This window comes from Saccopteryx leptura, chromosome 8 (assembly GCF_036850995.1).
Source record: "Saccopteryx leptura isolate mSacLep1 chromosome 8, mSacLep1_pri_phased_curated, whole genome shotgun sequence".
Lineage (NCBI taxonomy): Eukaryota > Metazoa > Chordata > Mammalia > Chiroptera > Emballonuridae > Saccopteryx > Saccopteryx leptura.
This window is the reverse complement of record NC_089510.1, coordinates 89,864,780-90,008,958: the sequence shown is the minus strand read 5'-3', so window position 1 is coordinate 90,008,958 and position 144,179 is coordinate 89,864,780. Positions and strand designations below refer to the sequence as shown.

Here is a 144,179-nt window from a genome sequence, read left to right as displayed (position 1 = left end):
TACTAACTGATCTAAAAATAAAAACAGATTAAAACATAATCATACTTGAAAATTTCAACTCTCCATTGACAGCTTTAGATAGATCATCCAAACAGAAAATCAATAAAGAAATGTCAACCTTAAATGATACTCAGAACCAAATGGACATAATAGGCATTTACAGAATATTTCATCCCAAAATGTCAGATTTTACATTCTTCTCCAATGTGCATGGAATATTCTTAGGGATAAACCATAAGTTGGGCCACAAAACTAACATCAACAAATTCAGAAAGATTTAAATACTACCAAGCATATTTTCTGATCACAAGGCTTTGAAATTATAATTTAATTGTAAAAAGGAAGTAAAGAAACCCACAAAAATGTGAAAATCAAACAACATACTTCTAAAAAATGACTGGGTCAAAGAAGAAATAAAAGCAGAGATCAAAAGATATATCCAGACAGCCTGACCAGGCGCTGGCTTGAGCCTAAGGTTGCTGGCTTGAGCATAGGGTCTCTTGCTCTGCAGTAGCCCCTTGTCAAGGCACATATGAGAAAGCAATTATTGAATAATTAAGGTGACAGAACAAAGAATTAATGCTTCTCATCTCTCTCCTTTTCAGTCTGTCTGTCCCTATCTGTCCCTCTCTCTGACTCTCTCTTTGTCTCTGTCAAAAAAAAAAAAAGATAAATATAGACAAATGAAAATGATAACACGACATTTAAAAATTTCTGGGATGCAGCTAAAGCAGTAATAAGAGGAAAGTTTATATTGTTACTGGTTTAAATCAAGGAAGAAAAGAGATCCCAAGTAAATACTCTAACATCACACCTTAAGAAACATAAAAAAAAAAGAAAGGCAACCTGACCAGGTGGTGGCGTAGTGGATAGAGCATCAGACTGGGATGCAGAGGACCCAGGTTCGAGAGCCTGAGGTCACCAGCTTGAGCGTGGGCTCATCTGGTTTAAGCAAAGCTCACCAGCTTGGACCCAAGGTCACTGGCTGGAGCAAGGGGTTACTCGGTCTGCTGTAGCCCTATGGTCAAGGCACATATGAGAAAGCAATCAATGAGCAGCTAAGGTGTCACAACAAAAAACTGATGATTGATGCTTCTCATCTCTCTCCGTTCCTGTCTGTCTCTATCTGTTCCTCTCTCTGACTCTCTCTCTGTCGTTGTAAAAAAAGAAAAAAAAGGAAAAAAAAAGAAAGGCAACCCCAAGTCAGCAGAAGAAAGGAAATAGTAAAAATTAGAGCAGAACTAAATAAAATAGAGAACACAAAACTGTAGAAAAATTAAAATAACAAACAAAGAGCTGGTTCTTTGAAAAGGTCAATAAAATTGACAAACCAATGGTTAAACTCACTAAGGAAAAAAAAGGAATGACTCATGAAATCAAAATCTGAAAAGAGAAAGGAGAAATTACCATGAACATCATAGATATACAAAACATCATAGTAAAATATTATGAAAGATTATATGCAACCAAATTCAACAACCTTGAAGAAATGGATAAATTTTTAGAACCATACAATCTTCCTAGACTGAGTCACAAAAATGTGGAAAACCTAAGTAGACCTATATGCAGAGAGGAAATATAAACAACTATCAAAAACTTTCCAAAAAACAAAAGTCCAGGGTCCAATGGCTACAATAGTCAATTCTACCAAACATTTAAAAAAGCTTTGGTACCTATCTCTCAAAGTCTTCCAAAAAATAGAATAAGAAGCAATAATCCCCAACACATTCTAAGAGGCCAACATAATCCTCATACCAAAACCTGGCAAGGACAACATAAAAAAGAAAACTACAGACCAATATTTCTAATGAATACAGATGCAAAAATCCTAAACAAAATACTAACAAATCAAACACAACACATTAAAAAAAAATAGTATATCAGGATCATGTAGGGTTCATTTCTGGAACACAAGGATGGTTCAACATATGGAAATTGATCAACATAATATACCATATCAACAAAGCAAGGAAAAAAATAATATGATCCTGTCAATAAATGAAGAAAAGGCATTCAATAAGATACAACATCCTTTTATGTTTAAAACAATAAATAAAATCAGAATCGAATCAAAGTACCTCAATATAATAAAGGCCATATATGACAAACCATCAGCTCATATCATATTAAATGGTGAAAAAATGAAGGGTTTTTCTCTAAAATCAGAAACAAGATAAGGCTGTCCACTATCTCCACTCTTATTCAACATAGTGCTGGAAGTTTTAGCCAGAGTGATCAGGCAAGAGAAAGAAATAAAAGGCATTCATATCTGGAAAGAAGAAGTAAAGGTATCACTTTGTGCAGATGACATGATTGTGTATATATAAAACCACAAAAACTCCACCAAAAAACTATTAGAAATAGTAAACTAATACTGTAAAGTCACAGGATACAAAATCAAAATATGAAAGTCTACTGCTTGTCTATATGCCAACAATGAAACTTCGAAAAATAAACTAAAAAAAAAATTCCTTTTACAATTACAACAAAAAATAGAATACCTGGAAACACACTTAAGAAAGGATGTGAAGGACCTATATACTGAAAACTAAAAAAATATTATTAAAAGAAATGGAAAAAGAAACAATGAAATGGAAAAATATCCCATTTCATGGATTGGAAGAATCAACATAGTTAAAATGGCCATATTACCAAAAGCAATATACAGATTTTGTGCAATCCTCATTAAAATTCCAATTTCATTTTTAAAGAAATAGAACAAAAAATTACCAGGTTTGTGTGGAACCACAAGAAAACCCAAATAACCAAAGCAATCCTAAGGAAAAAAAATGAAACCGGAGGTGTCATACTACCTAACTTTAAATTATACTTTAGAGCCATAATAATCAAAACAGCATGGTATTAGCAGAAAAACAGACATACAGAACAAGGGAATAAAATAGAAAGCCCAGAAATAAAATCACATATATATGGACAAATCAGCTTTGACAAAGGAGCCAAAAACACACAATGGATAAAAAAGCCTCTTCAGTAAATGGTGCTGGGAAAATTGTAAAACCACATGCAAAAGAATAAGACTTGAAAACAGTTTGTCCCCATGCACAAAAATCTATTCAAAATGGATCAAAGACCTAAATATAAGATCTGAAACAATAAATTACATAGAAGAAAACATAAATACTAAGCTCATAGACTTTGGCCATAGAGAACAATTTATAAATTTGACCCCAAAGGCAAGGAAAATAAAGGCAAAAATACATAAATGAAACTATATTAAACTAAAAAGCTTCTGCACAGCAAAAGAAACTAAAAACAAAACAAACACACAGCCAACTAAATGGGAGATGGTATTTTCAAACAACAGCTCAGATAAGGGGTTAATATCCAAAATATATAAAGAACTCACAAGACTCAGCAATAAACAAGCAAACAGTCCAATTAAAAAATGTGAAGTGGACCTGAATAGACACTTCTCCCAAAAGGGCATACAAATGGCCAACAGATATATAAAAAGATGTTCATCCTTACTAGCTATTAGAGAAATGCAAATCAAAACTACAAATATGTACCACCTCACACCTGTTAGATTGGCTATTATCAACAAGACAGGTAATAACAAGTGTTGGAGAGGCTGTGGAGAAAAAGGAACCCTCATTCACTGTTGGTGGGAATGCAAATTAGTACAACCATATTTATGGAAAAAATATGGTGGTTCCTCAAAAAATTAAAAATAAAATTACAGTATGATCCAGTAATCACTCTACTGAATCTCTACCCCCAAAAGTCAAAAACGTTGGTACATAAAGATACATGCAGCCCATGTTAATTGCAACATTATTCACTGTGGCCAAGACATGGAAACAACCAAAGTGTCCCTAGGTAGAGGACTGGATAAAGATATGGTACATATATACAATGGAATGCTACTCGGCCATAAGTAATGATGACATAGTGACATTTACGACAACATGAATGGACCTTGAGAATGTTATACTGAGTGAAATAAGTAAATCGAAAAAACTAAGAACTGTATGACTTCATACAGATGTGAAATATAAAACTGAGACTTATGGACATAGATAAAAGTGAAGTAGTTACCGGGGAAAAGGAAACATGAGGGAGATGGAAGGAAACGTGGGGAAATGGGGAAGGTGAGAGGCTGGGGGGAAGGGTGTAAAGAGGGACAAATATAAGGTCTCAGAAAATGATTTGACTTTGGGTGATAACCATACAACATAATCAACAATTCAAATGCTACAGAAATGTTCACCTGAAACCTATGTACTCTTATTGATCAATGTCACCCTGTTAAAGTTAATTTTATAAATAATATTTAAAAATTAAAAAGAGAAATAAACTTCAAGTGTATTTTAGTTGTTATACATTTTGAGTTCTGTTTACTATAGAACTCAAATGGTTCCATAGTAAACCTGGTTTAATTAGTATAAACATGGTTTAATTAGTATAATTAGTATAAACCTAGTTTATACTAATTAGTATATATAATACTATTAGTATATATAATACTAATTAGTATATATAATACTATATATATATATACTAATATATAATTATATATTAGTATATATATATATAATTAGTATAAACTTAGTTTATACTAATTAAAATGTCAACAAAAATAATATTAATACAGTCTTTAACTTTTGTTCAGCTTTTGTTTGATGGCTAGTTTCAGATGCATTTTATTTATAAACAGAAACTTAGTTAAAAATAAATTGGCCTTTAGTCATATATAATTATATTTAAAATATAAATTGTTTTTTACATTAAAAATATTGAAAAATATTTTAAAATTTATGGAAATAAAATGTTTATAATTTCAACACCAAAATTTTTACTTATTTATTTCTTGAATATATATGTGCATTATTAATCTCAATTTGTATAACTTTTTCTCATTGTGTAAGCAGTTTCTGTATGTATTTATAAGTACTTTTTTAAATGATTGCATTATGCTCCATCTGCAGGACACAGTATAACTAATTTCCTATACATTTTTATTAGTAATATAAGTTGCTCCAAATATTCAGTTATAACTCCATAACAAGCTTTATTATCAATATAACTATTTTAATTTTCATATGATTTAATTGCCACTTTATTTGTTTATTCATTAATGCATTTGTGTTTTTATTCAAATTATTGAATTTTATTATTGTTATTAATTTAGAAAAATTGAGTATATTATTTTTTATTTCTTTTGTATCTAGTAAAAGATAATAACATTAATGTAACATTGAATTCCTTTTTACCAAATCCTGCAGTCTTTCCTTAATTTTCCTGTTTAATCACTGAAGAAGTAATACATGAGAACATATTTATTAATTACTTCCAAAATGGTTATTCTATTTTATCCTCATGTTCATCACCTTTTCTCTTCTGTTTACTGAAATATAAAATTTAAAAACCACATAAATTATTTTCTCTGCCAGCATATCCTTTCTCCCCATTCTATTACTTTTATGATGGACTTCTCAAAACTCTATTAATTTCTTAAACTTATGCAGAAATTTTTTTATCTATTCAAGCTTCTGTATTTTTCTGTAAGGAGCTGTCTCTCAGGCTCCTTAAAATTATACGTGCATTAAATAAGCCATTTTTTCTTTTTCTAATTTTGCCATATCAGTGAATAGTATCATTCAGCCAGTCATTCGATCAGAACATTTGTAATTATTCATGATTTTTTACCAGTACCCTTTAACCTGTTACCACATGGTTTTATCACTTTATTTGCTCAGTTTTGTTCTACTATTCTTGTTTGTTAAATTTTTTATTGAATTATTGATATATATATGTTCTAGTATTCTTTTTATGCCAAATTTTTTGTTAGTATCATTATATATATATATATATATATACACACACACAGAAAAATACATAAATTTTAAATAGAATCTGACAAATGTTTACCAATTAAATAAATGCATGTATATATGAAGACACATTTTAAGAAACAGAACTAAAAATTATTAGCACCTGAGAAATCTCTGCTATGGCCCTCATCACTAAACCCCATATAAGTTTAAATATTATACTTATTTCAAATATCATGAATTGGTTTTTCAGAACCTTTTCTAACTATAATATATGCCCTTGTATGTGTATGGCTTCTTTCACTAAACAGTATGTTATGGTCACCCACATTGACTGTATTCGAAGTGCTCCCGTTCTCAGTGCCACAGAGCATGTTATTCAATGTATGCTACACATTTTACCTATGTATACTGACAACATAAAAAAGTCCAAACCTATAAGAATTTTTATAAGTTTATTTGAGTCAAACTGACAACAAGTACCCAAAAGAAAAATCTCAATGGGTTAAGAAAATGCTCCCGGAAATGGCAGTTTTTTAGGGGTTACATAAAATTCATTGGTGATAGATTAGGGAGGTGGAAGAAAGCAAAATAGAAATATCTCCAGGATTGTATGAAAACTAAAAGGAATAGACATGTTTCTCTTACACTGATGGATATAAGATAGTTAAGAGTTAATGATTAATATGAAAACAACAATGAGCTGTTTTGGGGTCTCTGTTCTTGTGCGTGTTTCTGCTGAGAGATGTCTGGAAAAGGAAATTACTCTGACATTCTAATGTGTTATCTTAAATGCAAAAAAACCAACAGACTGCTTAGTTAAGATTGACCTTTGTTAAGGAAGATGCTGCCCTAGGACTAACATCCATGTTAGAAAGTTTTAATTTTAAACTATCCTATGTAGTTATTTTAGGTTTCTAAGTTTGTAAGGTCTCCATGGCCTCCCCTGAGCACGTCAGGTTTAGTATATGGCACCCTTTTTGTCCACAATATTATGAATGATAGACCTGTGATTTATGCCATTTGGGGAGTTATTTTGAATAGTGTTGCTATGACTGTTTCTATACATATTTATTATACACATGTAATCATATGATGGATATGTATTTTTAGGAGTAGAACTGCAGAGTCATAGATATAAATATATTCAGCTTTATTAGACACTGGCAAATAATTTACCATAGTGTGGATATCAAACTGCTTTCATACCACTAGTGCATAAGAGTTCCAGTTATTTTATATCCTTACTAACCAAGCAGATATGTCTGCTTTGCAAAAAATTCCTTTATTCTTTTTGGCATAGCCATCAAAGTTTAAGTTTCTAATAACTAATGAAACTAACTTTTCATATTTTTGGCCATTTTTACATCCTCTTTAATGAAGCACTAATATTTCTATGGAGTTATGAGACATTGCAGTGTAACATGTAAATTCTGTTTAATTTGTGAGGAAGCATCAAACTATTTTCCATAACTCCTAACCATTTTACATCCTCATTTGTAATGTATGTTCCAATTTCTCTACATCTTCACCAATACTTCTATTTTCTATTTTTCAAACAATTATTGGCCTTGGCCAGTTGGCTCAGTGGTAGAGCGTCAGTCTGGCATGTGGATGTCCTGCGTTTGATTCTGGTCAGAGTACACAGGAGAAATGCCCATCAGCTTCTCCACCCTTCCCCCTCTTATTTCTCTGTCTCTCTCTCTTTCTCTCTCTTTCTCTCCCTCTCATTCAGCCAAGGCTCAATTGGAGAGAGTTGGTCCAGGCGCTGAGGATGGCTTCATGGCCTCTGCCTCAGGTGAGACAAAGAGCTTGGTTGCTGAACAATGGAGTAACGAAGCAAATGGGCAGAGCATGGCCTGGTAGTGGGCTTGCTGGTCTGGGCTTATGTGGGAGTCTGTCTCTGTCTTCCCTCCTCTTACTGAAAAGTAAAAAAAATTATAGCCGTCATAGTGGGGATGACATGGTACCTCATTGTCAGTTTGATTTTCATTCCTCTAATAATGAATAATGTTGAGAATCTTTTCATGTGTTTTGGACATTTTTTTTTTAATTTTTTTTTTCTTTTTGTATTTTTCTGAATCTGGAAACTGGGAGAGACAGTCAGACAGACTCCCGCATGCGCCCGACCGGGATCCACCCGGCACGCCCACTAGGGGCGATGCTCTGCCCACCAGGGGGCGATGCTCTGCCCCTCCAGGGCGTCGCTCTGCCGCGACCAGAGCCACTCTAGCGCCTGGGGCAGAGGCCAAGGAGCCATCCCCAGCGCCCGGGCCATCTTTGCTCCAATGGAGCCTTGGCTGAGGGAGGGGAAGAGAGAGACAGAGAGGAAGAGGGGGGTGGAGAAGCAAATGGGTGCTTCTCCTATGTGCCCTGGCCGGGAATCGAACCCAGGTCTCCCGCACGCCAGGCCAATGCTCTACCGCTGAGCCAACCGGCCAGGGCCTGTTTTTGGATATTTGCATATCCTTGTGAAAAAATATCTACTAATCTTATTATTATTTTGTATTACATAGATAATATATAATAAATAATATATATATATATAATATGTACACATATATGTTTATTATATGTTGGAGAACAAAGCTCTAAGCATTCCTGTTTACACGGCAGTACATTCAGAAAGATCAGGTCTTCTACATTTTATCTTTCTGTTTAGCCACAGTTTACTTTTCATATTTTCTCAAAATTTTAGTAATGTAAATGTAGCCACATATAATTTTATATAAGGCTTGTTTTTCTTCTTGCATACTTTTTTTTTTTTACAGAGACAGAGAGAGAATCAGAGAGAGGAATAGATAGGGACAGACAGACAAGAATGGAGAGAGACAAGAAGCATCAATTATCAGTTTTCCGTTGAGACACCTTAATTGTTCATTGATTGCTTTCTCATATGTGTCTTGACCTGGGAGCTGCAGCAGACCGAGTAACCCCTTACTCAAGCCAGTGACCTTGGGTCCAAGCTGGTGAGCTTTTCTGCTGAAACCCAATGAGCCCGCACTCAAGCTGGCGACCTCGGGGTCTCAAACCTGGGTCCTCCACATCCTAGTCCAATGCTCTATCCACTGTGCCACTGCCTGGTCAGGCCTCTTCTTGCATACCTTAACAGTTAAAAAAAAAATGTCATTTCTTATTTAAGACTTCATCAAAGCTTTTCCAAAAAGTTTGCTGAATATTAGAAGTAAGAGACTGATACCATATCTGTTTATTTAGAGATAACTAATTTAAATAGTCATCTTTAACCACACATGACAATTAAATGCCTTGTGAAAATCCTGTTGTTTATTCTATAATAAAGTAAATCTTTAGTTATATACTTGAAGTTAACCTTAATAACATTAAAAATTTTCTACTAATAAAGTCACATAGTACAAGTTTTCAATTATATAATATATATAATACCAAGACTGCATTTAATATATACTTGTCTCTTGGAGCATGACTTTTATACTGTGCAGATGTTCACATTTTTTTAGTACCATTTACCAGTATGTACTGTCGTGTGGAAAACATGTTAATTCACTCAATATTTCCTCAGAATTAACATTTATATATAACTTCATTACTGTGGATAATATATGATTTAATGTAATTATATAAGTCAATCTCTTCATTGAATGTTCAAAGATAGCATAATATTTAAAATATATAACATCTAGTTCCATTCAGAAAATCAAGGGTCTGTTCCACAAGTGCCTCGCCTGGTTGCTATCTTGTCAAATACTCATTACCATGCTCTCTATAAAGCCTGAACCTTTCTCCACAGTCCTCCTCTTTTATTTAAATCTGCCTGGAAAAGAACTATGAATATTTCTAGATCTTGCTTCTATTCTTGAATTGAAGTTGTGAAGTTGACAGCCTTCCACCCCTGTCAACTCTGACTGCAAAGTTAATTTTCTTTCTTTAAGTTTCAGGACTTCAAATTGTTTTACTCACCTTTCACATCAGGCTTCTAGCAAAAGAACTCAAAACTTGGAGAATAAATACTGCTGGGAATAAGTTTTCCAAGGCAAGATATACAAATATTTTGTATCATTGAATCAAGAAATAAAGAATATTCAGATAGGAATAGATATTAGAGGTAATTTAACACAACCACCTAGGTTTCCTTCTTTTTTTCCTACCATATCTCCTGTACTAACACCTATAGTTATTAGCTATTCTAGTTAATTTGATATGACAGACAAGAACATTTATTAAGTTTGCACTGCTAATAGATATTTTCTGCATATTATTTTTAAGAGCTCCTTATCTTATTAGGGGGAAAAGTGTATAATATACAAGTAGTTAAGGCTTATCAAACTGACTTCCCATGTTTCCAAGTAGATTTAATCACTACAGTTGCTCCAGTAGAGAAAAATCACTGTATGATCTTCTTTATCAGGGAATATTCTCATTAGTTTTCATTATCACCTGAGCTTTATTATCTATTGCTAAAAATGCCTATAGCAGTGGTTATCAATATGCAGAGCTTTCAAAATTGAAGAGTTGATAGATGTAATTGCCTGATAATTTCCCATAGGCTGTGACCAATTTTAAACTGCGCAGTATCCCTCTCCTTATTAGGAATAAATAACAAACTAATAATAAAAAAATTCAACAGTAGCTCTTATGGGTTAATCTCACAATACTTTATGTGAACAAAGGCATAAAGAACACTCATTTTAGTAGTTAAAATGCAAATATGTTCTAAGTCAAAATGAAAGTTTTGTTTTAAACCTTTATTGATCGATTGATAGCAAGTATGCTAGAATTGAAAGAATATGGGAGAAGGAATCAAAATAAAGTTGGAATTCTGTTTTCACACTTATATATCTCAGAAAGTTACATATATACATTTTGACCTTGTTATTTCACTTATAAAAAGGAAATACCAACGTTTGTATGACAGTTGCAAAATGCTGAAGGTTCCAGATGAGATAACTAGTTTGTAACTGTTCTTATGAATTATTTTTAAGTTTTTTATGACATTATAAGTCCCCCAAACCTATGACTATATTTATTTTTCTTTTTCACATGGAAACATCTGTGTCTAAAATTTACAGTGGAGATATTTTATACTTATTCTACACATTTAAGATATAAACATACTTTTCTATTACCTATAAAAAATGTAGATGTCTCACAGTTCTTTGTCTGTTTTTTTGTTTTTGTTTTTTTTTTTCAGCAGCTTATGAGAGGTGATGGTTGTGGAAATTCTGTAAACCAGGTACATTACATCGGTAGCTTAAATTGACCACGTTGGTTGTCTTTATACAGAAAGTGCCATTTTCTACAAATAAAACTTTCCTATTTTCTTAGAATTGGTTGTTAAACATTTACCAGCATATCTATTGGAGAAACAACTGACTGGTTCACTTAATTTTAGGCAGTTGGTGGTGGCTATTGGCTGATGTTCCTTGGCTTTGGTCCACATGACCCCTCATGCACCAAAGGCTAACCTGACTTTCCCATCTGGCAGTTTCAGTACAATACTCACACTCGAAGAAGAGAGAAGCAAGTTGCATTCTGTCTTCAGAAGTTACATAACATCACTTTTATCACATTCCATTGATTACTTATGTAGCCTCTCTAACTCTCAGCTTCCCTTACCTCTAAAATTAATGTAGCTTGCTAATAGCTTTTACAATCACAATTAAGCAATAAAATTTATGTGAAAAACTTAAGACAGTAACTACTATATTAAAAATAGTAAATGTTAGTTCCTATTATTACTGTATATCTTATGTACTTAAAATCTCTCATATCAGTCATCTCTTTATCCTCATTGCCACTTCCTTGGTAAAAGAGATTATTTATTTCCCAGATTCCCACTTTAGACTATAAAGTAGTAGGGGCTTACCACTGCTGTTTTCCTTTTACTTATTATCATGAACATTTAGCACTGAGTCTAGAATAAAGTAATTATGCAAGAAATGTTTAATTCATTTTTTCTAATAGCAAATGAAATTAACCTGTTAAGTATTGAATTCTGAACTGAAGTAAATATAGCCATGCACTGCTTAATGACTTTTATTTCAATAGCTGACCACATATCCAATAATTGTCCAATAAGATAATTGTAGTTGAGAATTTCCTATCACCTAATAACTGTACTCATACCAAATAACATCACAATTCATTACTCATGTTTTTGTGGTGATGCTGGTGTAAACAAACCTACTGAGCTGACAGTTGTATAAAAGACATACAATTAAGTACAGCACATAAAACTTAATAATGATAATAAATACTACATTCCTGTTTATGTATTTACTGTAGTTACTTGTTATTATTATTTTAGAGTGTACTTTTTCCACTTATAAAAATGTTTGCTGTAAAATAGTATTAATTTGTTTCTATTTTGTTTGTTTATTTGTTCATTAGATTCTGCATATAACTGAAATCCTATGGTACTTGTCTTTCTCTGACTGGCTTCTTTCTCTTAGCATACTACTCTCTGGGTCCATTCATGTCACAGAGTATGATTTTCTTCCTTTTTTTTTTTACAGCTGAGTAATATTCCACTGTATATGTACCAGAATTCTATTTAAAATTTCCTTATTACTACTGTGATGTTTTCTGATACATTTTTTTAGTAATGTATTTATTCTAAATCAAAATTACTGATTCAAGTACATTTGTAGTTTCATACCTTGCTTTAGGAGAGGTTAGTTTAATGCAATTGTTGCAAGTTTTTCTTTTTAGAAATATAAAAGAAATCTAAAATTTGTCATAATACATGTTAATGATATTTTCCTTTAAATATAGAATAGGTACCTGTACTTATAATGTGATTTTAATATTTATTATTACCTAGAAAATTTTAATATATGTTTTTGCCTTACATAAACATGAAGGGAATACAGATGAAAAGTAATCTTATTACCTAACCCTTTTCATTAGTTAAGAGTTCTTTAAAAATTATTTTGCAAAGTAATTTTTACATAAATTTAAATTACTACTTTTATTTAATCCTTCTGTTTCAACTACATGTCACTCATCTCTTCTGCTTTATTTTAATATCTTTGTGTTTTTCCTCTGTTGCTTGTAATTTTTTAAACTTGTCCATCACATTAACAGCATACCTCCTCTATTTATTGCTACTAAAACATTGTTTTATAATCTGTAGTGTATCAAAACAATTTCTAGACATCGCCTCAATTTCCACTTGTGTTTTTAACTGCCTTCGGCCGCTCCCCTTCCGTCCCTGCCTGGGCCTTTCATCTAGTCTGCTCTCTGGCACTTTGCCTTTGTGTTGGGGCTGTGTGTCCTGGACTTTTAGAGACACTATTTGAAATTTACTTCTTTTTTTATTGACATATAGTTAATAAAAATTTAAAAATTTTTAAATTTACTTCTGTTTTCTACAGTATATATTATTTAGACATGATATTTCTCACATCTGGTATGTGTGTTTTTCTTTATTCATGACACAAATAAATTCTTGGTACTTTTATTTTTTCACTTTTATTTTGTTTATATACTAATTTTGTTTCTATATTTTTCCATTTATTTTTAAGAGTGAGAGTCCTTTTTGAATCTAATTTCACACATAAACAAGTGCTTTGGTTGTTTTGTTTTTAGAATTCCCTTATTTTTAACTAGAATGGTTTTATAAAATATTTTTAGAACCAACTGTGGAACACTTTAACAGTTTGGTTTCTGAGCAGGTAATCTGTTTACTGACTCTTGCTCTCATGCTTCTGAGATATCCCTCACATTGTGGGCAGTTGGGAGTTTGCAAACTTAATTTCCAAAAATCTTTAGCCACTTGGATTATTTAGGGTTTGCTAAAAGGAAACAATAATGAGGGACTAGAAGGTGGGAATAAGAAAGAAACCCTTTTATTCTCTGCAAGTGGTGCCTCTGGACAGGGAAGCAGGAGATTGAAATATTTCAGGTAGTTTTCTTTTGTTTGACTGGTCACTTGTGGTGCCCTCGAGCATAATCAGAAGACCCCTTTCATCCGCAGTCCATGTAATAATTACTGCCAACATACTAATCAAGCAAAACACTCATTTTCCCTCAAACACTTACCATTAATTTTATCCAATTTATGCAGTTTTTATTTTATTTTTTTCATTTTTGACATAGAAGTACCCATTAGTCACTGGCAGGGACTCACAACTTTCAAATGAAAATTAGACTAACACACTCAGATTCCAATCCTTGAATGCCTATTACTGAGTCTACTTCTATTGTAAATATTAAATGTGTCAAGGTTCAGTTGGGAAACAGATACCACTCTAGTGATACCAAGAAGACGAGAATCTGAAGGAAGGAACTGAAAGGGCATTGGGAAAACCACGGAGCTACAAGGGAGGAAATACTGCAGGAGGAAAGTGAAGATGCAGGTGGAAAGCAGCAGTCCGAGGGGTCACAGTCACCTGCAGAAGCCTGTAAGCTCACATGTGTCTTGGCTGCTAAGGGTGCTGCCGCTGCCTCTTCATTGCTGTTGCTGCTTCAGGGGGACTCAGGTGCCTTCTCTCCACTGATACTGCTGACACACCACCACTGCCATTGTTGACACCACTGTTACGGGCACCATGCAGCCAACACAACAAACAGAGAAAATGGCTTTATTTCCGCTCTTTCCATTACTCCCAGTAGGAGAGCTGTTTCCTTGAAATTGTATCCCAAGGAATTTACAGAAATATCTGCAAGCATTCAGTGCCCTAGCAATGTAGAAGAAAACACTGAATGACAGCATAGGAGCTGAGAGACAAATATCAGTTGATCAATCAGTAACTGTCCTAGGAGAGCTTGTATGATCTAACATCATAGAAAATCTAGGTAAGATAAATTCATCTTGGCATAGATTATGTTGTTGAGGACAAAGGTGCTGAATTAAAATTTAAACATAGTGATACTGTTCCGCTTGCAGAATAGAAAAAGACTTGATTTTTAATACCATTTTGTTTACCGAAACAATCACAGAAAGAAACTACAAAGACCTTAAGAACTGCTAAATAAAAACTTTATCCTAAGCTGCTTCTATCTCTATCAGAAGTTGCTGATGATAAGTGTAACTTGATAGCCATCTGAGTTTTCAGGTCCAATTAGGGTAAATTAAACATCTCTTGCATCAGAAATAAGCGCATTTTTTGAATGAGAATATTGTGGTGTTCAAAATGTATAGAATGTTAAACATTGACTGACACAGTATATTTACCTATTTTAAAAAGTCATCATTGAGTAGCTCATGATTTATATTTATGTCCTGAAAATTTACACAGATATTGCTTTGAAGTAATTTTATACTGAATGATTAACTCTTATGTTAGAATAAATTTCACTTCATGTTTAGTAACTGCATTACTAAATCAAACTGAAAAACAAATGTTGTAATATTATTTAAATAAACTAAAGTTGGTATAGATATACTCTATCACAAAATCACACACATTTAAGATTATAATTTCCTATCTCAACCTTTGTCAGGATTTCTGCCAATGGGTTATTTTATAATTCTGGCAGTAGAAAAAATAAACTGGAATGGATACAAACCAGCGTGACAAGAACCCTGGTTTGGACTTATATGCTCACTTTAGAATCACTTCACCGCTATTGATTAGATCTGTGAGACTCAGCAATTATTATCCTTATGGACTCTTCCAGGGATCCCTCAACAGTCTGTAGAGGGAGGCCAAATGACCCTGCTGGCCATTAATCATATATTGATGTTTCTTTCATCTGTAAACATATGAACTTGGTTAATCTCATCAGCAAAAGAAAATGTCAAGGCTTACACTATTCCATTCCCACAAGATGATTTATTGCAAAGAAATAAATGAATACAAAATATGTTTCAGTCTTTATATCTTGCACTATATCACAAGAACTGCCTTTGTCAATTGTTCTGTAATATTCATGTTAGAGAATAAAAAAAAGTTCTGCTTTTCAGTGCCCTGGATAGATAAAGAAAATTTATGATTTCTTCACTGACAATCATTTTGGCTACATAAAAGGGAATGCAGCTCAACCTAAGAGCAATAATTTTTGACAAGCCTTTGTCCACAGGACTAGATTGGTGGAGAATCTTTTGTGCCACTTTTATGACAGGGGACTCTCAGGAATTTCTGAGAGCTTTGAAATAGTTCAAAGACAGAAACTTCAACAATAAAAATAACTTAAAAACTAGTGTAAATCATATTTTTTGAAAAATATTGAGTCCAGAAAAATGTTAAAACTTTGCAAATTACTCTCTTTGATAAATAGCCATCTCCTTAAATTCCATACATTCCATTTGTTGACGCAGAATCCATCTATTAAGTTCTTTGTTGCCTGGAAAGAAGAAAAACATTTTCCCTGATTTTGGTAAAAATTGCCTTAAAACATAAAACCTACAAATATAATAAAAATGTTAATTAAAATTACTTTAAAATACTTAAGTATTAATACTTAGAATAAAATGTTCTGCAAGTTCTAATGTTATATGTGAACAAAATTACCATTATAAATCTTATAATTTGCTTCCATGTTGACATGATTTTGTATACACAATTCTGAGCATTAAAATATATTTATAAATATATTATATTCATGAATTAATTGAATATAATATAGTTTATACTTATAATAGCCCTCTGAGTCCATTTTTATTATATCTATTTTCACTAACAGGGTTGTAATAAGATAAGTAACTGGGCCAACTTTATCAAGTTGCATAACTAGCAGTTATCTTTGGCTCAGTGCAACTCTAACACTGACATTCTTAAATGTATAAATGTCAATTTTAATTGTACACATTAATACAAGCTATTAATAATAGGAGAAACTGCAGTGAAGAAAAAGGAGTACATGGAAACTGTATTTTCTACTCAATGTTTTTGTAACCTAAAACTTCTCTAAACAATAAAGTTCGTGATTTTTTTTTAAATCTAAAAACAATCTACATTCTTTACAGTGTAGTTGGTAAAGCAAGAGTAGCTGAACAGTAAGTAGGTAAGGATTCTCACGGTGAAAGAAACATCATTCTCTCCTTTCCTAAAAGATAAAATTACCTAACAAATTATATTCACCTCAAACAAGAGAAATAAATATTTTGCTTCAAAAGACACACATATGCAAAAAAAGATAGAAACCTCACTAAGTAGTAAAAAGTGTGGAAGAGAATACAGCTATCATACATCCAGAAATGAGTACTTTCTCTGTATAAAAAAGATTATCTAGAAACTCTAACTTTAGTATTGCTTGGGCAGCCCTAAAAATTTCAGTCATTGGGCTCTCAAAGTGTGATCCCAAGACCAGTAAAAGATCAGCCTCCTCCAGAAACCTGTTAGAAATGCCAATCCTCTAGCAACTCCTCAAACCAAAGGAGTCAAAAACTTCAGGGGATGGAGCCAGCAGTCAGTTTTAACCAACCTTGCAGGTTACTTTGATAACCTGCAAGTTTAAGAAACTTTGGCTTAGTGAAACTATGTGCTTGATTTTATCCCTTCAGATGTACACAAATCCACACTTCATGTCCTCTGCAATTTTGGACAAGTTTCTCCTTAAACATTCAACATGTGAGCTCTGGGATCAAGATTCCACCTGAAGATCTTGGGGCACAACACAAAAAGACAATCAGCATTACACATCTCATAGAAGTATTGTGTGTTTGAAATAAATAATGAGAAATAAAATAAACAAAAGCACATTTTAAAATTCAAAGAAATTCTGATCTCAGAAAGTAACATGGATCTGCATTTTAAAACAAGTCATAATGAATTTTCCTAATGTAGCTACTGTCCAACATTAACTGATGTCACCCAGTCTCCTCTTGTTAACATAAATGGAAAATGGATCAAGCCAACCACCTTCTTCATTTATCAGGTCACATCAGATTCTAGAATGTTTTCCAGTAAGATGTGTGTGTGTATGCTTAGGGAAAAAGCAAAATAGAGGGAGTGTCTAAGAATGTAAACAAATTATAGTTGTTAATAGTTATAACATTCACATGTGCTGTTTCTGGGTTCCTGAAAGCTCTACGCTATAGCTTAACTCTACTGCTGTAAGCTTTATTCGGATTCCTGAATTTGACAGATACTACTGATTTGTTTCTTTCTACTCAAGGTTTGAATGACAAGAATACTGTTATGTTTTTCACATTTGCTATGAGATAAAGTAAAATACCTATCACTCTCTTTAAATATATGATCTTTTTTCTATTAAATTGCTTAAACTACTCCTATGCATCCTTATTGCTACTTTGGTATGATATATAAGTGCATATGTTTACAAAAGTATATCAAGAGCCCACTAAGCAATTCCATAACACAGATGATGAATATCATTAAAGATACAATATTACATAGCATCTTAAAACAAAAAGTCAAATATACTGCTCAAAAAAATTAGAGGATATTTTATAGCTTCATATTCATTTAAAAATATCCACTGATTTTTATGAACAGTATATTTAACTTAATAAAGCAAGTATCCTTTCACACTTGTTATCATTTTGGGAGATATTAAGTTATTGGTGTAGTAAACATAATATTGTCTTTTTTCACTTTTCTGAAAATGAATGAAGTATAATGCTGCACATATGAAATAATGGTGGTGAGTAAAATAAAAGGCACAATAAAAAAGTAAGAGACAATTTCCTCAGTGTTCTTCTATAGTCTTAAAGATCTCAGGGTTGATTCTGAGTAATCAGAGTGGACAAACTCTCGACAATAGACCTGACTCAGATACATGAAAATTCACCAAATCCTCCATAGTATAAAGAGAGTTGAGCCAAGGACAAGCTAAGATAAAAAAAAAAACTACATATAAAGATATCATAGACTGGTAAAAATATTTTTATACTTTATAACCTGTCTTATAATTGTACCCTCACTGGTTTTCAAAGAAAAGTAATCTGAACATTTTGTTTTCATAAGAAACACCTCCCAAGCAGAGATCCTCATAAACCAGCTGTACAACATTAAGAAAAGAGTTGAACTTCTGTGGACCTTAGCTTCCATATCTATAAAAAAAAAAGGATTATACTAAAGAACATGGAAATTCTTTTATAACATTATCTTATTACTCAAAGCCATATTTGTGTGTTGTGATAAATTGTTGTCAAGTAGATGCTATGATGTCAACATCTAGCTTAAAATTCTGACTCTTCCTCTTACTAGTTGTGTAAACGCGGGCAAATTATTTAAACTCTATTCACTGTGCTGATGTTTTCTCTTTTGCAAGTGGAAACAATGTCACTTTCATAGCAAGCTGGTAGTAACAGAGATGATATAGAGGGGCACTTAGCACCATGGCTGGTGCACAGTCAGCACCCAGTAGAGGGAACTGTGATCATAATGATGATATAGTGTTGGTGATTTTCCAGAAAATTTAAAAAAATAGAAAAAAATGTATAAAAGACGTTGAAATTTTTTATTTGTATTATTGTACTATTCTAAACTGCTAAATTTACATTTTTACTAATACCTATTTGTTTTTGTGTTTTGATTTTATTGATGTCAATCTTATATTTTAATAATAATTTAAAATGATAATCTGAAATAATTTGATCATTCCCATAACTTGGTTTCTGGTTGTTCTTCCAGCTTTTTTTTTTTTTTTTAAATCAAGAACTCTAGAAAAGATCTTAATCTAGAACTCATGGTTTAGTAGGTCAGAAATTACACGAGATAATGCTTTTCTAGGTAAACTACATATATAATTAATGATATAAAGCACACATATTACTTCAATTACCACAGTAGTAGTTTTAATTCGATATATTAGATAGTATGAACAAAATTACAATGTGAAGAATAAAACAAAATATTAAAAAGTAGATTTGCAGCACTAAAATTAACAATGTATAATAAAGAGAAATAATGTCTATTGAAACACTTAGTATTTCTGACTCAATTTAAACTTTAACACAAATGATTTGATAAACTGATTTGATATATATGAGGAAACTGAGGCCCAGGCAAGTTTTTTTTTTTAATTTTTCATTCATTCACTCATTTGTTCATTCGTTCATTTGTTTGCTTATTTATTTCTTTATTTTAAGTGAGAGGAGGAGAGGTAGAGAGACAGACTCTCACATGTGCCCTGAGCATGATCTACCCAGCAACCCCTGTCTGAGGCCATGCTCAAATCAACCAAGCTATCCTCAGCACCAGGGGCTGAGGCTCAAACCAATTGAACCACTGGTGGCAAGAGGAGAAGAGAGAGAAGAGAAAGAGAGAGGGGAAGAGAAGCAGATGATCACTTCTTATGTATGCCCTGATTGGGGATCAAACCTGGGAAGTCCACATGCCGGGTTGATGCTCTATCCACTGAGCAAACCAGCCAAGGCTGCAAGTTTTCATTCATAACAAATGTAGTTTCTGCTTATTAGAGTTAAAGTGTGATTATATGTGTATGTAATAATGAGGCCTGTGCACATTATTTTATGTATAATATACAATACATAATATACATGTATATAATCATATCATACATATATAATGAATACGTCAGATATATAGATTATAGGTGTAATTAGAGATACAGACATATTCAGACACACACATTAAGTAAGGTCATTTACCCAGGTATATTTTCTAGTGACATCAAGTTTATAATATAATCATACTTAAAATTATATTCAATAGAACAGAAAAAATTTATAATGTATAGAAGTGTTTATTTGATCTAGAGTGTTTGTGTCATTTATTATGTTAACAGATTTACATTGTCTAATTAAATGATATTATTAAGTACTTATCAGTACACAAAATAATAAAGGCAATTTTTTTATTATATGGGTATTCTAGTGGAAATTCGTTTACATTTTGCAATATTTGGTTAGGCAATAAAATCTCCTTGTGAATAATGAGTTTATGTTTTAAATGAGACCATAATTTTAATTATAGACACTCTTAAATGAAATATAAAGGCTAGCAATATAATTTTATTTTAATGAGTTCAATTTAAAGAAATACAGCTATCATTTTCTCGACGCTAGTAAGATTTTGATCATTGTGCTTCCCTATGGAAAAGCATTCAAATCTAGAATACCTGCATCTTTCCCTGTAAAAATAGAAATATTACTAGGGTAATGGCAAGAAGACCAAACTCAGCAGCTCTTATGGAGAATGAACAATCTGCGGGTCTCACTTGGCCAACCCCTCAAATTAACTTTGAACATGGTCACACAGGCAGGCATTTAGACAGTTTCAATGAAAGGCTAAACCTCTCTCCCCACCAGTGTAATATCCTATCCCATGTGTCACAGTATCTAAAATTATATCATTAGAAGTGTATTCTTTTGATTAAAAAATCATCTCTTTTACAAATAACAGATGCTCCTGTAATGTGCACTATATTGTAATCAATATTTTTTTTCACTTTTTTTTTTTTTTTTTTTTTTTACAGAGACAGAGAGAGAGAGAGAGAGAGGGATAGACAGGAACAGACAGACAGGAATGGAGAGCTGAGAAGCATCAATCATTAGTTTTTTGTTGCATATTGCGACACCTCAGCTGTTCATTGATTGCTCTTTCACATGTGCCTTGACCATGGGCCTTCAGCAGACCGAGTAACCCCTTGCTCGAGCCAGAGACCTTGAGTCCAAGCTGGTGAGTTTTTGCTCAAACCAGATGAGCCCGTGCTCAAGCTGGCGACCTCGGGGTCTCGAATCTGGGTCCTCCGCATCCCAGTCCGACACTCCATTCACTGCACCACCACCTGGTCAGGCTACTGTAATCAATATTTTGACATAAATTATGTAGTATGTTACTCTGTTCACTTAGACAAGTGACTTGAATCAATATGAAGTTGCCTACAGCCCAGACATGGAGTTGGAAAGAAAAAAGAAGACATGCATTAGATAAGATTCTTTTCATTACATACCACAAAAGTCAAAATAGAAGTAACTTACACAAAAAGTTAAATAATTTAAATAGTAATAGGGAGTCTCATGACCACTAGCACAACAGTATAATTAAGCGTCGGGAAGAATTTAAACAAAGAATTGAATGACAAGACTATTTTGTCAACTTCCATGTCTGCTATTCTCTAGTCTTTTCCTTTATTATTCTCTCTCTCTGAAGTTCTGTTATGCAGTTTGCACTGCAGAAAAATGGACAACACAGAGCACCACCTAGTTTTACCTCTTACCAACAGCTTTTATAGCTTCAGACTAGAGAGAAACTACACTACTCTGCTTCTGACTTAAGGGAGAATTATGGTTTCCTCTCGAATGCAGAGTACAACTTTGATCAGTTAGTTGCACATATAATTAGTTTCAGTACAAAATTTATGTGTTCTTCCAGGAGTAAAGATTATAGAATCCCAGAAAATTAAAACTATAAAGTTTATATAAGATCCTCTAATTCAATCTCATCACTAAAAAAATAAACTATCAATCCATGATAAGATATGGTAGGATCTTAATGCATATTACTAAGTAAAAAAACAAAGCCAATCTGAAAAGGCAAAATATTATATAGTTTTGAACTAAGTGATATTGACAAATAAAAAAAGTATGAAGACAGTAAAAAGATTAGTTATTGCCAGAAGTTTAGCCAGGGGAAAGATGAGGAGTTAGAGCACAGAGCATTTCACAGAGCAGTAAAAATACTCTGTAAGAAAGCGTAAGGATAGATACTTGTCATTACACATTTTTCCAAAACTGTAGAATGTCCGAGAGGAAAATGTAATGTAAACTATGGACTATGAGTAATTATGATTTGTTAGTATGTTTATCAGTTGTAACAAATGTAGCACGCTGGTGAGAAAATATTGATAATAGGGGAATAAGCTATGTATGTGTGGTTACAGGAGGTATATGTAATTTTTACTCTAATTTTCAGTAAACCTAAGACTGCTCTAAAAAACTAAAATATTGACAGATAAAAAATAAGTAAATAAATTCTATTTAAACAAGAAAAAATATGTTTGTATCTAGCAAGAATGATCAGATTGTATGTATTTATATACTTGACAGCACTGGCTGCAATCACTATTTCTGGGTTTTTTTGTTGTTTTTTTTTGTTTTTTTTTGTCCAGTAATTATGGGTTTTTATTTGTTTTGATGTATTTATTTATTAAACTATAAGTTAGATAAAAAAATTCTTTATTACTGGTTCTGCAGTTCCTAAGACCAACCTTAGGTTCAATGACAAATTAGAAGTCACAGAACTCTGGTAGCTCTTTTACTCATGATTAGAATTTATTACAGAAAAAGCATACAGATTAAAATCAGCAACGATAAAAAGGCGGTGTCCTGAAACTCAAGATTCCAGTTGGCCTCTCCTAATGAGGTTGTATAGACAGAACTTAATTCTCCTAAAAATGATGTGCAACACATACAGAGTATCACTAGCTAAGAAAGCTCAGCTGAGTCTTGAACTGCAGCATGTGTATTGTGTGAGTGTGCAGGGTGGGCGTGACTGTGTTGCCACACAGCACTCACCTTTCTGATTTGACTGTGTCCAGCCTCTCCAGACTAAGCTGATAAAGTTTGGCCCAAGCTCCAGGTCATAAATCACATTGTTAGCATAAACTATGTCAAGTGTTCTAAAGAACCTAGAATTAAAAATATATCCTTATCAAGAAAAGTATTTAAATATTTAGAGATTAACTCCTCAAAGATCACCATCAGGGTTCACCTTGCTTTGGAATGTGCAAGGTTGACTCTCCCAGATTACCTAAATCAACTCTTTATTGCACAAGTCACGCATTTTGGTCTTTGGCTTGCACAGATGGCAAACGTTTATGTAGTTCAATTCAATATTGTAACATTTATATAGAATTCACTGAGATCCTTCATAATTTAGTTTTTTGCCCAAATTGTCAGCATTAACCAGCAAATTAACACTAATATAGATGAACACAAAAACGTTAAGTGACCTCAACTAATAAAGGTTAGAATTGAGAGGGAATTGAACCAAAAATTTCTAGTCATGTACCTATGCCATTTTGTCTACCTAAAAGCTATTTATCTGAATGAGCTTTGGACATTTTTATCCTTAAAAAATAGCCCTTTAGCCTGACCAGGCAGTGGTGCAGTGGATAGAGCATCAGACTGGAATGCAGAGGACCCAGGTTCGAGACCCCGAGGTTGCCAACTTGAGCGCGGGCTCATCTGGTTTGAGCAAAGCTCACTAGCTTGGACCCAAGGTCACTGGCTGGAGCAAGGGGTTACTTGGTCTGCTGAAGGCCTGCGGTCAAGGCATATATGAGAAAGCAATTAATGAACAACTAAGGTGTCGCAACCAAAAACTGATGATTGATACTTTTCATCTCTCTCCGTTCCTGTCTGTCTGTCCCTATCTATCCCTCCCTCTGACTCTGTAAAAAAATAAAATAAAATAAAATAAATGGCCCTTTAGCTAGAGTGCATCCATAGCTTTGATTTCCCAGCATAGAAAAGTGCCAGGGGTACAGCCAATGCAGCTGTGATTACAGGCATCTGTGCAGTGGGAAGCTTGTGAAAAGTTACATCCAACACTAACCTTGCTTTGTCCAGCATGCACCTGGGTTACCCTAAACCCTGAGGAAAAAACAGCATCCAGACCCAGATAGGTCACTATGTAGCAGGAGAATCAGTTGAGTGACATTCTCCACTGAAGTTCCCAGGATGGGAATATTCAGATGTTCTCTGTGCAAGGTGAAGGCTATCCCACCAAAGGAAAAATATGAGAACAAATTTTAACCTGTATCTCACTTGCAAAGTTTTTTATGCTGGCATATAAAGCACTGTTTGGAAGAAGGGTCATTTTTTAAAAAATCCTCACACAGGTACTGCATGGAATAATGATGGACCTTAGTAGAGAAGGACACTCTCTGAGTCTCTTCAAGTTGGCCAGATGAGAAGAAGACCATCTCCTTCTTCTTCAGAGCATCCCTGTCAAAGAGATGAGAGGTTAAAGCCAATTTTTGCTTAGACATTAAAAGTAAACTCATATTAAATTTGTGCTAAAAGAAATAACATAATTCTAAGATTTTTCCCTCCAATAAAATTTTCAATTCTGTACAACAATACTTTTGAGTTTCTGCTAATATTGTAATGTCCATGGATACATTAATCTGATAAAGAGTGAATAAGTTGTCAGAATTCTGGTGAAAACATCACATTTAATGCCAAATTAACATTCACTCTTAATGCCAAATTAACAAAAACACTTAATGTTTCTTTAAAACAACGAGCTTGTGTGACAAAATGTTTGGAATCAATTCCAATATACTGTACATGAATTTTTGGTGGAGTCCTGTCAATGTGGCTTGAAGTAGTAATTATGTCCAAATGTAGCAATATCTTTGTGTGTTCCTTTTGCTGTTTTTTCAAAGTGGTAATTTTATTGACATTGAGGCATAATTTCTGCAAATATGATACAACTTCATTCATGACCATACTTATCTCTGTCCCTGCACAGTAATTTTATTTTTTCACATTCACGGCCCATTTCCACTAAGAGCATGATTTGCATTTCATTTTGTTTTCTTCCAGGAAAATTCAACTATTTCAAAATCCTTATCCTGACAGAAATATTTTCAAAGTTTAATTATTTTATACATATTTTAATTTTAATAACATTATGATACATACTTTTATAATTGATTGTGGAAGACTGCAAGTGGCAAAGCTCTTGTAAGTTTGAGGCTTAGCAAAAGGCAAAGTCATCCTCCCTCCCCCCTCCTCCATATTGACTATAAAGCTGAGTATTTGCACTCATTCCAGCCTCAGCTCATTTGCTTAGTGAAGCTGCTAAAGGCTAAGTTTGTCTCCACACCTCCATGATAGCAGTGATGCTGGATTGTTTCTCCTTTTCCCATCCTCCATGTCCCTTGGAGAGACTGGAGGCAATTTCCTTTTTATTCTCTGGTTTGTTAAATTAAGATGTTAGGCAGGGTGGAAGGTTTTCTGTCCTTGGGAGAATTCTTGGGTTCCCTTGCAAATGTGACATTGTTTTAATGATCTCTTTGATTTGCTAATGACCTCACTTTGTCCTATAAATAAAGCAGGTAGGGGGAAGAGACTGGCTTTTTGCAAGCTATCTTTTGCATTGCAGAGAGTCCTTCCAAGCCCACCATTTTTCTCTTTAAGCTTATTTTCTTAATTCCACACCATTCCCACTCAGGACCTGGAATTACTAGCCATGCTGATTCACAGCAATTGATAATATAAAACATTTTATACATTGTTATGTTTTAAATAATTGCAACTGCATCACAGATTTTAACTTCAAAACTGAATTTGCCTCTGTCCTTATTGAATAATTATCAAGAAATATAGTTGTATAACTTTCATATATCTTCTAATTTTAATCTAATTAAAAATATTTAAAGTAATTTGTAAGTTAGAGATAATGCCAAGTAGAATACGTACGGTAAATATACAGAAGAAAATAATACTAGTAATGCACCAAGGACTGTGCTTAGTGTTCCCTATGTCTTTTCTCCTTCAGTTCGCACAACTATATTACACATTGAACATTAGTCTCCCTCTTTTATGAAAAAAAAACACCTAAGGCTCAAGTAGAGTAAGGATACACTTAGAATCATTCAAACAGAACATTCTAGAAACCAGACTTATTTATAGGTGTCTTCATTTCTAACCCCTGCTGCTGCCTCAGAAACTATCTGAAAAGGTATTTCTAACATTTTTATATACAACATAGCATTTGTGTTTTTTATAGCACCATTTGAAATATAAAAATACGTCTATTTTCCTGACTAATATAAAGTGAAAATTAGCATTTCTTAATCCATACTTTATATTCCATGCTCAACAGAATGGTTTGAGTGTATAAACTGCAAGTACTGGGGTTCTATTCCAGAGGTACTAACTGTATTTCTCTGTTTCTTGAGTGGGGTGGGGAGGGGAGGATTGGAGGTTTGTATACACTTCTAGAAATGTTTCTCCAGACTACTTTTGTGAATGTCAAATTCTGAGACAGTTTGCAAATGATAGTCTAGCAGAGAGCCTCAAAGAAATGCCATTGTCATCTGCCTTTTCTATAAAATTAAGTAAACCTCATGTGCTATAAAAACACAATCCAGATTTGTTAGACTATATATTTCCATGTGGATATATTCCAATCCCCTGTCATCAGAATTACCAGGATATTGACATTTTGGCTTTGACTGTGGTGATTTGTCTATTTGTTTCTTGCTGTTATGAGATCAAAATATACTCCTTTTTTTTCTTTTTATACAGTCTTTCTTCCTTCTTTCTTTTCTTTCCCTTAGTTTCTCATTTCTAATATTTGTGGATGAGTAATTGAGCTAAAGTTCTTCCTCCAGAATATTCTTTGCTGATCTTTGAAAGTGTTTACTGAAAAAACTTATTCTCTGAAAAATTTATTTCTTCTCTATTTTCCTCAAAAATGAGTGCCAGTTACAAATGATTTTCTCATTTAGCTATTGACTTAGTTTAAAATGGATTTTATATCACAAAGCCATCAGAGTCATCATTATTATTATAATGATCGACTTAGTTCAAAATAATTAAGTAAACACTAATAAGTCATACTATCACTAGTGTAATATCTCATTGTTACCATTAATATTAACAACTAAATGTCAGAGTGCAAGGGAAGAAACAATACTTTACTTTTTTTTTTTTTTACAGGGACAGAGAGAGAGAGTCAGAGAGAGGGATAGACAGGGACAGACAGACAGGAATGGAGAGAGATGAGAATCATCAATCATCAGTTTTTTGTGTTTTTTTTTTGTGACACCTTAGTTGTTCATTGATTGCTTTCTCATACATGCCTTGACCGTGGGCCTTCAGCAGACCAAGTAACCCCTTGCTTGAGCCAGCGACCTTGGGTCCAAGCTGGTGAGCTTTTTGCTCAAACCAAATGAGTCCGCGCTCAAGCTGGTGACCTCGGCGTCTTGAACCTGGGTCCTTCACATCCCAGTCCAATGCTCTATCCACTGCACCACCACCTGGTCAGACTAACTACATATTTTTAAAGACGTGCATGCACACATAGAACTGTTGTTTATAGAATCCAGATCATATTTTTGTTGCATTCCTGAGTATGCAAAAAAATCTACCAAGTACTTAGCCTCAGCACTTTTCCTCCCTGAGAACAGCCTCATGTCCCACCTTTGGGAGAGAACAGTCTAATCAGACACAGGCACCATTGGCCCAGTTATCCACGCTGAGAGCGTAACACTAAATGCCTTCAGTGAAGGCATATCTGTGGGGTGCAGAGATAACACAATCTATTTACTTTGCTTTGTGATGATCCAACTTGATACGGTGATGGAATTTGAATCCAAGAAAACGAAAAGGCATGTGCTTTTCCCTCTAGTCTTTCAAATATCAGCCTCTTTAGATAATCAATTGATAAAATGTTAGGTCACCGCAAACTGTGATTTAACTTTTCAAGTCTTTACAGTGAAGTGTTTACATCTTTTGAAGCAATACAATACAATATGTTGCAATGTAAAACAACAGTGTATATTCTAGCTGTACGGGATAACTCAGTAGTCATTTTGTTTGAGAGTAAGCAAGCTTGGATAATGCCATTGGAAGGTAAATTAAACTCGGTGTGGTTAATGACAATGTAGTCATCAAACCAGACTCACAAGTTTCAAAAGGAAAATTTGTTAGTATTTCTGGTTCTTCACACATGATTTCTTTCCTTGATACATTCTCATACATTTTCTCTGCCCTGAGACCAAGAATGCTATCAGTGTTCAAGAAAATATTTCTGTTTGTTGCTTTGCACTTTTGATTTTGTAACTACATATCAGTAATGTATAGAAAGCCTTCTTTTTGCCCCCCCCAAAAAAGAACACCTGAATACCAAGGGATTTCAGAACAAGAACTCAGTAAACTGATCTTAAAGAGAGAAGAGAGTGAAAAAGGCAGGGGTTAGGGAGGGAGGAGCAAGAAGCATCAATTTACAGATGCTTTTCACAAGTGCCTGGACTAGGCAAGTTCAGGATTTAGAACCAGTCATCTCAGTATTCCAGTGGAAGCCTCATCCACTGTGCTATCACAGGGAAGAATATTATGGCTTCTTAGACAACAGAATCGATGTTAGCTGTCTCTGGAATTGAGGATCATAATGATTTGATTCTGTCCTTCCTCCCTGAAATCTTCCTTCCCTTATTGTGGTTACATCTTCTCTGCATGTGACAGTTGCCCTCATCTCTCCAATCTGGCACTGGGCTATCTATGATTATCTCAAATTTGATCTAACAATGTTTATATTGTTTGTATTCTCAGGTTCCCTCTTATTTTTAGGATGTTTTGTTCTGTACTTCAACTATAGTCTTTCTTCTCTTAAACAGATCTCATACCTATTATTATTATTAGATAACATAGCTGGTAGCTTTTGCAAAGCCTAAAGCTCATGCCACATAGCAAATAAATTATAGACTAGGTGGAAAGTACTCCAAAAAGCAAAGTACTCCAAAATATAAAAGTTTTATGGTCCAGTAATTCACTGTGAAACCACACACATACACAAACTTTCTTTTCTCTCTCTCTCTCTCTCTCTCTCTCTCTCTCTCTCTCAGCAAATCAGAGATCTTCATTTGGAGAATAAAGATCAGGGAGAATTTTAGTAATGGAAATCAATGAGGATTGACTGACTGACAATATATGAACATCTTTTAGTAATTTAAATAATAGTAAGAGAAATCTTAGTAAAGGAAGACAAAGGAAAGACCGAGGTCATGTATGCCTGTTATTTGCTTGTTAAAAAGCCGAGAATACTCATGGAAACCATTTTAATTTTAAGAAAAGTGTAAGGGCTATTAGAAAATTTTCTTCAACTAGGCACTTGTTAATTAAGAAAGTTTTTCACAAAAAAATTCAAAACGAGCTTAATTAGTCTCTGGTATCTCACTTCTAGTGTTTGTGTGATAAATGGATACCAAGTTTATTTTTTAAGTGCCTCAACAGGTTTCAACTTTTCAGCAGAAAAGTGGAATAAATCCCCAGGTACAGGTTCCTCTTCCCTAAAATTTATCTTGAATTAAGCTAGAAACCAACTCAACTCATGGTATAAAATCAAATTCAAAGAGCTGGCTGGTCTCGGTTTCTAAAGAGTTATGAGACCAAGTTATGCTCCTCCCACTGTGTTTCCAAGTCCCCAAAATTCAACTATAGAAGTTTCTGACTCTTTGCTTGTGAAAAAAGAAATAATGGTAATTTGTTTTAATTTTATAGAAAGCTAATATTTGTACATAGTTAGGTTCTAGTAAATGGCTTTTGAAACCAGATATTGAGGAATCTATACAAATCCCTGGTTTGATTTTACATGGCATCTTATGAAAGTGATTATTTTTCATTTTAAGTGATCATGCCTTATTTTTCTTCATCTTCAGTAAGCTTCTAGAGAGATTTGAGAACCATTTCTGATGATTATGGAGAAGAAATTAAATTATGGGCCATGCTATGGTTCCGGTGTGTTGGTTTTAAATTAATAGAGATTATGAAAATTAAATAGTAATGTCTTGACTTTTTAAAAAATAATTGCAATGGGATTACATAGATTTGAATAGAAGAATATTATCTCAGTTGTGGCCATTGTCAAAAGTTTAATTTTTTTGTCTCCATAAATTAGAGAAACTCCAAGTATCGTGTTCAAGAGCGCAGATGCTGGAAACAGATGGCTCTGTTCAAACCCTGGCCCTGCTGTGTACTCGCTGTGGAATTCTGGGTCATTTACTATGATCACTGTTTCTCTATTTCTTATTTTTAACATGGATTATCCCTGAACAACTAAGTACATTAATTGTACATTTCTCAAAACATAGAGGAGATAGTTCAACTTTACTAATATATATGAAGTGTTCAAGTCATGCCTGGGAAGTTGCCAGAGAAGTCTTAGTTATGTGAATTCAGTATTATTATTGTATTGTACTGTCCGTGTCTATTTCAGTTAACCATTGAAAAAATATATTTTTCACACTCTACCTTCTGGAAGCTCTGCTCTTCAATTTGAAATAATTTTCCTTAAGACTTTTACATCTTTACATAGGATACATTAAGGGTAAACTCTCTGTTTTTGTTTGCTAAAAAAAATGTCATTTCACATTCCTTCCTTATATGTCATGCTTCTGCATACAGAATTATAATTTATATTCTCTGAAAATGTCTATATTATTCTAAGATTTCAAAGATTTTTATTTTTTACCTTTTAAGACTTTGTTGTCAATCTAATCGCTCTTTTTTGGAGATCTCTCTCTCTCTGTCCCTCTCACACACATATATTCTCTTTTCTTTCTTTAGTTTTTTGTTTGCCTATTTGTTCTGCTATTTTGAGGTTGTAGTAACATCCATTTGGATGTGGATTATGTTTATCTACTCTGCTTGAAATCCATTAAATTCGCAAAGTCTAGGGAATGATGACTTTCTCCAATTGTGGGAAGTTGATGGACATTCTAATCTTAAATTCTTCTAAGTCCTTTCCTTTTCTTCTTCTAGAAAGTTTGGTATATTCTCTCTTAATATTTTTTAAAATATTTTCTCATTTTTCCTAGTTCTGTGCTTTATTTAGAATAGAAATTGTTCTTCAATACTTGTTTGATTTTTTTTTTTTTTGACAGATACAGAGAGAGAGTCAGAGAGCAGGAGAGATAGGGACAGACAGGAAGGAAAAGAGATTAGAAGCATCAATTCTTTGTTGCAGCTCCTTAGTTGTTCAGTGATTACTTTCTCATATGTGCCTTGACCAGGGGCTACAGTAGAGCAAATGAACCTTTGTTCAAACCAGCAACCTTGGACTCAGGCCAGAGACGATGGGCTTCAAGCCATATAAGTCTTTAATAATCTAAATACAGTATGTAGTGATATTCTAAATAGCTATTTTTTTGGTTACTCTATATAATATGCTTTTGAATCTTTCCATTTTAATTTAAGTTTTTAATTATGTCTTTATTCCTAGAATTGTTTTTCAGTTATTTTAAAAATATTTATCATCATGTAATATTTTTGTTTTTTATTGCATTTCAAGCTTCCTTTTTCATTTCTTTTACTTAATGTCTGTTATATCCTTAAACTATCTTACATCCTGTACCTGATAATGTCAAAATTTTAGCCTAGTTTTTATTGTTTTTCTGTCTTTCATTTTTGTCTCCCCTTTGATATAATCTATTCTTTGTTTTTACTATTAATAACTTTCATGTAGGTATGTATGTATGTATATACATATTCCTTGATCCCTATAAGATTAGTACAGCCACTGTGAAAAGCAGTATGGAGTTTTCTCAAAATGTTAAAAAAGGAACTGCCTTTTCACTTCTAGAATTTATCCAAAGAAACCCAAAACACTAATTCAAAAGAAAATTTGCACCCCTATGTTCATTGCAGCATTATTTACAATCGTCATGATTTTGAAGAGGCTCAAGTGTTCATCAGTAGATGAGTGAATAAAAAATCCATGATACATTTACACAATGGAACACTAGTCAGCCATAAAAAAGAAAGAAAATCTTACCTTTTGTGACAGCATATATGAACCTGTAGAGCATTATGCTAAGGGAAATAAGCCAGTCAGAGAAAGACAAGCACCATGTGATAACATTCATATGTAGAATTTAATGGTGTAATCTGATTTGTTTTAACTAATTTTCTTTATATCTTTAGCTATGAAAATTATAAGAGACCTACATTAAAGATGAATTCCTCTATGAAAGATTTTTTTGGGCCCTGGCCAGTTGGCTCAGTGATAGTGTCGGTTTCAATTCCCTGTGAAAGTCTTGGGTTCAATTCCCTGTCAGGGCACACAGGAGAAGTGACCATCTGCTTCTTCCCCCTCCCCCTTCTCTCTATCTCTCTCTTTTCCTGTCCCACAGCAATGGCTTGAATGGTTTGAGCAAAGTTGGTGGCGGGCACTGAGGATTGCTCCATGGCCTCACCACAGCTGCTAAAATAGTTCAGTTGCCAAGCAATGGAGCAGCAGCCCAGATGGGCAGATCATCGCCTCATAGGGGGCTTGCTAGGTGGATCCCAGCTGGGGCATGTGCGGGAATCTCTTCTACCTCCCTGCCTCTCATTTAATAAAAAAAATAATCAAATAAAATTAAAGAAAATATATTTTTTGCAGATCATTCAGAGGTACTTTTTTTTTATTTTCTTCTAAAGTGAATAAAGAAAATTTTCTAAGAATAATTTCCCTGGTAGGATTTTTAAAACCTTACAGGTGGTTAGCCTGACCTGTGGTGGCGTGGTAGATTGTTGACCTGGAAATGCTGAAGTCACCGGTCCGAAACCCTGAGCTTGCCTGGTCAAGGCACATATGGGAGTTGATGCTTCCACCTCCTCCCCTCTTCTCTCTCTCTGTCTCTTTCTCCTCTCTCTCCCTTTGTCTCTCTCTCCTCTCTAAATAAATAAATAAATAAATAAATAAATAAATAAATAAATAAATAAATAAAAGCCTTAAAAAACCCAAAACCTTATAGGTGGTTAAATTCAGAACAAAAATTCCTAAGGTAGGCCAGGTTGTGTTTAAATTATCATGAATGATATACATCACTTAGTTAGTACCGTCTGTCTTATATCATATATGTAAATGTTATGGAACACAACTTTATGCAGTGCGCTTATACTATACTTCCCCTTACACAGGTTCTAAGGTTTATCACCTGTTCCCCATGCAGACATCAAAGAGGTCTCAAAATACAAAAGTGGATCTCTACATACAGAAATACAAAATTAATCTCAATAAAAGAAAGAAGGCCTCAGGATAAAGACAGGTTTTAGATGTCACTTTCTTCATTTTCATTTCACTTACCTACTTTGCCATTCAATGAGTTTTGGCAGATTTCTTACTACCATCTTAGCTCAGCAATACTTTTTAATGGTTTTATCTAATATTTATTTATTTTCATTAATAATATCACTAAGGATATTTTAGCCATATTGATAATAAATGTTAACTAATAACTCCTTTTAAAGAAAATGTGACTTTAAACTTTTCTTTAACTTCAGGATTTGTGACTAAAAACTGTTTCTGTCATACTTTAAAATGTAATCCCAAAAGTTAAAATTGTTGTTTAATTCTGTAATGTCTATTTAAATTGAGATGGCCAGGAAGTCTCTGAAATATTAAGAAAGAACAAAATTAGTTAATTATTTTAGTAGAGGTATATATCGGCTATTCTCTATGCTATTTCTATTCATATTTCCACCTTCTAGTTTCCATGAAATGAAAATCATAAAATTTAAACATAAAATTAAAACACAATAGAAGAACTCAGTTAAAAGTTATTGGCATGGACAAAAATAAAAAGGCTAGAGGGTGTTACAATAAACACAAATAAATAAAACTGATATTTAGTACTGTTTGGGAAAGGAGTTGGTAATTATTTCACAGAAAAATCAAATATGAGGCCCTGGCCGGTTGGCTCAGTGGTACAGCGTTGGCCTGGCATGCAGGAGTCCTGGGTTCGATTCCCAGCCAGGGCACACAGGAGAAGCGCCTATCTGCTTCTCCACCCCTCCCCCTCTCCTTCCTCTCTGTCTCTCTCTTCCTCTCCCACAGCCAAGGCTCCACTGGAGCAATGTTTGCTCAGGCGCTGAGGATGGCTCTGTGGCCTCTGCCTCAGGTGCTAGAATGGCTCTGCTTGTGGCAGAGCGACGCCCCAAGATGGGCAGAGCATCGCCCCCTGGTGGGCATGCTGGGTGGATCCCGGTCAGGCGCATGCGGGAATCTGTCTGACTGCCTCCCCGTTTCCAGCTTTGGAAAAATACAAAAAAACAAACAAACAAAAAAAAAAAAACAACAACAACCAAATATGAGAGAGCTTCCCAGGCTGCCTAGACAACCATAGACTCTAAGTGTAAAAAAAAAAAGTCTCATTGCATAAAGAAACCTACATCAGCACATGGTAGTTCAATCTGATTTGCAGCATGATTACAAACACAGATAGATGAGCACCTACTCATAGCCAGAGCTCATCTTGTTTTCATTTGACTTTATCTATAAGAGGATATTCTTGGGCTGCTATAAATGACTGTTAAGAATTACTCCCAACCTTATTTGATAAGGTAGATTTAGGCAGGCAGGTATAAGAGGTAGTTATGAGATCTTGCCCGTATTAAACTCCACAGTATAAAATAAGACTCTGAGTAAAATCACACTGAAAGCCACAAATGAAGAAACAAGAAAAAAAAAAACCTCATACACAGACAACAGTATGATTATTACTAAAAGGAAGGGTTAGGGGATAGTAAATGATAAAAGGGATCAAATATTTAGTGACAGAAGGCAATTTGACTTCAGGTGGTTGGCACACAATGCAATATGTAAATCATACACTTGAAAATTATATAATCTTATTAAGCCATATCATGTTACTCCCATAAATATAATTTTTAAAATATTTAATAACTTTGATTAATAAAGTGTTGACTTTTTTAAATGACACCATAAAATATATTTAACATTTTTTTCTATACTAGTTGAATGCTTGATCCAGCACAAACATTTGAGACTCATCTCACTCAAGAAATCTTTTATTTGATTTATTTCTAAATCTACATCTCTTATAAAAAATTAAAATGTTACCTATTTTTTAAATCATGCTTTTTGAGATAGTTTCTACAAAGCTATTTCTTATTCTTGGTTTGATTTCAACTTCTCTAAAGGTAGAGAATGACATTTTAAGTGTACTGTTAATTTGGTTATACTTGAATGATGCATTCAACACACATCCAATTCTTTTTTTTTTTTTTCCTGAAGTTGGAAACGGGGAGGCAGTCACACAGACTCCCGCATGCACCTGACTGGGATCCACCCGGCATGCCCACCACAGGGCAATGATCTGCCCATCTGGGGCGTCGCTCTTTTGCAACCAGCGCCATTCTAGTGACTGAGGCAGAGGCCATAGAGCCATCCTCAGCGCCTGGGCCAACTTTGCTCCAATAGAGCCTTGGCAAGGGAGGGGAAGAGAGAGACAGAGAGGAAGGAGAGGAGGAGGGGTGGAGAAGCAGATGGGCACTTCTCCTGTGTGCCCTGGCCGGGAATCGAACCCTGGACTCCTGCATGCCAGGCCGACTCTCTACCACTGAGCCAACCAGCCAGGGCCGAATTCTTTTTTTTTTTGACAAAAATATAAATGTGGAAAAAAATCCATATATAATTTTATCTCAAAGTCCAAATATCTAAAACAGGGGTTGATAACCTATGGCTTGTGAGACAGATGTGGCTCTTTTGATGGCTGCATCTGGATCGCAGACAAATCTTTAATAAAAAAAAATAACATTAAAAATATAAAACATCCTCATGTATTACAATCCATTCATTTCCTACGACTCATGTTCATGGTTGCAGATGGCTGGAGCCAATCACAGCTGTCCTCCGGGACAACACCAAATTTTTATTGGATAATGTGTAACGTACACTGATCGTTGTGAGGTCAGGAAGTAAACTTCCCTCCTTTGAATCAAGTAGTCAGCTAGCTAATTGCAGAAACCCTTTGACAAAGAAGATGGCTAAAAGAAAAAAAGATGAGGCGTATCATACTTTTCAGCAGGAATGAACAGAGGAATTCACCTTTGTGGAGAGAGCAGGTTCTGCAGTGTGTCTAATATGCAATGATAAAATTGCATTGATGAAACAGTCAAATATTAAGTGGCACTTTGACACACACCATACTATATTTGCATTGAAATATCCAGTGGGAGACAGCAGGAAGAAAGCATGTGAAGAGCTACTGTGCAGAGTGCAAGCTAGTCAGCAGTCACTCCGTGTTTGGACCCAACAAGGTGACTGGAATTTGGCTAGCTTTGCTGGTGCTTTAGCAATTGTGAGAAATGAAAAGTATTCACAGATGGGGAGTATGCCAAAACATTCATGCTTGATGTTGCCAGTTAACTTTTTGATGACTTTTTGGATAAAGACAAGAATATCAAACGAATAAAAGACATGCCTCTGTTGGGAAGAACTGTTCACGATAGTACCATCATGATGGCAAATCAAATTGAGGCAACACAAGTGAAGGGCATAAATGCAGCACCATTCTTTTATCTCGCTTTGGATGAGTCAACAGATGTAAGCCATTTATTCCAGTCAGCGTGATTGCAAGGTGTCAGTGACACACTACATGAGGAAAGTCTTGCTGTTTTGCCTATGAAAAAGACAACAAGAGGGGAGAATTTATTTAAGTCTTTCACTGAGTTCGCTAAAGAAAAAAATCTACCCATGGATAAACTTATTTCAGTGTGTACTGATGGTGCTCCATGCATAGTGGGGAAAAACAGAGGATTTGTAGCGCTTCTTCGTGAACATGAAAAAAGACCCATCTTAAGTTTTAACTGCATTCTACATCAGGAGGCGCTTTGTGCTCAGATATGTGGCAAGCCGCTTGGTGAGGTAATGTCACTGGTCATTCTGGTGGTCAACTGTATTGTTGCCCGAACTTTAAATGATCACCAGTTTAAATACTGCTGGATGAAGTTGGGAATAATTATCCTGGTCTGCTTCTGCACAGCAATGTGCATTGGTTGTCAAGAGGGAAGGTGCTCAGCCATTTTGAGGCTTGTCTGAGTGAAATCCAGACTTTTCTTGAAATGAAAAACGTCGAGCATCCTGAGTTAGCTAACACTGAGTGGCTCCTGAAGTTCTACTATCTCATGGACATGACTGAACATCTGAACCAGCACATTGTGAAAATGCAAGGTATTGGGAATACAGTCTATCCCTCCAACAAGCAACATTTACATTTGAAAACAAGCTGGAACTCTTCATCGCCAACATTGAAACAGGTCGTTTACTACACTTTAAAAAACTGGGAGAGTTTAACAATGCATGCACAGCAGGTGACCTTGCTCGACATCTTGATCTCCAGCATCTAGATGGCTTTACATCTAATCTCCTGCAGTCATTCAAAGCACGCTTTGGAGAATTTTGTGAGAGCACTCATCTTTTTAAGTTCATCGCTCATCCACATGAGTGTGCAGTGGACAACACGGACCTGAGTTACATCCCCGGTGTCTCCATCAGAGATTTTGAGCTACAAGCTGCTGACCTGAAGGCCTCAGACATGTGGGTAAATAAGTTCAAGTCACTGAATGAAGATTTGGAAGGACTTGCATGACAGCAAGCAGAGTTGGTGAGCAAACACAAGTGGGGAGAAATGAAAAAACTTCAACCCACGGACCAGCTGATTGTCAAAACTTGGAATGTGCTTCCCATTACATACCACACACTGCAGCACGTGAGTATTGCTGTACTGACAATGTTTGTCTGGACAAGTCCTGCTGGGGGTGAGGATGATGGAGATGCAAAGACCCGACTCCAGGGACCAGGTCCAGTGACACAGATCCACTTTATTCAGGAAGTAAGCAAGCTTATATAGATAGGTTCAGCCTATAGGGTGTTACAGCATGTTCCTCAAAGCCAATGGCTGAAAACTTCAGGGAGCTGTGTGGTTGGCGCTAAGTCACTTCCATAAAGTGGGCGAGCTCCCTTCCTGTGTATGCCCAGGAGGCTTCTGGGAGCTGGAGTATTCTCACAGTATTGCATCAGCCACAGCTGCTAGGAATGCACTCTGTGCTCCACCCACATCTCCCCCTTCTCTTTTAATTAAGGCCAATTAGACTTGATGAATGACAGCTTGCTGTTGTTGTAGCTTCTGAATGCTACGCATTATGCAACGGAACCCTAGTAGAACTAAAACAACTATAATACCTATATACTATATGCTAATAGAATAGCTGGATTAAACAATGAGGCAAGCTTCTGTAATGTTTGACTAGTTAGGAAATAGAATGGGGGTCTTAAACAGGGGATTCCTCCTAGGGGCTCAGATGTCATTTCCCTCCTATTGTGTTACAGAGACTTCCTAGGTGCCATTAAACACAGGTCCATTTTGATTGTAAAAAATGGACATAGGTCCATGCACACCCCCTTCCCAAAAGTTCCCAGTGTCCAAGCACAGAACAAATGGCTTGCTGAGAGCTGCGTACTGCATATGGTTGCAAGGGAGATTACACAAATTACAACATGACAAATCATACAATTTCAACAATTACAAAGGTACATTTCACCAGTCTTTGAGCACTTTGCCAAAAGTATAAAATGTCCTCAGACTTCTTTCTAGCCATGAGAAAAGCTTCTCAGGGCAGAGGAAGGGCCTCCAGCAAAGTCTCCCCCTAGCCCCATCAGGGTATTTCACGTTGTCCAAAATGCATAAGTTCATCCATCAAAGAAGCCAGTGCTCACATGGTCATAGTCCAGGAAATCAGTCCATGCACATGGGGCATCAGCCACCCCCCTCATTCCTGCCATCCTGTTCCCAAAGAGGAGCATGTGGCACTGGCAGTCATCACTTCCATCTCTGTTCCGGAGAGCATGATGGCAGCCACCCCTATATCCCAAAATGTCAGCAAACCCACCCGCGGCTTAACAGGCACTCCCTGCCATTCCAGCAGCCACTCAGTGATGCAAGCCTGGCTTCCTGGATGTCCATTCATCCTCCTGCTGCAGCTGCCACTGTTTACCTTCTAGAGTCTGCAAATCGCAACTCCAGCCCAATTCTCCTCATCCTCCACAGATGAACTGAAAACACCAGCTCGTGCTGCTGGGCTCGAGCCCTGGCTGCCACCGCCTGCATCTGGGAGTTAGTGGTTACTATAGCACACATAAGAAGAACAGAGCACCAGGGCTTGGGGGCCTGTCAGGGGCAATTCTCTGGGCCCGCCCCACCAAAGCCTCCACATCCCCCCAGGTAATGGGGCGTGCACACCGGCCATGAGGTCTTCTTCTGGAGCACTGAGGACCTCCTCTCCTCAGGCATAGTCGGTGTGGAGAAGGCCAGGGCTGTGGCTTTGGATGGGTGAAGACTGAAGCACTTAGTAGGTGCCCAAGAAACCCTGTTAAGCAGGTTGGGGGGGATTCCTGGGATCCAGATTGGTTAAAAAACACAAGCATAACTTCTCCCTTATGTGAAAAGAGGATGTGTTCCCTGCCACTGTGCCGTGGCTGGGTCCTTCCAGCATCATTTCAGAGAGAGGGGGGGTGGGGGAGAGAGAGAGCGAGAGATATAGAAAAATAGACAAGACAGACAGACAGAAAGAAAAAAGACACATGGGGGCGTATAGGCTGGCCCATGGGTCTGCAGCAGGAATATGTATTGGAGTTAAAGCTGGGGTAGAAAATGGCATCTGAGAGGTTGGGGTGGGGTATTGAGCCATGGCAGGGAATGCAGAAGTAGCGACTTCTGCTTTTTATGGAGGCAGAGCTGATGGCGCAGTTAGCAATTCAGTTGGTTTCGTTTCTGCGCGCTCAGCCACGATTTTGTCAAACTCAAAGGCTAAACTACTTTCCTCCTCAGTGGAGGGGGAAAATAAGGAGGTAGGGGCTCCTCAGAGAGAGAGGCAGCCTGCAATATTTTTGGCACTGGTGGAGGGTCCCCAGCAGGAGCACTGGTCAGGCAGGCATGTATTGCTAGCAGGGCAGGAATGTGGCCAAGAGGGAAGGTTTGTCCCCCATGTACTTCTGCCGAACGAACGTGCTGAAAAGCTCAGGCCCAAGTATCCGGGTCCCAGAGAGGTGTGTCCTCAATCCAGGGATTGAGACCAGAGAGAATCTCCCAGTAAGTACAGAGATCCTTTTCACAAACTTTAAATCACCTACTCTGCAATAGGGCGTGCAGGGTTTGAGCCTGTGGGTCTTGGGAGTGAGGGAGAAGTTTTCCCATTGCAGAGGGTCACTAACCCATCCCTTGGATGCTGGTTAGGTCCCTGCCCCATGTTGGGTGCCAGTTGTGGACAAGTCTGCCGGGGGTGAGGATGACGGAGATGCAAAGACCCGACTCCGAGGACCAGGTTCAGTGACGCAGATCCACTTTATTCAGGAAGTAAGCTAGCTTATATAGATAGGTTCAGCCTATAGGGTGTTACAGTGTGTTCCTCAAAGCCAATGGCTGAAAACTTCAAGGAGCTGTGTAGTTGGCGCTAAGTCACTTCCATAAAGTGGGCGAGCTCCCTTCCTGGGTATGCCCAGGAGGGTTCTGGGAGCTGGAGTATTTTCACAGCATTGCATCAGCCACAGCTTCTAGGAATGCACTCTGCGCACCACCCACATGTTTGGCTCTACGTATGCCTGTGAGCAGTCTTTCTCACATCTAAAGAATGTTAAGACCAATCTACGATCATGTTTAACAGATGGAAGCCTCAATGCCTGCATGAAGCTTAACCTCACCACGTATCAACCAGACTACAAAGCCATCCGCAAAACCATGTAGCACCAGAAGTCGCATTAATGGTAAGAAGTACTTTATTCATCATTGGTTAGCAACAGCATAACAATATTATTAAAAAGAATTCAGAGACTTATTGTACTTTAAAAGTGTTGGTTTTACATAAAAAGCACACATTTACTTCTATTTAGTGTTAAACGTATTGTATGGCTCTCACAGAATTACATTTTAAAATATGTGATGTTCATGGCTCTCTCAGCCAAAAAGGTTCCCAACCCCTGATCTAGAGATTCCAAGATGGCAACAGAGTATGTAGGCATTTCAACAGCCACCTCCGAGAACCAAATTAGATTATAACTTAATTTAAGAACAATCACCTTGAAGAACCAACTTTGGACTAAACAAAGAGGATTTCATAATCCAGGGTCACAGAAAAAGCCACATTGAGACTGGAAGGAATGGCAGAGTCATGGAAAGGACTGCCCTGCTCCTAGGAGCAAGCTGTGGCTGATCTGGAGGGACTCTCACTGCAGGCAGGGTCACCCTGAAAGGTGTGTGTCCTCAAACCCAGACCTGGAGCCCCAGCTTAGAGTCCCAGAGCCTAAAAAAGGCACCCACACAGCATTTCATAGTAAAAAGAACCAGATTTTTGTCTGCAAGAAAGAGACAGAGCTCTTAGAGCAGGCTCTGTCTTAAAGGGCCAGCATAGAAAATTTTGTTCAGAACCACTCACCTGGGGCTCCAGTGTAGGGAGAAATAAGAAAACTAGAGTTGCATGAAGAGAATATAAGTTGGAGGCCAAGGAGGGATGGCCACTGGAACCCCTGCGCTAAATCATTGTCCAGTACTGCAGTCACCATCTTTCTTGAGTGGAGCAGTCCCCTCTGAGGAGAATCAGTTTGGGAAAAAGAAACTGCTCCACCCTTTGGAGCCTCTCCAGCCCAACTCATGGAGACTGGGTTGATCTCAGAAACCAGGAAGCAGAGTGCCTGTCAGTGACTCAGTATTCTGGAGTTGAGCTCAGAGTTTTCCCCCACATGCTTGGGAGTTTAAGACTGGTGCTTCCGCCCAATAGGAGACTAAGTAGACACTGTCTGGACTGTGGGCAGACTGCACCTCTGGATCTCAGAGGCCACAGCAAAAGGACTTCTGGGGCTACATTTGGAGAGGTTGTGTTAGGCTTCCTTACCGGGTTATCAGTTACAAAAACTTTATTTAATCAGTGCATGAGCATGTGGGAGAGGCATGTGTGCATAGCCTATATAAGGCTATGGGTTCTTGCACTTGAGGGAGATAAGAAATTGGAGATTGTGGATGGGCAGATTGCCTACCTGCTGCTGTGAGAGGACATCTTTCTGTTTGTTTGCCTGGGAGGCAGTTTCCCCTGCCTGTGTGCTTGTCCTCTGTTGTGAGACTTTATTAAATGGTAATGGCCCAACGCTTTCCATTTCTGCAGTTTCTCTACCATCTGCCTGAATCCAATGTGGATCTGCCTGGCCTTGGCCACTAGCATTACACATACCCTACTAAGGTCTATGAAAAAAGTCTGGATACACTGACACATGGGGCCAAAGGGCAGAGCCACACCCACCACCATTCTTAATCCCTGAATTGCCACAGGATCTCTAGACTCTACAGAGGTTTTTATCGGTGGCCAAGCCCAACAAGCAGCAAGCAGACAGAGGCTGCAGGAGGCAGGACTCAGGGAACCTTGGCCTTATAAGGGGACTTTTCTCCATGCCCAGTGTAGGTAAAAGCCAGTCTAGGTTTGCAGATTGGTATTTCCATTAGCACCTGGACCCAGCAGAGGCAGCCACAAACTCTGGAATGCTTGCAGCTCCAAGAAAGATGCTGAGGGCCAGTCACGAGCAGTGTCTTCCACTGTTATGCACCAGGTTCCTGACAGCAAGGCCCAAGGCTGGCACATACAGTGGCCAGCTGTGGAGAGCATTGGTTCAGGACCTAACAACACTTGCTAGAGTGGCATCTTAAGGAAAGGCTCATGACACCTGGCTCAGCTGAGGTGAGTTTTCCTCTCTGTGATCACACCAGCACAGCGGTTCATGTGCATTGGATAAGGTAGAGCTTCACAGTCGGCTGGCCTGGGTGCTGGATATCCTGCTTTGCTGGGCTAGATTCCACAGGGGTAAAGGAGAGCAACTTGGAGCATGGACATTTAAAATGTGGGTCCCTGTGAGTCTATTGATGGATCTAATCTAGATGCTTATCTACTTTCTAGGAGGGCAGAACCAGTCCCAGGAAAGGACTCTCTCAGTCTTCCTCCCTGAGACCAGAGTCTCACCAGCTATAAGATCTTCTATATAGGGAACTGTTGGCTCCACTCGATCTGAACCTGCTGCTCACCTTGTTGGGGACAAATAAAATTTAAGTATGCAGCAGTGGCTGAAGGATTAGTTTCTGAAGTAGGGGCCACATTCCCCATACTGAGCTACTGACGAAGAGATACCTGAAATAAGGGGTCTCACTAACATTGTATTCCCATCTTTAGCTGCCCTAACCCAAGAGGATTGCAACCTGCAGAGGGGTTGGTTGGGTAAAGTCAGTCTGGGTCCACACTATAGTCTCTACAGAAGACTCTGTGGGAAGACCAGGCAGCTGCAAGAGGAGGTGGAGCAGCTGAAAAGTGGAGGCAAATCTTATAGAGTTTGAGGATTTTATGGAACTTCTGTCATCTCTAAGCAGGGAAAAGCTGATTCTTATACACAGGTTGGCCCCTCCCAAACTACCCAGGCACAGAAAATGCACACACAAACAGGAAAAAGAGCAGTAGCTATAGACAGGTAGCCCACAGTAGGTTATAAACAGCTGATGCCAACCCAAGAAGATATCGAACCAACACAACTGGTAGTGGGTGGCAGACAGCACCAATCCTAGGCTCAGCTAGCTACATAAGCAGCACACCCATAGGAGGAGTCTAGCAGGCACCACACACTGTGGAGAATAAATACACCCAACAAGATGGACATTGCACAGTGTGTAATACACATGATCAAGGTTGACCCTTAGAGCTAGCCAGCCTAAAGTAATAACTGTACCCATGAAAGGACCAACTGCTTTTAATACCCACATACAACAGGAGAGAAAATAGTACCCTCAAGAAGCATTCCAAGAACAAGAAAAACAGGAGGCCTGGAGGTCAGTACCACCGAGCCCATTTTCCTCATAAAGACAACAAACAAATTTCAATGTCAAACAGTGCTACCTAGCACACAGACAAAAGGAAGAGACAAAGAAATGTGCCCCAAATGAGTCAACCAGAGAAAACTTCAGAAAAAGAAGTAAATAAAATAGAAGTAACCAAACTACAAGATGTAGAGTTTAATATAATGACTATTAGAAAGCTCAAAAATCTTAGAGCACCAGTGGATATGGTCATACTGAGTACCTAAATAAAGAGATAGCAAGCATCAAAAAGGACATTGTATCATTAAAAAGAACCATTCAGAAATGAGAAAAAAAATATCAGAATAAAGGCGGCACAAAAAGGAATCAACAGCAGGCTAGATGAAGCAAAGGATTGAATCCATGATTTAGAAGACAATATAAATATAAGCACAGAAGTAGAGTAGCAAAACAAAAAGAGGTGCAAAAAGACTGAGGAAACTCAAAGGAGCTCTGTGACAACATTACTAAAACCAACATTCACATGATAAGGGTTCCTGCAGGAGAAGAGAACAAATCAGGAATAGAGATCCTGTTTGAAGATATTATAGCTGAAAATTTCTTTATTTTGATGAAGAAAAAAGTCACACAACTCTAAGAAGGACAGAGAGTCCTATTAAGGAGGAATCCAAGGAGGCCTACACCAAGACATATTATAATTAAAATGCCAAAATTAAGAGACAAAGAAAGAATACTAAAAGTTGCAAGAGAAAAGCAGTTAATTACCCACAGAGGAGCCACCATAAAGATGACATCTGACTTCTCAACAGAAACACTTGCGAATCCCAGAAGGGATTGGCAAGAAATATTCAAAGTGATGCAAAACAAGAACCTACAAAAAAGACTACTTTATTCAGCAAGGCTATTGTTTCAAATAAAGGAGAAATAAAAAGTTTCCCAAAGAAAGACTCAAGGAACTCATTACAACCAAACCAGTACTGCAAGAAATGTTAAGGGGCCTGCTGTAAGAAGAGGAAAGGAGAAAAATAAAATTGATAAAAAGAGGATTGTAGACTTAAAGAGTAAAATGACAACAAATAAGTACATGTCAATAATAACCTTAAATGTAAATGGATTAAATGCTCAATCAAAAGACGTTGGGTAGTTGCATGGATAAGAAAATAGGACCCATACATATACTGTCTACAAGAGACCCACCTTAGAAGCAAAGATACAAATAGACCGAAAGTGAAGAGATGGAATAATGTATTTCAGACAAATGAAAACAAACAAACAAACAAAAAAAATGCTGGGGTAGCAATACTTATATCTGACAAACTAGATTTTAAAACAAAAACTATAGTAAGGGATAAAAAAGGTCACTACATAATGATATAGGGAGCAATCCAACAGGAGAATATAACCATTATAAATATTTATGCTCCTAGTATAGGAGTACCTAAATATATAAAGCAGATTTTGATGGACATAAAGTGTGAGATAGACAGAAATACTATCATAGTAGGGGATTTTAATATCCTACTAACATCACTGGATAACTCCTACGGACAGAAAATTAGCAAAAAAACAGTGGCCTTAAATATCACACTTGATCAACTGGATTTAACTGATATCTGCAGAACCTTAACCCCAAAACAGCAGAATATACATTCATTTCAAGTGCTTATGGTACACTCTCCAGGATAGAAAACATATTAGGACACAAAACAAGTCTCAATAAATATAAAAAGATTGAAATCATATCAAGCATCTTCTCTGATCACAATGGCATAAAACTAGAAATCAACTAGAATAGAAAAACTAAAAAACATTCAAACACTTGAAGGTTAAATAGCATGTTATTAAATAATGAATGGGTTAACAATGAGATCAAGGAAGAACTAAAACATTTCATGGAATTAAATGAAAATAAGCATACAACAATTCAAAATTCATGGGACACAGCAAAAGCAGTCTTGAGAGGGAAGATTATAACATTACAGACATACCTAAGAAGCAAGAAAACACTCAAATAAATAACTTACATCTAAAAGAACTAGAAAAAGAACAACAAATAAAGCCAAGAGGAAGTAGAAAAAAGGAAATAATAAAGATCAGAGTGGAAATAAATGGCATAGAGCCAAATAAAAACAATACAAAAGATCACTGAAACCAAGTGCTGGTTCTTCAAAAAGGTAAGCAAAATTGACGAACATTTAACCATACTCATCAAGAAAGAAAAAGATATGATGGAAATAAATAAAATTAGAAATGAAAGTGTAGAAGTAACAACTGACACCACAGAAATACAAAGGATTTCAAGAAAATACGATGAAGTTCTATATGCCCCCAAATTTGACATCCTAGGTGAAATGGATAAATTCTTAGAAACATATACAATCTTCCAAAACTCAATCTGGAAGAATCAGAAAACCTAAACATTCTGATTACAAATAAAATTGAAACAGTTATCAAAAAACTTCCAACAAACAAAAGCCCTGGACTGGATGGCTTCACAGGAGAATTCTACCAAATATTCAAAGAACTAATACCTATACTTCTTAACATTTTTCAAAAAATTCAGGCCCTGGCCGGTTGGCTCAGCGGTAGAGCGTCGGCCTGGCGTGCAGGGGACCCGGGTTCAATTCCCGGCCAGGGCACATAGGAGAAGCGCCCATTTGCTTCTCCACCCCCACCCCCCTCCTTCCTCTCTGTCTCTCTCTTCCCCTCCCGTAGCCAAGGCTCCATTGGAGCAAAGATGGCCCGGGCGCTGGGGATGGCTCCTTGGCCTCTGCCCAAAGGCGCTAGAGTGGCTCTGGTCGCAACACAGCGACGCCCCGGAGGGGCAGAGCATCGCCCCCTGGTGGGCAGAGCATTGCCCCTGGTGGGCGTGCCGGGTGGATCCCGGTCGGGCACATGCGGGAGTCTGTCTGACTGTCTCTCCCCGTTTCCAGCTTCAGAAAAATACAAAAAAAATAAATAAATAAAAAAAATAAAAAAATAAAAAAAATTCAAAAGGACAGAACACTGCCAAGCTTTTTTTTATGAAGCAAGCATTATCCTCATTCTAAAACCAGGTAAAGATACTTCAAAGAAAGAAAATTATAAGCCAATATCTCTGATGAACACAGATGCTAAAATTCTCAACAAAATATTAGCAAACCAGATCCAACAATACACTTAAAAAATTATACAACATGATGAAGTGGAATTTATTCAAGGGAGGCAAGGCTGGTACAATATTTGCAAATCAATGAATGCTATTTATCACATAAACAAAAGGAAGGATAAAATCAAGTGATTATATTAATAGATGCAAAAATAACATTTGATAAAATCCAGTACCCATTTATGATCAAAACTCTCAGCAAAGTGGGAATACAGAGAACATACCTCAACATAAGAAAGGTCATCTAAGACAAACCCACAGCTAGCATCATACTCAATGGGAAAAAATTAAGAGCAATCCTCTTATGATCAGGAACAAGGCTGGGGTACCCCCTCTCACCACTCTTATTCAAAACAGTGCTGGAAGTTCTAGCCACAGCAATCAAACAAGAAAAAGGAAAAAAAAGGAATCCAAATTGGAAAAGAAGAAGTAAAACTATCATTATTTGTTGATAACATGATACTGTACATAGAAAATCCTAAAGTCTCAGTCAAAAAACTACTAGATCTGATATATGAATTTAGTAACATGGCAGGATACAAAATTAATATTCAGAAATCAGTGGCATTTTTATACACCAAAAATAAGCTTTCTGAAAGAGAAACTAAGGGAACAATCCCCTCCATTATTGCAACAAAATAAGTAAATAAATAAAGTACCTAAGAGTAAACTTAACCAAGGAGGTCAATGACTTGTACTCAGAAAAATATAAAACACTGAAAAAAAATCAAGAAATATACAAACAAGTAGAAACATATACCGTATTTATGGATAGAGAGAATAAACATTAAAATGTCTATATTACCCAAAGTAATTTATAAATTCAATGCAATTCTATCAAAATACTAATGACATACTTTAAAGATATAGAACAGATATTACAAAAATTTATATGGAACCAAAAAAGAAAGCAAATAGATTCAGTAATCTTGAAAATGAAGAATAAAGTGGGAGGTATCACATTTCCTGATAGCAAGTTATACTACAAGGCCATTGTACTCAAACAGCTTGGTAATGGCATAAGAAAGGCATACAGATCAATGGAACAGAACAGAGAACCCAGGAATAAACCCACGCCTTTATGATCAGTTGATATTTGACAATGTAAGTAAGAGCATACAATGGTGTAAAAATAGTCTCTTTAAAATGGTGTTGGGAAAATTGAACAGATATGAGCAAAAAAATGAAACTAGACTACCAACTTCCACTATTTACAAAAACAAACTCAAAATAGATAAAAGACTTAAATGTAAGTTGTGAAACCATAAACACCTTGGAATAAAACATAGGCTGTAAACTCTCCAATATCTCTCGTAACAATATATTTGCCCATTTATCTCCATGGGCAAGTAAAATAAAAGACAAAATAAACAAATGGGACTATATCAAACTAAAAGTTTTTCACAGCAAAAGACATCATTAACAAAATAAAAGGACAACCCACACAATGGAAGAACATATTTGCCAATACATCTGATAAAAGTTCAATAACCAAAATTTATAAAGAACACTTAAAACAGAACATCAAAAAGGTAAACAATCCTATTAAAAAAATGGGCAAAGGAGCTGAGTAGACACTTTTCCAAAGAGGACTTACAGATGGCCAATAGGCAAATGAAAAAATAAATGTTCAACGTCACTAAGCATCAGAGAAATGCAAATTAAAACCACAATGAGATACTACCTCACATCTGTCAGAATGGCTCTCATTAACAATTCAACACATATAAGTGCTGGCGAGTGTGTGGAGAAAAGGGAACCTTCCTGCACAGCTTGTGGGAAAGCAGACTGGTGCAGCTACAGTGGAAACAGTATGGCATTTTCTCAAAATTAAAAATAGAACTGCCTTTTGACCCAGGTATCCCACTTTTAGGAATATATCCTAAGAACACCAAAGTAGTGATTCAAAAGAAGATATTTACCCCCATGTTTATTGCAGCATTGTTTACAATAGCCAAGATCTGGAAACAGCCCAAGTGTCCGTCAGTGGACGAGTGGATTAAAAGGCAGTGGTACATATACACAATGGAATATTACATGGCTGTGAAAAACAAGAAAATCTTACCTTTTGGATGACATAGATGGACCTGGAGATTATTATGCTAAATGAAATAAAATAATCATATGATCTCACTTATATGTGGAATCTAATGAATAAAGTGAACCAAGAAACTAAATAGAAGCAGGGGCAGGGTCTCAGGGAGCAGAGGGACAGCTGTCAGAGGATGAGACAGAGAAGGTGAAGGGATTAGTGAAATTATATGTACTTCAGAAGACATAGATACAGAAAATAGGACAGCAAATCCCAGAGGGTTGTATGGGAGGGAGCTAGGGAGGAGACAAAGGGGTGTAATGGGGGGCATGGAGGTGGGGGTGAGTATGTTATATTGAGAGGGACTCTTGAAACCATGTTAACACAATAAATTAAAGTTAATAAAAATAAAAAAGTCCTAGTATCTATTAGAAAACATTGAAAAATAACATGAATGTAGATAATTAAGGTTTGAAAGAGTGTTACTCAGAAGATGTATTTTTCAACCAATATTCTTGAACATTGACATTTTAAATAGAATTTAAAAATCAAAACTTTAATGTTTAAAAATTTTAATTTATTTATAAAAGAGCTATTAATAATCACTCATGCAATTATTTTCTTTTAACAGAGTTTTTCCAACTAGAAAACTAAAATGATTCAATGAACCATTTTAAATTGTATTGAATATAAGTGGTCTAAAGTTTGTCTAAAACAATGCTATTCATGGTGATAAGATTAATAACCAGAATATTTTTAAACTTGTTATATTATATGTAGGAAATCGTAGACAGCCCTAGATCAAAGGTTGTAGGAAATGGTGATAGTGATACGACTAGGAAAACATGTTTTTGATAAAGGGACATCTATACATGCAGTGTGTGAGTGATAAGGTGTTTCAACAACTTATTTTCAGTGAGAGCCTATTATGTGTTAGAAATTTTACTGGGATCAATGTGCAAGAGGGATAGGCCTAAAACTTAAGAAGAGGAATGATTTTAGTGAGAGAGAAAGGAAGTGAGAGAGAGAGAAACATGGATGGAGCTATTCCTATATATGCCCTCATTGGGGATAAAAACAGCAACCTCTGTGCTTTGTGATGATGCTCTAACCCAGGCGTGGGCAACAGTTTTTGCTCCCAGCCAGATTAGAAAGAAAACTTTTTTCACAGGCTGGACAAAATATTAAAATTAAAAAATGTTAAATACAAAAACTATTCATTTAAGTAAAATTTTATTATGTAATTTGTCTATGAATAAATGTAAGTGAGTGAAAAAATTTTTAATATACAATATTATATTAATAAAAATATATTTTAATAAAATATAATTACATACCATATAAATATACAAACTTTATCTCAATCAATCGAAACAATATTTAATTAATAGAATGAGCTTGAAGGGGTTATATCACAAATAAAACAATTATTTCATTTTATAAACAGCCTAGACATGTTTTCAGTTATCAGCTGCAGCTATTGTCTATGCTACAACACCACTTGATTCAGCACACTTGACCTCAAAAGTAACGAATTGTTTGACCTTGGGTGCGCACTGGCAAACTCCACCTAAAAGAATGTGGGGTTCACATTGCCACTAAACATCAAACAGTTTATATCGAGTACAGACGAGTACAAAAATTGTAAATTTTTGTAATGAAATTTTTTTAAAAAATAAAGAAGTATCGTGAATCCATTCAACAAATTATTGGAAGTTAACCCTAGATTAGTCACATGTGGAATTCTTTTTCACGTATCACTATCTTCTTAAATATCTCGATTTCCAATAATGAAAGATGCTTCCACTTCTGAGTAGCTGAGATTTTAAAGTAGCAGAGAATATTAAAAATTTAGTCGCGGGCCACATAAACTCATTACGCAGGCTGGATCTGGCCCGCGGGCTGTATGTTGGCCATTGTTGCTCAAACCAATCGAGCTATCTGGTCAGGGCAGGAAAATATATTCTTCATACTGTAAAGTTACCAAAAGCTGGCAGAAACTAAAGGGATCTAACCCTTGAAGGATGGAAACCATACCGTATAAATACACGTGTATAATTTTCCACTGGAGAAAATATATATTCCAGGGCATGTATTTATATATGTATAATTCACTGTATCCCAACTGGTTATGAAAGGCAGAGCTGAAGCCGGCAGCCATAATCTCACTGTAGAGATACATTCTCACACCCAGCTTCTTAGAATTCTCAAATATAGAGCCCAGAGGAATACTGTATTGCACCCATAGTTAAAAAAAATAAAGGAAGTAAGTCATGAAAACAAAGATGGGTCACACATAAAAACAGTAAGAATAGTAAGAAGAATTTTAGGAATTGAATGCACCAGAAAACAAAACAAATAAATTATTCCAAATGTTTAACCTCTATCTTAGACACAAACCTTAGAAAACCCATGTGCATGATGTTCGCCGAAGAAATAAGTAGGAATGTTCACATTTTTTTCAATAGCCCAAAGATGAAAACAACAAGTAGCAATTACAATTGAATAGATAAGTGAATGGGAGCCAGAAGTAAATTGCTACCTAACTTTATCCATTACCAGTCATATGACCTTGAAAAAATAATATAACTCAGTACCCTAAGTTTCCCCATCTGCCTCATGGAGCTAACATTTTTTTGATACTGTTTTATTTTGTAAATAGATATCAACAAAGAAATGGTATGATTTGAGAAATAAGATGTCAAGGAGAGAAGCCATTGATATTAGGTAATCAGGTTAACTTTCTATAGGAGATGGTAACTGAGAAGAGACCTAGATGATAATTCAATTTTGTAAAAATTTGGGTAGAGAGATATCTGGGAAAAGATAGAAGAAGGGCTCAGAGTAGTGAGGCTGAAGTCTAGTGAGTAAGAAAGAGAGAGGTTGAAAATGAGATCAGAGGGTTAGACACTGCTCAGACATGTGAGGCCTTACAGCTATAATAGTAGCCTTGGTTTAAAACTGAACTCAATGGGAAGGTTTCTGGCAGGGTTGATAAAATTTAAAAAGAAAAGATTATTCAATGACTGAGTAAAAGAGATAATGCATACATAATTGCTTAAATCAGATTTTAGCATAGAATAAGTACTAAGTAAGCAAAGACTATTATCATTGTTAATTATATTTAACTGCTTGTAAAGTAGCAATTGATATATAAATAATTAATTATGCTTTAATTTTCTTACCTTCTCTTGTCATGTCTTCTTTGACAGTTGTTGCACAAATTCTGCTTATTCCCTCTTTACTGCTACAAATGTAGTGTGTCACAAGGCTGAAAACAGAGTTAATAATCAAAAAGTTTTCAGTGGAAAACAGGGAGATTTGCCGTCATCAGAAACTAGGGCATTAGTTAGTCTCCAGAGGATTTGAGGAAAGAATTTACCATAATGCCCAAGCAAAGAAATCAGTGATATCAGGGATGAATTGTTCCATTATCTTGAAGACAACATCCATTAAAACTACTGTGCCCATTAAAATCAGATTAATGTGGTGAGGCTAGCAGAATGGAGGGGAGAACTAGGCCTATTGATTTTTTTTGCAAGATTGTAAATTGAATAAAATACTGGAGATGAATGGTTCTAAATTGCCCATGTTTACTTAGGCAGTACCTTTTCACATTCAATAAAATATAGTTTTGCTTACCTTCACCAATGCAAAAATAAATGTCTAGTGCTAGTCATTGTAATTTCTGCCTTCATATTTAGTAGAATTTGTTTTATTTAGAAGAAAGTCTGATTACCTGAAAAAATCCAATTCTTACAGCTTTTTTAAAATAATTTATTAGAGACTTGTTCCAAAAATAAGTATTTTTGTCTGTTTGATTGTTTTGTTTTTGTTTACCAATTACTCCCTTTGTCGTTTTCTCACTTAAAATTGTGCTCTATATAAAAACTTTTATTAAGCCTGACCAGGCGGTGGAGCAGTGGATAGAGTGTTGAACTGGGATGTGGAGGACTCAGGTTCGAGACCCCGAGGTTACCAGCTTGAGCACAGGCTCATCTGGTTTGAGCAAGGCTCAACAGCTTGAGCACAAGATCTCTGGCTTGAGCACGGGGTCACTCGGTCTGCTGTAGCCCCCGGTCAAGACACATATGAGAAACCAATTAATGAACAACTAAGGAGCCACAACAAAGAATTGATGTTTCTTATCTCTCTCTCTTCCTGTCTGTCTGTCCCTCTCTCTGACTGTATCTGTCTCTGTCAAAAAAAAAAATCCCAAAAACAAACAAACAAAAAAATACCTTTTATTAAGAGCTTTTCTTGAAATCTGCTATTGCCATTACATTAAAAACATCCTTTAAATCAATGTAACATAAAATATTCCATTTGCATTTCCACTTTGACAAATGAATTATTAGTTATGATACTGAAATTATCACCATCATTATGCATATTTAGTAAGGACAGGCTGGACACATAATGTTAACATAAATCCATTGACCTATTTGTAATGTTTAATTTTGTCTTAAATTTGCATCTGCAATCCTAGGCACAAACTCTCACTTTGCTGTGATTTTTGTACTGAGATCTATGGGTTCCATAAAACATCTGTGGGTATGGCCACATGGAATGAGAAAAAATGATGATCTTAGAAACAAAATTTCATTTTATTGCTTATACTTAAGATAATACAGATTTCTCTTAATTTGAAATATTGAGAGTCAGATAAAATTCTTCATGAATGAATGAGTCAACAGCATAAAAAAGAAAAGAATTCAAATGTTATTATTTACTATTTTGCAGAAACTAATTAGGATGATAAAAAATCATTATTGATAGTTTATAGATCCTTATGTGATAACATTATCATAGACTTTAAAATTGATCTCATTAATCTTAGCTTTGGCTGGAGCTATGTCAGATTTTAACTATGACTTTTAGACCATTGTCTCTTTTCTAGACATACACCCAATAAACACACACACACATAAGTTTATTTAAGAAATTTGTGAAATTTAATAATGTTACTTTAATCTTAAAAAATAATTTATTATCATACACAATCCCATGCCTGGGAAATTAGCCTTAGAATTGGTTAATCCAGTGATTCAGCATTATCAATAACTGTTCACTAAATTGCTATTATACAAATGAGGACCTCAGATTAATAGTACCCATGATCACAGATGGCTATTGTACTTGCAGACACCATAATACACTGGAAGATAAGGAGAGCATTACCTCCTCTACTTTCTTTTTAGAATAAGAGAATCATACTCAGAAGTGCTCCCACAGACTTTCTCTCACATCTATGTTATCTAAGCAGTATCAAATATTTATTCCTAGACAAAGCATTGGAAAGAACAGTGGGATCACCATGCCTCAGCGAAGAGTATAATTATGTGGAAATGGTAGATTATGATAAAATTAGTGTTCTACTAAAAATAAAGTTAGGCTGGAGGAAGTTACCTGTAAATATTAGACTAAATAAATACATAATCTGTAACACAAATGTAAAAGTAAAATGTAAGTCATTAAAACCTTCTTCCAGAAAAATACTAATAGTTCATTAAAATAAAATTAAGATATAGAATCCTAGATTTCTATACCTAGCCTGGGCCAAATCCATTTTGAGAAGGCCTAGAATGTTTTTTTCTGTACATGAATTTAAATAAAGACATTTATTTAAATCTTAAGTATTACTTGCATTTTTTGAAATGAATAGTCACTTAGAATAATAAGTTTTATACACACACAAATATACATACCTAAATGTGCTTTCTAAAGGAATGTGTTAATATTTTTTCCAAAGATTTTATTCCCGTCTAGACACTATTGATGCTGCTCCTTTCTCAACAATAAAATACATTGAAATGTAGATTTTTACAATCAGGAATGGGATAAAAATAAACACAAATAAGCATGTTTTACTAATTGTTCTGTCTACATTTGGTTTCTTAAACCTTCTACTGAAATCTTCAGAATCACCTTCATCGTTCTCTACACACTACATCAAGATTGTGAAAAGTCATGCTTCTACCATGTTTATAACATAATAAGATAACCTAACAAAGTTTCATTGAAGGAACTGTCAGAGAAATAAGAGTCCAAGGACAAAAACAAAGGATTTTAGTTTTATGACACAACAACATCATGATCCTCAGTGTGTTTCCATCTTTTCCTTCAAGTTCTCTGGAACAACACAGATTCAGGTAGATGCCTGTGCATTCAGTGGGTTACAATAAAGGAGAGAAATCTTGAGCATAGGAAACCCAGATTTTTATGCTAGACAGTAACATATGTGCCCTGTGCTCCAGAGAGGACATTATTATTATACTGGACTTTTCATTTCTGACATTTGCTTTGGAGATAAATACTATCTTTGCTTTTCTTTCTAAATTTTAAGAAAACCTGTCATTTACTCCATCCACAAGGATATACAAGTCTTTATCTTTTAAGCATAATCACTATACAAATATTCTTAGAAAAAAACAGTCCAAAGCAAACAGAAGGCATATAGAAATGTAAGAGATCTATGGAGAATTTTTCCAGTATTATTTATTTTATATTTTCTGAAAGTTTTGAAGAGTATCCATTTGAGAAATTGTACCAGTTCTATTTCAGGAGCCAACAACCATGGATATTAAGAATAATTGAAATAATTAAGTCAGGATCTATATATAAAGAATAAAGCTTTAGTTAAAGTATCAATGGTTTTGAGCCAAAAGTTTGCAGATTTAGTTTTATTTAGTTAGAAATGGAAGAGTCCTGTTTCTCTAATAAAGTTCTTATATTCATAAAGGGTCTTGTGAGCAATCCAATACATGCTGGTCTTGCATTCTTGTAGTGATGATAATGTATGATTGAAAGTAAGAGTCCTGTGCTCGTTTGTCATTTATGAGGACAGATTGAGAGCAGCTGCAAGCCTGAAGCTGACAATTTTGCCTAGCATGATGTACAGCACAAACCAGAATGAGTCTAAGATGCACTAAATTTACAATAATATACAGTGACCATTACTGATCTGGTATACAATATACTTGTGATAATATATAAGGGGGAGAGTATATAATGTATTGGGTAGTAACTTAAGACCACAGATATTATACTCATAGAATAAAAAGATTATTGCTGTCATAGTAATAAAATAATACAGTTCTGTGGGTAAATTTATTGGAATACTATGTAATTATAATTTTTATAATATTTTTAAATTTTAAAGAGGAGAGAGATAAAAAGAGAGAGAGAAGGAAGAGCAGAAAGCATCAACTGCCACATGTGCCTTGACCAGGCAAGCCCAGGGTTTCAAACTGGTGACCTCAGTATTCTTGATCAACACTTTATTCACTGCACCACCACAGGTCAGGCTATTTATAATTTCTTATAAATATATGTGAGCATATCTATTACTTAACCAACATTATGCAATAAAGACAGCCAAAGATCAAAAGAAGGGTAAAATGTCAAGGGACAAAAAGATTTTCTTAAGGGCAACCAATATCTTTTTTCTCTTTATTAACTTAAAGATGACTGAATCTTAGAGAAACAGGGTACAGATCATAAGGAGTCATGGCTAACCAAGGTATTAGTAAACCTCAAAACATCAGACATAGAAAAATATTCTGAGTACACGTGGGATAATTTTAAATTGTTCCTCTCATTTGTTGCAACTTCTTTTACTCTTAACTAGATTTTAAAATTAAAATCATAAACTAATTACTTTTTAGACCTTAGAGATAATTTAGTTTTATTTTATTAATGATACTCAGCACAGACAGGCTAAGGGAACACATTTATTGAGTGCTATTATATGTCAAAGATTATGTTAAGGGCTCCATACATGTTACTACTATCTTTAGTCACTCTGCCATCACTGAGAGAAAAAAAGTTTTATCACATTTTCATAGGAGGAAATAATATGCATGTTGTTTCACTACATATTGTGGTCAAAATGAAGCAAGATTTTAACAATATTAAAATCAGAATTAATCACTTATTTATGAGTGTAACTAAGCTTTAAAATGAGAATTTATCATGATTTGAAATAACTTTAGAGAATTGACAAAATATATTTTTAGTTGAAATATGGCAGATATTTTCTTTTTCATTATGACTTAATCATCTGATATTAATCTATAATGGTACCTCTCTAGCTACAACTTTCTTTTCTCCTTTCTTCAAAAGCCCTAATTTCTGAAGTAGTGATATCAAATAATTGTATCTACTTATTTATCTGCTTTGCTATTAATTCTTTAACCTAATACACCCTGGATTCAGATTCTCTCCCAAGACAGTACATTCTTTTTTCTTTTACAGAGACAGAGAGAGAGCCATAGAGAGGGATATATAGGGACAGACAGAAATGGAGAGAGATGAGAAGCATCAATCATCAGTTTTTTGTTGCGACACCTTAGTTGTTCATTGATTGCTTTCTCATATATGCCTTGACCATGGGCCTTCAGCAGACCGAGTAACCCCTTGCTTGAGCCAGCAACCTTGGGTCCAAGCTGGTGAGCTTTGCTCAAACCAGATGAGCCCACGCTCAAGCTGGTGACCTCAAGGTCTTGAACCTGGGTCCTCCACATCACAGTCCAACACTCTATCCACTGCTCCACTGCCTGGTCAGGCAAGACAATACATTCTTAATTATTAAATACAAATATACTGATGACTATTTATGTAATGCTCTAGATCACATAGTCCTTAAAAGTCTACACATTGACTGTCTTTTGAAGTGCATATTGTGCTGTATGCTTCACAATCGATTTCGCCCCCACATCATTTACATAGAAATATTCTGGTTGAGAACTGACTTCAGCTCCAGGAATAAAAGGCCATTATTACATCAGAGGTAACCAAGAAATTGCCCACTTAACCTTTAGCTAGAAGTAAGTCCATTATTGTTCAGAAACTGGTGCATGATCTAAGTTGACGCAAACACATTGAAGATTAAGTCTTTTGATGACAGTTATTTCTTTCTAATCAACATGAAAACAGAAGAGTATAATCTTGATTGTTATTGACAATGACCAGCTTTAGAATAAAGCTAAGAGTACACATACAACAGAATAAAGAGAAATACCATATATAGTTGGTGAGTTCATCAGTAAGTCACTGGACCAAACAAACTTTATTCACTCATTTTTTATGGACATTCATTATAAGAAAGACAATCAGTTTTCTAGTTGTTCAATACATTTTTGGGAATGAGCTTTCTATTATCTGCCATTAAAAACAATCTTAATTAATAATCGGCATGATATATTTACCTATATTTTTTTCTCTGCCTCTGGCATGTAAAAATCAACTGCAATTTTAAGTAGCCTAAAGGTATCATGCCTTACCTTTTCTTCTGATCTCCTTTTTGCAATTCCTATCTTGATTGTTACTATAACCATGAGATTGTCTTTGATTTCTTTCTCACCCTCAGACCCAAATCCATTAGATCACCACTATTTTCCAGTATTTTGTATTGTTAATAATCATTATACACTTTAAAATAGAACTTTAATACATTCTGAAATATCAACTGTGCTCTAATTTCAATTAAAAAATTCATTAAAAAATAAAGACATACTTTTTTTTTTTTTCTGATGTTGGAAACGGAGAGGCAGTCAGACAGACTCCTGCATGCGCCCGACCAGGATCCACCTGGCATGCCCACCAGGGGGCGATGCTCTGCCCATCTTGGGGCGTCGCTCTGCCGCAACCAGAGCCATTCTAGCACCTGAGGCAGAGGCCATAGAACCATCCTCAGCGTTCGGGCCAACTTTGCTCCAATGGAGCCTTGGCTGCAAGAGGGGAAGAGAGAGACAGAGAGGAAGGAGAGGGGGAGGGGTGGAGAAACAGATGGGCGCTTCTCTTGTGTGTCCTGGCCGGGAATCGAACCCGGGACTCCCACATGCCAGGCTGATGCTCTACCACTGAGCCAACCGGCCAGGGCCAAAGACATACTTTTCATAGATGAAAACAAATTTCCTGAAGAGATTTGCAGTGTTGAAAGTAATACAAAAAATATATGTAACTTTATATATATACACAAATAAGTTCTGCGAAAATAAAATTTCAATACTTAATTACTTTAATAAATAGAGTTACATTATGGACAATTCTATAATTTTAAATTAATTATTGTTTTTAATTTAAAAGAAATTTTCAAAATAAGGAATTTAAATCATATTAATATTGAAAAAGAAAGTACCACATAGTAACATAGGATGAGTACCAATGATTGTTGAAATGAATTTAAAACAAAAATATAGCCTGACCTGTGGTGGCGCAGTGTATAAAGCGTCGACCTGGAAATGCTGAGGTCGCTGGTTCGAAACCCTGGGCTTGCCTGGTCAAGGCACATATGGGAGTTGATGCTTTCAGCTCCTCCCCCCCTTCTCTCTCTCTCTCTGTCTCTCCCTCTCCTCTCTAAAATGAATAAATAAAAAAAATAAAAATAAATTAAAAAAAAAATTAAAACAAAAATATAAATTTGCATTGAGTTCATATTTTAGCATGAGTCTACTTAAAGAAATTAAATTATGATACTGGTGTTTGAGTACACATAGACCAGGGTTCAAATGCAGGCTCTCTCAATTAAAAACTTTGGGATCCTAGGTTCTCTGAGACCAGTTTTCTTTATAAAAAAATTCTTTATAGTTAATATATTGTTCATGATCTATAACAAAATAAATATCTAATACAAAATATATTGTACACATTCAATAAATGGTAGGCATAGAAGAAATAGTGCTAAAAATACTTAATAGACTATAGAAAATAAGATAAAATAAAAGCTTTGTTTACAGTTTCACAAAAGATGAACCAATAAAATAAAATTTTTCAACATGAATATTATACAATGCTATTGTATTCTGCTTCATTCTCCTCTTTTAGCATAGTGCTTAAGTCTCTTTGATAGAGAAACTCCTGTTGTTTTTACTAAGGGTGTTGCCATTATACTTAATTGGTTTTACAATTGCAAATCATGCTTATTGGGACATCATTTTGTCGATGAGATAAGTTGCAATCTTTTTGTGGTTTTAATTACCTTCTTCTTAGGCTTCTTATATCCTTTAGATTTATTGTTGTGACATTGGATAATTAGTTGGAATAAGATGGAGAGTTGTATATCAATGCCCATTAACTTGGCTTTTGATGAATTTAGTTGTTCCATAAAAATATATAAAAAAATATGTAGCATGTAAGCAACAAATCTTTACAAATTTCATAGTATTTTTTATTTATTTATTTTTATCTAGACAATTAAATTTAACAGGATGACATTGGTCAATTAGAGCAGTGGTCCCCAACCCCTGGGCCGTGAACTATTACCCGTCCATGGGCCATTTGGTACCGGTCTGCAGAGAAAGAATAAATAACTTACATTATTTCCATTTTATTTATATTTAAGTCTGAATGATGTTTTATTTTTAAAAAATGACCAGGTTCCCTCTGTTACATCCATCTAAGACTCACTCTTGATGCTTGTCTCATAAGTTCAACAATTATATTTAAAAATACCACAGTTTTTACACCAGTCGCATAATTTTATTTTGTGTATTTATCCGTCCCACCCTAAAGGCCGTTCCATAAAAATATTTTCTGACATTAAACCAGTCTGTGGCCCAATAAAGGTTGAGGACCTCTGAATTAGAGTACACAGATTTAGAGAAAACATCTCCATATCATTTTGACAGTCAATTATGTTGTATAGCCATCACCCAAAGTCAAATCATCCTCCATCACCTTATATTTGTTTCTCTTTATACACCTTCTCCTCCCCTCAACCTCCTCCTTCTCCCTTCCCCTCCCTGCACTTCCCCTCCACTGCACTCTTATCTATGTTCATGAGTCTCAATTTTGTGTCCTACCTATGTATAGAATCATAGTTATAAGCTTTTTCTCATTTACTTATTTCACTCAGTATAATGTTATCAAGCTCTATTCATGTTGTTGTAAATGATACTATGTCATCATTTCTTATGGCTGAGTAGTATTCCATATTATATATGTACCACATCTTCTTTATCCAATCATTTATTGAAGGTCTTTTTGGTTGTTTCCATGTCTTAGCCACTGTGAACAATGGTATGATGAACATGGGGCTGCATGTGTCTTTATGTAGCAATGTTTTCTAGTTTTGGGGGTATATTCCCAGTAGAGGGATTGCTGGGTCATATGGTAGTTCTATTATTCAGTTTTTGAGGAACCATCATACTTTCTTCCATAGTGGTTGTACTACTTTACATTCCCACCAACAGTGGATGAGGGTTCCTTTTTCTCCACAACCTCTCCAACACTTGTTATTACCTGTCTTGTTGATAATAGCTAATCTAAGAGGTGTGAGGTGATATCTCATTGTAGTTTTGATTTGCATATCTCAAATATCTAGTAAAGATGAGCAGTTTTTTATATACCTGTTGGTCATTTGTGTTTCTTTTTTGGAGCAATGTCTGTTCATGTCCTCTTCCCATTTTTTAATTTGATTGTTTGTTTGTTTGTTGCTGAGTTTTGTAAATTTTTTGTATATTTTAGATATTAGCTCCTTGTCTGAGCTGTTGTTTGAAAATATCATGTCCCACTTAATTGGCTGTCTGTTTTGTTGTCAGTTTGTTTTGCTGTGCAGAAGCTTCTTAGTTTGATGTAGTTCCATTAATTTATTTTTATTTTTACATCTCCTGGTTTTGGAGTCAAATTCATAAAATGTTCTCTATGGCCAAGGTCCATGAGTTTAGGTATTTCTTTACTGAAATATGAATTCATCTTTTATGCAGTTACTAAATCTTTGTGTTTGTTCCATGAGCTATGGTTTTATAAATAGATAAATAAATATAGATTGATTTTATATATATACTACTGTGGCTATATAGAAATAATATATTATATATAATTAAAATAAAATAGCAATAATATACAGTTATATATAATAACATATAAATTATATATATATTCATCTTTGACCTCATGGAGCTTCAGATAAGTGGAAAAAATAATGTGAATTTAATAGACACATAAATATATATATATATTTAAATTGAATGAGTGAAAGAAAAATTACACAGTTCTATATAAATAAAAAGCCAAATCCATATTTAGAGAGTTCAGGAAAATACTTTTTAAGCTGATGGAAGAAGGATAAAGAGGATGTTTTAGATGAAGAACAAAGCACAGGCAAAGTCTCCATCATAAGAAGAAAGATCTTGGTTTTGGGGTTGGATAAGATTGGAGAAGACTATCAGGTCAAGAGTATGGCAAGAAAAGATATTGAAGAGAGAGGTCCAGTAAAAGCCATGCAAAGATGTTAAATAAGATGTTAAGTGTAATGGGAAGCCATGAGAAATTTTAAATAGATAAAGTGATATTAACTAATTATTTAAATTAAAAAAATAACATTTTAGTTGTAGAAAATTTGATGATAAAATGAAAACATGCAAGTAGAAAACCACTTTTGAAGGGTATCACAGTGACTTAACTAAGACATCATGAGCTTTGTCTCTCTTCAGGGGTTTGCTCATCTTTCTATAAATGAATTCTTTTCTTTTTTTTTTGGCCCATAGCACCACAGAATAAATGCAAAAAATTAGGTCCTGGAAAGGGTTCTGGATATCTTTCGCCTTTTCCTCCAACTGGGTCAAGAGTGATGCGGAAATGAAGGATGTTCTTCCATATCCCTGTCGTTAGTTCAGAGAACTTCCCTTTTTAGAATGGGAATAAGGGAATGTAATGTTTATAGTGTGCCACCTTCATAAGCAAGGATGTAGATCTCTGGGAATATGTTCTCATGAAAAGTTATTAACCTTCTTTATTATAGAGCCTCCAATTGCCCATCTAGGTTAGAGTTAAAATACAGACCTCCCATTCTATTCTCTCTTCCTTCTATTATTATTATTTTTTTTTTTGAGATCTAGGTTTTAGTTTTGGTTCTGATCCTGAATCAGTGTCCTAAGTCAAATCACAAAATCTTTTGGGTCTTTATTTCAGTAAATAATGAGAAATATAGAATTTAGTTTTGAGTTATGAAATTGGTTCAAATATCAGCATCAGTGCTTACTCACTATGTGATACTACATGTTGGGATTGTTATTAGCTACTGTAAATATGCGTTCTCCATCTGTGATACAAAGACAATAACATCTAGCTTTTAGGCTTCATACATAATATGTAATGAGTGGATAATACATATTAGGTTCCCCAAAATTGGTAGGTGCTCTTATTATTTTAAATAAGAATAATATTTTCCCTTCATCCTTGAAAGAATGAATATAAAAGGAGTTAAAGTACAAATATTTTAGATTAACACTTGATTCATTTATTCACTTATCATACCTTTAATCAGTCCAGTCAGGGTGAAATATGTATGATCAACATGAAGAAGACATTTTATTCTATTTGGGGTGGGAAGAATGGACATAATACAGTTCCTGCTCTCCAAGGCAGCAAAATTAAGCAATGTTTAGAAGTGAGGATACTAAGATTTCTGAGTTAAAATTGGGCTTTTCCCTTCTAGAGCAACCAGAGGTGGCAATTTAGAAGAAATGGAAAAGAGAAGAGGGTAGGAGGCAGATATTCCAGATAAAAGAAAGATCCAAAGAAAAATTAAGTGGCTGTCATGAGCAGATTATGTTTAGGAAGACAATAAATTGGTAAACATAGGACATGAATATACTCATTAGCTTATATTCTATTTAAATTTTTCAAATTCCATCTTCATATCAGCCTTGAAAAGTATGGGTTTTATGCAAAATTTGTAGATGAAAAAATAAAGTTTAGAAGTGTCTGAAATCATCTAGTAAGAAATGCCAAATTATAATTCAAACCCCAGATTGTCTAGATATAGAGTATTTTCCATGTTCATTTCACTACACTGTTTGCTTTTTTATTTTTCACTCAACAACCTACTTTATATCTAACATATAAGAAAGTTCTATTCAGAAAACAAATCTTTGTAAATTATATTTACATATAATTCTTTACCTAATAAGTATTAAACTAATTAAAAGACTTACACTCCTTGCATGTTAATGTTTCTTAAAACCAACTAAACACTGGTAAAGGTGTCACTACTTAGCTCACACCATACAAATGAGTGAGACTGCTCTATAACATTTGTCTGTGCTATTTTGGTGTTAGGAAAAATTAATCATCACATCCTCATGTCTAGAAAGACACTCTTAATCCAGGACAATGAATGGCTCCTTAACACATCCTAGATCAACCCTGTAGTGATGAAGGTTTCCCCAGGACTCCTCTGTTTCAACACTATTCTTAATGGAGGATGATAGAATGATTTCACCTTTGCTAAGAAAGCACGTAAATTACTATGGCTCTGTGCGACAGTGTTAGGAGAAGAGTTTTGCTAATCTAGAGCTCTCAAGTCTGAACTGGCTCTTTATATGTGGTTAAATTGTTAGTCAACTTCAGAAAGATGGTTTTAGATATGATTATGACTTAATTTATCATTACCGTTGCCACCCTGTCTATCCTTTCAAAGACATAAAAAAATCTGTAAGTCATCCTCTCTATAAGAAGTCAAAGGAGCACTAGGAAGAATGCAGCTCTCTCAAGCCATTTGAACAATGACTGTAAAAATAACATCTGTTCATTGTTTTGATGCTAAATGTATTTTTTTAATTCACTGCGGGGACACCCCTGGCAACAGTGTAATTTATCTAAGTCTTTAATTCTTAGTGGAACAGAAATATATTTGCTTTCTAAAGAGCATCAAGAGTAAATATTAAGGGATTCTTTTTAATATTGCAGGATTATGAGCAGGTATTGAAGCAATCGATTATGAGTGTGTAACTATAAATCACTGTCATCATTTAATGAAATTGCCTTCCACTCCATAAAAGGAGTTATATGTGTATGGGTGTGTGTGCAGATGCATGTGAGTGTATATATGTACATATGGATGTCAGTTGGTAGTAATATATAAGAAACATTAAAGAGACTGCAAGATAAAAAGTATTATTAAAAATTCTGAAATTTGGCCCTGGCCAGTTGGCTCAGCGGTAGAGCGTCGGCCTGGCATGCGGGGGACCTGGGTTCGATTCCCGGCCAGGGCACATAGGAGAAGTGCCCATTTGCTTCTCCACTCCCCCCCTCCTTCCTCTCTGTCTCTCTCTTCCCCTCCTGCAACCAAGGCTCCATTGGAGCAAAGATGGCCCGGGCGCTGGGGATGGCTCCTTGGCCTCTGCCCCAGGCGGCAGAGCGACGCCCCGGAGGGGCAGAGCGTCGCCCCTGGTGGGCGTGCCGGGTGGATCCCGGTCGGGCGCATGCGGGAGTCTGTCTGACTGTCTCTCCCCGTTTCCAGCTTCAGGAAAAAAAAAAATACAAAAAAAAAAATTCTGAAATTTAATAAAATAAACATAAAAAATATATGTGAGAAAGTGACTCATTTTCCACTTTATTTCTTGAAAGGAAAGCTCCCCACATTTTTCTTAGCTCAATGATAGTGAATGATACAGGTAACGTTTTTTCAGATATATTTAAATTTCTCTAGAATTTTAAGATTTTTTTTTTGTAGGTTTCTTCATCATCTCTCTCCAACTATAATTTCTTATAATTTTTAACTCAAAATCTTCTATAGCCATCTCCTCTCTTTACTGTGACTCAAATAGAATATTAATCCTGATTGACTCAAGTTTTCTTCTATTCTGAAATGTCCTCTTCACTTCTCTATGTCAACCCAATTCTACACATCTGTCTGTATTTCATTCATAAATATACTGATTCATTCATTTCTCCAGCAAAGCAAACAATGTATATTGAGTGCTCACTATATTTCACTATAATGAGTACTGAGAAGATTTGAAGGATAAAAAATTTTCTTAGCTATTAAGCATGATAAAGGGAAAGAACTATATAGTAAATACCAAATCTCAAAAACATAAAAGAACATGTCATGGTTAGAGAAAGACAAACAGTTTAATAAAAATGGATAGAATGAGGCTTTCAGGTTAACTACACAAAAATCAGAAACGTGTATTTTAATTTATTATAATTTTGTTTGTTAATTTCTCTCTGAATCCATACATACTTAAAAATTCTCATATTTACATATATGTATGCTCAGTCCTTTAATACATTGAAAAATACAGGTAACCAAAAAGAAAAAAAAATAGAAATCAACCAGTGATAGCTATCATTAACACTTTATACTTTATAGCATATATTATTTTTAATGCTTGTATTTGTACATTTATGTATAAAGATGGTTTATTTGCATAAGTAGTTTTTGCTTGTTTTTTAGAAACAATTGCAAAATTTTTAAAACTCTGCTTTTTAACTTAACATATTGTACATGTTTTTTAGTGTTTAGTTATTTTACATTTGGTCATTTTACCTTTTGACAGTTTGATAAAAATTATAATGTATACCATCCTCTTCTTTAAAAAAAACATACACATATATTCACAAAAAATTATAATTTAAAGAAGGCTACATACATAATGAAATATATCATGAATCTGAATAGAAACCATGTTAAACAACATAATTTTTAATGATTTTTCAATACTTTATAAAATAATACTATATAAAATATACAGTAGTCTATTTATCTATCTGCATGCATATATATAATTTTGAGGCATTTCAGATTTATCTATTTACCATTATTCATCATTATAATCAACATGATAATAATTAATAATTGTTCTCATTATGATAGTCCTTGAATAAATTCTAAGGAGGCAATTTCTAAGTCAAGTGAGCACAAAGGTTTATAGAAAAGTGGCTTCCCAAAATCATGTAAAATCATTAAGTTTTCACTAATTTTTTTTTTATTTTATTTATTCATTTTTAGAGAGGAGAGGGAGGGAGAGAGACAGAGAGGGAGAGAGAGGAGAGAGAGACAGAGAGAGAGAAGGGGGGAGGAGCTGGAAGCATCAACTCCCATATGTGCCTTGACCAGCAAGCCCAGGGTTTCAAACCAGCGACCTCAGCATTTCCAGGTCGACACTTTATTCACTGCGCCACCACAGGTCAGGCCAAGTTTTCACTAAATTTTCTTTTGAAAATACCAGCTGTGTTAGTGCTATTAAAAAGGAAAAATTATAGCAAAATATTTTAATGATTCTGATATTTAGAAAGTCTATAACAAAATTCAGAAACATAAATGATAATAATGCAAATGGGCAAAGACAAGATAGGAAAGGTCTTTACTTCATTTGGATAATATTTCAAAGAAGGGCTTTATTCCTTGGATCATTACAGGTTAAAAAGAAAATGGAATTCAGTGTCTTCTGAGTAACATTAATTTTATGCCAGTAAACTGAGAAATTGAAGCAAGCTAATTGTATGTATACATGATATATGCAGTACTAGAGATCTCTTTCACTGTTTGCTTCATTTTTTGTTTAATCATAGTCTATTGAGCAAGTTTCAAATTTTACTCAAGTTCAGCTTATTATGCTCATTCAATAAAGATGGTTTATTTGCATAGTGTTTTTGACTTATTGAGGCTTACTTTTGAGAAAATTGACATTCTCTTCCTCAGCAAATGTATTTATCTAACTAATACTTATTGAACAAAAACCATGTCAGGCATTATCTTAGAAGATCTGAGAGATGTCAGGTGTTCAGGTGAGATATTTCTTTGAAGACTCTGTTTTAACATTCTCTAACCATCATGTTTACATGTAATTTAATCTTGAAAATATATACCTTTATATTAAAATGTCCATTATTTAAGATTATGTTTTTGTATGAATAACTCTTTACCATGATACACATGCTGTCTATGATAGCTCTTAGAAGCAAACAAATGTGTGATTTTGTTTCTAAAGCAAATAGCTTTTAAATAGTGATAACTTAAAAATAAGTGTTGTAAATATCAATTTATGCAAAATGTCTTCAATAAAAAAAAATAAGGCACTGTATGGTTTATATGATCTGTTTACAAAAATTTATAAAATTGATTTATTCATCTTTTCTTTGTAAAAATTCTGCTAAGTGAACAGCTTTCCAGACTGCTTTAAAGAGCATCTGCCACAACCACACACAATTGCCTAGGGCAGGCATGGCCAACAGTTTTTGCCCCCAGGCCAGATTAGAAAGAAAACATTTCATGGGCCAGACAAAATATTAAAATTAAAAAATGTTAGATGACATCAGCGTAATGGCATTGTAGGAAGCGATACCGATAAATCTCCCCCAAAACTCAACAAGATCTTCAACCAGAAACAGAAAAACCTATCCTTGGAGCTTCCAGATGTTTCCAATACACCTGAAGGTATGGTCGAGCGAAAAATTGGCTAAATATATAATCAAACCCTGAAGGAAATAGGGAATAAGAAATGCTCCGCTTTCCTCACTAACCTTAACAGGGTGGCTTTCACTGGGAACTGAGAATATAGAAACTGAGGAGGGTAAAGGGGGTGAATAGATCCAGGCCGCGGCACAAACAGCCAAACCAGGCTGTGGCAAGGAGATCTAAGCTGAGGAAAAACTGTGCCTGTGACAACCTGGGCAATACAAGCTAACACTCATGCCAAACCCAGACAAAGAAAGATAATTGGGGCAGCCATTTTTCCCGAACTCCTGGTCGGTGTGCGCAGATAGTGGGCAAGAGATACCTCTGACTGCCTCAGCAGTGGGTGCTCGTGTTACCCCTCAGAGAGGCAGAGTCAGGGGCCTTTGTGTGGGCCGAAAGCGGAATCTCTGGGCCGCCCCAGCACCCTGAGGGAGCCACGCATGGGGAGGGAGAGAGAGCCAATTCCAATACTGCAACTTTTCCATGCGAGAGGGGTTTCACTCAGAGGGTGAGGTGGCTAACCTGATATCCTGGTCGGCGCGCACGGAGAGAGGGCAAGAGATACCTCCCAGCACCTCAGGAGTGGGAGCCCGTGTTATCTCACAAAGGGGCAGAGTCAGGGGCCTTTGTGTGGGCCAAAGAGGAATCTCGAGCCACCCCAGCACCCTGAGGGAGCCGCGCATGGGGAGGGAGCGAGAGCCAATTCCAACGCTGGAACTTTACCGTGCGGGCGGGGGTTTCACTCAGAGTGTGAGACTTCTGGCCTGATATCCTGGTATGTGCACAGATAGTGACTGAGAGTTTCCTCCAAGCGCCCCAGGAGTGAGCGCCCACCCGTGTTACCCGACAGAGTGGCAGAGCCAGAGGTCTTTGAGTGGGTGGAAGCCCCGCCTGATTATGCTAGCAGCTCTGACTGACTGAGCCTTACACAGAGCCCTGTGCTGAGTGGGAATAGAGTGGGGAGTGGCCAGCTCTTTGAGCCTCTAACTATCCAGGCAGAGGCAGCAGCAACCCCCGCAGCTGGATGATCAGGCTACTAATTGAGGAAGGAAAGACTAGGAGAGAGGCTCCAGGAACATGGACTCTCTCACTGTCGGAGCCTATAAATGCTAATGAGCCTCGACTGCCAACAAGACTGAAGCACAATACATGGCATCGCCATAGAGACTTATCAACTGCAAACCTCTACCTGAGCATGCCAAAAGGGGCAAAACCCGGGGTACAGAGTCACCGACCAGGAAGAGGGAGAGAAAAGAAAAAGCAAGAAGATAACCTCTCAAAATCAAGAATAATCCACAGACTTTATAACCTATCCTATTTTATTATATTTGTTTGATTCTTTCTCTTATCTTCATTCTTGATTTTTTTCTTCCTCCTGCAATTTGGTCCTTTAACTCTCTGCCAGTCTTACTCTCTCCTCTCCTTGAACTACACTACCCATAAGTGTTACATCTCCCATTATCTTTTCTTTCCTCTTCCTTTCTCTCTATGAGGGTTGCACTCCAAAACCCTTAACTCTCTCTCTCTCTCTCTCTCCTTTCTCTTTTTTCTTCTTTTAGTGGTTCCCTCTTTTTTTCTCTCTCTCTTTCTTTTCTCCCTCTATATTAGTTTCTTCCTTTCTCCTTTACGTCTCCTCTCATTCAAACCTCAATAACAAACAAATTATCTTATCTGGGACTCAAACTTATGTTTGTGGCATTTTGGGGGGTTTTTACTTCACCTTTTTAACTCACGAGCAGTGCTCCCATCCCTGGCTCTCCATTTTATCTAGTTCTTATTCCACTAAATACAATAGTAATTTTTTAATTTATCCTCCCATTTTCTTGTTTCCCTCTTATTCCTTTCATCATAACTCTTAGTCATCCAACACCTATAAGCAAATCATTTTATTCTTGACCCAAATTTTGTCCTTATTTACTTTTTGTGGGTCCATACCCCCTTTTTTTTCTGGTTTTTTTTTTACCCTTTATTACTTCTCCCCAATTCAGGCCCTCCAGTACAGGCATTGTTTGTTCTATTTAGTACAATATAATTCACAGTTCACCACAAGATTTTCTCAAGAAAGAGGGGAGAGGAGAGGAGAGAAAAAAAGGAGGGGGGGAATTTCTTTTTTTATTTTTCTTTATTTAATTATTATTTTTTTTAAAAAAAAACTCTTTGATTTTTTTATTTTTTTAACTTTTTATTCTTTATTAAATCTCATTAATACTATCAAAAAAACTACCCTCAGATACCATTAAGGAAGAGAATATCGAATATCATGGATACAAAAGAAAGAGAGGTAACACAGATAGATGAAAAAAAATCTATGGAGAAAAAATTTAATATATTGGAAATCTGGAGTTAAACGACAGAGAATTTAAAATAAAAATCCTAAAAATACTCAGATATATACAAGAAAACACAGAAAGGCAATTTAGGGAGCTCCGAAAACAACTCAATGAACACAAAGAATATATTTCCAAGGGAATTGAAACTATAAAAACAATCAAACAGAGATGAAAAACTCAATACACGAGCTGAAAAACGAGGTAACAAGCTGAGCTAATAGAACAGGCAAGATAGGTAGGATTAGTAAAATAGAAGACAAGCAACTTGAAGCACAACAGAGAGAAGAAGTAAGAGACTCAAAAATTAAAAAAAAATGAGATAGCCCTACAGGAATTATCTGACTCCATCAAAAAGAATAAGATAAGAATAATAGGTATATCAGAGGGAGAAGAGAGAGAAAATGGAATGGAGAACATACTCAAGCAAATAATAGATGAGAACTTCCCAAGCCTGTGGAAAGAACTAAAGCCTCAAATTCAAGAAGCAAACAGAACTCTGAGTTTTCTTAACCCTAACAAACCTACTCCAAGGTACATCGTAATAAAATTGGCACAAACCAATGGCAAAGAAAAAATTCTCAAGGCAGCCGGAGAAAAGAAGAATACAACATATAAAGGAAGGCCCATTAGATTATCATCCGATTTCTCAACAGAAACTCTACAAGCTAGAAGAGAGTGGACACCAATATTTAAAGTCCTGAAAGAGAGGAACTTTCAGCCACGAATACTATACCCATCAAAGCTATCCTTCAAATATGAAGGAGAAATAAAAACATTCACAGATACAGAAAAGATGAGAGAATTTATCATCAGAAAACCCCCATTCCAGGAATTACTAAAGGGGGTTCTCCAATCAGATACAAAGAACAAAAAAAAACAAACAAAGCCACAAGTAAAAGCTCCAAGAAGAACACAATAAAACCAAATTTAAACTGTGACAACAACAAAAAGAAAGGGGGAGGAGAGGAGTACCAAAATATATAAGACAGCTACTTATTGACCTTAAAACAAAAATACAATCATACTTGGAGACCTCAATACACCTCTGACGACTCTAGAATGGTCATCCAAACAGAGAATCAACAAAGATATAGTGGCTTTAAACAAAACACTAGAATACCTGGATATGATAGACATCTACAGGACATTTCATCCCAAAGTGACTGAGTATACATTTTTCTCCAGTGTACATAGATCATTCTCAAGAATTGACCATATGTTGGGCCACAAAAACAACATCAGCAAATTCAGAAAAATCAAAGTTGTACCAAGCATATTTTCTGATCAGAAAGCCTTGAAACTAGAATACAACTGCAAAAAAGAGGAAAAAAATCCCACAAAAATGTGGAAACTAAACAACATTCTTTTAAAAAATGAATGGGTCAAAGAAGAAATAAGTGCAGAGATCAAAAGATATATAGAGACTAATGAAAATGACAATACGACATATCAGAATCTATGGGATGCAGCAAAAGCAGTAATAAGAGGAAAGTTCATATCACTTCAGGCATATATGAACAAACAAGAGAGAGCCCAAGTGAACCACTTAACTTCCCACCTTAAGGAACTAGAAAAAGAAGAACAAAGACAACCCAAAACCGGCCGAAGAAAGGAGATAATAAAAATCAGAGCAGAAATAAATGAAATAGAGAACAGAAAAACTATAGAAAAAATTAATGGAACAAGGAGCTGGTTCTTTGAAAAGATCAACAAAATTGACAAACACTTGGCAAGACTTACCAAGAAAAAAAGAGAAAGAACTCATATAAAGAAAATCCAAAATGAAAGAGGAGAAATCACCACGGACTCCATAGATATACAAAGAATTATTGAGGAATACTATGAAAAACTTTATGCCACTAAATTCAACAACCTAGAAGAAATGGATGAATTCTTAGAACAATACAACCTTCCTAGACTGAGTCAAGAAGAAGCAGAAGGCCTAAACAGACCTATTAGTAGAGAAGAAATAAAAAAAAAACATTAAAAACGTCCCCAAAAATAAAAGTCCAGGCCCAGACGGCTATACCAGCGAATTTTATCATTCAAAGAAGACTTTGTTCCTATTCTACTGAAAGCCTTCCAAAATATTGAAGAAGAAGCAATACTACCAAACACATTTTATGAGGCCAACATAACCCTCATACCAAAACCAGGCAAGGATGGCACAAAAAAAGAAAACTATAGACCAATGTCTCTAATGAATACAGATGCTAAAAGACTAAACAAAATACTAGCAAATCAAATACAACAACATATTAAAAAAATAATACATCATGATCAAGTGGTTTTCATCCCCGAATCTCAAGGATGGTTCAACATACGTAAAACGGTTAACGTAATACACAATATCAACAAAACAAAGAACAAATACCACATGATCTTATCAATAGATGCAGAAAAGACTTTTGATAAAATACAACACAATTTTATATTTAAGACTCTCAACAAAATGGGTATAGAAGGAAAATATCTCAACATGATAAAGGCCATATATGATAAACCATCAGCTAACATCATATTAAATGGCACAAAACTGAAGGCTTTCCCCCTTAAATCAGGAACAAGACAGGGTTGTCCACTCTCTCCACTCTTATTTAATGTGGTACTAGAGGTTCTAGCCAGAGCAATCAGACAAGAAAAAGAAATAAAAGGCATCCATATTGGAAAAGAAGAAGTAAAGGTATCACTTTTTGCAGATGATATGATCCTGTACATCGAAATCCCCAAAGAATACACAAAAAGACTACTAGAGGGAAAGCTCCAAGATGGCAGTGGAGTAGGCGGATGCACAGACGCCCAGCTCTCAACACCAAACTGGAATACAAATCAATTTAGGAAAAATCAGCATGAAAAACCAACAGTGAACTGCAAGAACAGCTCTCAAAAACCAAGGAGCAAAGAGGAAGCCACAATAATCCTGGTAAGGAGTGCCTGAATCTCCTCTGCTTACAGGAACTGAAGGGGGGGGGTGAGGCTGAGAGCCCAGAGAGGATTTCACAGAGGAAAAAGAGCAGAAACTACTGCTCACAGCCACTTACGTGGCGACCAGGGAGCAAAGTCGGTTGAAAAGACCAGCTTATCTCCCAAGTGGAAAGGACAGGGAGAGGGACAGACTGTGAGGGGCTAAGGTATGCAAGATACAAAATAAAAAAGCTGACTCATTCATGCTGGAGGCCGCCATAGATGGGGGAGGGGCTGAACCTTTCACAAAACAGAGCTGAAGTGCTTCCGGATCAGAGATCTCCGGACATCTATCCAGCTCCAATCAGCGCAACAAAACACAGCTGAAAACAAGAAGTGGGGAGGAGGGGCAGTAACTCAGGTCTCCATGGAGATCTGAGATACTCCTCCCCCTACTGAAGCTGAGAAAACACCCTGCCTCCAGTGAGATTAGTTGGTGGAAGAGACCTTCAGTGTCTCAGGTTACACACACAGCATTCCTGGTTACAGTTTCAAGAAAGCCCCCTGCTGAGATCAGTTAACAAGACTATCACCTGTTAAGAAAACAAACAAATCAAGACTTCAAAGCTGCCCAAATCCGAAAGTGGATTACAAATAATAGCTGATACCAACCCAAGAAGACCTAGAAATAACACAACTGAAAACTGGAGGCAGACAACACCAAGCCTAGACTCAACCAACTCTACAAATAAAACACCCAAAAACAGATGATGAGAAGATAAAGAAGTGCAATCCAAATGAAACCACAGGAGACACCTTCAAGAGATGAACTGAGTGATATGGAAATAATCAAACTTCCAGATGCGGAGTTCAAAATAATGATTGTAAGGATGCTTAGGGATCTTAGAACAACAACGGATGGTCATTACGAACACCTAAATAAAGAAATGGCAAGTATAAAAAAGAATCAGTCAGAGATGACAAATACAATATCAGAAATAAAGACCACAACGGAAGGAATTAAAAACAGGATAGATAGAGCAGAGGATCGCATCAGCGAGTTAGAGGACAACTGGAATGAAGGCATGCAAGCAGAGAAGAAAAGAGAAAAGAGACTCAAAAAGTCAGAGGAAACTCTTAGAGAGCTCTGTGACAACATGAAGAGAAATAACATCCGCATGATAGGGGTTCCTGAAGAAGAAGAAAAAGAACAAGGGATAGAGACTTTGTTCAATCATATCATAGCTGAAAACTTCCCTAAATTAATGCAAGAGAAACTCTCACAAGTCCAAGAAGCACAGAGGACTCCATTAAAGAGAAACCCAAAGAAACCTACACTGAGGCACATCATAATTAAAATACCAAAGCTAAGCGATAAAGAGAAAATATTAAAAGCTGCAAGAGAAAAAAAAAAAATTATCACCTACAAAGAAGCCCCCATAAGGATGACATCCGACTTCTCAACAGAAACACTTGAGGCCAGAAGGGAATGGTAAGAAATATTCAAAGTAATGCAGAACAAGAACCTACAACCAAGACGACTTTATCCAGCAAGGCTATCGTTTAAAATCAAAGGAGAAATAAAAAGCTTCCCAGACAAAAAACAACTCAAGGAATTCATTACAACCAAACCAATGCTGCAGGAAATGTTAAGGGGCCTATTGTAAACAGATCAAAGTGGGAAAAGAATATAGCAAAAAAGGAATACACCTTTAAAGAAGAAAATGGCAATAAACAACTACATATCAATAATAACCTTAAATGTAAATGGATTAAATGACCCAATCAAAAGACATAGGGTAGCTGCGTGGATAAGAAAACAGGACCCATACATATGTTGTCTACAAGAGACACACCTTAGAACAAAAGACACACACAGATTGAAGGTAAAAGGATGGAAAAAAACATTTCATGCAAACGGAAATGAAAAAAAAGCTGGGGTACCAATACTTATATCAGACAAATTGGACTTTAAAACAAAGGATATAGTAAGAGATAAAGAAGGCCACTACATAATGATAAAGGGAGTAATCCAACAGGAAGATATAACTATTATAAATATCTATGCACCTAATATAGGAGCACCCAAATATATAAAGCAGACTTTGATGGATTTAAAGGGCAAGATCAACAGCAATACTATAATAGTAGGGGATTTCAATACCCCACTAACATCACTAGATAGATCCTCAAGAAAGAAAATTAACAAAGAAACAGAAGACTTATTGGAAACACTAGATCAACTCGATTTAATAGATATCTTCAGAACCTTTCACCCTAAAGCACCAGAATATACATTCTTTTCAAGTGCTCATGGTACATTCTCTAGGATAGACCACATGTTAGGGCACAAAAGTGCTCTCAACAAATTTAAGAAGACTGAAATCATATCAAGCACTTTCGCTGATCACAACGACATGAAACTAGAAATGAATCACAGAAGAAAAGCTCAAAAATTCTCAAACACATGGAAACTAAATAGCAGGGTGTTAAATAATGAATGGATTAAGAATGAGGTCAAAGAAGAAATAAAAAAATTCCTAGAAACGAATGACAATGAGCATACAACAACTCAAAATTTATAGGACACAGCAAAAGCAGTGCTGAGAGGGAAGTTCATAGCATGACAGGCACACTTTCAGAAGCTAGAAAAAGCTCAAATAAACAACTTAACCCTGCATCTAAAAGAATTAGAAAAAGAACAGCAAGTAAAGCCCAAATGTAGTAGAAGGAAGGAAATAAAGATCAGAGCAGAAATAAATGACATAGAGGCTAAAGAAACAATACAGAGGATCAATGAAACTAGGAGCTGGTTCTTTGAAAAGGTAAACGAGATTGATGAACCTTTAAGTAGATTCACCAAGAAAAAGAGAGAGAGGACTCAAATAAATAAATTAGAAATGAGAGAGGAGAAATAACAACTGACACAACAGAAATACAAAATATTGTAAGAAAATACTATGAAGAACTGTATGCCAAAAAACTAGACAACCTAGATGAAATGGACAAATTCCTTCAAACATACAATCTTCCAAAAATCAATCTGGAAGAATCAGAACACCTAGACAGACCGATTACAACAAATGAGATTGAAACAGTTATCAGAAAAATCCCAACAAAGAAAAGTCTGGGGCCTGATGGTTTCACAACGAAATTCTACCAAATATTCAAAGAAGAACTAACTCCTATCCTTCTCAAACTATTTCAAAAAATCAAGAGGAAGGAAGACTTCCAAGCTCCTTTTATGAGGCAAGCATAATTCTGATTCCAAAACCAGGCAAAGACAACACAAAGAAAGAAAATTTTAGGCCAATATCTGATGAATATAGATGCTAAAATTCTCAACAAAATATTAGCAAACCGGATCCAACAATATATGGAAAAATCATACACCATGATCAAGTGGAATTTATTCTGGGGAGGCAAGGCTGGTACAATATTCATAAATCAATCAATGTGATTCATCACATAAACAAAAAGAAGGAGAAAAACCATATGATAATTTCAATAGATGCAGAAAAAGCATTTGATAAAATCCAGCACCCATTCATGATCAAAACTCTCAGCAAAGTGGGAATACAGGGAACATACCTCAACATAATAAAAGCCATCTATGAGAAACCCACAGACAACATCATACTCAATGGGCAAAAATTAAAAGCAATACCCTTAAGATCAGGAACAAGGCAGGAGTGTCCCCTTTCACCACTTATTTAACATAGTCCTGGAAGTCCTAGCCACAGCCATCAGACAAGAAGAAGAAATAAAAGGTATTCAAGTTGGAAAAGAAGTAAAACTATCATTATTTGCAGATGATATGATACTGTATATAGAAAACCCTAAAGTCTCAGTCAAAAAACTACTGGACCTGATAAATAAATTCAGCAAAGTGGCAGGATATAAAATCAATACTCAGAAATCAGAAGCATTTTTATACACCAACAATGAACAGGCAGAAAGAGAAATTAAGGAAACAATCCCCTTCACAATTACAACCAAAAAAATAAAGTACCTAGGAATAAACTTAACCAAGGTGACTAAAGACTTGTACTCGGAAAATTACAAAGCATTGATAAAAGAAATCAAGGAAGACACAAACAAGTGGAAGCATATACTGTGCTCATGGTTAGGAAGAATAAACATCATTAAAATGTCTATGTTACCCAAAGCAATCTATAAATTCAATGCAATACCAATTAAAATACCAATGACATACTTCAAAGATATAGAACACGTATTCCAAAAATTTATGTGGAACCAAAAGAGGACACAAATAGCCTCAGCAATCTTAAAAAAGAAGAATAAAGTGGGAGGTATCACACTTCCTGATATCAAGTTATACTACAAGGCCATTGTACTCAAAACAGCCTGGTACTGGCATAAGAACAGGCATATAGATCAATGGAACAGAACAGAGAACCCAGAAATAAACCCACAGTTCTATGGACAACTGATATTTGACAAAGGAGGTAAGGAAATACAATGGAGTAAAGACAGCCTCTTTCACAAATGGTGTTGGGAAAATTGGACAGCTAACTGCAAAAAAATGAAACTAGATCACCACCTTACACCACTCCAAAAAAATAAACTCAAAATGGATACAAGACTTAAATGTAGGCCGTGAAACCATAAGCATCTTAGAAGAAAACATAGGCAGTAAGCTCTTGGACATCTCTCGGAGCAATATATTTGCTGATTTATCTCCACAGGAAAGTGAAATAAAAGACAGGATAAACAAATGGGACTATATCAAACTAAAAAGCTTTTGCACAGCTAAAGACAACAAGAACAGAATAAAAAGACAAACTACACAATAGGAGAACATATTTGACAATACGTCTGATAAGGGGTTAATAACCAAAATTTATAAAGAACTTGTAAAACTCAACACCAGGAAGACAAACAACCCAATACAAAAATCGGCAAAAGAGATGAATAGACACTTCTCCAAAGAGGACATACAGATTTCCAATAGGCATATGAAAAAATGCTCAACATCACTAATCATTAGAGAAATGCAAATTAAAACCACAATGAGATATCACCTCACACCAGTCAGAATGGCGCTTATCAACAAAACAACACAGAATAAGTGCTGGCGAGGATGTGGAGAAAAGGGAACCCTCCTGCACTGCTGGTGGGAATGCAGACTGGTGCAGCCACTGTGGAAAACAGTATGGAGATTCCTCAAAAAACTGAAAATCGAACTGCCTTTTGACCCAGCTATCCCACTTTTAGGAATATACCCCAAGGACACCATAGAATGGCTCGAAAAGGAGAAATGCAGCCGCATGTTTGTGGCAGCATTGTTCACAATAGCGAAGATCTGGAAACAGCCCAAGTGTCCGTCAGAGGACGAGTGGATTAAAAAGCTTTGGTACATATATACTATGGAATACTACTCAGCCATAAGAAATGATGTCATTGGATCATTTACAATAACATGGATGGACCTTGACAACATTATACGAAGTGAAATAAGTAAATCAGAAAAAAAACTAAGATGAATCCATACATAGAAGGGACATAAAAATGAGACTCAGATACATGAACAAGAATGTGATGGCAACAGGGGTGGGGGGTTGGGGGAGGGGGGATGGGGTGAAGAATGAGAGAGGGGTTAGGGGAGGGAAGGGGCACAAAGAAAACCAGATAGAAGGTGACAGAAGAAAATTAACTTTGGAGGAGGGGTATACTGCACAATCAAATGTCAAAATAATCTAGAGATATTTTCTCAACATATGTACCCTGATTTATCAATGTCACTGCATTAAATTTAATAAAAAAAAAAAGACTACTAGAAACAATAAGCCAATACAGTAAGGTCGCAGGATACAAAATTAACATAGAGAAGTCAATAGCCTTTCTATTTGCCAATAATGAAACATTTGAGAATGAACTCAAAAGAATAATCCCCTTCCCGATTGCAACAAAAAAAATAAAATACCTAGGAATAAACATAACAAAGAATGTAAAGGACTTATATAATGAAAACTATAAACCATTTTTAAGGGAAATCAAAAAAGATATAATGGGATGGAAGAATATTCCTTGTTCTTGGTTAGGAAGAATACATATAATCAAGATGGCCATATTACCCAAAGCAATATACCAATTTAACACAATTCCCATCAAAATTCCAATTACATTTTTTAAAGAAATGAAGCAAAAAATCATCAGATTTATATGGAACTATAAAAAACCCCGAATAGTCAAAGCAATCCTAAAGAAAAAGAATGAAGCTGGGGGCATTACAATACCGGACTTCAAACTATATTATAGGGCCACGACAATCAAAACAGCATGGCATTGGCAGAAAAATAGACACTCAGACCAATGGAACAGAATAGAAATCCCAGAAATAAAACCACATATATATAGTCAAATAATTTTTGATAAAGGGGTCAACAACACACAATGGAGAAAAGAAAGCCTCTTCAATAAATGGTGCTGGGAAACTGGAAAGCCACATGCAAAAGAATGAAACTGGACTACAGTTAGTCCCCCTGTACTAAAATTAACTCAAAATGGATCAAAGATCTAAACATAAGACCTGAAACAATTAAGTACATAGAAAAAGACATAGGTACTCAACTCATGGACCTGGGTTTTCAAGAGCATTTTATGAATTTGACTCCAAAGGCAAGAGAAGTGAAAGCAAAAATTAATGAATGGGACTACATCAGGCTAAGAAGTTTTTGCTCAGCAAGAGAAACTGATAACAAAATATACAGACAGCCAACTAAATGGGAAATAATATTTTCAAACAACAGCTCAGATAAGGGCCTAATATCCAAAATATACAAAGAACTCATAAAACTCAACAACAAACAAACAAACAATCCAATAAAAAACGGGAAGAGAACATGAACAGACACTTCTCCCAGGAAGAAATACAAATGGCCAACAGATATATGAAACAATGCTCATCTTCTTTAGTTATTAGAGAAATGCAAATCAAAACTGCAATGAGATACCACCTCACACCTGTTAGATTAGCTATTATTAACAAGACAGGTAATAGCAAATGTTGGAGAGGCTGTGGAGAAAAAGGAACCCTCATACACTGTTGGTGGGAATGTAAAGTAGTACAACCATTATGGAAGAAAGTATGGTGGTTCCTCAAAAAACTGAAAATAGAACTACCTTATGACCCAGCAATCCCTCTACTGGGTATATACCCCCAAAACTCAGAAACATTGATATGTAAAGACACATGCAGCCCCATGTTCATTGCAGCATTGTTCACAGTGGCCAGGACATGGAAACAACCAAAAAGCCCACCAATAGATGACTGGATAAAGAAGATGTGGCACATATACACTATGGAATACTACTCTGCCATAAGAAATGATGACATCGGATCATTTACAGCAAAATGGTGGGATCTTGATAACATTATACGAAGTGAAATAAGTAAATCAGAAAAAACCAGGAACTGCATTATTCCATACGTAGGTGGGATAGAAAAGTGAAACTAAGAGACATTGATAAGAGTGTGGTTGTTACGGGGGGAGGGGGGAGAGGGAAAGGGAAAGGGGGACGGGAAGGGGCACAAATAAAACTAGATAGAAGGTGACAGACGACAATCTGACTTTGGGTGATGGGTATGCAACATAATTGAACGACAAGATAACCTGGACATATTATCTTTGAATATATGTATCCTGATTTATTGATGTTACCCCATTAAAAAAATAAAATTATATAAAAAAAATGTTAAATACAAAAACAATTCATTTAAGTAAACAAAATTTTATTATGTAGTTTGTTTATGAATAAATGTGAGTAAAAAAATTTAATATACAATATAATTTTAATTAAAATATAATTAGATACTGTATAAATATCCAAACTGTATCGCAATCGAAACAATACTTAATTAATAGAATGAGCTTGAAGGCATTATTGCAAATAAAACAATTATTTTGTTTTACAAACAGCCTGGACACATTTTCAGTTATCAGCTGCAGCTATTGTCTATGCTACAATGCCACTTGATTCAGCACACTTGACCATAAAAATAACAAATTGTTTGACCTTGGGTGTGCACTGGCAAACTCCACCTAAAAGAATATGGGTTTCACATTGCCGCTAAACATCAAACAGTTTATATAGAGTACAGATGAGTAGAAAAATTGTAAATTTTTATAATAAATTTTTTTTAAAAAAAATAAAGAAGTATTGCGAATCCATTCAACCAATTATTGGAAGTTAACCCTAGATTAGTCACACGTGGAATTCTTTTCCACATATCACTATCTTCTTAAATATCTTGATTTCCAATAATGAAAGATGCTTCCGCTTCTGAGTAGCTGAGATTTTAAAGTAGTGGAGAATATTAAAAATTTAGGCCCTGGCTGGTTGGCTCAGTGGTAGAGCATCAGCCTGGCGTGCGGAAGTCCCGGCTTAGATTCCCGGCCAGGGCACACAGGAAAGGCACCCATCTGCTTTTCCACCCCTCCCCCTCTCCTTCCTCTCTGTCTCTCTCTTCCCCTTCCTCAGCCAAGGCTCCATTGGAGCAAAAGATGGCCCAGGCACTAGGGATGGCTCCTTGGCCTCTACCCCAGGCGCTAGAGTGGCTCTGGTTGCGACAGAGCGATGCCCCGGAGGAGCAGAGCATCGCCCCCTGGTGCGCATGCCGGGTGGATCCTGGTCGGGCGCATGAGGGAGTCTGTCTGACTGCCTCCCCGTTTCCTGCTTCAGAAAAGTATATATAAAAAAAAAATTAATCGCAGGCCGCATAAACTCATTATGCAGGCTGGATCCCGCCTGCGGCCCATATGTTGGCCACGCCTGGTCTAGGGACATGCAGCCACTACTGAGCCTTGTATGTCACCTCAGGAGCCCCTTCTTTATGCTTTCTTCTTAGTTAGCTGTTTCAGTGATCATCAGTAGTTAATTCTCCTACTGGTTCCCTCACTGATTTTACTTAGTTGATTTCTCCCTCTTGAATAGGCAATCTTATTTCAATACATCTATCTTGAGTCACTACTAAACATAATTTTTAAATATTTATCAACAAGACAGGTAATAGTAAGTGTTGGAGAGACTGTGGAGAAAAAGGAACTCTCATTCACTGCTGGTGGGAATTAATACTGTTATAAGCTCAATGGAAAATGATATAGCAGTTCCTCAAAAACTTAAGAATATTGTTACTATATGATCCAGCAATTACCCTACTTGGTATCTACACAAAATACTCAAAAAATATTTGTTCACAAAGACATATGCACCAATATGTTCATCACAACATTATTTGTGTTGGCCAAGACATGGGAACTACCAAAGTATCCCTCAAGAGAGGATTGGATAAAGAAGATGTGGTACATATATACAATGGAATTCTACTCAGTCATAAGAAATAATGAAATACTGCCATCTGCAACAACATGAATGGACCTTGAGAATATTATGCTAAGTAAAATAAGTAAATCAGAAAAAAACTAAGAACTATATGACTTCAGACATATGTGGATTATAAAACTGAGACTTATAGACATAGACAAAAGTGAAGTGGTTAACAGAGGGAGGGAGTGGGCCAAGGGGAGGCCAAATAGAAAGTGACAGAAAGAGATTTGACTTTACGTAATGTGCACCCAATGAAATGAATAGTTCATGTGCTATGGAGATGTACACCTGAAATCTATGTGTTCTTATGAACCAATGTCACCTCATTAGATTTAATTTAAAATTTAAAAAATACTTTCTTACTGGCTCCATAAATAGATATAGTATACTCCCAAATATTTTCCCAATTCTCAAGGCAACTTTCAGCCAGACCTATGCTCTGTCTAGGTGTGTTCGTCTACCAATTTTTTCTTTAATCTTTTTTTTTAATGTTTATTTTATTGATTTTAGAGAGAAAGAAGGAGAAAAGAGAGTGAGAGAGACAGAAGAATATCAATCTGATCCTGTGTGTGCCCTGACCAGGGATCAAGCTCTGCACTTTGGGACAATGCTTTAACCCACTGAGCCATTTGGCCAGGGCTCTTTAAGTTTTCTTTCAATCTGCTGTGAATAGTTTCTCCTTTCATGATAAATGTAGATCAAATCCTTAGTTAAGATTTTTTTGTTTTGTTTTTCCCAAGAAACTCTGTCTTTACAAATTTTAGTTCTAAAATATGTGACTTTAGGCTAGGTTTTTAGGTGCAGATTCTACATCTATAACATAAAGATGAGACCTATCTCTTATAGTTACTATTGAAGGAAATCATATATAACCAGTTTGTATTACATATTACAAACTAAAAAATGCCAGTTCCTTTCTATACTGATTTAAATATTATTCATAAGATAATAAAAATGGGATGATAGTGTTACGTTAATGAAATATACGTTGATATTTCTGTCACCATTTGCTATAAAAATTCAGCCCCTCTGGGAAAGGAATCTTTCATGACCAAGAAAATTTCCTGTAATAAGAAAGTCTACAGTCTGTTACAAAACTTTCTCTTAATTGAGTTTTAGTTATGGCTTGCTTCTTGATATTATTGGTGTATCTTATGCTCACCAGAAACTTCTTCACCAATAAGAAACTCTATAATTCTTACTACTTTAAAAAAACTGAATTTTTAGTGTGTTTTTTATCTATGGTTCATAGGAAATAAACTTTTATTTCTGACATTTGTTTTTGGTTGAGATAACTGATAAAATCTTTACTTGAATGAAAGCAGAGGAATGAACCCAGGGGGAAGACCCTGAACTTATCTGCTCCCATGTACACACCAAATTTAAAGCTATATATGAATCATTTTTCTCTGAAAAAATATCTGAGAACTAGATGAATTACTCCCCACAACAAAGGATAAAAAGACCACATTGAGACAGGTAGGAGAGGCAGAGACAAGGTCTAGCAAAACACTGCAAGCCCAGCTTGGCAATACATGATAGGAAAGAATCTCACCAGACAGAGCTTTCTCTAGGAAGAGTGAAGGGTTGGTACCCCAGCCCTTAGTAGCTACACCCGAGAAATGAGCCCCCAAACTGTCTTGCTTAGAAAACCCACTGAGCTGATGTACAAGGGACCAAAAGTAGTATAGGAAGCTGAGATTTCCTTCTTAGAGGGCTTGCATGTGATTTCACTCATCCCAAGATAGCTAGCCAAAAAAAAGAGCAGTTTGAAAAGTGCCCACACTATATTAATATATCAAATATTTCTCTTTCTGCTTTGAGTAAATGACCAAGGTCTGTGAAATAGCCTCTCATTGTGTTGGTAGAAACAGTCCTGACCATAAACTCTATTTTGTTGTTGTTGTTGTTGTTGTTGTGATTGCATTATAACATTATTTTTAGAGGGTTGAACGGGCACTATCATTTCCAGAATGTCCAAGGGAGAGAAATCATTATTTACTGTTTAAGGTACTGAAATGAGACAGTGAGTCACAAGCTAAATAGAAAAGCAGACTAGTATTTGATCTCTCAGTATGGCACTTTGGCTGGTATCTCTGAACCCTCATGTAGACACCACAGACTGATTTCTAAGTAAGTGAGAAACAAGAGAGCACATGAATCTTTAGAGTTGACTTTGTTCCTTATTCAGATGCCACAGGAATAAGACTTTCTCTCTTTTTTATAACATTTTTTGGTGACAGAGACAGAAAAAGGGACAGATAGGGACACACAGACAGGAAGAGAGAGAGATGAGAAGCATCAATTCTTTGTTGCGACACCTTTTTTGTTCACTGATAGCTTTCTCATATGTGCCTTGATCAGGGAGCTACAGCAAACTGAGTGACCCCTTGCTCAAGCCAGCAACCTTGGGTTCAAGAGGGTGAGCTTTGCTCAAACCAGATGAGCCTATATTCAAGCTGGCGACCTTGGAGTTTTTAACTTGGGTTCTCCATATCCCAGTCTGATGCTTTATCTACTGTACTACAACCTGGTCAGGCTTTTTTAACATTAATTATATCAGTTACCTGTAAATAAATTTATTTGTAGTGAATAAGAATCCTGAAATAACACTGACACTAGTTTAAATGCATCTTTCTTTATAATTTTGTTGCTTTGGATCTCAGAGCCAACTAAAGCTCTCAAGTAACAAGTTAATGAAGTTATAATTTCACAAATATTGATACATTCCTTTTTGCTACTTTTTTTTTTGTATTTTTCTGAAGTTGGAGATGGGGAGGCAGACAGACTGCCGCATGTGCCCAACTGGGATTCACCCGGCATGCCCGCCAGAGGGCGATGCTCTGCCCATCTGGAGTGTCACTCTGTTGCAACCAGAGCCATTCTAGTGCCTGAGGCAGAGGCCATAGAGCCATCCTCAGCGTTCAGGCCAACTTTGCTCCAATGGAGCCTTGGCTGCGGGAGGGGAAGAGAGAGACAGAGAGGAAGGAGAGGGGGAGGGGTGGAGAAGCAGATGGGTGCTTCTCCTGTGTGCCCTGGCCGGAAATTGAACCTGGGACTCCTGCATGCCAGGCCAATGCTCTACCACTGAGCCAACTGGTCAGGGTCCTTTTTGCTACTTTTAAACACTTTATTATTTTGGTTATACATGACTGAACTTCAAAAAGTTGGTAAAATTTCTAAGATTGCATATATAAATTTTTCTAAAATAGGGCCCAAAACTTTCATTAGATTCTCAAAAGTATTACCAAATATTAAGAAATGAAGCTTTTTAGGGGAGACAAGATGGCCACAGAGTAGGCAGACACACCAACTCCCACTTCCCAGAACCAAGGTGGATTACAACTTAAATCTGAGAACACTCATCATAAAAGACAAATTTTGGACTGAACTATGAGGATTCTATAGCCAAGGACCACCAAAGAACCCACACAGAGTCTGGTAGAAAAAGCAGAGATGCAGGAGAAGGCTGCCCTGCTCCCAAGAGTGGGGAGCAGGGAGCAGCACCTGGGAGGAACTTTTGCAGCGGGGAGGGATGTCCAGCGAGTTGCGCATCCTTATCCCCAAAACCGGAATCCCACCCTAGAGCCCTGGATCCTGAAAGGGGCTTACATACTATATTTGGCTGAGGAAAAAGCCTAGACATGGTTTGAGAGAAAGAGACAGGACTTTCAGACTCAGGCTTTGTAGTAAAGAAACTGCACGAGAACCTCGCTCACAGTCACTTTCCCAGAGATCCAGGAGGACACTCTAACCCCTGGGCTGAGTCACTCCTCAAATTTAAAATGAACCAGCATCACCAGCAAAGGAAAGAAAGTGCCCCGTCCACCAGAGGCTCCCCTGCCCTAGCTAGAACAAAGGCGTTTAGAACCAGGTGCCATGTTACGGACACAAATAGGGAGTGCAGAGGTCTAAGCTACACTATCCACCGCACTGCTGAGTGCTTGCCCAGGGCAGACAGGTCAGAGGTGGCAGGGCACAGCTGCAAGTTACCGCAGAGTCCAATAGTCAACACAGGAAGAATGTGTGGGCATGCGCTAAGGCACCAGCGATAGCAGAAATCACCTGGCTGCCATGGGAAACCAGGCCTGTGCACTAGCCTGACCAGGGCTGGGTGCGCCCTCTGCAGTGATCCAAGGGGAGGCAAAGGCCCGACTGGTAGCTGAGAGGGAAAGCACAGGTGCACATGAGCCTGCCAGTAACAGCAGAAGTCATGCCAGCTACTGCAGGAATCCGGCTGAGTGCAAACCGGCTCAGGGTGTGGACATGCCCTCAGAGGCAATGAGAGCACGAGCAACTTCTCTGGTGATCTGAGAGGGTGTGTGCGACCCATCCACCCAGGCAGCCACTGAGATCTGAGCCAACTGAGCCAGCTCCGGAAGTGGTCCAAATAAGCGCGAGGGCATACATGAGCCCGACCAGGGCAGCAGCAGTCACAAAGATGGGCTGGAGCCAGCAGAATCTGAGCCAAAAAGCCCCAGGCAGCTATAGTGGTGGTAGCCTGGTAGATAGAATGACACCTGATGTTAAGAAATAGGTCACATCTAATACCATACCTAATCACTGAATTACAGTACTGAAGTCAACAAGTAGCCAGCAACAAAAGACAACAGAAAGCAGATTTAGGGGTACCTAAACTTTTAAAGTAACATCTCCCAGGCCAAGAGTAGACAAAAGCAAGCCTAAGAGTGTAGCTGATATTTACAATGGCACCTGGACACACAGAGGCAGCCATGAGATCTGGATAACCTGTAGCTCCCAAAAGGTGGATAAGAACCAGTCACAGACAGTGACCCCCACTGATCTGCCTCAGCCCCAGCCAAGAAAATTCAGGGCAACACAGACAAAATGGGAAGAGAGAGAAGTGCAATCCAAATAAACCAACAAGAGAAACACTAAAAAAATGAGCTAAGTGAGACAAACATAAGCAAACTACCGGATGCAGAGTTTAAACTAATGATTATTAGAATGCTCAAAGATGTTAGAACAACAATGGAAGGTCACAGTAAGTACATAAATAAATAAATATCAACTACTAAAAAGGACATTGAAATAATAAAGAAGAACCAGTCACAAATGACAAATACAATATCTGAAATGAAGACTACACTAGAAGCAATTAAAAGCAGGCTGGATGAAGCAGAGGATTGAATCAGCGATTTAGAAGACAAGATAAATGAAACACGGAAGTGGAGCAGCAGAAAAAAGAGAGAACAAAAAACTCTAAGAAAACTCTAAGAGAGTTTTGTGACAACCTAAGAGAAACAACATCCACATAATAGGGGTTCCTGAAGAAGATAAGAAAAAGAGCAAGAGATAGAGACCTTGTTCAACCAAAACATAGCTAAAACGTCCCTAAATTGATTCAAGAAAAAGTCACACAAGTTCAAGAAGCACAGAGAACTCCATTAAAGAAAACCAAAAAAAATCCACACCAAGACACATCATAATTAAAATAGCAAAGCTAAGAAATAAAGAGAAAATATTAAAAGCTACTAGAGAAAAAGGGCTTTAACCTACAAAGAAGCCCCCATAGAATGACATCTGACTAATCAACAGAAACACTTGAGGCCAGTAGGAAATGGCAAGAAATATTCAAAGTAATGCAGAACAAGAGCCTAAAACCAAGACTACTTTATCCAGCAAGGCTATCATTTAAAATTGTAGAGAAGGCTCTGGCCAGTTGGCTCAGTGGTAGAGCATCGACCTGGCGTGTGGGGGTCCCGGGTTCAATTCCCGGCCAGGGCACACAGGAAAAGCACCCATCTGCTTCTCCACCCCTCCCCCTCTCCTTTCTCTCTGTCTCTCTCTTCCCCTCCTGCAGCCGAGGCTCCATTGGAGCAAAGATGGCCTGGGCACTGGGGATGGCTCCATGGCCTCTGCCTCAGGTGCTAGAGTGGCTCTGGTCATGACAGAGCGATGCCCCAGATGGGCAAAGCATTGACCCCTGGTGGGCGTGCCTGGTGGATCCTGGTAGGGCACATGCGGGAGTCTGTCTGACTGCCTCCCCATTTCCAGCTTCAGAAAAATTAAAAAAAAAAAAAATTGTAGGAGAAATAAAAAACTTCCCAGACAAAAAAACAAAAAAAAAACAAAAAACAAACAAACAAACAAACAAAACTCAAGGAATTCATTACAACCAAACCAATGCTGCAAGAAATATTAAGGGGGATGATATAAACAGAACAAAGGGGGAAAGGAATATAGCCAAAGAGAAATATAGCTTTAAAGAATAAAAAGGCAATAAACAACTACATATTATTAATAACCTTAATTGTAAATGGATAAAATTATCCAATCAAAGCACACAAAGTAGCTGTGTGGATAAGAAAACACCATACATACGTTATCTACAAGAGACCCACCTAAAAACGAAAGAAACATATAGACTAAAGGTAAAAGGATGGAAAAAATATTTTATGCAATTGGAAATGAAAAAAAAAGCTGGGGTAGCAGTACTTATATAAGACAAAATGGACTTTAAAACAAAGAATATAATAAGAGATAAAGAAGGTCATTACATAATGAAAAAAGGAGCAATCAAACAGGAAGATATAACCATTATAAATATCTACATACCTAATATAAGAGCACCTAAATATATAAAACAGACTTTGATAGATATAAAGGGTAAGATCAACAGCAATATTGTAAGAGTAGGGGATTTCAATAACCCACTAACATCACTAGATAGATCCTCAAGAAAGAAAACTAACAAAGAAACAGCAGATTTAAAGGACACACTGATCAACTCAATCTAATAGATCTCCTTAGGACCTTTCACCCTAAAGCAGCAGAATATACATTCTTTTCAAGTGCTCATGGTACATTCTCCAGGACAGACCACATGTTAGGGCACAAAAGTGGTCTCAACAAATTTAAGAAGATTAAAATCATATCAAGAACTTTCTCTGATCACACTGACAATGAAACTAGAAATCAACCACAACAGAAAAACTAAAAACTACTTAAACCCATGGAAACTAAATAGCATGTTATTAAATAATAAATGGGTTAACAGTGAAATCAAAGGAAAAATAAAAAAATTCTAAGAAACGAATGATAATGAGCTTACAACAATTCAAAATTTATGGGGACACAGCGAAAGCAGTCCTGAGAGGGAAGTTCATAGCACTATAGGTATTCCTTAACAAGCTAGAAAAAGCTCAAATAAACAACCTAACACTGCATCTAAAAGAACCAGGAAAAGAACAGCAAGTAAAGCCCAAATGTAGTAGAAGAAAGAAAATAATAAAGATTAAAGCAGAAATAAATAACATAGAGGCTAAATAAATAATACAGAGGATCAATGAAACTAGGAGGTGGTTATTTGAAAAGGTAAACAAGGCCCTGGCCGGTTGGCTCAGCGGTAGAGCGTCGGCTTGGCGTGCGGGGGACCCAGGTTTGATTCCCGGCCAGGGCACATAGGAGAAGCGCCCATTTGCTTCTTCACCCCCCCTCCTTCCTCTCTGTCTCTCTCTTCCCCTCCCGCAGCCAAGGCTCCATTGGAGCAAAGATGGCCCGGGTGCTGGGGATGGCTCCTTGGCCTCTGCCCCAGGCACTAGAGTGGCTCTGGTCAGGGCAGAGCGACGCCCCGGAGGGGCAGAGCATCGCCCCCTGGTGGGCAGAGCGACTGCCCCTGGTGGGTGTGCCGGGTGGATCCCGGTCGGGCGCATGCGGTAGTCTGTCTGATTTCTCTCCCCGTTTCCAGCTTCAGAAAAATACAAAAAAAAAAAAAAAAAAAGAAAGAAAAGAAAAGGTAAACAATATCAATGAACCTTTAACTAGACTCACCAAGAAAAAAAGAGAGAAGATTCAAATAAATAAAATTAGAAATGAGAGTGGAGAAATAACAACTGACACAACAGAAATACAAAATATTGTAAGAAAATACTATAAAGAACTGAATGCCAAAAAACTAGACAACCTAGATAAAAAGGACAAATTCCTTGAAACATACAATCTTCCAAAAATAAATCTGGAAGAATCAGAAAACCTAAATAGACTGATGACACCAAATGAGATTGAAACAGTTATCAAAAAAATCCCAAGAAAGAAAAGCCCTGGGCCAGATGGCTTCACAAGTAAATTCTACTACATATTCAAAGAAGAATTAACTACTGTCCTTCTCAAGCTATTTCAAAAAATTCAAGAGGAAGGAAGACTTCCAAGCTCCTTTTATGAGACGAGCATAATTCTGATTCCGAAACCAGGCAAAGACAATACAAAGAAAGAAAAGTATAAGCCAGTATCCCTGATGAGCATAGATGCTAAAATCCTCAACAACATATTAGCAAACCGGGTCCAACAATATATGAAAAAAATCATATACCATGATAAAGTGGGATTTGTTCTGGGAGACAAGGCTGGTGCAATATTCACAAATCAATCAATGTGATTCATCACATAAACAAAAGGAAGGAGAAAAACCACATGATAATTTCAATAGATGCAGAAAATGCATTTGGTAAAATCCAGCACCCATTCAGGATCAATACTCTCAACAAAGTGGGAATATAGGGAACATACCTCAACTTAATAAAATCCATCTATGACAAACCCACAGCCAACATCATATTCAATGGGCAAAAATTAAAAGCAATCCCCTTAATATCAGGAACAAGGCAGGGGTGCTCCCTTTTACCACTCTTATTCAACATAGTCCTGGAAGTCTTAGCCACAGCAATTATACAAAAAGAAGAAATGAAAGGCATTCAAGTTGGAAAAAAAGAAGAAAAACTATCATTATTTGCAGATGATATGATATTGTAGAAACCCTAAAGTCACAGTCAAAAAACTACTGGATTTGATAAATGAATTCAGCAAAGTGGCAGAATATAAAATTAATACTCAGAAATCAGAGGTGTATTTATACACCAACAATGAACAGTCAGAAAGAAAAATTAAGGAAACAATCCCCTTCACTATTACAACCAAAAAAATAAAGTACCTAGGAGTACATTTAACCAAGGAGACTAAAGACTTGTACTCAGAAAATTATAAAACATTGATAAAAGAAATCAAGAAAGTCACAAAAAAGTGGAAGCATATACCATGCTCATGGTTAGAAAGAATAAAATCATTAAAATGTCTATATTACCCAAAGCAATTTATAAATTCAATGCAATACCAATTAAAATACCAATGACATACTTTAAAGATATAGATCACATATTCCAAAAATTTATATGGAACCAAAAGAGAACACGAATAACCTCAGCAATCTTAAAAAAGAAGAATAAATGGGAAAGTATCACACTTCCTGATATCAAGCTATACTACAAGGCCATTGTACTCAAAACAACCTGGTACTGGCATAAGAACAGGCATATAGATCAATGGAACAGAACAAAGAACCCAGAAATAAAACCACAGCTCTATGGACAACTGATATTTGACATAGGAGGTAAGGAAATACAATGGAGTAAAGACAGACTCTTTAATACATGGTGTTGAAAAAATTGGACAGCTAACTGAAAACAAAATGATACTAGACCACCAACTTACACCATTCACAAAAATAACTCAAAATGGATAAAAGACTTAAATGTAAGCCATGAAACCATAAGCATCTTAGAAGAAAACATAGGCAGTAAGCTCTCTGACATATCTCACAGCGATATATTTGCTGATTTATCTCCACAGGAAAGTGAAATAAAAGACAGGATAAACAAATGGGACTATATCAAACTAAAAAGTTTTGCACAGCCAAAGACAATAAGAACAGAATAAAAAGACAAACTACACAATGGGAGAACATATTTGACAGTACGTCTGATAAGGGGTTTATAACCAAAATTTATAAAGAACTTGTAAATCTCAACACCAGGAAGACAAACAATCCAATCCAAAAATAGGCAAAAGAAATGAATACACACTTCTCCAAAGAGGACTACAGATGGCCAATAGGCATATGAAAAAAATGCTCAATATCCCTAATCATTAGAGAAATGCAAATTAAAACCACAATGAGATATCACCTCACACCAGTCAGAATAGCACTCATCAACAAACCAACACAGAATAAGTGCTGGTGAGGATGTGGAGAAAAGGGAACCCTCCTGCACTGCTGGTGGGAATGCTGACTGGTGCAGCCACTGTGGAAAACAGTATGGAAATTCTTTAAAAAAAATTGAAAATCGTACTGCCTTTTGATCCAGCTATCCCACTTTTAGGAATATACCCCAAGAACACCATAGAACTGTTCCAGAAGGAGAAATGCACCCCCATGTTTATGGCAGCATTGTTCACCATAGTGAAGATCTGGAAACAGCCCAAATGTCCATCAGAGGACGAGTGGATTAAAAAGCTTTGGTACCTATATACTATGGAATACTACTCAGCCATAAGAAATGATGACATCGGATCATTTACAATAACATGGATGTACCTTGATAACATTATACGGATGAAATAAGGAAATTAGAAAAAACTAAGAACTATATGAACCCATACACAGATGGGACATAAAAATGAAACTCAGAGACCTGGACAAGAGTGTAATGGTAACAAGGGGGAATGGGGAGGGGGTGAGGAAGGAGAGAGAGTGGGTGGGGGGAAGGGAAGTGCACAAAGAAAACCAGATAGAAGGTGACGGAAGACAATTTGACTTTGGTGAGGGGTATGCAGCATAATCAAATGTCAAAATAATCTGGAGATATTTTCTCAGATCATATGTACCCTGATTTATCAATGTCACTACATTAAAATTAATAAAAATAAGAAAAAAAAGCAGTGGCACATATACACAATGGAATACTATGGGCCATGAAAAAGAAGAAAATATTACCTTTTACAACAACATGTCTGGATTTGGAAACTATTATGTTGAGTGAAATTACAGGGTAAGGGGGTACGCATTTGGAGAGACACTAGAATATGTAAACACAATAAATAATAAAAAAAAGAAATGCAGCTTTAATTAGTCTCTGTACTTGTTGCATCATTAATTGTTGTATTCTATATTATGTTTAATTTTGTAATCCAACATAAATATACTGAAGAACAAAGAAGATTTACATTTTAAATATATTAAATAAATATTTAGAGAAATAAGGTGTCATATTAGAAGGTTAAGCTTTTTTTTTCTTTTCCATCTCATACTCACTTGAAATTATAACAAACAAAATTTTAGATTTATGCCATAACTTTTTATCAGCCTCAGACTGTCCATTTCTAAATTTTGGTACATTTCTCATGGACTCTCTTGATTCTTCCCACACTCTATTGCCTAGAAAATCCTGTATGGTTTATTACAGTATTCTAGGAAGTGAATAGCTGCTGAAATAATTGTAATGTTCAACCTTGGTTTCATTACAGCCAATATCTCCAGAATTAGACTTAATTGGGCAGGGTTCTGTAGCATTTATTTAAGATATATATTATTATGATGATCTGTATTATATTTTCAACTTATTTATTTAACTGATTTCATGATTTTGTCAGGGAATGTGGCCTCAACTCTAGTGTTCTGGGAGTAACAGAGTGAAGTTATAATGCTTTTCTTCAAACTCTTCTTGCTGACATCTTGTCTTCTATTACCTCAACACTCCATTACACACCCGATCTCCTGCGCCACCACCCTCCTCATACTCTGGTCACAAATACGATTATTAGCACTGTCCCCTGTGCTCTTTTCTCATTATTCTTTGGTAAATATTTTTGTTTTCTAATATAAAAAGTGTAAGGTATTTTTTCCTGCCTAGAAGGAAGGAAGGGGCTGGAGCCACAAAGTGTGGAATAATAAAAGGCTTTATTGAGTACATAGCGCCTCCTCGCCCTGCGAGGTTCCCTGGCCCTGAGGAGAGATGGAGGCCAGGGAAGTCGCAAGTGGTGAGCCATGTGGGAGATATTTAAAGGGTCCCTAGGGTGGTCGAGCTAATATGTCATGGTGAAATCTCACTGGCTGGCAAATGGTCGCTGTTTTCCAAAGGGTTCCTGGGAAGTTTCTTTTGGCCTACTTGGTTGTGGGCAGTACCAGCCAAAGTTCCCAGGCCTGACCTTTCCCTATTATCCACCAACCTTACATTTTGACTGTTGGGCAGATAAAATATATTATGCTCACTTTGTTAAAGATGGCACTGCTCTCATGGAAGCCCGTTGCCCAGGTAAACTTAATGTCTGTTGGGGGCGGGTTGTGGGCAAGCAGGATCCTTGTAGCCTGGGGCTTGGTTTTAGGACTAAGTCTTTCCCACCCTTTTTGATGTGGGGTGGTACAATCCCATCATGCCTCAGATAAATGACTTTGTTTCAGAGACTTCTTTATTTTGTATATTGGATTAAAGGTTTTGATTTCTACACTATAAAATGGATGCAGATCCAGAACTTGCTCTCTTTGTTCCTGAGATTATCATTAGAGGAGAGAGCAGAGTGGAGAGCAGAGAAAGGCCACGTGGAGGAGGCCAGAAGTAGCCAAGATGGCGGAGTGTTGAGTGAGAAGCCAGTTTGTGCAGAGTTTGAGCAGGGAGAAGGAAGGAGATGGGAAATAGAGGTGAATAAGTCTGGTAAGCTAGAAACCTTTGATTCTAGGAAACTCGGATAAGTCAGTAGCTTTGTGAGCACTGAATGTGAGTGGGTTTTGGAGCCCAGTGTGATGTTTTTACTTGCTCACTGGGTGCAAGCTAGGATTAAAGATGATGGCCCACCAGTTTTTGGCTCCGTTGTTTCTTTACCAACTGTCCGAATCCAATGTGAACCTGCATGGGCCAGGCAGCTGTGATAGTGGCCCTGGCCATTGGCTTTACAGAGGTGCTGCTTATTTGTCTGGCTACTTCCTGCTAACTAGGGGCATTGTGGGGAGGGGGAGATCGGAAGGTGGTGGTTTTTAGGGGTGTCAGGAAGAACATCTGTGTGGCTGTGAGTTGAGAAACATCACGGATGTGGTCCTGTAAGGATTTGAAAAAAAAGAGGAGTAATAGGGGGATTTGTAGGGTTCAGCCTTTTGGTGAGCTGGAGATGGATGGTGTCCAGTGGTTCTGACTGCCAGTGGTCCTGTAAGGAGGCAAGCTTGAGGCAAAACTGCATGTCAGGAGTGGTGTAAAAAGGGGAAAGGAAAGGGTCCGATCCATTCCCATAACCGAGACCTGTGAGGGAACTAGAGGTCCAGAGTATGATGGCAAAACAGAAGGTAGTCCTCATGTCCACAAGAAATGAAATGAACTTACCCACTTGTTGCAGCATACCCTGGGTTCTCTGAGTCCAGGCTGTGTCCTAGGAGTTTGAGCGATGTTCCCACAAGCCTGGATTGGCCTCCCATTCTGGTGGCTTTTTCTTCATGTAGAGGCACTGAAGAAAATCCTGTTGCCCAAAGGGGCAATCACTCTGCCAGTGACCGAACTGCTTGCAGTCAGGGCAGGGCTAAGTGGGCAACCATGGGCAGGGGCCCTGCCAGGAACCTTGCTTGCCACACTTAAAGCAAGCTGCTGGTGGGATTTCTCTTTGTGGCTTGGATTTGGGTTGGGCAGTTCCTGTTGTTCTACTGGCCTCTGGAGCCGGGGTTTGGAGCATTACCTTCTGCTGCATGTGGGCCTGGCGATCAGCCTTTGCCTGTTCCTACTAGTTGGGACCATTAAAAACTTTAAATGCCATGTTCACAGGTCCTGGATAGGGGTCTGTGGGGGGTTGAAAATAAGAGGAGGGGAGCTCATGGGGAGCCTGGCACCCAGATCCGGCAGAAAACGCTGGAGCCAAAGGCAGGACAGGGCCATAACTTCCTGCAAGAAAATTGGGGTTGGACATCCTGAAAACCGGTGTAAGAGCCAATGCGAGGCTGAGAATGGTCTGACAGAGGAGGGTTTAAGAACACAGTGGAGGCCCTGGCCGGTTGGTTCAGTGGTAGAGAGTCAGCCTGGCGTGCAGAAGTTCTGGGTTTGATTCCTGGCCAGGGCACACAGGAAAAGCACCCATCTGCTTCTCCACCCCTCCCACTCTCCTTCCTCTCTGTCTCTCTATTCCCCTCCCACAGCCGAGGCTCCACTGGAGCAAAGATGGCCCAGGCGCTGGGGATGGCTCCTTGGCCTCTGCCCCAGGCGCTAGAGTGGCTCTGGTCACAACAGAGCAATGCCCCAGAGGGGCAGAGCATTGCCCCCTGGTGGGCAGAGCGTTGCCCCCTGGTGGGCGTGCCAGGTGGATCCCAGTCGGGCGCACACGGGAGTCTGTCTGACTGTCTCTCCCTGTTTCCAACTTCAGAAAAATACAAAAAAAAAAAAAAAAAAAAGAACACAGTGGAGAAAGGAAAGGCCCCTGACCAGCAGGGGAGGAAAAATAGAGAATGGTAGTGGTGAATAAGAAATAGGATTTTGCAAAGGGAGTGGAGGGGGCTCTCAGAGGGAAGAGTCCCGAGCACAAAAGAGGTCTGCAGAGGGACTAGAAAAAAGTCCCGAGAGAGGGGTGCTCCTGGGGGTCAGACAGGAGGGAGAGAGAGTTGGGAGTTCGCAGAGAAGGAAAGATCAGGAGTGGAGGTTTTAGGTAGGTTTCTATGGCCAGAAAAAGGCCTGCGGGGTGGAAAAGGTGGCAAAGAGATTAAGGACAGGTGCGCAAATAACTAGCAGCTGTGAATGTAAGAGATCTCCAATCAGTTCCCAGCTTTTTAGGTGATAGTTAAATTGGTGAGGGTATTAAAACTGAAAGTACCTTCAGGAGGCTAATTCAGTGGATTCTGTGGCCTGGCTACAGTGGAGAAGAAGAACAGTTTCTTCTTCTTTAGGGAGGGAGATTTCTGTGCCCCCATGGCCGCCCTCTGTCCTTGGAGTGGTCATATTTTAGTATAAGCATCCCAAAACTCAAGCTCTGGCCACGGATAGAAAAGGTAAAGTGGATGTGCTTGGGACATCTCCACAAGCACACGCACTTGGAACAGAAAGACTTCCCTGATGTAGCTACGGTTTCAGACAGGGAGTCTCGGCAACACCTTCCCCCTTACCTTTCCATTACTCATTTTGCATAAAAATATCTTTAAAATACCTCAAAAAGGAATAACATATGTTATAGGTATTTGGAGTGGTTTTAACAACTCTCACATTGGGTAGACAGGATTAAGAAAGCATGAATGCGAGAGAGAAGATGGCAGCGGAGTAGGCGGATGCACAGATGCCCAGCTCTCACCACCAAACTGGAATACAAATCAATTTAGCAAAAATCAGCATGAAAAACCAACTCAGAACTGCAAGAACAGCTCTCAAAAACCAAGGAGCAAAGAAGAAGCCACAATAATCCTGGTAGGGAGCGCCTGAATCTCCTCTGCTTACAGGAACGGGGGGGGGGGGGGGTAAGGCTGAGAGCCCAGAGGAGATCTCACATAGGGAAAAGAACAGAAACTACTGCTCACAGCCACTTACCTGGTGACGAAAGGAGCGAGGTGTGTTCAAAAGACCAGCTTATCTCCCAAGTGGAAAGGACAGGGAGAGGGACAGACTGTGAGGGGCTAAGGAATGAAGGAAACAAACTAAAAAAGCTGACTCATTCGTGCTGGAGGCAGCCAAATCTGGGGGAGGGACTGAACCTTTCACAAAACAGAGCTGAATTGCTTCCGGATCAGAGATCTCCGGACATCTATCCAGCTCCAATCAGCACAACAAGACACAGCTGAAAACAAGAAGTGGGGAGGAGGGGCAGTAACTCAGGTCTCCATGGAGATCTGAGATACACCTCCCCCTACTGAAGCTGAGAAAACATCCTGCCCCCAGTGAGATTAGCTGGCTAAAGAGGCCTTCAGAGTCTCAGGTTACACCCATCGCATTCCTGGATACAGTTTCAAGGAAGTCCCCTGCTGAGATCAGTAAACAAGACTACCACCTGTTAAGAAAACAAACAAATCAAGACTTCAAAGCTGCCCAAATCTGAAAGTGGATTACAGATAACAGCTGATACCAACCCAAGAAGACCTAGAAATAACACAACTGAAAACTGGAGGCAGACAACACCAAGCCTAGACTCAACCAACTCTACAAATAAAACACCCAAAAACAGATGATGAGAAGATAAAGAAGTGCAATCCAAATGAAACCACAGGAGACACCTTCAAGAGATGAACTGAGTGATATGGAAATAATCAAACTTCCAGATGCGGAGTTCAAAATAATGATTGTAAGGATGCTTAGGGATCTTAGAACAACAATGGATGGTCATTACGAACACCTAAATAAAGAAATGGCAAGTATAAAAAAGAATCAGTCGGAGATGACAAATACAATATCAGAAATAAAGATCACAACGGAAGGAATTAAAAACAGGATAGATAGAGCAGAGGATCACATCAGCGAGTTAGAGGACAACTGGAATGAAGGCATGAAAGCAGAGAAGAAAAGAGAAAAGAGACTCAAAAAGTCAGAGGAAACTCTTAGAGAGCTCTGTGACAACATGAAGAGAAATAACATCCGCATGATAGGGGTTCCTGAAGAAGAAGAAAAAGAACAAGGGATAGAGACTTTGTTCAATCATATCATAGCTGAAAACTTCCCTAAATTAATGCAAGAGAAACTCTCACAAGTCCAAGAAGCACAGAGGACTCCATTAAAGAGAAACCCAAAGAAACCTACACTGAGGCACATCATAATTAAAATACCAAAGCTAAGCGATAAAGAGAAAATATTAAAAGCTGCAAGAGAAAAAAAAAAATTATCACCTACAAAGGAGCCCCCATAAGGATGACATCCGACTTCTCAACAGAAACACTTGAGGCCAGAAGGGAATGGTAAGAAATATTCAAAGTAATGCAGAACAAGAACCTACAACCAAGACGACTTTATCCAGCAAGGCTATCGTTTAAAATCAAAGGAGAAATAAAAAGCTTCCCAGACAAAAAAACAACTCAAGGAATTCATTACAACCAAACCAATGCTGCAGGAAATGTTAAGGGGCCTATTGTAAACAGATCAAAGTGGGAAAAGAATATAGCAAAAAAGGAATACACCTTTAAAGAAGAAAATGGCAATAAACAACTACATATCAATAATAACCTTAAATGTAAATGGATTAAATGACCCAATCAAAAGACATAGGGTAGCTGCGTGGATAAGAAAACAGGACCCATACATATGTTGTCTACAAGAGACACACCTTAGAACAAAAGACACACACAGATTGAAGGTAAAAGGATGGAAAAAAACATTTCATGCAAACGGAAATGAAAAAAAAGCTGGGGTACCAATACTTATATCAGACAAATTGGACTTTAAAACAAAGGATATAGTAAGAGATAAAGAAGGCCACTACATAATGATAAAGGGAGTAATCCAACAGGAAGATATAACTATTATAAATATCTATGCACCTAATATAGGAGCACCCAAATATATAAAGCAGACTTTGATGGATTTAAAGGGCGAGATCAACAGCAATACTATAATAGTAGGGGATTTCAATACCCCACTAACATCACTAGATAGATCCTCAAGAAAGAAAATTAACAAAGAAACAGAAGACTTATTGGAAACACTAGATCAACTCGATTTAATAGATATCTTCAGAACCTTTCACCCTAAAGCACCAGAATATACATTCTTTTCAAGTGCTCATGGTACATTCTCTAGGATAGACCACATGTTAGGGCACAAAAGTGCTCTCAACAAATTTAAGAAGACTGAAATCATATCAAGCACTTTCACTGATCACAACGGCATGAAACTAGGAATGAATCACAGCAGAAAAGCTCAAAAATTCTCAAACACATGGAAACTAAATAGCAGGGTGTTAAATAATGAATGGATTAAGAATGAGATCAAAGAAGAAATAAAAAAATTCCTAGAAACGAATGACAATGAGCATACAACAACTCAAAGTTTATGGGACACAGCAAAAGCAGTGCTGAGAGGGAAGTTCATAGCATGACAGGCACACTTTCAGAAGCTAGAAAAAGCTCAAATAAACAACTTAACCCTGCATCTAAAAGAATTAGAAAAAGAACAGCAAGTAAAGCCCAAATGTAGTAGAAGGAAGGAAATAATAAAGATCAGAGCAGAAATAAATGACATAGAGGCTAAAGAAACAATACAGAGGATCAATGAAACTAGGAGCTGGTTCTTTGAAAAGGTGAATGAGATTGATGAACCTTTAAGTAGATTCACCAAGAAAAAGAGAGAGAGGACTCAAATAAATAAAATTAGAAATGAGAGAGGAGAAATAACAACTGACACAACAGAAATACAAAATATTATAAGAAAATACTATGAAGAACTGTATGCCAAAAAACTAGACAACCTAGATGAAATGGACAAATTCCTTCAAACATACAATCTTCCAAAAATCAATCTGGAAGAATCAGAACACCTAGACAGACCGATTACAACAAATGAGATTGAAACAGTTATCAGAAAACTCCCAACAAAGAAAAGTTCGGGGCCTGATGGCTTCACAACGGAATTCTACCAAATACTCAAAGAAGAACTAACTCCTATCTTTCTCAAACTATTTCAAAAAATTCAAGAGGAAGGAAGACTTCCAAGCTCCTTTTATGAGGCAAGCATAATTCTGATTCCAAAACCAGGCAAAGACAACACAAAGAAAGAAAATTTTAGGCCAATATCTGATGAATATAGATGCTAAAATTCTCAACAAAATATTAGCAAACCGGATCCAACAATATATGGAAAAATCATACACCATGATCAAGTGGAATTTATTCTGGGGAGGCAAGGCTGGTACAATATTCATAAATCAATCAATGTGATTCATCACATAAACAAAAAGAAGGAGAAAAACCATATGATAATTTCAATAGATGCAGAAAAAGCATTTGATAAAATCCAGCACCCATTCATGATCAAAACTCTCAGCAAAGTGGGAATACAGGGAACATACCTCAACATAATAAAAGCCATCTATGAGAAACCCACAGACAACATCATACTCAATGGGCAAAAATTAAAAGCAATACCCTTAAGATCAGAAACAAGGCAGGAGTGTCCCCTTTCACCACTTATTTAACATAGTCCTGGAAGTCCTAGCCACAGCCATCAGACAAGAAGAAGAAATAAAAGGTATTCAAGTTGGAAAAGAAGAAGTAAAACTATCATTATTTGCAGATGATATGATATTGTATATAGAAAACCCTAAAGTCTCAGTCAAAAAGCTACTGGATCTGATAAATGAATTCAGCAAAGTGGCAGGATATAAAATCAATACTCAGAAATCAGAGGCATTTTTATACACCAACAATGAACAGGCAGAAAGAGAAATTAAGGAAACAATCCCCTTCACAATTACAACCAAAAAATAAAGAACCTAGGAATAAACTTAACCAAGGAGACTAAAGACTTGTACTCGGAAAATTACAAAACATTGATAAAAGAAATCAAGGAAGATACAAACAAGTGGAAGCATATACCGTGCTCATGGTTAGGAAGAATAAACATCATTAAAATGTCTATATTACCCAAAGCAATCTATAAATTCAATGCAATACCAATTAAAATACCAATGACATACTTCAAAGATATAGACCACATATTCCAAAAATTTATATGGAACCAAAAGAGAACACGAATAGCCTCAGCAATCTTAAAAAGAATAATAAAGGAGGAGGTATCACACTTCCTGATATCAAGTTATACTACAAGGCCATTGTACTCAAAACAGCCTGGTACTGGCATAAGAACAGGCATATAGATCAATGGAACAGAACAGAGAACCCAGAAATAAACCCACAGTTCTATGGACAACTGATATTTGACAAAGGAGGTAAGGAAATACAATTGAGTAAAGACAGCCTCTTTCACAAATGTTGTGGGGAAAATTGGACAGCTACCTGCAGAAAAATGAAACTAGATCACCAGCTTACACCACTCACAAAAATAAACTCAAAATGGATAAAAGACTTAAATGTAGGCCGTGAAACCATAAGCATCTTAGAAGAAAACATAGGCAGTAAGCTCTTGGATATCTCTAGGAGCAATATATTTGCTGATTTATCTCCACAGGAAAGTGAAATAAAAGACAGGATAAACAAATGGGACTATATCAAACTAAAAAGCTTTTGCACAGCTAAAGACAACAAGAACAGAATAAAAAGACAAACTACACAATGGGAGAACATATTTGACAATACGTCTGATAAGGGGTTAATAACCAAAATTTATAAAGAACTTGTAAAACTCAACACCAGGAAGACAAAGAACCCTATCCAAAAATGGACAAAAGAGATGAATAGACACTTCTCCAAAGAGGACATACAGATTTCCAATAGGCATATGAAAAAATGCTCAATATCACTAATCATTAGAGAAATGCAAATTAAAACCACAATGAGATATCACCTCACACCAGTCAGAATGGCGCTTATCAACAAAACAACACAGAATAAGTGCTGGTGAGGATGTGGAGAAAAGGGAACCCTCCTGCACTGCTGGTGGGAATGCAGACTGGCGCAGCCACTGTGGAAAACAGTATGGAGATTCCTCAGAAAACTGAAAATCGAACTGCCTTTTGACCCAGCTATCCCACTTTTAGGAATATACCCCAAGGACACCATAGAACGGCTGGAAAAGGAGAGATGCACCCGCATGTTTGTGGCAGCATTGTTCACAATAGCGAAGATCTGGAAACAGCCCAAGTGTCCGTCAGAGGACGAGTGGATTAAAAGCTTTGGTACATATATACTATGGAATACTACTCAGCGATAAGAAATGATGACATCGGATCATTTACAATAACATGGATGGACCTTGATAACATTATACGGAGTGAAATAAGTAAATCAGAAAAAAAACTAAGAACTATATGAATCCATACATAGAAGGAACATAAAAATGAGACTCAGAGACATGAACAAGAATGTGTTGGCAACAGGGGTGGGTATGGGGGGAGGAGGGATGGGGCGAGGAAGGAGAGAGGGGGTGGGGGAGGGGAGGGGCTTAAAGAAAACCAGATAGAAGGTGACAGAAGGCAATTTAACTTTGGAGGAGGGGTATACAGCACAATCAAATGTCAAAATAATCTAGAGATGCTTTCTCTCAACATATGTACCCTGATTTATCAATGTCACTGCATTAAATTTAATAAATAAATTAAAAAAAAAGAAAGCATGAATACTAAAACTAAAGGCTTTCCCTCAACTTAACCCATGTTGTCTCAATGAGAAGTCTTGGTTAAACATAGTAATAGTCCTACTTTAAGATAAATCAAAAGTATGCAGTCATCAAAATAAAGTTGAACTTACCAGAGAGATGGAGAGAAAGCAGAGAAAGATAAAGATAGACCAAAATAAGTGAGATACAATAGAGTTGCCATATTAAGTGAAGAGCAGTAAGAGAGATTATCATTAACAAAAACCATATGTAGAACCACTGGGATGCACAAATAAAAACATCAAGGAATACATCATTGATGGCAGAAAGGGGATAAAAAGAAAAGCCTCTGAGGTATTCTTTAACAATTGTAAACTCTAAGAGTTGCATAACTCAGCCTTATTTTTACTGATCTTTCTTCATCCAGCTCTCTTTAGAGCCCTAACACAAGGAATAGTTTCTTCTCCAAAAATTGCATTTACTGGAAATCAAGAAGACTGTAAGATACTAACGACAGGCATCTAACTTATAGCTAGCTTCATATCAGAAAAGAAGAATTTATTAATATTGGGTGTCCCTGAGGGAACTGAGGGTAATCTGTGCTCTCTATCTTCATGCTAAGGCTCATGAAGTTTTTCAGTCAAGATTAAGGATACATTTCTTTTTGATTGTTTTAGCCTGCATGTTTTGTTTTATCAACATAATGCCCAAAGGAAAATATGTGACCAACAACAGGATTAGACAGAATGATGACAACTAAGATGAAACAGATTTTTTCATAATAAAATATTTTTTTTAAATAAATTTTTATTAATGGTAATGGGATGACATTAATAAATCAGGGTACATATATTCAAAGAAAACATGTCTAGGTTACCTTGTCATTAAATTATGTTGCATACCCCTCACCCAAAGTCAGATTATCCTTCGCCACCCTCTATCTAGTTCTCTGTGTCCCTCCCCCTCCCCCTAACTCTCCCCCTGTCCTACCTCCCCCCACCCCTGGTAACCACCACACACTTGTCCATGTCTCTTAGTCTCATTTTTATGTTCCACCAATGTATAGAATCATGTAGTTCTTGTTTTTTTCTGATTTACTTATTTCACTCCTTATAATGTTATCAAGATCCCACCATTTTGCTGTAAATGATCTGATGTCATCATTTCTTATGGCTGAGTAGTATTCCATAGTGTATATGTGCCACATCTTCTTTATCCAGTCTTCTATTGAAGGGCTTTTTGGTTGTTTCCATGTCTTGGCCACTGTGAACAGTGCTGCAATGAACATGGGGCTACATGTGTCTTCATGTATCAATGTTTCTGAGGTTTTGGGGTATATACCCAGTAGAGGGATTGCTGGGTCATAAGGTAGTTCTATTTGCAGTTTTTTGAGGAACCACCATACTTTCCTCCATAATGGTTGTACTACTTTACAGTCCCACCAACAGTGAATGAGGGTTCGTTTTTCTCCACAGCCTCTCCAACATTTGCTATTACCCGTCTTGTTGATGATAATAGCTAATCTAACAGGGGTGAGGTGGTATCTCATTGTAGTTTTGATTTGCATTTCCCTAATAACTAATGAAGCTGAGCATCTTTTCATATATCTGTTGGCCATTTGTATCTCTTCCTGGGAGAAGTGTCTATTCATGTCTTCTTCCCATTTTTTTATTGGATTGTTTGTTTGTTTGTTGTTGAGTTTTATGAGTTCTTTGTAAATTTTGGAAATTAGGCCCTTATCTGAGCTGTTGTTTGAAAATATCATTTCCCATTTAGTTGGCTGTCTGTTTATTTTTATATCAGTTTCTCTTGCTGAGCAAAAACTTTTTATTCTGATGTAGTCCCATTCATTTATCTTTGCCTTCACTTCTCTTGCCATTGGAGTCAAGTTCATAAAATGTTCTTTAAAACCCAGGTCCATCAGTTTAGTACCTATGTCTTCTTCTATGTACTTTATTGTTTCAGGTCTTATATTTAGGTCTTTGATCCATTTTGAATTAATTTTAGTACACGGGGACAGGCTGTAGTCGAGTTTCATTCTTTTGCATGTGGCTTTCCAGTTTTCCCAACACCATTTGTTGAAGAGGCTTTCTTTTCTCCATTGTGTGTTTTTGGCCCCTTTATCAAAGATTATTTGACCATATATATGTGGTTTTATTTCTGGGCTTTCTATTCTGTTCCATTGGTCTGAGTGTCTATTTTTCTGCCAATACCATGCTGTTTTGATGATTGTGGCCCTATAATATAGTTTAAAGTCAGGTATTGTAATGCCCCCAGCTTCATTCTTTTTCCTTAGGATTGTTTTGGCTATTCGGGGTTTTTTATAGTTCCATATAAATCTGATGATTTTTTGTTCCATTTCTTTAAAAAATCTCATAGGGATTTTGATGGGAATTGCATTAAATTTGTATATTGCTTTGGGTAATATGGCCATTTTGATTATATTTATTCTTCCTATCCAAGAACAAGGAATATTTTTCCATCTCATTGTATCTTTTTCGATTTCCCTTAACAATGCTTTGTAATTTTCATTATATAGGTCCTTTACATTCTTTGTTATGCTTATTCCTAGGTATTTTATTTTTTTTGTTGCAATCGTGAAGGGGATTATTTTTTTGAGTTCGTTTTCTAATATTTCATTGTTGGCATAGAGAAAGGCTATGGACTTCTGTATGTTAATTTTGTATCCTGTGACCTTACTGTATTGGTTTATTGTTTCTAATAATCTTTTTGTGGAGTCCTTCGGGTTTTCGATGTATAGGATCATATCATCAGCAAAAAGTGATACCTTTACTTCTTCTTTTCAATATGGATGCCTTTTATTTCTTTGTCTTGTCTGATTGCTCTGGCCAGAACTTCTAGCACCACGTTAAATAAGAGTGGAGAGAGTGGACAACCCTGTCTTGTTCCTGATTTAAGGTAGAAAGTCCTCAGCTTTATGCCGTTTAAAATGATGTTGGCTGATGGTTTATCATATATGGCCTTTATCATGTTGAGATATTTTCCTTCTATACCCATTTTGTTGAGAGTCTTAAACATAAAATTGTGTTGTATTTTATCAAAAGCCTTTTCTGCATCTATTGACAAGATCATGTGGTTTTTGTTCTTTGTTTTGTTGATATGGTGTATTACGTTAACCGTTTTGCGTATGTTGAACCATCCTTGAGATTCTGGGATGAATCCCACTTGATCATGATGTATTATTTTTTTTAATATGTTGTTGTATTCGGTTTGCCAGTATTTTGTTTAGTATTTTAGCATCTGTATTCATTAGAGATATTGGTCTGTAGTTTTCTTTCTTGTGCCATCCTTGCCAGGTTTTGGTATGAGGGTTATGTTGGCCTCATAAAATGTGTTTGGAAGTATTGCTTCTTCTTCAATTTTTTGGAAGACTTTGAGTAGAATAGGAACCAAGTCTTCTTTGAATGTTTGATAGAATTCACTAGTATAACCGTCTGGGCCTGGACTTTTATTTTTGGGGAGGTTTTTAATAGTTTTTTCTATTTCCTCCCTGCTGATTGGTCTGTTTAGGCTTTATGCTTCTTCATGACTCAGTCTAGGAAGGTTGTATTGTTCTAGGAATTTATCCATTTCTTCTAGATTGTTGTATTTGGTGGCATATAATTTTTCATAGTATTCTACAATAATTCTTTGTATATCTATGATGTCTGTGGTGATCTCTCCTCTTTCATTTTGGATTTTATTTATTTGAGTCCTGTACCTTTTTTCCTTGGTGAGTCTTGCCAAGGGTTTGTCAATTTTGTTGATCTTTTCAAAGAACCAGCTCCTTGTTTTATTGATTTTTTCTATAGTTTTTCTGTTCTCTATTTCATTTATTTCTGCTCTGATTTTTATTATCTCCTTTCTTCGGCTGGTTTTGGGTTGTCTTTGTTCTTCTTTTTCTAGTTCCTTAAGGTGTGAAGTTAAGTGGTTTACTTCGGCTCTCTCTTGTTTGTTCATATAGGCCTGAAGTGATATGAACTTTCCTCTTATTACTGCTTTTGCTGCATCCCAGAGATTCTGATATGTCGTATTTTCATTTTCATTTGTCTGTATGTATCTTTTGATCTCTGCGCTTATTTCTTCTTTGACCCATTCATTTTTTAGAAGTATGTTGTTTAGTTTCCACATTTTTGTGGGTTTTTCCCACTCTTTTTTGCAGTTGAATTCTAGTTTCAAGGCTTTATGATCAGAAAATATGCTTGGTACAATTTCAATTTTTCTAAATTTGCTGATATTGTCTTTGTGGCCCAACATATGGTCAATTCTTGAGAATGTTCCATGTACACTAGAGAAAAATGTATACTCTGTCGCTTTGGGATGAAGTGTCCTGTAGATGTCTATCATATCCAGGTGTTCTAGTATTTCGTTTAAGGCCACTATATCTTTATTGATTCTCTGTTTGGATGACCGATCTAGAGCCGTCAGTGGAGTATTGAGGTCTCCAAGTATGATTGTATTTTTGTTAGTTTTTGTTTTAAGGTCAATAAGTAGCTGTCTTATATATTTTGGTGCTCCTTGGTTTGGTGCATATATATTAAGGATTGTTATGTCTTCTTGATTCAGAGTCCCCTTAATCATTATGAAGTGACCATTTTTGTCTCTGAGTACTTTTTCTGTCTTGTAGTCAGCATTATCAGATATGAGTATTGCTACACCTGCTTTTTTTTGGGTGTTGTTTGCTTGGAGTATTGTTTTCCAGCCTTTCACTTTGAATTTGTTTTTATCCTTGTTGCTTAGATGTGTTTCTTGTAGGCAGCATATAGTTGGATTTTCTTTTTTAATCCATTCTGCTACTCTGTGTCTTTTTATTGGTAAGTTTAATCCATTTACATTTAGTGTAATTATTGACACTTGTGGGTTCCCTACTGCCATTTTATAAATTGCTTTCTGTTAGTTTTGTATCTAGTTTGATTCTTCTCTTTTGTTTTTCTATCATTTGTTTCTGTTTGTTTGTGTTCCATACTTCTTTCCTCTGTTGCTACCTTTTTTAAGTCATGTGTTTTTGTGGTGGTTTTTTCTAGGGTGGTTACCATTAAGTAATGAAAAGGGTACCTACCATATTCATTGTAGTACCCTATCTTATAAGTATTTCTGCACTTCATCGTCCTTTGCTACTGTTAATCTCCATTCTCTCCCCCCTTTTTTTCCTTTGTTGTCACAGTTTAAGTTTGGTTTTATTGTGTTCTTTGTGGAGATGTTACTTGTGGTGTTGTTTTCTTTTGTTCTTTGAATCTGGTTGGAAAACCCCCTTTAGTATTTCCTGGAGTGGGGGCTTTCTCGTGATAAATTCTCTCATCTTTTCTGTATTTGTGAATGTTTTTATATCTCCTTCATACTTGAAGGATAGCTTTGATGGGTATAGTATTCTTGGCTGAAAGTTCCTCTCTTTCAGGGCTTTAAATATTGGGGTCCACTCTCTTCTAGCTTGTAGAGTTTCTGCTGAGAAATCTGATGATAATCTAATAGGCCTTCCTTTATATGTTGTACTCTTCTTTTCCCTGGCTGCCTTGAGAATTTTTTCTTTGTCATTGGTTTGTGTCATCTTTATTATGATGTGCCTTGGAGTGGGTTTGTTGGGGTTAAGAAAACTCGGTGTTCTGTTTGCTTCTTGAATTTGAGGCTTTAGTTCTTTCCACAGGCTTGGGAAGTTCTCGTCTATTATTTGTTTGAGTATATTCTCCATTCCATTTTCTTTCTCTTCTCCCTCTGATATACCTATTATTCTTATGTTATTCTTTCTGATGGAGTCAGATAATTCCTGTAGGGCTTTCTCGTTTTTTATTATTTTTGAGTCTCTTTCTTCTTCTCTCTGTTGTGCCTCAAGTTTTTTGTCTTCTATTTCACTAATCCTATCTTCAATCTGGGTTGTTCTGCTAGCTAAGCTTGTTACCTCATTTTTCAGCTCGTGAATTGAGTTTTTCATTTCTGTTTGATTTGTTTTTATAGTTTCAATTTCCTTGGTAATATATTCTTTGTGTTCATTGAGTTGTTTTCTGATCTCCCTATATTGCCTTTCTGTGTTTTCTTGTATATCTCTGAGTATTTTTAAGATTTCTATTTTAAATTCTCTGTCATTTAGCTCCAAGGCTTCCAATATGTTAAGTCTTTTCTCCATAGATTTTTCCACATCTATTTGTGTTACCTCTCTTTCTTTTGTATCCATAATATTCGATTTCCTCTTTCTTATTGGCATCTGAGGGTGGTCTTGTTGATAGCACTAATTAGAATTAATAAAGAGTAAAAAGTAAAAAAAAAAAAAAAAAAAAAAAAAAAAAAAACAAAAAAAAAACCAAAGGGTAAAACACCCCACAAAAAAAAGCAGTAATAATTTATTATTTCCCCCTTTTTTTTTTCTTTCTTCTCCTTCCCTCCTCTCCCCTCCTCAGGGAAATATCGTGCCTATAATGGAGGGCCTGGTTTGCGGTGAAGAGTTCAAGGGGCAAAAAAAAAAGGGGAGTAGGGACCTACTAAATGCAAAAAAAAAAAAAAAAAAAGGAAGAAAATCTTAGACAAGCATAAGTTGATCTGCCTGCGGGTGATGGTCAACTAAGAGATATAATGAGAGGGATAAGAGGGAACCAGAAAAAAGGACAAAAAAAAGGAATAATAAAGAAGAAAAAAATAAAAATAATAAGTAAAAATCTGTTGTATTAAGTGGAGCGAAGACCAAATACAATGGAGACCTTGGGTTGGGAGGACCCAAAATGCCACAAAAATAAACTAACAAGAAAAAAACAAAAACAAAAGCGAAAAAGAAAAATAAAGCCAAAAAAAACCTTGAGTCCCAAATTAACTAATTTGTTCGTGATTGAGGATTAAATGGGAGGAAAGTAAAACGAGAAAAGAAAAAACAAATAGAAAGGAAAGAATAAGAAAAAGAGAAAAACGAAGGAAGAAATAAAAAAGGAAGAGAAAAAAACAAAATAAAGCAAAAAACAACAACAACAAAAAAAAAAAAAAAAAAAAGAGGAGAGAGTGAGAGTTAAGTGTCCTGGAGTATAACCCCAAAGGAGGGTGAGGATGAAGAAGAGAAATAAAATGTAACACTTATGGGTAGTGTAGTTCAAGAAAAGGGAAGCATAAGATGGGCAGAGAATAGAAGGACCGAGGTGGAGGAAATAAAGGCAATAAGATAGAAGAAACAAACAACAACAACAACAAAAGAAAAATTAGTGGAACAAGTTGTAAAGTCTGTGGATTTTTCTTGATTTTGAGATGTTAACTTCTTCCTTTTTCTTTTCTCTCCCTCTTCCTGGTCAGTGACTCTGTACCCCAGGCTCTGCCCCTGTGTCACATTTAGGTAGGGATTTGCAGTTGATGGGATTCTATGGCAATGTCATATAATTGGGTTTAGTCTTGCTGGTAGTCAAGGCTTGTTGGCGTTTGCAGGGTCCAACGATGAGAGAGTTTGCTTTCATGGATTCTCTCTCCTAGTCCCCCCTTCCTGAATTAGCAGCCTGGTGATCCAGCTATAAGGCTGCCACTGCTTCTGCCTGGGGAGTAAGAGGCTCAAAGAGCTGGGAAATCCCCACTCTATCCCCACTCAGTGCAAGGCTTTGGGATGGGCTCTGGCAGTCAGGGCCTCCAGTGTAATCAGGCGGGGGTGGGAGTCAATTGTTGTCAAGGTGACTGTTCAGCGCCTAGCATTCAGTTGGACCTCTCAACCCAGGCTTTCCACACTTTGTAGCCTGTTTTGGCTGGTAAGAAGAGGCACTAGTCTCTGCTTGCGACTAGTGTGGTATAGATCTTATTATCTGTCAAGTCCTTCTTGTTAGCGTTTATCCCTGAATATGGAGGCTCTATCAATCAGAAGTTGCCCCCGCCCCTTTAGCGAGAGGCACTAAAAAATATCACGCCTCTTGTCTTGGGTCGGTGAACTGAGAGAGATCTTATCAATTAGAACCAAGGGTGCGCAGATTTCACGGGTTAAGTTAATTTTTGTAATTGGGTCGCAGCTGTGCTCCCGAAGGTATTTCAGGCTGCCTGCGCGTGCCCCTCCCCCAACGCTTGATTGTTAGCTTGAATGGCTGGGTGAGGTGCCCCGCCCGCGGCGAGAATCTCCCAAGTAGGGAATACCGCCCTGGGGCCTCTCCCGCTCCCTGTACGCGGGCCGCTGGGAACGTTAGCGGTGCTCAGTCTGCAATGCTCGGTCTGCAAACAGACCGGGCGCGCGCCAGCGGCTGCTCGCCGCTCTGGAGTGTGGGCGGTGCTCGCTCTGCAACCGACCCGGGCCCTGCTCGCGGCGGCTCGCGGCGGCGGCTGGCGGCGGCGGCTCGCGGCTCCCGAGTGCGGGATGACTTACCACAGGCGCACTTCCTCGCGGCTTGAATGAACGTCCCTGCGGTAGCTTCCTTCACACCCTCGTCTCTCAGATTCAAGTGATAACAGTCCTTTTGCTTTCAGTTTGTGTGGAACTCCATAATGCTCCGAAGATAAATTTTCCTGTTTCTAGTTGATAAATTTGTTGTGATTTTGGGGAGATCTGTCGGACGCGCTGCTCACAGCGCCATTTCCGTGACGTCACTGCATAATAAAATATTTGAGAAAACATTGTTCCTCATGTCAATATAGTTTTCAATGAAATAGATAGTTTCTGTGAACTAGAGATTACCAAAATTGCCTCAAGAAAAAGCAGAAAATTTGAATAAGACCCAATAATAAGAAATAAATAAATATATTAATGGATTATTTTAAGAACTTGTTTGTGTTCTGATTATTTTGTCTGTAAATACTTGCATATAGCAAATTATAAATATTATATAAGCTCTTAAAGAACACAGGAGTAACCCAAAAGCTATCAAATTCTGTCCATATAGTAACCAATCATACTGGAGTCTAAGAACTAACAATGTAATATAAAAAAGTAATATATAAACAAAATATTTTGGGGACAAAAATTATAAAACAATATTCACTAGTGTATTTTCAAAGTCACCATTACCATGTTGTTTTTATGTGATGAATAAAAGTCTATAAATAATGTTAACTTTAATAATATATATCATGACATCAAGTAACTTAATTAAGTTATGAATATTATGAAGATCAGCTAAAAGACAAAGAATTATAAAATCAATTCAGTATTTATTTTTAAACAATATTTTAATTAGAATTTGAAATGTATATCTGTAATATGAAGAATACAATAAAATATGATCAACCATTATACTTAATATTAAAGATATTTTGGCTCAATAAATGAAACTTAAACAGAAATAAAAATAAAGTTATTAAATAGCAAAAGGTAAAATTGTCATAATTTTCTCATAATCTGAACACCTTTAAGTTACTAATACAAATAGTATGATTTTATAACTTAATTAAACAACTCATTAAAAATGATGATTAAAACCAGTGGTAGAACATACAATAACCAGATAAACTGTGAACATTTAAAAAATCATTCAGTACAAAATCTTATTCCACTTCATAAAATACAATTGAAAAGAAATGTTATTAAAATCGACAAAACAACATATCGAGAAATAGAAAAGAATAATCATAACCAATAGAAAATAAAATTGTAAACTATTATGATATATGAAGTAGTTTCAACAAATGGGATTGATATATACTATATTTCTGAAAGGAAATATTTGGTACTATAAATGTATCAGTTATAGGAATTTATAAATGTATACTTTTATTGAGTGTAGTTATAATGAGAAATAATCCAAAGATTTTAATTTTTTTTTTATGAACAAAAGGAGTAAATAAAGAACTTTGGAGGTCTATTCTAAATTGTAAACAAAATTATACTTCTAAAATATTTTTTCAAACTTCTAAAAAATAAAGGGAATAATCCACTTCTCCAAATTTGTATCCTATAAGCATATATTATAGTATACTTATAAAAAAACAGATTAGTGGAAGAGATATAAACATCATTAAAATATAACCTGTAATATGTAATAACATAATAAAGAAGCAACATAAGTCATTGGGTAGAAAATACATGAAATTAATGATACTGGCATAACTGGTAACAAATTACATTTTTAGAAAATTAGTTTAGGTATTTTACTATACACCAAATAATCTCTAAGTGAGTGGATAATATATATCACCATAATAAAACATTAATGTATAGAAAGGAAATATAACAAAACATAGACTGAGTGAACATCTTAGAAGTTAATAAAAAATAAATAGCCACAAGAGATAAATAAAACAATAATTCAAATATACATATAAATAATGACTTCAGTTATTGTAGTTAAGATAAACAAGTGGAAAGGAGATTGATAACTATAGAAGAATAAAATTTATCAGTTTTTTAAACAAAAATGGTAAAATAATTCAAAATATAGAAATGGTTATGTTCTCCCCAAAACAGTAATACAGATTATTAACTTCTGCTTTGGCCGTGAATAGTTGGTATTCAACTAATATTTCTAATAACCAAACAGGAAAGTCATATAAGATTTTTAAAACTTGTTTGAATGTATAGGGAGGAAAAAATGCCACTCTTTACCTATTTCTTATGGCTGGACTAGTAATAAAATTGACACAGGAACCACCTTAATAGGAGCAAAAAAACAATATAAAACATGCATATGGGAGATCATAAATTATAGTCTGAGACATGATTAAAGCAAGAAGCTTCTTATACTTTTTAAAGAAATAAACAATAAATTTGTGAAGAATTTACAGAACAAGTTGAGAAGCTCATTAGTGAGGTATCTAAGCAAAGTTTGGGCTTGGTGAGTAAATTAGTAAAATAAAAAAACAATAATGTTTGTTTACAAACATGTTTTGGCCTTTACTTCCCTAACCTGGTGATGAGGATGCCCCTCTCCTTAGCCTCCAGGTGCATAACACACTTTCACACTGGAGATTTCTGTTCTGCTTTCAGGTGGAGAGAGAGGGTAGGGGGAGGAGAAAGTTAGAGAGAATTCAGAATGTTCTTTTTGAATTGGCAGTTTCTTAAGTAACTTTAATTAAAATAATTAATACGACATTGTGATATATTTGGGGATGGCCTGAAAAATATAATGGAAATTGCCAAAGCAATTAGGGCTTAAGATGAAGCTAGCTGAGATGTACACAGTTTTCTACCTGCCCCTTTCCCCTCAGGATATTTCTAAATACTTCAAAGAGAGCATGAATTCAAGTCAGTAAAAGAGTTTCTTCTAAGATGCAGACAAATGAGCTTTAGGCAAGTCAAATTAAAATCTGTGGTGCTGTGCCAGCCAACACCGAAAGCAACAAAACCCCAGAGAGTTGGCAGGCTCAAAGACAGAAGCCCAACATTTGGCATTAGTTTTCCCACAAGACATTTGGGAATAAGATGCACAAAGCAAGGGTATAAAAAAAGAGGGAGAAAGCAACTATAAAATAGAGCAAGACTGTCATGGCACATTACTGAAGAGTCAAAAGTTATACTTAAATTCTAGCAAAGAGGGAACATCTTAGAAAATCCTCAGACACTCCCTTGAAAGCACTAGTGGACCACATACTAGTGGTGGGGAAATAGAGAACCATCATTATGAAGACTGAAATTTAGGGCTGAGAAAATTGAGTCCCTGGTTGGACTGAGATTCTCTGCTCCTCTGAATCCTGCCAGAGGATCAGTCTTCTCTACAGAAAAATGACATCATTCATAGTATCTTCTATTTTTCATTCAAATATCTGAAGTTTAAGCAAAAGTTGACAGGTGTATAAGAATAAGACTAAAGAAAAAGACAATAGAAAAAAAACATAAGTAACAAAGATGCTGAAATTACCAGGTATTAAATTTAAAAGATCTCTAGTTAATAAAATTTCAATATGCATGACAGAATTGAAATTTTCACCAGAGAACTAAAACCAAGAGAGAAAAATAAAGTGAAAATTCTAGAACTTAAAAAATATATGGTAATTAAACTTAGGAACTAAGTAAGTTTGACAAAGCTGAAAGATTTATTAGTTGAACTGTATAAATTTGCAGAATGTATCCAGATTAAACATGTATAGAGAAATGGGCAGTGCTTGAAGATTGTAAGGTCTATCACAGGTGCAATTTTAGTCACAGAAGAAAGAGATAAAGAATAGGGAAATGTAATTTTAAAAAAGATATTAGCCTCTAAATTCTATTACCAATGAATGACACTAGTGTACAGTTATAAGAACTTTGAGAATTCCAAACAGTATTAACACAATGAAAAACCACTTAGCTTCATAATAGTACAACTGACTATATAAATCAAGAAAAGAAATGTTTAAAAAATATTTTTAAAATCTCAAAATAAGTCTAAGAACAAAGACACATATATTATGGTCAAAGGGGCAGTAGCAAAACTAAAAGCTGACTTTGCAAGAAAAATGATAAAAAGCTTATAGATAATCAATTGGTGTTTGTAATGTACTGGGGAAAAATAAAGATAAAACTGGCAACTTCACATTTTATACTCAGAAAATATATTTTTAAAGTGAAAGTAAAAAAATTAAAAATGGAACTGACTTATGGCCCAATGATTTTATTTCTAGGGATACACCTAAGGAAACACTGATTCAAAAGAATATATGCACTACTATGTTCATTGAAGTGCTATTTACAATAGCTAAGATTTGGAAGCAGCCCAAGTGTCCATTAGTAGATGGATGAATAAAAAAACAGCAACTCTGGTACATTTACACAATGGAATATTACTCAGACATGAAAAAAGGAAGTCTTACCTTCCTTGATAGCATGGATGGACCTATGTGAAATAAGCCAATCAGAAAAAGACAACTTTATTATTTCACTTACATGTAAAATCTGATGAACAAAATAAACAAAATAGAAACAGACTCACAGATACAGAAAACTGACTGACAGCTCTCAGAGGGGTGGGGGATTTTGGAGGCTGTGTGAAATAAGTAAAAGGACTAAACCAAAAACAAAACAAAAACAAAACTTATAGTACAGACAACAGTATGGTAATTACAAAAGAGAAGTGGGAGTGGAGGCCGGTGAAAGGAGAGCAAATGGTGATGGAAGGAGACTAGAATTGGGTTAGTGAACACACAATACAATATACAGATGATGTATTATAGAACTGTATACTTGAAACCAATATAATTTTATTAAACAATGAAACCCCAATAAGTTTAATTAAAATTTTGCATAGGGAAAAATCAGAGACATAGAAAGAGATTTCACAAAGGATGCTCACTGCAGTGTTATTTCTAATAGGGAAAGCTAGGAATAATCCAAATGCCCTATAATAGGGGACTGATTAAATAAATAGGTATATTGATACAATTGAATACCTTGTAACCCTTAAAAATCACATTTTGAAGGTGGTTTCACATTGTGGAGAAATGCTCCAATAGATTGTTAAATTAAAAAGCAGAATATGAAACCAGTGTGGGATTCAAATAATTTAACAACTGGTTTTCTATCCTAATGGCTGTTTTAAGTATAAAAGAACAATATACCAAAAGGTAGTTTATGATTTCATGCATTTAATACTTATATAAGAACAATAAAAGAGGTACACAAAACTAGATCATAAGAGTTTTAAAATATTAATGAAAAAAGTATTAAATAATATCTGACAAAAACAATAAAACTGTTATTTAAGATATTTCCATATTGCTTCTTGATTGGCGTCCTCACTTGCAATTCTTTTTGCCTGTGGACAGAATGAACATCACTACAGGCACTTAGATTATGCTGTTGTGCAGATGAAGGTTAAAAAAAGAGTAAGGAATGTAAATTTGTCATTTCAACATTGGGTGGCTGCCCAGGCACCACGTTAGAGAGAACCCTGATTACAAGTGCCATTCTAACAACTGGTTTGCTGAACTCAACAAAAAAGTAGGTATCGGTTCTGCTGAACTGGTGTAAACTGGCTGAATCCCACCACTGTATAAAACTATATCTTAATAGTATAAAGATTTAAATGCATAAACAAAAAATAGAAAATAAATATACCAAAATATTAACACTGGTAATTTTTGGTGATTAGATTTATAGGCGATACTGATTTCCTAATGTTCTCTGAATTTACAAAATTTTCCACAGTAAACATGAATGACTTTTTTTTAGTGAGACAGAGAGAGACACAGACAGGGTCAGACGGACAGGAAGAGAGAGAGATGAGAAGCATCAATTCTTTGTTACAGTACCTTAGTTGTTCATTGATTACTTTCTTATATGTGCCTTGACTGGGAGTAGGCAGGGGATGCTCCAGCTGAGTCAGTGACCCTTTGCTCAAGCCAGTGATCTTGGGGTCAAGCCAGGTCTTCAAGCCAATGACCTTTGGGCTCGAGCCAGTGACCATGGGGTCATGTCTATGATCCCACGCTCAAACCAGCAACCCTGTGCTATGAGCTGGTGAGCCCATACTCAAGCCAAATGAGCCCATGCTCAAGCCAGCAACCTTGGGGTTTTGAACCTGGGTCCTTAGCATCCCAAATGGATGCTCTATCCACTGCACTATCACCTAGTTAAGCAACATGAATTACTTTTATAATAAGGGAAAAAAATAAAACATATTGAAGAAATTATTATGAAAATACAAACTGAGAAAATATTTTCTAGCTAAACCCACACTAAAGACACAACACTGTCTATGACAGAGAGAAAATAATTCCAGAAGTGCAAAAGAATAATAATGAGTAAAAATGTGGAAAATGTGTGGTAAAAACAGTATGTTTGGATCATCTGTCTCTTTATAAATGCTATTAGAAAAATTGTACACTTTTTAAATATCTTTGCATGAAAAACAGCACTAAACCAATATCAACACACCTTGTACAGCAGGTATAGTGAAAATACACAGATGGTTGTACAGGTGACAGACAGACCACTGCCTAGCCTACCAGTGTTGAATAGAGGAAAATCTGCTCTTAGAAGAGGTACTTGGCTGAGTCTCAACTGATTCAAATGATAAAGAGTAAAAAGAAAGAAAAAAAAACAATTTAATATGTGGGTGGTAATTGAGAACAGTTTAGATGAGCAACCACTTAAACTTATAAGTCATCTATTAAGGAGTAACCAAATTAGTCATACATTTTCCTGCTCTATAAAATTATTCTCTAATTTTTAGTTTTATCTTAGTTTATTCCTGTTAGTCTTACTATAAAATATTAAGGGGTTGAAGAAAGAAGCCATAATATAATATGGTACAAAATAGAATGATATAACCATGGCATGAGAATTATAATGAAACTTTATTTTATAGTAATTATGCATTTTATACTCAACATCATATACCAGAGGCACCAAAAGAGCAAAAATCACAGATGCAAAAAAAGTTATAATGGAAATATCACAAAAAACGTTGAATGATGCATCTTTCTGCAAGCAGTTTGACTCTGATTCTTGTCTCTATGATGCTTGCCAAACAAGCCCAGCAATATCTGGTAAGTGGAGCAGTTCTCCTAAATATATGCTCACAATTCTTGCCAGACAAAGTAGGGTTCTCTTAATTAAAATTTTAATTGTTCTTAAAAGTGACTGAGAAAGATAGTACTTAACCTTTCTAAAAGAATAAGGCAGCAACATATTTCTCCTTTAGAAGGCTATGTAAGAATTACTTATTCAATACCTATTGATTCAGTGTTTTAATTCATATGCAGATTTAAATGATAACTGTGCACCTAATCAACTCTTGCTTGTAGTCTCCCAGGGGCAAATGTTCAAGCTCTAGATGAGTTTAGGTGCAACCTGAAGAGTCTTTTACTCCTGTTACTTGCAAGGAGGCCTGAAGGTTATTGTAATTGTCTCACTGCCTCAGCTCAGTCTTTTACATCCAGCTCCTTCTACAAGTGCTAAGCATGCTAAATTCCCAGTGCTCTGTCTCTTATGTTAAGAATAAGGAAACACAACCTTCTCAAAATTATCTTATCCTTTAACATGAATCACAGATAAATTCCAAACAATAACACATTTTTTAAAAGTAATTAACTGTCCTACCGTATTAAGCAGCTACTAGGTACTGGCAGGGAAATGGTTATCATTGAACTTAGAGTCTAGCCAAAGGTACACTCTATATTCTGTACAGAACATCTGTACAAAATCCTTTTATTTTTCTTCTCCCAGAGAATTGAACTGGACAATTTAAAAGATTTAAAAATTTTTCTTGCAACTCACTCTTAATCCATTAACATAAAATTGTCACCTGTGGAGTTGCAGTTTTTCTTGGACTCTAAACTCCACTTATTAAAAATACTTTGTTAAATAAATGCAATAGTAAAGCAATAATAATGACTACATGTTTACCATTCCACTGACTCAATAAAAAGATATGTAAATTAAAAAAAATCTTTTCATATATCATGTTAATATCCTGGTATGCATTCTTTTATGCTTTTCTCTATGCCTATTCAAATATGTCCACAACATATAAGGTTCTGTAATTCTCTTTTTCAAAAATAGGGTTACATGGACTGGGCTGTCAAAACTTTCTACATGGGTAGTTCACCCCAAATCTTTAATATCACATCTCACCCTAATTCATAAACTTTATTCTCATGACCAAAAGTCTCAAACTTTCCTTTTAATTAAGCAACCCCAAAGTTCACAGTTTAGTGTTTGTACTAATAAAGTTTAACAAGACAAGGAGCACAGAAAGAAGAACAATTAGGAGCTGAAAATTTAGCCCTAAATAGGTTGCATTTGAGACTTCTGTGGGACAACCAGTTAACAGTAACTTGTGGGAAATGAAAGATCATTTTTTTAGGTGAGAGGAGGGGAGATAGTAAGACAGACTCCTGCATGCACCCTGACTGGGATCCACTTGGCAACCCCATCTGGGGCCAATGCTTGAATCAACTGAGCTATCCTCAGCACTTGAGGCCGACGCTCTGGGACCAACTGAGTCATTCTCAGTGCTTGGGTCTATGTTCGAGTCAATTGAGCCACTGGCTGTGGGAAGGGAACAGGGAGAGAATGACAAGAGGGAGTGGAAGTAAAGCAAATGGTCACTTCTCCTGTGTGCCTTGACTGGGAAATCGAGCCCCCTATGTGCATATGCGGGGCTGACCCTCTATCCACTGAACGACTGGACAGGGCCTATTTCTTTTTTCTTATTGCTAACATTTTAGCTCAAATATTTTCCAATTTTATAAATTCAACAAAATTTACTTTTATATTATTGGACATTTGAATAGCTTCCAAGATTTTGTTGTTATTATAAACATGCCATGGATATATTGCTGACTAGAACTTTTTCTTCTTTGAATCAAGTTTCTCAGAATATATATTCCCAGAAGTTAAATTTATTCCATCAAATGATGTGAACATTAAAAGGTTTTTATCCCGAATGCTTTGGTTTAATAAAAAACTATTTTACACATATACACTTGTGTGTGATATGTGTGTGTATGTATGTGTGCATGTGTTACCATACTTTTTGTTACATTTTGGTTCATTCCTCTTTATCACTAGAACTGGAATGTTGCATGGCGCTTTAGGAGCACTCCAAGCATTACCACCAGGAGCGAGTATCACAGAATCTTATAGAAACTATGGGGGCTTTTAGCATAAAGGCATTTTAGGCTTTAAAATTATTTAGCACATTAAATATTAATACTTTATCCTGGAGCATCATTAAGTTTCCAGATAGTCTTTTGTTGTTTTTTGGTTTTTGGTTTTTTTTGTATTTTTCTGAAGCTGGAAACGGGGAGAGACAGTCAGACAGACTCCCGCATGCGCCCGCCGGGGATCCACCTGGCACGCCCACCAGGGGCGATGCTCTGCCCACCAGGGGGCGATGCTCTGCCCCTCCGGGGGGTCGCTCTGCCGCGACCAGAGCCACTCTAGCGCCTGGGGCAGAGGCCAAGGAGCCATCCCCAGTGCCCGGGCCATCTTTGCTCCAATGGAGCCTTGGCTGCGGGAGGGGAAGAGAGAGACAGAGAGGAGGGGGGGGGTGGAGAAGCAAATGGGCGCTTCTCCTATGTGCCCTGGCCGGGAATCGAACCCGGGTCCCCCGCACACCAGGCCAACGCTCTACCGCTGAGCCAACCGGCCAGGGCCCAGATAGTCTTTATACATATGGATATATGTTCTAAGACTTCACAGATTCTCAGGAAAAATAGAAGGGAACCCTTCAAGCATTCTTTTTACTAACCAATTTATAGCTCCTCTTGCAAAATGATGAATAAAGAGAAAACAAGTGCAAAACAGCAGTTTACCTACATCAGCTACTGAGAACCTTCTGTTCTCCTTTCCCTCTGCATGGACTTCCTCAGAGGCAAATTAGCAAAATTACAGGTACCTTCTGGAGAAAGTGATTATACCATTCAGAACTCCCTTGTGCTCTCTAAAAGGCATTTTAAAGTTAACAACATTCCACTGTGTTGTCAGATTTACAATTGATTCCAGTTTCCAGTGTGCAACTTATTCTGACAGACTGCTAAAAAACGAATACTGCTTCCACTCGGTATTTGATTCTGAAGAAAAGCCATAAGGAGAAAACACATCAGCGGCAGCAAGACCATTATGATTTCAGTGGTTGGTTTCAGAAATGGCTTTCAATGTGATATGCACTAAAAGTAAGGGACTGGAGTAAGAACTGGTTATTTGTCTCATGCCACAATATTACTGAAGATTGTTCTACTTATTTCTTCTCATGCGTCTAATTTTGGATTAAAATGCACCTCATTAGCTGTTCCTGACATATTCAAATAATTTCCAACATTACTTCATAGTATTCATGCCACTTCAATTGTTGAAGGTATCAGGCATTTTATAATTATATAAATATATTTACTTTTACTTGTTAGTTTTCTGTCTCCTCCACTATAGATCATCTTTCACATCAGGAACTATGTGTGTATTTCCTATTCAAAACATTTCTAACTCCTGGTTATATATCTGATACATGGTAGACTGTCAATAAATATTTGGTTAATGAATCAACTAAATGAATAAAAATACCAATAAAACTCACAAGCACTAACTCCAGTTGATACAACCGCTGGACTGCTGTATTTTTTAGTTATAGAAATGAAGAGTATCTATTCCTCTCAAATATTTAAATCCATTCACTCACATAGTATTCATTTTTTTCAAGGAATAGCATAAATTTAGAAAAACTTTTTAAAAAGCTTTAGAAACAGAGATAATGCTTAATTTTCTTTTAAACAACAATTAGGACTGCAAGTGCAGACATGCAACTTGAATTCTTACAGTATGGAAAAAATTATCAGAAGCTATCTATAGCAAAAGCAAAGCTAATCCTTCCATGCGGCTACTGCAAAGCTCAGTCAGGGTAATGAAGGTGAAGATACATAATACAAATACAGATGCCAAAAATAAAATATGTAAAACAACATCTATAATCTTTCTGTGTTCAATCAGTGTAACACTTTTTGATCAACTGTCTAATAAATATAATGCTCTGCTCTAGTCATTTAGAATACAACATGATAGTTTCTCTGAATATATAAGCATGATGAAAAATGTTTTGAACAAAACAGAGAAATAAAGATAAATTGGGATAAGGAGGGGTTCTTTAGATATAGGGTGACAAGGAAAGACTTATGGAAGAGCTAAGGCCTAACATATAAAGAGGCAGTCTTGTCCAGTTCTGATGAAAGAGCAATTCAGATAGAGAAAAAGTACAAAGGCCAAGTTCAGAAATAGGCTTGGTGTCTTTCAGGAACTAAAAGACCAGTATGATTAGAGTGTGCTGGACAAGAGAAAATGTGATGGAAGGAGGGTCGCTTAAGCCAAGTCTTGTAAAGCAGGATACTCTTTCTGATACTCTTTAACTATTTACGTAATCAACTGACAGCTGTGACTGTCTATATAATATGAAGACCCTGGCCAAGTAAAAAAAAAAGTACATACTTTACATTCTGTAGGTACATTCCTAGTACAAGATCAAATGCTATACACAGATGCTAAAAAGGGGGGAAAAATGAGAGTCCTTATTTGTGCCAATGAAGACTATGTAACTTCCTCTTCTGATTAGTTTTGTTGAATGTTCTTATGAAATTAAAAAGGTAATTAATTTAGCACCACTAAGTCACTAAGAAAACTTGATGTAACTTTGCCATTTGACTTTCTAGGCCATTTTGCTTCAGTAGTTCTAATGTTTTTCTGGATATAATGTCCCTATTGGATAGAATGGACCCTTAGATTGTCTCAGATATAATTTCAAGTGGAATCAAAGAAAAAGTTTATATAGAAGCATTTTTTTTCTCCACAGCTGAAAGGAAATTGAAAAGTTCACAGTCTCTGTGATTCAAATATTTGAACAGCATCAAATAAAATTAATCATATTTTTATGACTTTTTAAATGTAGTTTAAATAGAATCACATTCTAACCCAGGTTAGGAATTTTATGCCTAAGCCATACCAATGTTTTGTTCCAAAACCAAATGTTGGGAGCAGCAGAGAATATAGGATGTTAGATTAAGATTTTTAGTCTTACTGCAGTTTTAGACACCTTATTCCTAAATAACATCTAAGACAAAATATTGATTTTTCAGAAGTATAAAAACTAAGGGATTTCACTCACCAAATGAGATAAGTAATTAAGCAAATATTGCTTAAATTTTATCATCCAAGTCTGTACTATCCTGTCTTAAGTGATATTCACAATCTACAAAGTACACAAAAATACGGAATATATATTACTAGTTTTCTGAAAGCAAACAATCGCATTTTTCATCTGTATTATGCTTAAAGAATTTTGCAAATTATTAAGGTATTTTTCCTCACTTTTAAATTGTTCATTATTCTTAGACTCTAGGTCTTATTGCTCAGGAACTTGATATGAATCTTGCATGGTAAATGGATAAGTGAAAATGATACAACTCTACCTTTTCAAGGCATATGATGTAGAAGAATTCATCAGATAAAGTTATAAAGTGACAATTATTTTTGAGAATGCCTTTGAAATGAAGTAAAGGAGAAAAAGAAGGAGGACCCAGGGCAATTCAGCACCAGCTTTGTGCCAATGTCTACACCATGTTCTAAGACAAGAAAGGGATCCAATACCTGCCAAATATTTCCATCACTACCTTAAATGCCTTAACAAAGGCACAGATACAGTCACATTGAGGGTTTAGGCTTCAACATATGTAATGAGGGAGCACAAAATTTAGTTCATAACACTGGAGAGCTGGGTTCTACCTTTGGCCTTGAGAATAAGTTTCTTCTGCAGAACCTTATTCTCCCTGCCCCTTGATTTTTTTTTCTTTTTGATTTTCATGTGTAAAATGAAAATGAAGTGATAAACTCTATGTATCTGAAAATAAAAAGAAAACTTTCCCTTCTACATCTTCAGTACTAGAATGAATTATAATGATTAACTACAATACTCAGTGTTTATTTGAATCTACTAAATTATCTACTAAATTGTCTTAACCCACAGAGGATAGAACTTAAAAGTTGTATAGACACTCAATGAATCTATAATCATCAACTTCTCTCAATTTTAAAAAACCAATATCTGCCTAACCAGATGGTGGCACAGTGGATAGAGCGTCAGACTGGGATGCAGAGGACCCAGGTTCGAGACCCCGAGGTCGCCAGCTTGAGCACGGGCTCATCTGGTTTGAGCAAAAAGCCCACCAGCTTGAGCCCAAGGTCGCTGGCTCCAGCAAGGGGTTACTCGGTCTGCTGAAGGCCCGTGGTCAAGGCACATATGAGAAAGCAATCAATGAACAACTAAGGTGTTGCAATGCGCAATGAAAAACTAATGATTGATGCTTCTCATATCTTCGTTCCTGTCTGTCTGTCCCTGTCTATCCCTCTCTCTGACTCACTCTCTGTCTCTGTAATAAATAAATTAAATTAAAAAAAAACAATATCTTAGATAATACTTTGCAAAGTAATACCAACAAAGCATTCCAAGTCAGTCTATTTAAATATCCCAGCCGCAATATTCATTGACAGAACAGTTCATCATAAAACATTAATCTAGTAAATGCCTTGGGAGTTTACAAACACATAAGTGTCAAAATGTTAATTAATTAAAATAAATTAAATTTAGCAAAACTATTATTATCTGTGCCTTGCAATTTAGGCAAAGAAAGATTTAGGTCCTACTCACCCTGTTGCCTAATGAGTAGAACACTGGATTAATTACCAAGAATCGTAGACATATTCTTGTTGTTTGGTCATGCTACTCAGAGAGTCAGATTTCCATCCACAATCAATTTGAGCTTCCAGATGTAATGCTGGAGTGCCCGGTTATTAAGCATGATTATAAAACAGGTTTCACCTGCAATCCAGAGTTCACATTAAAACACGAATAAATATTCCAGCATGGAATAAGGTAGAAATTGAAGGCAGAAATAAGACCGAAAGACTGAAAAGGAGGTGCACATAAAATGGATCAGAGAGCTGCTTTCTTATCATCCCTTTCATCCAAATATGCAGCAATTCCATCTTGGGATGTTTGAAATGTGCTACTTCAACCCTTGACAAAGAACATTAGATACCATAATTTAGTTGATATGTGCTCATAACTTTACTGCCTGAACTTAAATAGTACATATCATTTTACAACTTTAATGTAAGTGATGAAATGAACAAGAGCAACATAGACTCAATTCTCACCCTTTGGAAGCTGGTAATTGGTGAAAGTGGCTATAATGCAGAGCCCAAAAGAGGAAAATTCAATTAACCAGGAGCTCTGTATATATCTATTTTGATTTTTTTGGCTTGTTAGCTCAGCTGGTTGGAGTATGGTGTTAATGAAGTCAAGCAAGTTCAATTGCCATATGGGACAGTTAGCATCACTCAATTTGATGGCTATTGACCAAATGAGTTCTATTGGTCACAAAAGAAACTAGATAAGAGAGAATGGATTAGAGAAAATCCATTAGTATGACTGTCAAACAAATTCTAATTACTACTATTCAAGGCAGGGTTGCAGTGTGGACTTCATTTTAATTATTTAAAACTAAAAAAAGTTTTAAAAATTCTAAAAAGTGAATATTGAGACAAAATTTTAGACCTCTAAACACTATAATTAGTGTCCTCTACCAAATCAGGAGAAGTTTGCCTGATAATCCTATTATAGTTATTCTTCAACTGAGTTTTTAGACACCCTATTTCTCATATGGCTAGAAGCATAGATATCAGTTGACATAGATAAAATATATTAGATGAATGAGAAAAGTAGAGAAAGAGAAAAGTAAATTTTTTTGGCTGAATAGGGAAAGGAATCAGAAATAAAAACAATAAAGACTGGTGATGTAAACAGCAGAGAAAAGGAAGAAAATTACTCCACCATTTACCCAATCAGAAGCAGACCCATCCAATCTTATGATTGGGCTCTCATTCCCCTTAGAGTTGTGATCCAGATTAATTCATGTGAAGGTAAAGTTATAGACAAACCCTGGTTTGAACCAAATATAAAATACTAGAAAGCCCGGCGGTCATACGAAATGACTGCTGTTCTAGATATTATAAATTGTAATTAAAATGATTTGTGCAAAGGTGTCTGCTAATTCAAACTGAATTACCCAGGGCAGGCGGTGAGGACGCCCCTTTGCTTACTGCCCCATGGGGTTTCCCCCTTCTACTTGCTTAATTGCTTAAAGTAGAGTGCAATGAAGGAAACCACTGGCAGTACATTTCTTAAGAGCCACCGCTAGCTCAATAAATAAAGGTGATTTAAATAATAAAATGTTAATTCACATGTCAAAGATCTCTTTGTACACAACATTTCTTGTGTAGATCTTTCCATCATTTTTAAGCTCGCCTTGCAGAGGACCATCAATTATTTTTAATTTTACATCCGTTCTTTCACGAACTCTTGAACAGGCAACATAAAGTTGACCGTGTCCAAATGCAGACTCAGGTAAAAAAATACCAACACGCTTAAGCGTTTGGCCCTGGGACTTATTGATGGTCATAGCAAAGGCAAGTTTTACAGGAAATTGTCTACGTCTCAATTGAAACGGCAACCCTGTTTGAGATGGAGCCAAATCAATTCTTGGAATGACATGTATTTCACCTTTAGAGGAGCCAGTCAAAGACTTAGCTATTATGACATTATTTTTCAATTAGAGAACCTCTAGTCTTGTACCATTGCAATGACCCCTTCTGGTGTTAATAATTGCTCCAATCTTTAACCTCAATTTGTGAGGTGGCATGCCAGAAGGCAGGACTATTTGAATGCCATGGCAACTTCACCCCATTGGCTAGTACAGTTACACAAGCAACCAATAAGCTATCAGCGACAAACAGACACTTAAGCCACATATAATAAAGATTTCAAGGTGTTTACATAATTTCCTATTCCCAAGGGAAAAATTACAGTCAGTTTCTCTTTATCCCTGAATCTTAAGACCACAGACCCTATCTTAAAACTGAATGCTGTAAATAATCAATTCATATGTAACATGCAACAGCCACTCTTATGTAAAACCAACATGTCAGAAAGTCAGTTTTATGATACTTTTAGAGAAATATGAGAGAAAGAGGGGGAGCTAAATTAGCTTGTTTAGCAAATTCTCATTATAATGCCACAGATGATAATCTGGAGTAGAACCAATGAACAAGTTCTTTTTGTGAGGAGGATTGGATTATTTGAGAACAAAAGCAAGTATACAGTGTCATTTCCAATTCAGCATTCCCCTTTTAACACACAAATCTGACTCTTCACCTTGTCCTTCCCTGCTTCACTCACAAGAAAAATGTTAACTCCTGTCCTTCCTTTATTAAGAGAAACAAGTATTTTCTGGCAGGTTTTGGGAAAAGCTCAAGATACAAGTTATATTCTGAGAGCCCTACCACTGGTAGGAAGGTTCTGAGAATTCTCAACTGTCATTTGGGAGGCAAGGAATTGGCCAAGTACTGCTGTCCTGCTCACTCCCTAAGCTAACATGCTGTGGCCAGCAGCATTTGATAGAAAATTACAGGACAAATAATTCTCTATTTGACATTGCACAAATAAAAACAAATAGTATACTGTTAGATGTCTTTGAATGGAATTTATTCTTGAGTCATTCTCAAACATTTTCAGATTCTCTCCATAAACTTTTCCTATTATAATAGCAGAGCAAAAAGTTGTTCTAATGAGAATTGTGAGAGAGAAGAGACAATTAACCACTGGTCTGCTTGGATACAGTAAAATTGCCTAAACAGCATTCTGTTATCTTGCCATAATAGGGCCATTTATGTGTGTCACATTTTTATTTTCAGCTCTGTGCTCATTTTAATTACTTTCATTTGAATACCCAGTCTTAACTTTTTCCCCTGCACATGCCTTGCTAATCAAAATGTTTGATTCATTAACATTGCTAACAGTTACAGCAGTCTATTAATTTATTAATTTCAGTAACTAGTTCTAGTATAACAATTGCAAATACCAAGGCCAGACATAATGATATTTTAAGTGTCTTAAGAGTGCCAGGTAAGAATCAGACAAGCATCTACTACAGCTAGTCGTAGTGCTCTCATGCCCCCTATTGGTTAGTTACTTGAAAATCAAATAGAAGTTAAGTTATTTTGTGCCCAGAGAGAACTGTACAATGCTTTCACTTGAGTCTAGTTTAGGTTATAACTATAAAACATGTATGCACACACACACATGCATGTGTTCACACACACACTGAGAGACACATAATGTATTGCTCTGAATTGAAGCTAAAAGAAAAACAAGAAATTAAAAAAGATAAATTTTGCACTAGGTGAAAGCTCTTGAATCCACTTATATTCAACTATTGAGGAGAGCTAACTATACACCAGGTGTTTTTTCATGCAAGGCTAACATTCAGGTATAGTGCAAAGAGCACAGACTTTTAAAATAAGTAGTCCTGAATTTGAGGAGTAAGCTGTCTTTCCTTAACTCATTGAACCATATAAATGTGAGATAGTTATTAATTTTTTCTTGAAAATGAAATGTATTATAAATATTATTGAACATTATTTTGTAAAGACTGAAAGTGATGATTTATGTGAAAGTGGCTACTAAGCATATAGCAAATGTAAACTGTTAATTTACTTTGTTTCGTACAGTAACTCAGTAATATAAACACTACCTATATCTCCATTTTATAGATTTAAATATTGAGGTTAAGAAAGAAAACTACAACTAGTAAAGAATGAGGGCATTAAAGCCCAGAACATTTTGCCTCCAATATAAATATTCATCTTCTTGTATTATATAACCTGGAAATTTATTATAACTTATTGCTACAAAACTAGCTCCATACAAGCTACTTTTATGAATTATATCCTATAAAATTAAAAATACAAAGAAAAATGTTGCAGTCTTATTTGTAAAATTGTTCTGTAAAATATGTTTACAAAGTTTTTACTGTGTTAGAAAAATCACAGGCTATTTCTCAAAACAAACAAACAAACAGAACACCACCAACAAAAAAAGGAACCAACAAAGCTGATCTCATTTTAATTACGTAAAGGCTTTGTCATTCAAAAGTTATTTACCCTCTTTGTGAGTGTATTATACTATCACTTTGCTTTTTGTTACCATTTCTGTTATTAGAAATACCAGCTACCAGAAAGTCCTACAGGTTTCCATGCCTACATGATAAGTGGATGAAAAGTAATAGTTACAGATTTTGATTACCACATATCCATCTACAAGCAGAATTAAATTTTCCCCGTAAGTACAGAGATTTAATTACTAGTATAGCTGGTAATATTATCAACATAATTAAGAGTTAAAATACTTTGATTTTTAATATATCAATTCATATTATAGAAATTATCCGTGAAAATAAATTTTAGCAATTAATCAAACTTGTAAGATTATGTAATCACTCTTCTTGAAAGTGACCAGAGGTAACCTTGAAAATGGTTTGCTAGTTCCTTGTTCCAGAAAACTTCACAAAATCATGCAAATCAAAAGATTCAGTTCTTCATGTTCACTTTAAGAATATTCATGAAAATGCTCAGGTCATCAAGCATGAACCCATTTGAAAAACCATCAAGTATCTGAATGATGTCACTTTACAGAAGCAATGTGTACCATTTTGTTGTTAAAATGATGGAGTTGATAGGTGTGCCCAGGCAAAACAGTGGGGCTGGACACGGGGTTGATGGCCCAAAAGAGTGCTGATTTTTCCTACACATGCTTAAAAAGGCAGAGAGTGATGCTGAATTTAAGGGTTTACATGTAGGTTCTCCGGACATGGCACAGAATTTACATAGCTCATGGGTACATTTAGCCCATATGTGAGCTCTCCCACCACATTGAGAGGATCTTTACTGAAACAGAGTAGATTGTTTCTAAACCAGAAGAGGACGATGCACAGAAGAATAGGATATCTAAGAAGAAACTGAATAAGCAAAAACTTTGAACTGGGAGTAAATTCAGCATAAAATAAACACTAGTTAGAGGATTCCAAGAGGGCAACTGAGTAGGCAGACATTCCAACTGCCACCTCCCAGGATCAAATTGGATTACAACTTAATTTAAGGGCAATCATCTTGAAATACCAACTTTAAAGAGGAGTCTGTAACCAAGAATCACAGAAGAAGCCACACTGAGACTGGTAGGAAGTGTGGAGATGCAGAAAGGGCTGCCCTGCTCCCAGGAGTGAGCAGAAGCTGAGGGTCCGGAGGGACCCTCACTGTAGGGAGGGTCACCCTATAAGGTGTAGGTGCTCAGTCCCAGGCCTGGAGCCCCAGCCTAGATTTCCAGAGCCTAGAAGAGGCACCCAGACAGAATTTGGTGGTGAAAAGAGCCAGTTTCTGTCTGAGAGAGACAGCTTTCTGAGATGCAGACTCCATCTTAAAGGGGCCACGCAGAAAATCTCATTCACATCCACTTACCTGGGGTTCTGGGAGAGGGAGAGCTGAGAGTACTCGAGTTGCAGGAGGAGAGTGTAAAGTTGGAGGCCCAGGGAGAGAGACTTGGTGGGGGTGGGAACCAGAACCCCTGTGCTGAGTCATTCTCCAGTACTGCAGTCACCATATTTCTTGGGTGGAGTAGTACCCTCCCAAGAAAAGCAACTGCTCCACCATCAGCCCGAGAAAAGCAACTGCTCCACCATCAGGAATATCACCTGCTGCAGTCAGGGAGAAGGATTGTTCTGAAAGGCCAGGAAACAGGAGACACGTCAGTGACACAGTTTTCTGGAGCTGAGGCTGTAGCTACCCCACACCCCCTGCTCTTGAGTCTAAGACTGGTTCTTCCACCTCACAGGACACTCAGTTGAAAATATGGGCAGGCAGGCCACATCTCTGGGTCTCAGAACACACCCACTGAACTCCTGGGGCCACACCCTACTGAGGTCTATGAAAACTCTGGACAGACTGACACCTGAGGCCGAGGGGCAGAGCAACATCCACTACCCTTCCTAATCCCTGAATTGCTGCAGGCTCTAGACTCTAACAGAGGTTTATTCAGCACTACCTATCACTTCAGCAGAGACCAACAAGCAGACAAAGGACACAAAAGGATGGATTCAGGAAACCTTGGCCTTTTAAGTGAACTTTCCCCCAGGCCCAGAGTGGGTAGAAGCCAGCCTAGGTGTGCAGCTGGTATTTTCATGTGCACCTGGGGCCAGCAGAGGCAGCCTCAAACTCTGGGTTGCTTGTAGCTCCCAGAAGGTTTCTGAGGACCAATCACAGGCAGTGTCTCCCATTGGTCTGAGCTGGGTTTCTGCTAGGGAGGCCCAGGGCTGGCACATCCAGTGGCCAGATGCAGAAAGCATCAGTTCAGGACCTAACAACCCTTGCTAGAATGGTATCCTACCAAAGAGCTCCTCACACCTGGCCCAGCTGAGGTGAGCTCTGCTCTCTGTGATCAGCACTGGCACAGTGACTCAAATGCATTGGATAGGGTAAAGTTAAGGTGACCAATTTTTTATAATGAAAAGAAGGACAAAAATAAATTGAAGAAAACAATATCATAAATAAAAGAAACAGTTTATTCCTTGTGACAATTATACACTATAATATGATAAGTGCATAATAAAATATCTGTAATAGTTTGTATTGTAATTATACTTACATGCTTATTCTTAAAAATAATTGTAAGAAAAAAGTACTCATTTAGTTAAACTAAATATCAAACAAAAGTATCACTAGGAGTGATATTTGGGTGTATTTATCATTTTCTAATTAAAAAATGTCTACTTTATATAACTATTTAATCAAAATGTATTATTAATAGATATGGTTTGAGGTTGGATTTCCACTTTAAAACTTAAATTTCAGGACAATACTTGTAAATAGAATTATATGTATTTGGAAATTATTAAATAGATAATAAATTAATAAAACATGAATTGTGCTTTTGTATCTATGATTGAATATTCACTGAGAAAAAAATAATTATGAGTCTACAATGTTGTATGTGCTGTGTCATGTTTCATTAAGAAGTACACAAAGCTATTTGAGCGCTCAGTATATCGCACATTATCTCAAGGTCTCCCGTGTGGAGTGCATGCATCTTATAATCACATCTCACCGCATTGTACTGATCCTTGATGAATTGTCATGTCAAAAACAAATATGTCACATCACACACAATGGATTGACTATGCATCAATCGAATACAAACATTTACAGATTAGTCTTCCAATATCAAAAAGAGGACATGTAGGAGGACACTTTTTGAGGGAGGATGGAACTTACAAAAGAAGGACTGTCCTCCCTAAAGGAGGATGATTGGTCACTTTAGAAAGTTCACAGTCAGCTGGCCTGGGTGCTGGATATTCTGCTTTGTTAAGCTAGATTCCAGGAGGAAAAGAGCAAAGGAAAGAGGCTTGGAGCATGTACATTTAAAGTGTGAGTCCCTGTGAGCCTATTGTTGAATCAGGTTGAAGGGATTAGCCACTTTCTGGGGGGCACAGTCAGCCCCAAGAGAGGACTCTCTCAGTCTTCCTCTTTGAGACTAGGGTCACATCAGCTGCAAGAATGTCTATAGAGGGGACTGTTGACCCAATTGATCTGAACCTGCTGCTCACCTTGTTGGGGGGAAATAAAATTTGAGTATCGAGCAGTGACTTAGGAATTAGGCTCTGGAGTAAGGGCCACATTCCTTGTACTGCACTACCGACTAAGAGAGCCATAAAGTAGAGGGTCCCACCAATGTTGTATTCACAACCTCAGTAGCCTTAATCCAACAAGTTTGCAACCTATAAAGGGATTGGTTGGGTGAGGCCAGTCTGGGCCCACACTACAGTCTTTCCACAGAAGACTCAGGGAAGTGCTGCAAGAGGAGGTGAAGCAGCTGAAAAGTGTAGGCAAATCTTACAAAGATTGAGGCTTTTACAGAGCTCCTGTAAGCTCTAAGAAGGAGGAAGCTGATTATTACACACAACTAGGCCCTTCCCACACTACCCAGGCACAGAAAACACAGACACAAACAACAATAAGAGCAATAACTTCAGACAAGTAACCCACAGCAGATTACAAAAAATAGCTGATGCCAACCTAAGAAGATTTAGAACCAACATAACTGGTAGCTAGTGGAAGACATTACCAAACCTAGACTCAGCTAGCTACACAAGCAGCATGCTGAAAGGAGGAGTCTATGCATAGACAAAATGGGTAGACAAAGAAATGTGATTCAAATGAATCAACATGAGAAATTCCCAGAAAAACAACTAAATGATATGGAAATATAGTATTTTTTGCTCCACAAGATGCACTTTTTTTCCTCAAAAGTGGAGGAAAAAACTTCCATGCATCTTATGGAGTAAAAATATATGTTATTTTATTATATTTTATTAAATATTTTAACAAACCATTTGGTTCAGAATATATTTATTCTTATTTTCCTCCTTGAAACCCTAGATGTGTTTTATGGTCAGGTGTGTCTTATGGAACAAAAACTACGATAACCAAACTACCAGATGCAGAGATTGAAATAATGATTTTTAGTATGCTCAAGGATTTTAGAACAACAATAAAAGGATATATTGAGCACCTAAATAAAGAGATAGCAAGCATCAAAAAAGACATTGAAATTACAAATAAGAACCTGTCAGAAATGAGAAAAAATATCAGAAATGAAGACAGCACAAGAAGGAATCAATAGCAGGCTGAATGAAGCAGAGGATCAAGTCAGCGATTTGGAAGACAAGATAAACATAAGCACATAATTAGAGCAGCAAAATGAAAAGAGGCTTAAAAAGACTAAGGAAACTATAAGAGAGCTCTGTGACAACATGAAGAGAAACAACATTTGCATCATAGGGGTTTGTAAACGACAAGAGCACAAACAAGGGATAGAGAACCTGTTTGAAGAAATCATAGCTGAAAATTTCCCTAAATTAATGAAGAAAAAAGTCACACAACTTCATGAAGCACAGAGAATACCATTAAAGAGGAACCCAAAGAGGCCTATATCAAGACACATCATAATTAAAATGCCAAAGTTGAGAGACAAAGAAAGAATACTGAAAGCTGCAAGAAAAAAGCAGTTAACTACCTACAAAGAAGCCCCCACAAGGATAATATACAACTTCTCAACAGAAACACATGAGGCCAGAAGGGATTGGCAAGAAATATCCAAAGTGAAGCAAAACAAGAACCTACAACAAGACTACTTTATCCAGCAAGGCTATCATTTAAAATTGAAGGAGAAATAAAGTTTCCCAGACCAAAAAAAAAAAAAAAGACTCAAGGAATTCATTACAACAAACCAATGCTACAAAAAATGTTATGGGGCCTGTTGTAAAAAGAGAAAACAAAAAAGAAAGAAAAAAATATTGGAAAAGGGAAATGTAAATTTAAAGAAAAAGATGTCAATAAATAAGTACATGTCAATAAAAACCTTAAATGTAAATGGATAAAATGCTCCAATCAAAAGAGAAAGGGGGCCCTGGCCGGTTGGCTCAGCGGTAGAGCGTCGGCCTGGTGTGCGGGGGATCCTGGTTCAATTCCCGGCCAGGGCACACAGGAGAAGTGCCCATTTGCTTCTCCACCTCCACCCCCTCCTTCCTCTCTGTCTCTCTTTTCCCCTCCCACAGCCAAGGCTCCATTGGAGCGAAAGATGGCCCGGACGCTGGGGATGGCTCCTTGGCCTCTGCCCCAGGCGCTGGAGTGGCTCTGGTCGCGGCAGAGCGACGCCCCGGAGGGGCAGAGCGTCACCCCCTGGTGGGCAGAGCGTCGCCCCTGGTGGGCGTGCCGGGTGGATCCCGGTCGGGTGCATGCGGGAGTCTGTCTGACTGTCTCTCCCCATTTCCAGCTTCAGAAAAGTACAAAAAAATAAAAAAAATAAAAAATAAAAAAAAAAAGAGAAAGGGTAGCTGCATGGATGAGAAAACAGGACCTGTACATATACTGTCTACAAGAGACACACCTCAGAAAAAAAGGTACACATAGACTGAAAATGAAGGGATAAAAAAGTTTTTCATGCAAATAGAAATGAAAAAAAAAAGCTGGGGTAGCAATACTTATATCTGACAAAATAGACTTTAAGATTAAAGCTATAGTAAGGAACAAAGAAGGTCATTACATAACGATAAAGGGAGCAACCAACAGGAAGCTAAACTATTGTAAATATTTTTTTTTTTTTTGTATTTTTCTGAAGTTGGAAATGGGGAGGCAGTCAGACAGACTCCCTCATGCGCCCGACCAGGATCCACCCGGCACGCCCACAGGGGGCGATGCTCTGCCCATCTGGGGAGTAACTCTGCTGCAATCAGAGCCATTCTAGCGCCTGAGGCAGAGGCCACAGAGCCATCCTCAGCGCCTAGGCCAACTTTGCTCCAATGGAGCCTTGGCTGCAGGAGGGGAAGAGAGAGACAGAGAGGAAGGAGAGGGGGAGGGGTGGAGAAGCAGATGGGTGCTTCTCCTGTGTGCCCTGGCCAGGAATCGAACCCAGGACTTCTGCAAGCCAGGCCAATGCTCTACCACTGAGCCAACCGGCCAGGGCCACTATTTTAAATATTTTAGTGCCTAATATAGGAGCACCTAAATATATAAAGACAATTTTGATACAAATAAAGGTTGATATCAATACCAATACTATAATAGTAGAGTGTTTTAATATCCCACTAACATCAACGGATAGATTCTCCAGACAGAAAATTAACAAAGAAACAGTGGTCTTAAATGACACCCTAGATCAACTGGATTAAACAGATATCTTCAGAACCTATCACTCAAAGCAGCAGAATGTATATTCTTTTCAACTGCTCATGGTACATTCTATAGGATAGATCACATGTTAAGACAGAAAACAAGGGCCCTGGCCGGTTGGCTCAGTGGTAGAACATCGGCCTGGCGTGCAGAAGTCCTGGGTTCGATTCCCGGCCAGGGCACACAGGAGAAGTGCCCATCTGCTTCTCCACCCATCCCCCTCTCCTTCCTCTCTGTCTCTCTCTTCCCTTCCCCCAGCCAAGGTTTCCTTGGAGCAAAAGATGGCCCGGGCACTGGGGATGGCTCCTTGGCCTCTGCCCCAGGCGCTAGAGTGGCTCTGGTTGTGACAGAGCGATGCCCCAGATGGGCAGAGCATCGCCCCCTGGTGGGCATGCCGGGTGGATCCCGGTCGGGCGCGTGCGGGTGTCTGTCTGTCTCCCCGTTTCCAGCTTCAGAAAAATACAAAGAAAAAAAAAAAGACAGAAAACAAATCTCACACAATTTAAGAAGACTGAAATTATATCAAGCATCTTTTCTGATCACAAGGGCATGAAACTAGAAATCAACTACAATAAAAAAATAAAAAGCATTCAAACACTTGGAGGCTAAATAGCGTGTTATAAAATAACAAATGGGTTAACAAGATCAAGGAAGAAATAAAAAAAATTTTCTTTTTTTTTTTTGCATTTTTTTTCTGTAGCTGGAAACAGGGAGAGACAGTCAGACAGATTCCCGCATGCGCCCGACCGCCCACCAGGGGTGACGCTCTGCCCACCAGGGGGCGATGCTCTGCCCATCCTGGGCATCGCCATGTTGCGACCAGAGCCACTCTAGCGCCTGAGGCAGAGGCCACAGAGCCAACCCCAGCACCCAGGCCATCTTTGCTCCAATGGAGCCTTGGCTGCGGGAGGGGAAGAGAGAGACAGAGAGGAAGGCGTGGCGGAGGGGTGGAGAAGCAAATGGGCGCTTCTCCTGTGTGCCCTGGCCAGGAATTGAACCCGGGTCCTCCGCACGCTAGGCCGACGCTCTACTGCTGAGCCAACCGGCCAGGGCCCAAAAATTTCTTGAAACAAATAAAAATGAACGTACAACACTCAAAATTTATGGGACACAGCAAAATCAGTCCTGAGAGGGAAGTTCATAGCATTACAGACATACCTTAAGAAGCAAGAAAAAGCTCAAATAAACAACTTAACCATGCATCTAAAATAACTAGAAAAAGAACAACAAATAAAGACCAGAGAAAGTAGAAGAAAGGGAATAATAAAAATCAGAATGGAAATAAATGACATAGAGGCTAAAACAACAATACAAAAGATCAATGAAATCAAAAGCAAGTTCTTTAAAAAGGAAAATAAGACCCTGGCCGGTTGGCTCAGCGGTAGAACATCGGCCTGGTGTGCAGGGGACCCGGGTTCGATTCCCGGCCAGGGCACATAGGAGAGGCGCCCATTTGCTTCTCCACCCACCCTCCTTCCTCTCTGTTTCTCTCTTCCCCTCCTGCAGCCAAGGCTCCATTGGAGCAGAGATGGCCCGGGCGCTGGGGATGGCTCCTTGGCCTCTGCCCCAGGCGCTAGAGTGACTCTGGTCGCAGCAGAGCGATGCCCCGGAGGGGCAGAGCATCGCCCCCTGGTGGGCAGAGCGTCGCCCCTGGTGGGCGTGCCGGGTGGATCCCGGTCAGGCGCATGCGAGAGTCTGTCTGACTGTCTCTCCCCATTTCCAGCTTCATAAAAATACAAAAAAAAAAAAAATTAAAAAAAAAATAAATAAATAAAATAAAAAGGAAAATAAAATTGATGAATCTTTAACCTGACTTATCAAGAAAAAAAAGAGAGAGGACTAAATTAAATAAAATTAGAAATGACAGTTAAGAAGTAACAACTGACACTGCAGAAATACAAAGAGTTGTAAGAAAATATGACAATATATGCCCCCAAATTGGACAACCTAGATGAAATGGATAAATTTCTAGAAACATACAATCTTTCAAAACACAATCTGGAAAAATCAGAAAACCTAAACAGATTGATTACAACCAATAAAATTGAAATAGTTACTAAAGTACTACCAGGAAACAAAAGTCCTGGACCAGATGGCTTCACAGTAAATTTTACCAAACATTCAAAGAACTAACATTTATTCTTCTCAAGCTATTTCAAAAAATTCTAGAGGGAAGACTTCCAAGCTCCATTTATGAGGCAAGCATTATCCTCATTCCAAAGCCAGATAAAGACACTGAAAAAAAGAAAACTATAGGCCAATATCCCCGAGAACTTAGACGCTAAAATTCTTAACAAAATATTAGCAAAGTGGATTCAGCAGTACATTAAAAATATCATAGATCATGATCAAGTGGAACTTATTCTGGGAAGGCAAGGATGGTACAATATTTTCAAATCAAACAATGTGATTCATTATATAAACAAAAGGAAGGAGAAAAATCACATGATAATTTCAATAGATGCAGAAAAAGCATTTGATAAAATTCAGCACCCATTCATGATCAAAACTCTCAGCAAAGTGGGAATACAGGGAACATATCTCAACATAATAAAGGCCATCTATGACAAACTGACATCCATTATTATACCCATTGGACAAAAATGAAAAACAATACCCTTAAGATCAGGAACAAGGCAGGGGTGCCCCCTTTCACCACTCTTATTCAACATAATTCAGGAAGTCCTAGCCACAGCCTTCAAGCAAGAAGAAGAAATAAAAGGCATCCAAATTGGAAAAGAAGAAGTAAAACTATCATTATTTGCTGATGACATGATACTGTAAACAGAAAACCCTAAAGTCTCAGTCAAAAAATTACTGGACTTGATAAATGAATTTGACAAGGTGTCAGGATATAAAATCAATATTCAGAAATCAGTAGCATTATTATACACCAACAATAAACTGTCTGAAAAAGAAATTAAGAAAATAATCCCCTTCACTATTGCAACAACAACAAAAACGTACCTAGGAGTAAATTTAACTTAGTAGGTAAAGGACTTGTACTTGGAAAATTATAAAATGATAAAAAAAATCAAGGAAGATAAAAACAAATGGAAGCATATACCATGTACATGGATAGGAAGAAAAAAACATCATTAAAATGTCTATATTACCTGAAGCATTCCACAAATTTAAAGCAATTTCTATCAAAATACCAATGACATACTTCAAAGATATAGAACAAATATATCAAAAATTTATATGGAACCAAAAAAGAACACAAATAGCCTCAGCAATCTGAAAATGAAGAATAAAGTGGGTGGTATCACACTTCTTGATATCAAGTTATACACGAGACTATTGTACTCAAAACAGCATGGTACTGGCATAAGAACAGGCATACAGATCAATGGAACAGAACAGAGAACCCATTAATAAACCCACGCCTGATGGTCAATTGATATTTGACAAAGGAGATAAAAGCATACAATGAATTAAAGACAGTCTCTTTAGTAAATGGTGTTAGGAAAATTGGACAGGTACTTGCGAAAAAAGAAAAGTAGGCCACCAACTTACACCATTTACAAGAATAAACTCAAAATGGATTAAAGACTTAAAGGTAAGTCGTGAAACCATAAACATCTTGGAAGAAAACAGGCAGTAAAATCTGTGATATCTCTCGTTGCAATATTTTTGCTGATATAACTCCATGGGCAAGTGAAATAAAGTACAAAGTAAATAAATGGGACTGTATCAACTTAAAAAGCTTTTGTACAGAAAAGACACCATTAACAAAATAAAAAGACAACTGACACAATAGGAGTACATATTCACGAATACATCTGGTTAGGGGTTAATAACCAAAATTTATAAAGAACTTTAAACTCAACACCAGAAAGGTAAACAATTCAATTAAAAAATGGGCAAAAGAGCCCTGACCTGTGGTGGTGCAGTAGATAAAGCATTGACCTGGAATGCTGAGGTCCCAGTTTGAAACCCTGGGCTTGCCTCGTCAAGGCATTTATGGGAGTTGATACTTCCTGATCCTCCTCCCTTCTCTCTGTCTTTATCTCTCTCTCTCCCTTCTCTAAAATGAATAAATAAAATCTTTTTAAAAAATGGGCAAAAGAACTGAACAGACACTTCTCCAAAGAGGACATAGAGATGGCAAATAGGCACATAAAAAAATATTCAGCATCACTAATCATCAGAGAAATGCAAATTAAAATCACAATTTGATACCACCTCACACCTTCAAAATGGTGCTCATTAAACAAAAATTAGCATACAATAAGTGCTGACAAGGATATGAAGAAAAGGGAACCCTCCTGCAGTGCTGGAGGGAATGCAGACTTGTGCAGCCACTGTGGAAAACAGTATGGCATTTTCTCAAAAAATTAGAAATGAAGCTGCCTTTTGGCCCAGCTACCCCACTTTTAGGAATAAATCCTAAAAATGCCAAATCACTGATTCAGAAGAAGAAATGCACCCCCATGTTTATAATAGCCTAGATCTGAAAACAGCTGAAGTGTCCGTCAGTGGATGAGTGAATTAAAAAGCTGTGGTACACATATACAATGGTATACTATGCAGCCATGAAAAAGAAGGAATCTTACCTTTTGTGATAGCATGGATTGACCTGGAGACTATTATGCTAATTGAAATAAGCCAGGCAGAGAAAGACAAAAATCATATGATCTCACATATATGTAGAATCCAAGGAACAAAGTAAACTGAGGAACCAAATAAAAACAGAGGTGGGGTCACAGGGACCAGAGTGACAGCTGTCAGAGAGAAGGTGGATGAGGGTATGTGATCAGAGAAGGTGAAGGGATTACTGAAATTGTATATACATAGCACAGAGATACAGATAACAGGACAGAAAATCCCAAAGGGAAGGAAAGAGGAAGTTAGGGCAGGGGGACAAAAGAGATGTAAATAGAGACACAGGGGAGGGAAGTGAGGGTGTTATATTCAGTGGGACACTTGAATTCATCTTAACACAAAAAATTAAAATTAATTAAAAAAATAATTAAATAAAAGAGAAAAAACTATGCTAGTTAAAGTAAAAAGCTTTGTCCTGAGAAAATGAAGTTGCTGGTACAGTCCCCAGTCAGGGTGCATACTATAATCAACCAGTGGGTGTATAACTAAGTGGCAATGACATGTCTTGTGTGTGTGTGTCTAATTAACCAGTGAGTGTATAATTAAGTAGAGTCAATATTTCCTGTATATATGTCTCTTTCTCCCTTCTCTCTCTAAAAGCCATTAAAAATGTTTAAAATATTATGTAATCAGATATAGATTTGATTGTGTTTGCGTACCAGTTCTTTAGGTTGCAAATTATTCAAAATTGTTTGACATGTCTCAATATTCTAACTTTTACAAGAGAGAAGCCACATTTGTGAGCAATTAAATACATACTTATTCTCATTTCAGAATAAGATGGAAGAACATAATGACTAATATATCTACCCACTTAATAGTCATTTTCTAGGTAGTTCATAAATCAAAGTTAATTAGGCCAAGGCATCCTTTTTGAATGGGTCTGGAATTTGCACATATATATTCAATAATGAATAATTGTAGATCATTTCTTTGTCAGCAAAGACATAGGCCATTATAATTGTATTAATCGTACTAGAAAAGGATAAATTAAGCCAATAATTGCAAGCCAATTAAGCTTTTGTGAATGGGATAAACTAAAACAAATAATTATGTATTGGAGCTCCAATGGTGTGTTGCAGGACAGTAATACATTAAAACATCTGGTAAATCAATTCATTTATTCACTCAAAAAATTCACTGAGTTCTTATTATGTATAACAAAATTAAATTAAGTTTAAGCCTAATTAGCCACAAGCTAACTAACAAATATAAGAAAGCACCCCATGCCTTGAAATCTCTCTTATCTGTAAGCAAGAATAAAAATGTCAACTTCACAAAATGGCTGTAAGATTCACAATACAGTATAAGTACAGTTCCTGGCATTTAATATCTCTGCAATAAATATTATCTTGATCTAATTTTGAGCTTCTTATTTCTGGAAAGAGCAAGTCATTTTACTTTTCTATAATGGTTTCTTGATTTATAAATTGTTGAAACAGAATATGTAGGAGGTACATTTTGTGTCTAATCTTTTGTTATTACAATTCCACCATGGCTAAATGTCAGTAGATACTGAGAATACTGTGTTAGATTCTTCTCTTCTATGGCCTTTTTAAATGAAACCTGTGTCAATCTTATTCCATAATTTGAACTAAGTTATATAGAGTAGAAACTGATGCATATTTATAAAAAAATCCAAACACAGCTTTCAGATTAATTATTCTATTTGGTTCTACCTAAAGAAATGATCAATCTGTGTGTCTTGAAATATTTCTTAGCAACACATAAATAGTATGAAAGGAGGAAAATGTATATTAAAAACACAGTGTTATTTAAAAAGCTGCCATCATGTATTTAGCATATAAATTTTAGTTGATACCTAAATTTGGCAAAAATCTTTTAATAAACTAAAATATGGAGGTGAGTAATAACATAATATTAGGAATATTTTACTCACAATCTCATCTTATAAACAGTTGTTCTCTTTATTTCACTGTATTTTATGGTAATTATTTTTTACTGATTTTAATTTATTGCGTTTATATAGTGTCGCCCTGAATACACATTCCTCTCAACATCTCCTTTGCCCTCCTCCTCACAGTGCCCCAACCCTTCCCTTCAGGTTTATCCCATCCTATCATCCCCTTTCCCTCTGTCCTCTTTTCCTCTGGTCCCTTTGATCCCTCCTCTGTCTCAATTCCACTCCTCAGTTCACATTTTTCATTGGATTCCTCAAATGAGTGAGGTGATATGATATATTTTTTTTCTGCCTGGCTTATTTCACTTAGCATAATAGTTTCCAGGTCCATCTATGCTGTCACAAAAGGTCAAATTTCCTTCTTTTTCATGGCCCCATAGTATTCCATTGTATATATGTACCACTGCTTTTAATTCACTCGTCCGCTGATGGACACTTGAGCTATTTCCAGATTTTGGCTATTGTGAACAATGCTGCCATAAACATGGGGGGTGCATTTCTCCTTTTGAAACAGTGCTATGGTATTCTTGGGGTATATTCCTAAAAGTGGTATAGCTGGGTCAAAAGGCAGTTTGATTTTTAATTTTTTTTTATTATTCATTTTTAGAGAGGAGAGGGAGAGACAGAGAAAGAGAAGGGGGGAGGAGCTGGAAGCATCAACTCCCATATGTGCCTTGACCAGGCAAGCCCAGGGTTTCGAACTGGTGACCTCAGCATTTCCAGGTCGAGGCTTTATCC

At 36.6% G+C, this 144,179-nt stretch overlaps 1 long non-coding RNA gene across 1 annotated transcript; it reads right to left on the bottom strand.

The window, feature by feature from the left end:
* Positions 1-24,408: 24,408 nt before the first annotated feature.
* LOC136379680 (uncharacterized) lies at positions 24,409-98,408 on the bottom strand. Its single transcript, XR_010746784.1, has 3 exons — positions 98,302-98,408; positions 52,378-52,463; positions 24,409-24,600 (listed from the first exon to the last, which is right to left on the bottom strand). It is a non-coding gene; the product is annotated as an uncharacterized lncRNA (long non-coding RNA).
* Between the last annotated feature and the right edge of the window lie 45,771 nt (positions 98,409-144,179).